At 45.7% G+C, this 124,451-nt stretch overlaps 3 protein-coding genes across 6 annotated transcripts; 2 read left to right on the forward strand and 1 right to left on the reverse strand.

Annotated features, from left to right (window-relative positions):
* The first annotated feature begins 1,741 nt into the window (after positions 1–1,741).
* On the forward strand, positions 1,742–19,778 carry ZSWIM1 (zinc finger SWIM-type containing 1). 2 transcript variants are annotated; one of them, XM_073559342.1, is made up of 2 exons: positions 1,742–2,178; positions 17,857–19,778. In XM_073559342.1, the coding sequence occupies exon 2, from the start codon at positions 17,902–17,904 to the stop codon at positions 19,312–19,314; it is 1,413 nt and encodes a 470-aa protein (XP_073415443.1). In that variant the 5' UTR covers positions 1,742–2,178; positions 17,857–17,901; the 3' UTR covers positions 19,315–19,778. The 2 variants fall into 2 exon arrangements, with proteins under 2 accessions (XP_073415443.1, XP_073415444.1); XM_073559343.1 differs by lacking the exon at positions 1,742–2,178 and adding an exon at positions 2,266–2,361.
* Positions 19,779–30,000: 10,222 nt separating this feature from the next.
* Positions 30,001–47,811, reverse strand: NEURL2 (neuralized E3 ubiquitin protein ligase 2). 2 transcript variants are annotated; one of them, XR_012226609.1, is made up of 2 exons: positions 47,681–47,811; positions 30,001–33,794 (listed from the first exon to the last, which is right to left on the reverse strand). XR_012226609.1 is itself a non-coding variant. In XM_073559344.1 (2 exons), the coding sequence occupies exons 1-2, from the start codon at positions 38,415–38,417 to the stop codon at positions 33,679–33,681; spliced, it is 897 nt and encodes a 298-aa protein (XP_073415445.1). In that variant the 5' UTR covers positions 38,418–38,529; the 3' UTR covers positions 30,001–33,678. The 2 variants fall into 2 exon arrangements, 1 of the variants encoding a protein (XP_073415445.1); XM_073559344.1 differs by lacking the exon at positions 47,681–47,811 and adding an exon at positions 37,637–38,529.
* On the forward strand, positions 47,792–69,276 carry LOC141069622 (lysosomal protective protein-like). Of its 2 annotated transcripts, none has more exons than XM_073559341.1 (15): positions 47,792–47,915; positions 56,612–56,775; positions 57,311–57,422; positions 57,509–57,559; positions 57,640–57,726; positions 59,058–59,213; positions 59,960–60,051; positions 60,524–60,608; positions 60,736–60,827; positions 61,398–61,470; positions 62,603–62,751; positions 67,666–67,741; positions 67,871–67,960; positions 68,277–68,378; positions 68,713–69,276. In XM_073559341.1, the coding sequence occupies exons 2-15, from the start codon at positions 56,612–56,614 to the stop codon at positions 68,794–68,796; spliced, it is 1,413 nt and encodes a 470-aa protein (XP_073415442.1). In that variant the 5' UTR covers positions 47,792–47,915; the 3' UTR covers positions 68,797–69,276. The 2 variants fall into 2 exon arrangements, with proteins under 2 accessions (XP_073415442.1, XP_073415441.1); XM_073559340.1 differs by lacking the exon at positions 47,792–47,915 and adding an exon at positions 49,711–49,863.
* The last annotated feature ends 55,175 nt before the right edge of the window (positions 69,277–124,451 follow it).

Below are 124,451 nucleotides of genomic sequence, written 5' to 3' on the forward strand. Positions count from 1 at the left end.
GGGACTCCAGAGGCACCAGCAGCTTTAAATATGTTTGCTGGTTTGTAATGGCTTTTTAGCAGCCACTCTCTTAATCCAATGAACTTGCCTGGCAGAAACCTTCCTCATTCTGCCTTTATCAGCACGAACACGTCTGTGCTCAGAATCAACCACAAATCTCTTAACAGTACAATGATCACGTTTACGTTTTTGGGAAATATCTAATGTTTTCATCTCTTGACCAAGGCATTGCACTATTTGATGCTTTTCAGCAGCAAAGGGATCCTTTTTCTTTCCTAAATTCCTTGAAACCTGTGCCCTGCTTAATAATGTGGAACATCATTCTTAAGTAGTTTTCCTTTAATTGAGCTCATCTTGTAAACTAATTATCACAGGCGTTTGAGATTGATTTCAGTGATCCAAAGAGCCCTGATACACAATACCATCTATGAGTTTATTTGAAAAACAAAAAATTACATCTTTAGGACACTTAAATCCAATTTGCATAATAATTTGGAACACAGTGTAGTAGATGGCGCAGAGGCCTGAGTATATAGTAGATGGCGCAGAGGCCTGTGTATATAGCAGTCAGTGCAGAGGCCTGTGTATATAGTAGACGGCACAGAGGCCTGTGTATATAGTAGAAGGCGCAGAGGCCTGCGTATATAGTAGGCGGCGCAGAGGCCTGCGTATATAGTAGAAGGCGCAGAGGCCTGTGTATATAGTAGACGGCGCAGAGGCCTGCGTATATAGTAGGCGGCGCAGAGACCTGCGTATATAGTAGACGGCGCAGAGGCCTGCGTATATAGTAGACGGCGCAGAGGCCTGCGTATATAGTAGACGGCGCAGAGGCCTGCGTATATAGTAGACGGCGCAGAGCTGTGTATATAGTAGACGGCGCAGAGGCCTGCGTATATAGTAGATGGCGCAGAGGCCTGCGTATATAGTAGGCGGCGCAGAGGCCTGCGTATATAGTAGGCGGCGCAGAGGCCTGCGTATATAGTAGGCGGCGCAGAGGCCTGCGTATATAGTAGGCGGCGCAGAGGCCTGCGTATATAGTAGGCGGCGCAGAGGCCTGCGTATATAGTAGACGGCGCAGAGGCCTGCGTATATAGTAGACGGCGCAGAGGCCTGCGTATATAGTAGACGGCGCAGAGGCCTGCGTATATAGTAGACGGCGCAGAGGCCTGCGTATATAGTAGACGGCGCAGAGGCCTGCGTATATAGTAGACGGCGCAGAGGCCTGCGTATATAGTAGACGGCGCAGAGGCCTGCGTATATAGTAGACGGCGCAGAGGCCTGCGTATACAGTAGACGGCGCAGAGGCCTGCGTATACAGTAGACGGCGCAGAGGCCTGCGTATACAGTAGACGGCGCAGAGGCCTGCGTATACAGTAGACGGCGCAGAGGCCTGCGTATACAGTAGACGGCGCAGAGGCCTGCGTATACAGTAGACGGCGCAGAGGCCTGCGTATACAGTAGACGGCGCAGAGGCCTGCGTATACAGTAGACGGCGCAGAGGCCTGCGTATACAGTAGACGGCGCAGAGGCCTGCGTATACAGTAGACGGCGCAGAGGCCTGCGTATATAGTAGTCAGTTACCCTTTCACACACACCTAGCCAATATTCTCACCAGCACATCCTCATACACGGTACGTACTGACGTACTACATAAACCTGGTACAGAAGCAGCAGCGCCTCCACCTGACTCCTCCCACCCAAGTGACTGATCACATGATATGACATCATCACAGGTCCTTTGGCTCAGTCCATCCTGACCAGTAGGGGGGGGGGTGTCCTGGAGGTGTGGAGCTATTTGGGCACACTGTGTTGAGCATGCACCCACACACACACAAATCTTTCCACTCTTTGAGGACCCCACACTCCGCCCCTTTGCATCTGCAACGTCTCATTGCTGCAGAAAACGAGCGCTAAAGATGGACACCGAGCCTTCGACTAGGATTAATGGCGCGCTGATACAGCCAGAACACGCCCACATCACGTGAGGGAAATGACGTCATTCCGGGCAGGTTCCCATGCGTTCTAGTATTTACCATGGTTGCTCCGGAGCCGCCGGCGCTCCTGTGACGCTGGGCCGCGTCTGCGTGCTCCAGCACTCGGGCCAGTGTGCGGTGACGGCCGTGCGGTGCGCACACACAGCGCGTCATCACTGGAGGCAGCGGTGCTGGGAGCCAGCAGGTATGTTGTCTGTCTAGGAAAATTCCTGGCCCTCCCCTTTTTTTTTTTTTTTTTTTTTTTTAAAGGGGACATTTATTGACTTGTTTTTCTGGCCCTCCCTTTTTAACCCTTTCGAGCCAGAGCCCGTTTTCACCTTCCAGACCGGGCCAATTTTTACACTTCTGACCGCTGTCCCTTTATGAGGTAATAACTCTGGCACGCTTCAGTGGATCCCGCTGATTATGACAATGTTTTCTACTTCATTATATTGGTAAAATTAGAATTTTCTTTTGTTTTTATTTATGAAACTGGTTAAAATTTTAGAAATGTTAAAACTTCATTCAGAGCCATATCACACACAAGTTAATAACATTTCCCACATGTTTACTTTACATCAGCACAATTTGGGAAACAGTTTTTTTTTTGTTAGGAAGTTAAGGGTTAAAAGTTGACCAGCGATTTCTCATTTTTACACCAGAATTTACAAAACCATTTTTCTTAGGGACCACCTCACATTTTAAGTCACTTTGAGGGGTCTATATGGCAGAAAATAGCCAAGGAACAGAAGCAACGTGGAATGAAAAAAATGAACATTTTTCCCACAAAAATATTTGTTTAGCCCCAAATTTTGCATTTTTACAAGGGTAATAGGAGAAAATTAACCATACAATTGGTTGTGCAATTTCTCCTGAGCATGCCGATATCCCAATGTGTGGGGGTAAATCACTGTTTGGGCGCACGGCAGCGCTCGGAAGGGAAGGAGCGCCGTTTGACTTTTTGAATGCAAAATTGGCTGGAATTGATAGCAGACACCATGTCACGTTTGGAGAGCCCCTGATGTTCCTGAACAGTAGAAACCCCCCACAAGTGACACCATTTTGGAAATTAGACCCCTCAAAGTATTTATCGAGCGGTGTTGTGAGAACCTTGAACTCGCAGGGGCTTCACAGAATGTTATTCCATTGGGCAGTGAAGGAAAAAATAATTTTACCCCCAGACTTTACATTTTCACACAGGGAAATGGGTAAAATTGGCACAAAAATGTGTCACCCGATTTTTGCTGACCGTGGCAATGCCCCATATGTGGCAATGCCCCATATGTGGCTGTACAGTACTGCTTAGCCACACAGCGAGCCTCAGGAGCGCTATTTGACTCTTGAGAAGAAATTATCGTAGAATAGTTTGCGGACTCCAAATACAGCGCCCCTAAATGCCAGAAGAGAAGAATCCCCCCTCAAGTGACCCTATTTTGGTAATTGCACCTTTCTTGGAATTTATCTACAGGTGCTATTTTGACTCCATGGGTAATTTGCAGACTGAAATTTTCAAATCTTCCATCATGCCCATCTTATGGTTCTGGAGATAAACACCCATAAAGTAGGCGGGCTCTCATCACTATAAAGATGCCAAACATGTGGACGCTATATGTGGTTTAGGTACACAGTGGCACTCATTAGGGAGGGGGGGCATTTGGATTTGGGAGTGCAGAATTCGCTGTATTTAGGGAGGCGAGGAGCCAGATTGCTTTTCCAGAGCTTTTATACTACCAGGAACCTGGAAGCCCCCTATTCGGATGACGGACCTGAGGGACTTTTTTTTTTTTTGTGTGGAAGTTGAAGCTTTTATTGGGAACATTTTATATAACGCTTGGGATCACATTTATCCAGCGCTCTATGCGGAGCACTTTCATCTAAATCTCCGAATTACGTGATTCAGGTGAAACCCCTGAGGAATCCATTCACTATAATGAGGCAGCAGAGCTACTCTGGACTCCGTCTGGCCTCTTTTCAGCGTTATCCTTCTTTTCAGAAGTGCAAAAAAACTGTCCGACTACTCTTTTACGCACACCTAAAAGGACGGACATCGCCGGATCACAGGTGCTATGGTGTCCACAGTTCCTCCATCTGCCTCATTATAGGGAATTTTCCGCCAGAGGTTCTGTCTGAATCACGTATTTCAGCGATTTACACAGAAACCCCTGTGTAAGTGCTCAGCGCAGAATGCAGGATAAATGTGCGCCGAGCCTTACTGTGATCATTGGGAGGTAGAATGAAAAAATCAACAGCAGGTGAAGAATTGATTTTATTTTTTACGCCATTCCTTGTGCGGTATAAGTGATTAGGCGACTTAGTTCTTCGGGTCGGTGCGATTACAGCGATACCAGATTTATTTTTGTTGTTTGGCTGCTGTCACACACTAAGGCCGCTTTCACATGTCCGTTTTTTTCCTGTAACAGGAAAAACCGGTACCGGAGATGACACTGTGTGTAATATGTCCGGCACATGTGTAGCAAGAGTGTGCCGCATCAGTACCACACAGACGGGCGCCAGGGAAGAAGCACTACAGTAAGCGCTGTTCCTCAGCTCCGGGTGCTGAAGACCGCTCTTGTCATTCTCCCATGCTGTGCCAGCTAGCAGGGGAGAATGATGAGAGTTGTATTCAAGTGATCGAAATGACAGCAGGCGGCAGCTGATGGGACTATTACTCCCATCAGCCTACACCTGCTGCCGCTAGTAACAGTGACAGCAGGAGCTGCTGATGGGAGGATTCATCAGCCGTCGCTTGCGCTATAATTATAATAATATAATAATTTTATTTCTATAGCGCCGACATATTCCAAAGCATTTTACATTTCAGAGGGGACTTGTACAGACGATAGACATTACAGCATAACAATAATCACATAGATCATAATAGATACCAAGAGGAATGAGGGCCCTGCTCACAAGCTTACAATCTGAGGAAAAAAAAGGTAGACACGAAAGGTAGGTGGTAACAGTTGCCTTCATTGTTTGGATCAGCCATAATGTTAAGTGTGTAACAGTACAGACACAGAGGGCTAATAGATGCATAAAGCATGTGGGAACATGATGCGCGGAACCTGGTTATGGTAAAACTTTTGACTGTGCCACACAGGGATAGTTAGGTTAATGTGCTGAGGCGGTAGGCCAGTCTGAATAAATGCGTTTTCAGGGCACGCTTAAAATTGTAGGGATTGGGGTCTAATCGTATTGACCTGAGAAGTGCATTCCAAAGAATTGTCGCAGCACGTGTATAGTCTTGGAGATGAGAGTGGGAGGTTCTGATTATTGAGGATGCTAACCTCAGGTCATCAGCAGAACTGAGGGCACGAGTAGGGTGGTAGACTGAGACGAGGGAGGAGATGTAGGTTGGCGCTGAGCCATGGAGAGCTTTATGGGTGAGGGTAATAAGTTTGTACTGGATTCTGGAGTGGATGGGTAGCCAGTGTAATGACTGGCACAAGGTAGAGGCATCGGTATAACGATTGTCGAGGAATATGATCCTGGCTGCAGCATTCAAGACAGATTGGAGGGGGGAGAGTTTGTTGGTAAGAGGGAGACCAAATAGAAGAGAGTTATAATAGTCCAGACAAGAATGAATTGGCGTTTTTGCGGAGTCGAAAGTAAGAAAAGGTCGAATTCTAGAAATGTTTTTGAGGTGCAGATTACAAGAGTGAGACAGTGTTCGGATGTGGGGTGTGAATGAAAGCTTGGAGTCAAGTATGACCCCAAGACAGCGGGCATGTTGCTGAGGAGTAATAGTGGAACCACACACACAAATAGCAATGTTGGGTATAGGTACATTAGTAGAGGGAGGAAACACAAGGAGTTCTGTCTTTGACAGGTTCAGTTTCAGATATAGTGAGGACATGATGTTAGACACAGCGTTTAGACAATCGCTGGTGTTTTCGAAAAAAGGCAGGTGTGATGTCGGGAGAAGCAGCATATAATTGGGTGTCATCAGCATAGAGATGGTACAATGCAAACCAAATCTACTGATTGTTTGACCAATAGGGGCAGTATACAAAGAGAAAAGGAGGGGGCCTAGAACCGATCCTTGGAACCCCAACAGTAAGAGGAAGATGTGGGGGTGAGGAGCCAGCAAAAGATACAGTAAAGGAGCGTTCAGAGAGATAGGAGGAAAACCAGGAGAGAACGGTGTCCTTGATGCCGATGGAGCGGAGCATAATGAGGAGGAGCTGGTGATCCATAATAATTATAATTATTTTTAAATAAATGAAAATCTCGGCGTGCGTTCCCCTCTATTTCCTATAACCAGCCATGCAAAACTGACAGCTGTTAGCTGCAACCCTCAGCTGTCAACTTTAGCAAGGCTAGTCGTCAAGAAATGAGGGGTCCCCTTGCTGTTCCTTTAATTATTTAAATAAATAATTTGAAAAAAAAACAGCATGGGGTTCCCCAGATTTTTGACAACTAGCCTTGCTAAAGCTGACAGCTGGCATTCTCATGCTGGTAAGGGGCCATTGACAGACACCACCCCCAGCCTAAAAATAGCAGCCCGCAGCTGACCAGAAAAGGCATATTTATTAGATTCGCCAATCCTGAAGCTTTGGCCGGCTCTTCCCACTTGCTCTGTAGTGGTGGCAAGTGGGGTTGATGTCACCTTTGTATTGTCAGGTGACATCAAACCCACGGCTTGGTAATGGAGAAGCGTTAAGACACCTATCCATTACTAATCCTATAGTTACCTTTTTTGTCGGATTATAAGATGCACTTTTTTCCCCCATATCTTTTTTTTATGTCTTAGTTTTTACTGTGTAAAGGCACCATTTTATAGAAAAAAAAATATTTTTTGCATCCCTTTATTGTGAGAGCTAGAACTTTTATCTTTCCACTGATGGAACTGTATGGCAGCTTGTTTTTTGCAAGAGAAAATTACATTTTCAGCTATATCAATTTTATTACCATTCGACTTTTTGTTCAACGCTATAATGAAAAAGCATAGTGTTTTACTTTTTTCATGGTGTTCATTGAAGGGGTAAACTAATGTGACAGTTTTATTGATCAGCTGGGTCAAAAAGGCTTGTAGTAGTTAGTTGGCAGACTCGGAGGCAATCATGTGACCTCCAGCTGCCATGACAACCATCAGTTCTCCCGTGATCACGTCAGGGGTCTGCCGGAGAGGTAAGAGGAGTCCGATCGTTATTGATTGTGGCATCTAGAAGATAACAAAGGTTTAGCATCATTGGGACCTGAGCTAATCAGGTCCCGAGTATGTCATTTTTCAGAGATGTCGCTGAGGGTGCTGAGCGCTGCGAGACCGTTGACTGTAGAAAAGCGTCGGCGCTGCCCTAAGTCCAGCAAGTGTTGTCGTTTATCTACAGTTGGTGTTGGGGAGCGGTTAATATGGGATGAATTCATGTCTGAGAGGTCCAAAAAGCTCCCTAACAGTGGGGGAAATCTTTACAAAATCATTAAAAGGCTTGTCTGGCCTCATTTGCTGTCACAATTCGGCAGTCTGCAGTCATACAGAGTGACTGCAGAATTTTCTTCTGGCTCCAGACAACCCTTTTAAATACACTACTAATAGTGTGGAGTTATTTTACATTGTTGCTTTTTGGGGATATTTTCTTTTGCTTTATTTTGATTGTTTTCCCCCCAAAAGAAGCACAGCAAAAACGCAACATGTCAATATATCCTGCAGTATTTGATGTTGCAGATTTTCTGCACCTATTAGCTAAATTAGCTTTCTGTGTTTTTGAATCTGCTTATTTGTGTTTTTATTGCCTTTTTGTCTCTATAAGATTAATATTAGAAAAAAACTTTTTGACAGTGAGGGTGATCAATGAGTGGAATATGCTGCCACGAGAGGTGGTGAGTTCTCTTTCAATGGAACTCGCCAAATGCGCAACATGGGAACGTGTCCCAAGGGTAGAGTTAGATGGATGTAAAAATTGGTCCAAGATCAGAACGCAGTATAAGAACTGGCCGCGGCAGCTCTCCCAACCTCAGCGTAACAGCTGTATAGAAATATATGCAACTATCACCTTCAGGTTGGGAAAGCAGCTGACCAGTGTGTACTATGTTTCGATCTCGGTGTGATTAAGGGTATGTGCAGACATTGCGGATTTGCTGCGGATCAGCAAGTGATTTACAGTACAATGTTGTTCTATGAGGAAAAAAACGCTGTGCACATGCTGCGGAAAAATCCACGCCGAAACGCAGCGTTATTTTTCCGGCAGCATGTCAATTCTTTGTGCAGATTCCGCAGCGTTTTTATACCCATTCCATTATAGGAATCCCCAGGTGTAAACAACGCAAGCAAAAAACGCACTAAATCCGCATAAAAACGTGCAAAAGATGCAGATTTCGCGCAGAAAACTCCACACAGCAATCCGCAACGTGTGCACATACCGTTAAACAGCCGTCTGACTGTACCCTAACACTAATTATAATTAGTCATAATTATCACTAATTTTAATTATGCTTGGAGTCAGGAGAAACAAAAATTGCTTTAGAAAAAAATGGTAAATGACATAAAAAAATACTAACATCCATGCTCATGATACAATACCAAGACATTATGGCGTACACTTAGGAAACTGAGAGCAGAGTTTTTGCTGCATTTTTGCACTCATTGCTTTTTGTGGGTGAAAAAATACACTGAAAGTGGCATGCTGTAGATTAAAAAAATGAGCTGCAGTTTTCCATTTCAGCTAGGGAAAAAAGCAATTGTGTGCATGAGATTTCTGATTCTCATAGCTTTTCCTGGTACTGTAAAATGCAGCTTCTATTTTGCATTAAAAAAAACCTTGTATGAACATGGCCTATTGGCTCACAGTTCACTGATACAGCATTTTTTTTTTTTTTTTTCATCTACATTCTAAAAGCCATGTCAGCATGTGTAAATGCACATCACACTTATGTGAATCCCCAATTTTTTTTCTTGCCGTCTATGTTTATGCAATGAGAAGACATAAAAAATAATTTACATCACTGTATTTGGAGAGCCATAAATGTTTAACTTTTTTTTTTTTGTCACTCAATAGGGTACGTCCCCACGATCAGGAGGTAGCAGTGCTTTGGACTCTGTATTTTTGCTGCACTCTAATCACGCAGATAAATCCTCATGTGATTGCTGAACCATAGGGATTTATCACATCCAAACACATTTTTCCCCGAGTGAAATTGGCATTCTGCGCTCGATAACCCGTGCCACATGTCAGTTTCCGAAGGTGATCCACATGCACGCATAGTGGCTAGGGGGTTTCTAGAAATCCCATCTGGCTGCTGCAGGTTTGACGCTGCATAAATACACATGGTCAAAATCGCCGTAATTCCTGATCGTGGGCACATACCCTTATATTATAATATATTTATTTTTATTTACTTTAGGGAGGTGGGTGATGGTGTTTTTTTTTTTTTTTTTTTTTATTTTGTCTATTTTAGCTGTATAGTTAATTTGACAACATTTATATTATGAAAACAAAATAATTGTTTATTAGCACGTTTCTACTGATGCAGCATTACTAGACGTGGTTTTTCTCTATTTCTTTTTATTTTTTGCTATAGTAAAACATTTTGTAAGGGTCAAGGATTTTTATTTTTTCATTTTATTTTTTGTTCCTTTTTAGGATTTTTTTTTTTTTTTTTTTAATTATTTAACCCCTTTACCAACTTAGACTTATAGTTAAGTCTAAGGTTGACTTTCTCTGTTTGCTGATGGCACCGGAGCTGAGCCTGCAACTTTTTTAGCACGTCTTGATTTTATCAGCTGACCTGTGCCCCTAACAGCTGCGGGTGGAACCATGATCCGCCCGTGACTGTTAACATGTTAAATGCCGCTGTCAGTCTCTGATAGCAGCATTTAACAAGCAGTCTGCGGGTCGCTGATGAATTGGCATGACAACCCAGGGTCTGCAAGAGACCCCTATGGTTATTACCAGATAGCTATGAGTGCCACCCAGTGGTCAGCGCTCATAGCAAATGAGCATTTCTGCTACACAGAACAGCTGTTGAAGCAGGTAAAATATAAAGGTTTTTAAAAATATAAATGTTCAAATCACCCCCCCATTCAAAATAAAACAATAAAAAAATACACATATTTGGTATCTCCGCATTCAAAATCACCCAATCTGTAAATGGCGTAACGAGAAAAAACATCATAACGCCAGAATTATGTTTTCATTGGTCCTCAATAAGTCCTCAACCAGCCCCAGATCGAGAACAATGGAGACACTACGGGTCTCGGAAAATGGCAACTTTTTCTATGTAAAAAAAAAAACAAAAAAAAAAAAAAAAACTTTGGATTTTTTTTTCACCACTTAAATAAAAAGAACCTAGACATGTTTGGTATCGGTGAACTCGTAATGACCTGGAGAATCATAGTGGCTTGTCAGTTTTGGTATTCATTTAGTGAACTTGGTTTAAAAAAAAAAAAAAAATTGTGGAATTGCACTTTTTTTTGCGATTTTACCACACTTTAAATTTTTTTTCCCCTCGTTTTCCAGTACGCTATATGGTTCTGGGAAGAAGGGAAGCAAAAAACAGAAACTCAAACAGAGAAACCCAAGGTGGTGAAGGGGTTAATTTTTTTTTTTTGCTACATACAGTTTGTGCCCACTGTCAGGAGGTATGTACCCAATGGTGGCCACAGTCAGGATGGGTTCCCAGGCATCAGTTTACCATAGTGGCCCACTGTTCTAAAAAAAGGAAAAAAGCCACATTTCCTGCATAGTCTACCTTTGCTCTGGCCTCTGTGTAGGAAAGAACTTCTCCTTTCTCTGTTGCACTTTCCTATGCAGTTGAATGGTGTGCAGACGCATACCTGGAAGATGGAGTCCGCCTGTTGAATGGGGGCTTAGTTGAATGTTAGTTTACTTTGAGCAAAGCTTCCTACTTATACTGTAGGCTAAATGCAGGGACACAGTGTGAATTTAGCTTAAGGGACCCGTCACACATAGCGACTCACCAGCGATCCCGACAACGATATGAACTTGTCAGGATCACTGGTGTGTCGCTACATGATTGCTGGTGAGCTGTCACACAGGCAGACCTCAGCAGCGATCAGGACCAGCGACACGTGGGTAACAAGCGACGCACATCGCTTAGTTACCCGCAGTGTACGTTAAGATACCAGCCCACTGGTGCAGGGAGCTGGTAACCAAGGTAAACAGCGGGTTTCTAAGCGCCGCGCGGCGCTTAGAAACCCACTGTTTACCTTGGTTACCAGCTCCCTGCACCAGCGAGCTGGTATCTAACGTACACATCGGGTTTCTAAGCGCGGCGCTTAGAAACCCGATGTTTACCTTGGTTACCAGGCTCCAGCTCGCTGATAGCTGGTCTCCCTCCTGCCACACGCAGCGATGCGTGCTGGCCAGCGGGAGACCAACGATCAAAAAAATGTCCAGGCCATTCCAGGACGATCGGCGATAACTGGCAGGGGGGGCTGGTCGCTGATAAGTGTCACACACAGCGATCTCGCTGGTGAGATCGCTGTTGCGTCACAAAACTTGACTCAGCAGCGATCTCACTAGCGAGATCGCTGTGTGTGACAGGGGCTTAAGTCTCAGTAGAGAACTTAACCCTGCAATGACTTGATTAGTACACTAGAATATTCCTGCACTGCAGCAGTGTTGTATGCCTGTCAGTGTAAGGTCATGGTCATATGTTTAGTAAATTAAAATCAGAAGTGGGTGAAAACTGCAGAAGTGGTGCACGTGTTGCTATTATACTTTTCCTTGCCAAATACCCAACGTGGCCTAAGGCTGGAGTTAGGTGGCGACTTTGGCAGCTGTGCAGCTAGATAGCTCTCAATGCCATTGCTATAGTGAAAATGCATGTGAATGGGGTCATGTTGTAACCCTTAAGACACTGCTACAAACAAGTCGCAAAAATCCAACTAAACTTAATGCAACTTGCTTGACTCAGTGCACTAGGGGGTTTGTCTATATGAAAAGGCCACCACTGGAGAGACGATGGAGATGCACCTCTTTGGCTCTCCCTATCCTTTTCTATGGAGGTTATTAAAACATTAGGATTGCAGTGTTAAAGGGGTATTATCGTTGGGGATATTTTGTATATTCATAGATGCAATAATCATAGTGTTTAAAGGGCTAAAGCTTTGTTTCTCCTTCGCCTCGTTGGGGGACACAGATACTGTGGGTGTATGCTTCTGCTGCTTGGAGGCTGACACTAAGTGAAAAAAAGAGGTTAGCTCCTCCTCCGCCGTATACACCCTTGCCTCTATTGCGGGCGGAAATCAGTTTTTTGCTTAGTGTCCATGGAGGCACACGTCTGTTTTTTTGCTCCAGACTTTTTCCATGAAGATTAGACAGGGGCAACGGATCCTATTAAAAGGGTCCGATTTCCCCAAACCAACAACGGGCGAGCACGTGCGAGTGTCTCTCCACGTATCCTCTCCCGCAACTTGGGACACGATGCCGGACTTAGCCCTGACCACCCCTAGGTATTGAAACCATGGGCTGTACAGAGGCACAAGACTAGTCCGTGCGGCCCCCACTGCTCCACCAATGCTTAGACTGCGGTGCTGCAAGGCGGCGGACGGTCCCTCTCCTCACCCCCTGAAGGGGTTAGATCGAGCTAGGGTGCCTGCACCATCCTATTTTTCAAGGCCCCCCTCACATACCTGAGCTGGGAAGCAGAAGAGGATCGTCAGTGAGGAGAGGGCCTGGGAGGGCTCCAGCGGCGAAGATCCTGGGCTGGAGCCCTTAGCCGGCGGATGCCACCAGCCATTCTTGGCTGAGCGTGGCTGCAGATGGAGAGCACTGTGCGGAGCAGCCCGTGCCAGTTTTTGCGGCGCCATGGAAGGTCCGCGCCCCCCTGTCGCGGGCAGGGGATAAATTGAGGCCGCGGCTTTAGCCGGAGCTAGTCCGCGGGCACAGAGCAAGCGATTATGCGAAGCCTGCGAGTCCGAACGAGCCCAGGAGCCCTCCTCTGCAACCGAAGTCCTGAACCCCCCGGAGTGGGCCCTATCACTGTCACAGTCCATGGCGTCGCTTACAATGGCAATCGAGTCCCTTCAGGCCCCAGATAGGGGCAGGGACAGTGGCTCGCTGGCCTTAGAGGGAACATCCACCTCACTAGAGCCTTCGGCCTGCAGGGGCCGCTCTCATTCCAGGCAGACCTGGGGGAAGAGAATCCACGCGGTGTCGCCCCGTCATAGTCAGAATCATTTAAACAAGGTCGCGCAGGAGCAAGAGCTACCTGCAGAGATATCGGAGATCGCGAGTCAGATCGCGATGGCCGGAGACTACGTAATCAATGCATCTTTGGATGAGGCCAATTGCTCGGCACTTGCTGCCGCTAACACAATTTCTATCAGAAGAGCTCTATGGTTAAGGACATGGCGAGCCGATTCTACTTCCAAGAAGTCCTTGACTTCCCTGCCCTATCAGTGCGGCCGTCTATTAGGAGAGAAGTTAGATCAACTTATCTCCGACTCCACAGGAGGAAAGAGCGGTTTTCTCCCTCAACTAAAGGTCAAACCACCTTTTCGCCACCCTTTTCAGGCACGTTTTTGGGCCTTTTGCAACCCCGGGTGGACCACAGCGGCCAATTCCACCGCTTCAGGCCGCCCCAACCAGAATAGGGAGCGGCAGGTCTCATATAGAACCAACCCATTGGGGATAATGCGTACTCAACAGCCCAGATCGAGGGGATCCAGATCCCAAAGATCATCAGCCAAATGACTCGAGGCGTTTACCAGACGACACCAGCAAGGTGGGCGGCCGACTACTCTGGTTTCGCCACGTCTGGTTCAGTGTCGCAGGCGACGCATGGGTAAAGGAGTTGGTGGCCTCAGGTTACAAAATAGTTTGTCAAAAACCCTCAAACGGTTTTTCTTTTGCGTCTTCCCAGGGTGGATACCCAGGCAAGAGCTCTGTTGGGAGCCATTGAATCGCTCCAGCGCAATGGGGTCATTGTTCCCGTGCCAGAGCACGAAAGGGCTCAGGGCTTCTATTCCAACCTGTTTGCGGTTCCCAAAAAGGACGGGTCTGTCAGACCTGTTTTGGACCTCAAACTTCTGAACAAATTCATCAGGATCAGACATTTCCGGATGGAGTCTCTCCGTTCAGTCATATCGGCCATGGAGCAGGGAGAATACTTGGCCTCGGTCGACATCCAGGACGCATATCTGCATATTCCCATCTTTCCTCCTCATCAAAGATTCCTGCGTTTCGCCATCAACGGTCGACATTTTCAGTTCGTGGCGCTACCTTTCGGGTTGGCCACGGCTCCCAGTGTGTTCACAAAGGTTATGGCAGTTGTCATGGCCATATTGCATTCTCGAGGCATAGTCGTCTTGCCTTACTTGGACGACCTATTGGTCAAGGGCCCTTCAAGACGGGCATGCGAGGAAAATGTCAACATCACACTAGACCCTCTTGCCCGCTTAGGGTGGTTGGTCAATGCGAAGAAGTCATCCCTTGTGCCAGCTCAGAGGATTTCCTTCTTAGGGATGGTCTTCGACACTTGCCGAGGGTTGGTAATTCTCCCTCAGGAAAAAGCCCTAGCTCTCCGGCAGGGAGTTAGGACTCTTCGCCAACCAGTCCCTCATACCATTCGTTTCGGGATGAGGATTCTAGGAAGAATGGTGGCAGCAATGGAAGCAATACCGTTCGCCCAGTTCCATTTTCGCCCCCTGCAGCACGCTCTCGTCAGCCTGGGACAAGAATCCTTTCACGCTCGATCGGCGGTGCCGACTGTCCTCTCAAGTCAGGCAGTCACTCGGATGGTGGATAACCAGTTCCTCTCTGACCCAGGGGAAACCCTTCCCCCAGACCATTGGTTGGTGATAACAACCGACGCCAGTCTCCTCGGCTTGGGAGCGGTGTTTCGCCACCACATGACACAGGGATGGTGGTCGCCACAGGAGGCACGCTTCCCGATCAACTTATTGGAGTTACGAGCAATTTGGCTGGCTCTGCAGCAGTTTCATCACTTCTTAGCAGGCCGCCCCGTCCGAATCCAATCGGACAACGCCACGGCGGTGGCTTACGCAAGTCACCAAGGGGGCACCCGCAGCAGAAAAACCATGCGTGAGGTAGGGCACGTTCTTCAGTGGGCCGAAGCAAACCACTCGGTGATTTCGGCAGTCCACATCCCGGGCGTGGAAAACTGGGCGGTAGACTTTCTCAGGTCTTGTGTCCGGAGAGTGGTCTCTACATCCCGAGGTCTTCCAGCAGTTTTGTCAACTGTGGGGAGCTCCGGATGTGGACCTGATGGCGTCCAGAGTGAACGCCAAGGTGCCCACATATGTCGCTTGGGCCAGGGACCCGCAAGCAATCGCTGTGGATGCATTGGTTCTGCCATGGAACCAGTTCCGCCTCCCATATCTATTTCCCCCACTGCCACTACTCCCGAGAGTCATCAAAAAGATCAAGACGGAAGGGGTTCCGGCGATTCTGCTGGCTCCGGACTGGCCCCGTCGAGCGTGGTACGCAGATCTAATGCAGCTGCTCGCCGACGTTCCTTGGCAACTGCCAGAGCGCCCAGATCTACTTTCTCAAGGGCCGATTTGCCACCCGAACTCGGGGGCCCTGTGTTTGACGGCATGGCCGTTGAATCTTGGATTCTAACCCAGGCAGGGTTTGGGAGCAAGGTGGTCGCTACAATGGTTAGCGCCCGGGAGCCTGCTTCAGCACGAATTTACCACCACACCTGGAAGGTGTTCTTTGCTTGGTCACAAGGCCGGAGTGTTTCTCCACTGAGATTCTCGATTCCCAACATCTTGGCCTTTCTCCACTTGGGCCTAGACTCGGGCTTGGCCCCAAGTTCCCTCAAGAGACAAATATCGGCCTTATCCATCCTGTTCCAGCGCAGAATTGCTACCAATTTGCAGGTTAAGACTTTCATCCAGGGAGTCTCCCACTTGGTACCTCCCTATAAGGCGCCTATGGATGCCTGGGACCTTAACCTGGTCCTAAGTGTTCTGCAGGAAGCTCCATTTGAACCACTTCAGGATGTCTCTCTGGTACATTTCCTGGAAGGTGGTGTTCCTAGTGGCCATCACTTCTATCAGGTGGGTTTCAGAGCTGGCGGCCCTATCCTGCCGAGCTCCGTTCCGCACTTTCCATAGGGATAAGGTGGTGCTCAGACCAGCCCCTCCTTTTCTGCCGAAAGTCGTGTCCTCATTTCACATTAATGAGGATGTTGTCTTGCCTTCATTTTGTCCAGCATTGGTGCACCGTGTGGAAAAGGCTCTTCACACGTTAGACCTGGTAAGAGCCCTCCGGAAGTACGTGTCGAGGACGGCACCCTTTCGTCAGACGGACACGCTGTTCATGCTCCCTGAAGGGCGCAGGAAGGGACTCGCTGCTTCGAAATCGACCATAGCCAGATGGATTCGTTTGACTATTCAGGAGTCCTACCGCATTAAAGGCACGCCGATTCCAGCAGGGATCAGAGCGCACTCTACTCAGGCAGTGGGCACCTCTCGGGCGCTTCGGCACCAGGCTTCGATGGAACAGGTATGCAAGGCAGCAACCTGGTCCAGCCTGCACACATTTGCCAAACATTATAATATCCATACTCAGGCCTTGGCGGATGCGAGCCTTGGTAGAAGGATTCTCCAAGCAGCGGTGGTGCACCTTTTAGACAAGAAGTGCATGTAGCTTGGATGGGTGAGTCAATCTCCCACCCAGGGACTGCTTTAGGACGTCCCACAGTATCTGTGTCCCTCAATGAGGCGAAGGAGAAACAGGGATTTTTGTGATAAACTCACCGTAAAATCCTTTTCTCCGATACTTATTGGGGACACAGCACCCACCCTATTAGCCAAGTTGGCTTCTATTTTGTTTAATTTATACGCATTTATTTATGTGATATAAGGGTGGTCTTTTTTCTGGACATGTTGTACCTGTATTAAGGCTGATTTTGTTGTCTTCCTACTGCTTTTGGCACCAAACTGATTTCCGCCCGCAATAGGGGCGAGGGTGTATATGGCGGAGGAGGAGCTAACCTCTTTTTTTCACTTAGTGTCAGCCTCCAAGCGGTAGAAGCATACACCCACAGTATCTGTGTCCCCCAATGAGCGTCTCGGAGAAAAGGATTTTACGGTGAGTTTATAACAAAAATCCCTGTTTCTCCTGGTAATCGAGTCAGTCCTCTCCCCTTCTGATTGTGATCCTGATTAGTATGGCAATAAATGACTTGTATATAGATTTAATAACGGGAAAGTGTTGCGAGAATGGGAAGCTCGTGTTTATTTTTCATTATTGGGAATACATAGTAACTTAGTTATTAAGGTTAAAGGAAGACTTTAAGTCCATCTAGTTCAACTCATATCTTATCCTAACTTGCCCTTACATGTTGATCCAGAGGAAGGCAAAAAAAACCCATGTGGCAAACAGTAAGCTTCACATTGGGGAAAAAAATTCCTTCCCAACTCCACATACGGCAATCAGACTAGCTCCCAACTGGTTTTAGGTCCTTGTTGTTTACGGCAGTAGGCAATCCCTAATGACATCACGTGCCACATGATGTCATCATAGATGAAAGTAAAATCACAGTGATGGGCCTTAAAGGGGTTGTTCAGCCTTAGGGTACAAGTCCTTACACTGCACACTGAGGATTTTCTTGGTGTCGGGAGCAGGCGGTCATTTTACAGCATGTATGCAAACCACATACTTGAAGTCATATAACCGCCGGCTCCCAACGCTGGCACCAGAGAATCCTCATCATGGGAAGATTCACAAGTCTGCAGTCAGAGCGATTGCAGGCTTGTACTCTAGGGCTGGACAACCTTTTAGTTAGCTGCTATAATCATGCGGTGTGACATTGCATACTGCTGTAAACAAATGGGTGCAGGAATTGACCTGGTACAGTCCAGAAGATAATTCTAGTACATTTTGGTTTCTTTTTTACATCTTCATCATATTTTAATAACCATATTTATTTATTTTTTTTCTTTTAGTACATTCAAGGACTAGAAGCTGGATCTTATTGTGATGCTGCAAAAATGAATCCTGAATTTTTGCAAAAGCTTCTGAGTGAAGACCCCAAAGCCAAAGTTGTCTGTCAAGTCAGCAAAACATTCAGTTTAGATTATGTCAGTCTGCAGACCAGCACGATGGATGAAGTATTCAGCAAATTCCCTGAAGTTCTGCTGGTTCTCCGCTGCCACAATGCTGACCAAAGAGCTCTCTACACTTTTTTGGCAGATGGGCCTCGTGTTGGTGCCCCATATGAAATGACAAGAATGGTCCATGTAGCGGTACCAATTGATGAGACCCGAAATGGACTTGCATGTATGTTTCACATTCTTAAAGAACTGAACCCCCATTGGACTTCAATTCAAGTATTTTTGGTGGATCCCGATTTCACAGATTTTAATGCTATCCATGAGGCATTTCCAGCAGCTGAAGTGGTTCCTTCCGCGTCCCTTGTCTACACTCAAATTCGGCAACGTATTTGTGAGCTTTGCTTACCAGACAAAGCGGAGAACATCCTACTGAACGCTCTGAAGAATACAATGTGTTCAGCCACATCCCGAAATTTAAAGGGTATGTACAAGATTCTTCAAAAGTTTTCAAATCCTAGTATGTTCACACAGATAAAAGCTGACTGGCTTCTAATAGATCGGATCTGGGCTCTGCACCGCTGGAGAAGCTGGAAAGATTGTTTGCAGTATGTTGAAATGATGGAAGCGTTGAGCCACGGGTTGAGTGCAGTCTTCAAAATATCGCCTTGTTTGATAAAGACTATGAATAGTTTTGTTTTATTTTGGATGGAGGCTGCAGAGAAAAGCAAGCCGGAGGCTCGAGACTGCAGTCCTGAAGAATTGGCATTATTAAAGTGCAAAAATGAGATATGTGAAGGGTCTTTTGAGGAACCCAGGATGGAGGCTGAAGCTGTAGCTTCCATGTCTGAATCCCTAAACAACATCTGTAGTCCTGCAGCCTTCAGACTCTGTGAGCATGAACTAGACGTTGCCCAGAAATCAGTTGAACTTGTAGGTGCCAGCGAAGATCAAGTGTGTGTTCAGATTCTTGAAAAGCCAAATGAAATTAGTGGTGATAAATGTAAGACCTGTACCTGCAGCTTTTACCAATGCACGCAACTTCCCTGCCGCCACATCTTTGCAGTGCTCAATGAAAGTAAGGAGACTCTACACTCAGATATGCTTCACAAAGCCTGGCAGAGGCATGCTGATGGACCCACCCCAGTGCTCCCTGTATCGCCAGAAACTCTGGAAATCATGGAGGCCCAAGGGAGAAAAGTGTCTGAAAAACACCTGCTTGTTAAAACCATGACGAACCAGATAACGGCGCTATTGGCAGAATGTAGTGATGAGGTATTTCAGCACCGCTATAATACTCTAAGAGAACTGGCCGATACATGGATTGGGCCCTACGAAGAAGTGAAGCTTTAGAATGGAGCCTACTAATTACATTGAGGCTCCAATGTACTTCTGCCATACATTTGCAATTAACGATTACAGCATGGGCTGAAATAACTGATTGCATCCATAGTGCTGTGTCTTAATGGGAAAATTGACCTGTTGCAAATTATTTCTTTAAGGTCAGGATCACATGAGCATATAAAAATATTGTCCTCGTTTTCTCCCTTGTAATCTGTATGCGTTTTTTTTCTTGTTTTTTTTACGGCAGTAGTTCGTAATAATTTACAAGGCCGTTTACAGGTTCTGATAAAGAATTGCAATGTATTTGTAAAAATGGTTCCATATGGGATTTTTTTTTTATGCACACTCATAGACTTGAATGGATGAGATTGACCTTGCATAAGAAAGAGACTTATGCATGCTGCAATTTTATTTTTTTCATATGCAGATCCGGTCAGTTAAATAAAATTAATCTCCACCTCCCCATTGAATAATATTAGTCCGATTGCTGCTTGTTTTGCTATAACTGTCATCTTTCAAGAATGCACAACCCCTTTGCAAGCAGGAAGTTGGGAGGCAATAGCACAGATTTTAGGAACTTGAGACAACACCTTTACCTCCAGCTCCTAGCAGTTTGGCTCCCAATCCCATGTGTGGCACAGGACCGTGAAGTAGCAGTGTTTGCTGGTGGGAACAATTAACTGCTTGTTTTATCGGAGAAACCAGTCCCCTTCTTGTCACATACTGACAACAGGGCTGGCTTATCTATTGAAATAAGCAATCGGCTGCCTACTCTGATTTGGTCATATGCTTTACAAGACATACTGTCCTGTGTCCAGCGGCACTGGGAGCCAAGCTGGTGGCACATGGGATAGAGCGGCTACTGGCAGATTAGGGTACTTGGTCTAATAGAATTATACTAGTAAGTTATATAGCTCACAGTTTCCAGTGAAAACATTAATATTTTTTCTCTTAAGGCTCTGGATAATATGAAGGTCCTAATACAGCAATGTGCAGGAGGTGTAACTATGGTAATTAGAACATTCTAAGCAAAGTTGCACTCTGTGGTACTAAAGCATGTAAATGTGAAATACAAATAGCATTTCTGCTCCAGATAATAAGAAAAAAATGGAGATATATAACATATCATTTTTATCCAATTTATGCTGGCCCAGCAACCAACAACAAGTTCATCTCCGTTTTGATGGAATCCTAGTGTGAACACCTCTCTTGGGCTAAAGCCTGAATTTCTGGGTAGGTAGGATTCTGGTGCAACTAAACGTGGAGGCTGGAGTGCTTGGGTTAGCAAGCCAACATACAAATAACACTTAAAAATCAGAAAACTGGTGTATGCAGGTGCAGCAGAGTGTGTGTAAACTTAATTATGTATAAAGATAGCTACTCTTAGTTCGCACCTGTGCACACCAGTTTTTCCTGATTTGGAAATGCTAAGTCAGTGTTTTGTCATTTCTATAACTACACCATTGTCCTCCATACAAATAGCAGCGCGACCATTGCCACATATTTTCCCTTCCATTATAGTATGGTGTATCCGTGCCCTCCCCAGTAAACAAAAGTGGCTGTCCTTGTGGCCTCCCACAACAAAGAGCTGACAGCAGACTTTGCCACTTTGTTCTATTGGCACACTGGTAATGTATGTTTGCTATCATCCCTGTGAAGCTAAAATGAAAATACAGTCAAAGAAATCTATTTGAATCAGCAGGGGTGTATTGCTCTCCTCCCTGGCATTAAGTTTATGGTTGCTTCTTGTCTACTGTGAATTCAGATTTGGATTATTTTCCAAAAACTCTTGTGCTGCCTGCATCATATCCTCTTGTCTGACTCCAGGAATAGTAATGGTGGGTATACCTGCAATCGTCATGGCCAGAGCCAGCATACAGATATTGGGTGATGGTGGAAGTTCCGCTCTTCGTTGATCCCTATGCTCGGCACTTGGTATGTTGTGAAACATATTATTCTCATAATTACTTGCCACTGGTTTACTTTGTACCGTGTTGGTGCTTCCTTGATGAGATATCTCTGGTTTCATGGGGGACAGTGGCAGCATTATGTAGATCTGATTTCTGAGCTTGCTTGGAGTAGCTGTGAAATAGGCCGAACACAAGTAAAGTTTTTGGCTAGTGACGTTCTGAAGTGTCCTGGAATATATTAGAACATCACGGAATGTAGATTGTGGCTTCTACATAGAATGCTTTGTTTCCGTGGTAACAGACATAAGAGTTTGGTTTTACTTTTAATAAAGTTAATTGAAACAAACATTATAGATGTCAGTCTACAATACACACTCTGTAGCAATTTGCTCCTGAGAGTAGGGACCTGATGCTGTAAAACAGTTTTTTTGACAGGAAATTGCAGATTAGGGGTGAGCCATAGGTACATGGCCTGTATGTAATCCGACCTGGTGTTGGTAAGGCTGATTCGAGGAACGTGGACCACATCGGAGCTTCGTGGGAACATTTTTACAAATTGGTGGACAAGGACTGTCTTTTGTATTTCTTTCTGTCTAGTTAAAGTTTGTCAGGTATCCATTTCTGAACTACATCAGATTCGGTGGACCTGCATGGGTTTGTTTTTATTTATTTATTTATTTATTTTTCTATTATGATTACTGGGTTAGTAATGGGGGTATCTGATAGACACCTCTCCATTACTAACCTCTGGGCTTGATGCCAACTGTGATTTTTGACAAATTACAGCTGTCATCTACCCCCAACTACCATTACCCTGATTTACCTGGAGATGTGGCAATCGGGAACAGCTGGGAAAAGCTCCAGAATTGGTGCACCTAATGGGTGTTCCAATTCTGGATTGTCTGGAGACTGGTATTTTTATGCTGGGAAGGGCCCATTATCCATGGACCTTCCCAGCCTTATAATATCAGCTCACAGCTTTCTGCTTTACCTTTGCTGGTTATCAATGTGAACTGCACATAATTTTTGTTCATTTATTAGATAATACATGTACAGTAATCTACACACTCAAAGTACTAATTATATATTTCACAGATATCTTTCTACCTCATATCTAAATCTTTGCACATCTTTAACCCTTTTACGACCTTTGACGTATCCATATGTCCAGGTCGCCTGGTACTTAACGACCTTGGACGTATACATACATCATGGCGATTTTGCGTGCACAGAGGCTGTGTGCGCACGATTACCGCTGGATGTCAGCTGATTGACAGCTGACACTCAGTACTTAGTGCAGAAGCGGTGCCCGCACCGCTCCTAGAACTTTGACCCCCTAAATACTTTGATCAATATCGATCACAGTATTTATCAGGCAAGCAGAGCCCGAGACATCATCGTGAGGGGAATTGTTGCCATGGTGACCCTATGTCGTTATACATCCGGAGCTAGCAAACTTGCTTACACCATGGTCAGAACATGGTATAGCAAGTTTGTCTCAGTACAGTGCTGACAGTTTATAAAGCATAGGAATGCTTCTGCTTTGCTATGCTATACAAGCGATCAGACTGCCAAAAGTCCCATAGTGGGACAAAGTAAAAAAAAAAATGTAAAAATATATATATTTTACCCATAAATATTTTCAGGAAAAAAATAAACACCAAAAGTACACACATTTGGTATCCCTGAGTCCGGAACGACCCATCTATGAAATTGCCCCACTGGTTAACCCATTTAGTGAACCCCATGAAAAAAAAGCTTTGTCAAACCACTGAACAAAAAGTGGAATAAAACATGATAGATTAATTTAAATAAAAATGGTATTGCTGAAAACGTCATTTTGTCCCACAAAAAACAAGCCGCCATGAAAAATGTTACAGCTCTCAGAATAAATCGATGCAAAAATAAATTTTTTCTATGAAAGTTTGTGTAAAAGCACCAAAGCATACAAAAAATATAAAAAGGGTACCTCTATAATCGTACTGACCCAAAGAATAAAGCTGCCTTATCAATTTTTCCACACATGAAACAGCTTAAAAAAAAAAATCCTGAATTGCTGTTATTTGTTCATTGTGCCTCCCAAAAATTGGAATAGAAAACGATCAAAAAAGGTCATGTGCCCGAAAATGGTACCAGTAAAAATATCAACTCGTCCTGCAAAAAACAAGCCCTTGCATGACTGCGTTGGGTAAAATATGGAAATATAGCTCTCAAAATATTGCAAAAAATAAAGCATCTTTTAGTGTATGACAGCAGCCAAACAGGAAAATTTGGCATTGCTACAAATGTCGCCTAATCACTTTTATGCTGCATGAGGAACAGCGTAAAAAATAAAACCAATTCTTCACCTGCTGTTGATTTGTCCATTCCAAAGATCACAGGCTCGGTGCACGTTTATCCTGTATTTACACCGGGGTTTCCATGTAAGTCTCTGAAATGACTCAGACAGAACCCTCAGCGGAAGATTTTCTATAATGAGGCAGATGGAGGCACTGTGGATGCTGTCTGGCCTATGATCCAGCGGTGTCCGTCTTTTTGGGTGTAATTAAAAACGCAGTCTGCCACAGTTTTGTGCACTTCTGGAAAAAAGGACATCGCTGAACAGTTAACTCTGCTGCATCATTATAGTGAATAGATCCTTCAGGGTTCCATTTGTATCACGTCATTTGGAGACGTAGATATAAACCCCAAAGTAGGTGCTCATCGTAGAGCACAGGATAAATGTGTTCCTAAAAGTTATGTAAAATGTTCCCAATAAAGCTTCAACTCAATCCACAAAAAAGGTCCCCACTCAGGTTTGTCATCTGTCAATGGAAACACAGGAGGCTTCTATGCTACTGGTAGAACAAAGGCTCTGGAATAAGTAAAAGGCCCCCCCCCCCCCCAAAAAAAAAAAAAAATTCAGCAAATGCCCCTCCCTTCTGAGGCCACATGTTTGGCATTTCTGTAGTGATGAGAGCCCGCCTAAATTACGGGTGCATGTTTACAGAAGCATGGGCTGGGCATAACGTATTGGTGATTACAACGGCAGTTTGCAATTTTCACTCAGCAACATCCATTGCTGCTTGTTTCTGGAAAACACCCATAGAGTCAAAATTCTCACTCCACCTGTAGATAAATTCCCAAAGGGGTATCATTTCCAAAATAGTGTCACTTGAGCACTTAGGGACTCTGTATATTGAGCTGCACACTATTCTAGGAAAACTTGTGCTCCAGGATGCAAATTGCTCTGTCCTTACCAAGTCTCGTCATGTGGCTAAGCAGTATTATACAGCCACATATGGGGTATTTATACATTCACAAGAACTTGTGGGACATATTTTGGTGCCATTGCTACCCATTTCCCAGTGTGAAAATCTAAAATCTGGGGCTAAAACAACATTTTGGTGGTAAAAATGAAATTACTTTTTTCTTCACTGTCCAATGGTATCAAATTCTGCGGTGTCAATATGATCACTGCACGCCTCCATGAATTCATTGAGAGGCGTAGTTTGTAAAATGGGGTCACTTATGGGGGTTCTGCTGTTCTAGCACCTCATAGGCTCTGCCAATGTGCCATAGCACCCTCAAACCAGTCCAGCAAAATCTGAACTCCTTTCCTTCTGAGCTTTGCACTGTACCTCAAAAGTAGTTTTCGACCACATATGTGGTATCGGTGTATTCAGGAGATATTGTACAACAAATCTTGGGTTCCACTTTCGTTTGTTACTCTTGTGAAAATAAAAAATAGGGCTAAACATTTTTTGAGGAAAATTTTATTTTTTCAGCTTAACGTTTATAAACTTCTGTGAAGCACCTGGGAGTTCAAAGTGCTCATCAAACATCTAGATGAGGCATTGATTTTCCAAAATGGGGCAACTTGTGGGGGGTTTCCACTGTTTAGGCACATCAGGGGCTCTCCAAAAGTGACATAACACCTGCAGACCATTCAATCAAAATCATTCTAAGGGAGTGTGCACACGCTGCGGATTCTGCTGCGGTTCCGGCCGCTGCGGGTCCGCAGCAGTTTTTGCTGCGGTGTACAGTACCATTATTCCCTATGGGAATAAAAAACCGCAGTGCAGATTTTTCCGCGGTTTTGAAACCGCAGAAAGAATTGACATGTCAATTCTTTCTGCGGATTCCGCTGCGGTTTGCCATCTCCTCCATTGAGGAGATGAAAAACCGCAGAGCAATCCGCAGGTCTTTTGACCTGCAGATTTTACAAAATCCGCGCGGCCAAATCCGCACTACAATCCGCAGCATGTGCACATACCCTCAAACTTCACTCCTTTCTTTCTGAGCCCCGCCGTGCTCCCGTGCTTGTTTATTTTCACGGCTGTTATATACTTTTGTGAAGCACCTGGGGGTTCAAGGTGCTCACCACACATCTAGATAAGTTCCCTGATGGGTCTAGTTTTCAAAATAGTATCACTTCTGCAGGTTTCCACTGTTTAGGCACATCAGGGACTTTCCAAACGCAACATGGCGTCCACTAATTATTACAGTAAATTTTGCTTTAAAGTCAAATGGTGCTCCTTTCCCTTCCAAGCCCTGCTGCATGCCCAGTTTTCCTCCACATATTGGATATCTGCATACTCCAGAGAAATTGCACAACAAATTGTGTGGTGCAATTTCTCCTGTTATCCTTAAGAAAATGCAAAATTTGGGCCTAAAAAAAAAACATTTTTGTAGGAAAATTTTTTTTTTTCCTTTTTTATTTTCACTGCTCATTATCTGGTGCACATTATCCCTAGTAGCAGCGCTTTGGATGCAGTGCATGTTCACTGCATCCAAGGCGCTGCTGTCTATTGAACGCCGGTGCATCCGCATTTGTTCAATGAACCATGCGGATTCACTGCGTTCAATACATCCTAGTGAGGTAATTCCTTTCTGACATGCTGTGGTCTGGAAAGGCGCGCTGTATGTCCGTCTCCGTAGGTGAGCCACGGGCATCTGTGGACGCATAGTGGACATGGGATTTCTAGAAATCCCATCCAAGCACCTGTAACATCTGGCCGCTGCGGGTTGGAAGCTGCACAAGTACGCAGCATCCAACCCGCAGCAATTACTGATCGTCTTGCACATACCCATAAACTTCTGTGAAGCACCTGGGAGGCTCAAGGTGCTCAGCACACATCTACATAAGTTCCCTGATAGGTCTAGTTTCCAAAATGGTGTCATATGTGGGGGGGTTTCCACGATTTAGGCACATCAGGGGCTCTCCAAACGTGACATGATGTCCGCTAATTATTCTAGGAAATTTTGCATTAACCCCTTACCGACATCTGACGTATTATTATGCCAATGTCTGTATTCCTGCCTTTGATGTGGGCTCCGCCAGTTAGCCCACATCTTTCCCAGGACATGTCAGCTGCTTTGAACAGCTGACACGTGCCCGCAATAGCCGCGGGTGGAATCACGATCCACCCATGGCTATTAACTAGTTAAATGCCACTGTCAAACGTTGAAAAGTTCCGGCAGGGCCGCAAATAAGCCCATCGGTGTCCCCCGTCACGTGATTGCGGGTCACCGGTGTCGGCATGACAACCTGAGGTCTCCTGGAGACCTCTATGGTTGTCAGTGCGTGGACTGCTGTGAGCCCCACCCAGTGGTCAGTGCTCATAGTGAGTCAGTAATTCAGCTACATAGAAGCGATCTGCTCATCGCCTCTATGTAGCAGAGCCGATTGGGTTATGGCAGCTTCTAGCCTCCTATGGAGACTATTGAAGCATGGCAAAAGTAAAAAAAAAAAAAAAAAAAGTTCAAATCCACCCGCCTTTTGCCCCATTCAAAATAAAAATAAAATCAAACATACACATATTTGGTATCGCCGTGTTCAGAATCGCCCGATCAATAAAGGATTAATCTGATCGCTAAATGGCGTAGCGAGAAAAGGTCAAAACGCCAGAATTACGTTTTTTTTTGGTCGCCGTGACATTGCATTAAAATGCAATAATGGCGATCAAAAGATTTAATCTGCACAAAAATACTATCAATAAAAATATCAGTGCGGCATGCAAAAAATAAGCCCTCACCCAACCCGAGATCACGAAAAATGGAGACGCTACCGGTCTCGGAAAATTACGTTTTTTGTTTTTTTTCTGTAGCAAAGCTTGGAAAATTTTTACGCCACTTAGATAAAAAAGAACTAGACATGTTTGGTGTCTATGAACTTGTAATGACCTGGAGAATCATAATGGCAGGTCAGTTTTAGCATTTAGTGAACCTAACAAAAAAAGCCAAAGTGTGGGAATGCACCTTTTTTTGTAATTTCACAGCTCTTGGAATTTGTTTCCATTTTCCTAGTACACGACATGGTGAAACCAATGGTGTTGTTCAAAAGTACAACTCGTCCCGCAAAAAATAAACCTCACGTGGCCATATTGACAGAAAAATAAATTATGGCTCTGGGAAGGAAGGGAGCGAAAAACACAAAACCGAAAAAAGCTCAAATGGCGCTCCGAGCCCTGCCGTGTGCCCAAACAGTAGTTGTCCCCCACTTCTGAGGCATCTGCATGCTCAGGAGAAAAAAATTTCGAGGTCCATTTTATCCTGCTAACCTTGTGTAAATAAAAAAAAAAAAAATTGTGTCTAAAGTAAACTTTTTGTGAAGAAATGTTAAATTTCTTCCACATAATAAAAAGGGTTGTTAAACTTCTTGAATGTGGTTTTCTGTCATATAAGCCCACAAAGTCGCTTCAAATTGTATAATTATGTGCTTAATTGTAAAACACTGGGCAAAACAGTCACTGAAAAAGACCTGGGTGTATGGGTGGACGACAAACTCACATTTAGTGGCCAGAGTCAAGCAGCTGCTGCAAAGGCAAATAAAATAATGGGATGCATTAAAAGAGGCATAGATGCTCATGAGGAGAACATAATTTTACCTTTATATAAGTCACTAGTGCGACCACACTTAGAATACTGTGTACAGTTCTGGTCTCCGGTGTATAAGAAAGACATAGCTGAACTGGAGCAGGTGCAGAGAAGAGCGACCAAGGTTATTAGGGAACTAGGGGGTCTGCAATACCAAGACAGGTTATTACACTTGGGGTTATTTAGTTTGGAGAATCGAAGGCTTAGGGGTGATCTTATTACAATGTATAAATATATGTGGGGACAATACAAAGACCTTTCTAATGATCTTTTTACTCTTAGACCTGTGACGGGGACAAGGGGGCATCCTCTACGTCTGGAAGAAAGAAGGTTTAAGCATACTCACAGATGCGGATTCTTTACTGTAAGAGCAGTGAGACTATGGAACTCTCTGCCATATGATGTTGTAATGAGTGATTCACTACTAAAATTTAAGAAGGGACTGGATGCCTTTCTTGAAAAGTATAATATTACAGGGTATATACACTAGTCTCCTTAATATTGCGTTGATCCAGGGAGCTAGTCTGATTGCCGTATGTGGAGTCAGGAAGGAATTTTTTTCCCCAATGTGAAGCTTACTGTTGCCACATGGGTTTTTTTTGCCTTCCTCTGGATCAACATGTTAGGGCAAGTTAGGATAGGATATGGGTTGAACTAGATGGACTTAAAGTCTCCCTTCAACCTTAACTATGTTACTATGTAAATGTGAGGTAGTCCATGAAAAATGGTTTTGTAAATTTTGTTGGAAAAGTGAGAAATCGCTGGTCAATTTTTAACCCTTAAAACGTCCTAACACAAAAAAATAGCTTCAAAAAATTATATTCAGGTAAAGTAGACATGTGGGAAATGTTATTTATTAACTATCTTGTGTGACAACTCTCTGATTGCAGGGCATAATAATTAAAAGTTTGAAAGTTTGCAAAATTTTCCCCAAGTTTCCGATATTTTCACAAATAAACGCAAATCATATTGAATGAGGCTGTGTGCCCACGTTGCGTTTTTTTAAGCGTTTCCGCAGTGTTTGTGGCGGATCAGACGCTGCAGAAACGCTTAAAAGATGCTTCAAATTAATTTGCATGCTTTTTTGGCTTTTTGTGCCAATGCATGCGTTTTTAACCGCTCAGAAATCGCTTAGCGGCTAAAAACGCAGCATGCTCATTAATTTCCGCATTGCTGAGTGTTTTTAGCTTTCCCCAATGTTTCCAGAAAACGCGTGTCAAAAAATGCGTCAAACGTGCCGCTGTTTTGCACAAAACGCGCAAGAATCGCGCGGAAAAAAGACGCGCGTTTTCTGGGAAGGGGATCAGTTTTCTGAGCGTTTAAAAACACTAGCGTGGGCACATAGCCTGAAAAAAATTCACCACTATCATGAAGTACAATATGTCATGAAAAAACAGACTCTGAATCACCGGGATCTGTTGAAGTATTCAAACGGTATTACCACATAAAGTGACAGTGGTCAGAATAATAAAATTTGGCCGGGTCAGGAAGATGCAAACCGCCTTGGGGTGAAGGGGTTAACGCCTAAACATCTGTTATTTGTATTCTGCATTCTATTCCAGGACTTGGGCACATGGATGATGCATACAGATGAGACACATGGACAGTACTGGAAATAGCAGGACTTGTGAAGGGGGCTGTACACAGTATATGGAACTGTGCTGCAGTGGCTCTGTGTTCCTGTTTAATGACACTAACAACTGATCAGAGGCCCCTCCCAATGTCATTCCTTTCTGATCTGATGTTGATGAGCTATCCTAAGTCCAGGACAACCCTATTAAATATCTACGGTGGTCTAGAGACTAAATCATGATTCATTATTGCATTTGCACCTTTTTTAGCCTTTTTTTTTTTTTATCTGCATCAAATTCTACTGTAACTTGTGCCTTTTTTTAAAAGAATGGTGAAAAAAGGTAAAAGACAGATCTAAAGGTCATTTTTTAATTTTATACAAAATTCATGAACCATGGGCGCCACTTTGAAGGATTTGGAGCAAACAACATCAACAACTACCACAAGGCAAAAAATTAAAAGTGATTTAAAATAAAAACGTAAATGATAAATCGGCTTCTTTGTGTCCAGTAGTTACCTCCCCAAAGACTTGTCCTGTGAGCCTCTCTGGCTGACCGAAGACACTTTGCGCCCAAATAAAACTGCAGAGGTTTCTCTATAGTTGCACGAGCGTCCATGTATTGTATGCAAAACGAGTAGCCGACAGCACACTGACCATTGTACTAAAAAATATCACTGTATGCCTTAAGGCCCCGTCTCACATAGCGAGATCGCTGAAACGTCACCGATTTTGTGACGCAACAGTGATCTCGCTACGTGTGACACATAGCGGCGACCAGGCCCCCGCTGCAATCTCGCTGATCGTGCTCTAATGTCCTGGGCCATTTTTTGATCGCTGGTGTCCCGCTGGCCAGCATGCATTTTTGTGTTTGCCGCCGACGAGCGACCTTGTTGGCGACTCGGCACTCATGGTCGCAGGTGTGAGTCGCCAGAATAGCTACTGTGTGACAAGGTGCCAACGACCGCCAAGGTCGTTATATGGATCGCTGGATCATTGCTGCGTCGTTGAGTAGATCTGCCTGTAAGGCTAGTTTCACATTAGCGTTTTTTTTGCGCAGCGCATCGGGCGCATAAAAAACGCAAAGAAAAACGCAAAACAAACGCGCTTTTTTAGCATCATGCGCACGCTGATGCGGCAAAAAAAAACGCAGCGTTGCTTGCGTTTTACATGCGTTTGCGTTTTTTATGCACATGCGTTTTTAGGTGTGACATTTTTTCCATTGTCTAGAGAACATTCTAGACTTGTTTACCTCAAATGCATGCGCAAAAAACCGCAATCGTGCGGAAGACCATGCGCACGCATGCGTTCCCATAGACTTCAATGTGTTTTTGCGCATTCCGTGCGCATGCGTTTTTTTGACGAGACAGGGCGGACCAAAAAATGCAACATGTTGCGCCTGGCGCGAAAGACAGAAAAACGCATGCGCACGAAAACGCAAGTATGCGCAAGACCATGCGCACGTCATGTTAAACATGGGTGCGCACGATGCGCTGCGCACAAAAGCGCTAATGTGAAACCAGCCTAAGACAGCTCACTAACGACCATTTAGTGACGTACCAGCGATCCTTACAAGGTCGTATCGTTGTCGGGATCGCTGGTGCATCTCGTAGTTTAACGGTACCTTTACTTTGAGGCTATGGTCACGGATCAATTATGGTAGTGACACTCTGATACAAGCCGCAGGAGAGAATTGTATCACAGATGTGGAGAAAACCGAGAGCTTAAATTTCTCCATTGTCTGTGTCCGCATAAATCGGACTGCACTCAGATAACATTAGAATGGAGTCTGATGGTTTACATGCACCCATAGACTTTAATGGGCGCCTGTGATCCGATTTGCAGAGCCACGCACAGGATGCTGAGATTTTTTTTTTTTCACAGACTGATTTGGTCTGTAGAAAAAAAAACGCATATCAGTACTGCGCCATATTATAACATTGGTCCGAGTGCTGTCCGATAAAACATGAGATAACACTCATGAGTTTTACGGCTGTGTGAGCGAACACTGATCCATATTCTTGACTTGCATTGGTCAGTGCGCTGTCTGTATGCTATCAATTTTGCATATGAACAGCACACGGACTGATAATATATTCGACTGAACAGCCCTAAGGCCAGGATCAGACGAGCAAATGAAAAAAATCGTTCGTCTTTCATACAGAAAACTCAGATGATTTTTAACCATATTGTCATCCGTGTGTCCATATTTAATGTTTTTGGCATCTTTGTTTGGGCGGCTCAGTGGTTGGCATTGTAGCTTGGCAGCGGTAGGGTCCAGGGCTCAAATATCACCAATAACAACATCAGTGATGATGGAATATGATGGTGCTATTTAAGAAAGAGTAATATAAAGCAACATTTTAAAGTGTATATGATGAAATACAATTTCCTAGGTTAATAATGGCAATGTATCTTTTAAAATCGGATGCCACACAGATGATCCATATGGTATCTGACTTTTTTTGTCTTGTATAGGCAAGACTCATCCAAAATACGGAAGAGCTGCATGATGTGATTCTTTTTACACAGACAATTGGTGTTTGAAAAAAATGTCATCAGAACATTCTAATTAAAGGGAATCTGTCAGCAGCTTTTTGCTATGTAAACTGAGGACAGCATAAGGAAGGGGTTCAAACACTGATTTCAATGATGTCACCTATCAAGCTGTGTGCTGTTGTTTACTTACACTGAAGGTTTTATGAGCAGAATATGCCAAGACTGATACAGTTGTCTCACCACTCCCCCTTCTGTGATAAGCAGCTCACTGTCAAACAATGTGCATAGTGAGGGTGGTGTGGGCAAGTCAGGTGTGGTGTGGGTGGGATTAGCTTTGTGAGCTCTGCTATATTTAAGAACCCTGATTGTGTCACAACTGCTGCACCTAGTAAACAAAGTGATACATCACTAAAATCAGGGTCTGTGTCCGTAAATTATACTGCTCTCAGATTAGGTAACAAAAACCTAGTTACAGATTCCCTTTAAATTACATTAGTTAACCCCTTTCCGACATTGGGTGCAATAGCCGATGTTGGACTCCCTCCTTTTGATGTGAGTTCCAGCGGTGAGCCCACATCTTTTCCGGGACATGTCAGCTGTTTTGAACAGATGACATGTGCCCGCAATAGCCGCAGGTGGAATCACGATCCACCGTGCCTATTAACTAGTTATTTAACCGCACATGGAGTTTTTTCACCATTTTCTAGTACAAGACATGGTAAAACTAATAGTGTCGTTCAAAATTACAACTCGTCCCGCAAAAAACAAGCCCTCACACGGCCATATTGACAGAAAAAAAAGTTATGGCTCTGAGAAGGAGGGGTGAGAAACCAAAAAAGCTCCGGGGGTTAATGTGTTCTTTGAGTTTTACCCACAGAGCGCATGTCCATATTATACACTTGTCTGATTGAGCCTTTATTAAAAGCTATGGCCCTCGACTACTGATGTCTACTGTGGAGCAAGACTGCACAGGGTGACTGGACTATGAGCTGCTTGGCTCTGTAGTAGCAGTAGCCCAGGAGCAAACATATCATTGGTGCAGCCGCACAGGGGCCATAAGAGGTCACAGGGCTCATCTTCACCTCCAAAACAATGTGGAATTGTTCATTATGAGAAGCTATTTGACGCAAAAGAGTCTATACATTATTCTGACGCAGGGGCTCTTTTATGTCCGTGTCCGACAGTCTACAAGTGACGAGAGTTAGCATTAGTGTTCATGGTTCTGCTTTCAGTAGGCAATTCTCAGATTAGTCGGCAGTGGTATTGTTTGTAGTCGCCCATTTTCCGGTAATATACATCACTTTTCTGTGGCTGTACTAGGTGGTCCACAGAAGAAGGTTCTTCGTATGCTTAGGAAGCCTCATACTGTTGGTTTTTGTATAAATTATTTTCTTAGTTTCAGGAGGATGACTCTTAAGTGTGTAGATCGCAGCACATGCTTCACCTTAGTACGTATGACAATTTCATTTTTTCTTGGCGGGTCAATTCTAAATGCTGTGAAGTCATCTGTTTCCTAAAAGACAGCCATCGGTTTCATCACTCATTCTTGCAGAAATTCTTTAGTAGTTGTGGTAAATCTAGCCAATCGATTGCCAGTCTATGGACCACATGCTTCTGGATCACTAAGCGGCACAGGGTCTGCAGGGAGGGAACTGAGAGAGATGTCTAGGTTATTAGATTAGGCAGCACTCCAATGGTCCAATAATAAGAATTACATTTTATTGGCCCATGTGTAAAAATGACAATGTTTCAGCTCCCAACTAGCTATATCATGGTGCATAACATTAGCTTCTAAAGCAGTGGTCTTAATCAAAGGTGAAATTTAATTATGAAAAAACATCTCGCCAATCACAGGATCGGAGCATAATTCCAAAAGGCTGCATACATTTCAAAGGGACGACTAGAATCAACCAGAGAGTAGGTGTATAACAGGAGGATCAGGGGAAGCGGGGTCAGAGGTACGCTAAGGAGCGCACAAGGACGAACAGCTGTGGGCACATGATTGGAAATTTGAATATCTTGTGTCTTATGCTCCACATAACCAGACACGTACAATAGGGCATAAGTAATCAAAGATGGCATGAAGGAGATACTGCACACACCATGGACAGTATGATACAGAGAAATAGAAGCTGAGCAGATTGATATATTGATTTCTAGGAAAAGATTCAGCATAACTTGTATTTTATTCTCTGAAATCCTGGTGTTTGCATATGAGTCCAGTGGGCGGTCCTATCGGTGATCGACTGCTATCTCTGCATGCACACTCATATAGGGAAGACTTTCAGTCACTGAATAGGACCACCCACTGGACTCATACATACAAACGCCAGGATTTCAATAAATAAAATACAACTATTACTAAATCTTTTTCCATAAAAATGTATATCTGATCAGCTCCTCCTGCTCTATAACATCCTGACTGCAGATCAGACACCATTTTCAACATGACAGGTTCCGCTAAGGCCTCTTTCACACTTCCGTTTTTGACCATCAGTCAAAATCCGCCAGTTTTTGAAAAAAAACGGATCCGCGATTTTTTTGGCGGATCCGTTTTTCTCCCCATTGAGTTGCATTACTGGCGGATCTTGATGGATGGCCATCCGTTGGATCGTTTTTTTTGCGGATCCGCCAAATTTTTTTCGTCCGCCGGCATGCCTGGACGGACCCTGCAAGGTTTTTTTGGTTGTAGGATCCGCATTTTCCAGTGCGCATGCCCGGAGAAAGGAAGTCAGGGAGAAAATTAACCCTGAAATCCTTTCTGGCGGACGACAAAAATTCTCTCTCTCTCTCAAGGAAACATGACATGTAAAAAAACGCTATGAACCTGCAGGTTCTAATGCTGCCCAGTGCCCACACTGAGAGCCCTGCTGCCGGGAGGAAATGATCTTTATCCCTCCCGACAGATTCTGCCTTTCAGTCATGAGTGCGGGGCCGGCTTCAGTCACTGTTCAGTATAGAGTGAGTGGTTGTAACCTAGCCCTAGCTAGCACTGACTGACAGCAGGCTCTCCATTAGGCGAGTCAGTGACGGGCCTGGTTATAGTCGCACAGCTTCAGAACAATATTGACCTGCAGATTAACTCCAGATCTGCTGGTTAATAGCTTTTTTTTACATGACAAGTTCCCTTTAATACAGATCCTTTGTTTGTACCACCATAAAATGCCGTACCCTGTAGCTCATTATAAATACAATACAATGGTATCAGCATCAGACCAATGCCCAAACCCCATAACCTCCCTCTCCAACATCACCGAAGGGGAACTTAATTGTCTCCTCTCCAAATCGCAACTCACACCCTGTGCACTCGACCCCATCTCATCCCACCTCCTCACCAACCTCACCACCACACTTATCCCATCCCTAACTCACCTCTTCAACCTATCACTAACTTCCGATACCTTCCCTTCTGCTTTCAAACATGCCACAATCACACCTATCCTTAAAAAGCCAACCCTCGACCCAACCGCTATGTCTGTCCAACTATCGCCCAATATCGCTGCTCCCATTTGCTTACAAACTCCTGGAGCAGCACATCCACGCTGAACATTCCTCCCACCTCTCATCTAACTTGCTCTTTGACAATCTACAATCTGGTTTCCACCCCATCACTCCACTGAGGCAGCCCTGACCGAAATTACTAACGACCTACTTACAGCCAAAGCAAACGGACAATATTCTATACTCCTGCTTCTAGACCTGTCCTCTGCTTTCGACACAGTTGACCACTGCCCTCTACTACAGATCCTCTCCTCCTTTGGCATCAAAAACCTCGCTCTATCCTGGATCTCCTCATACCTTTCCAACCGCACAGTCAGCGTCTCCCACTCCCACACTACCTTCTCATCCCACCCTCTCTCTGTTGGAGTCCCCCACGGCTCTGTTCTAGGATCCCTACTCTTCTCAATCTATACACTTGGCCTGGGGCAACTCAAAGTCCCACGGATTCCAGTACCACCTTTATGCTGATGACACTCATCTACCTCTCTGGCCCAGACGTCACTTCTCTGCTGTCCAGAATCCCGGAGTGTCTATCAGCCATATCCTCCTTCTCCTCTCGTTTTCTCAAGCTCAGTGTGGAAAATCTGAACTCATCATCTTTCCTCCATCTCACAGACGTTCCTTAGCTGACCTATCTATCACAATTAATGACATCGTGCTTTCCCCTGTACCAGAAGTCCGCTGCCTCGGAGTAACCTTTGACTCTGCCCTGTCATTCAAACCGCACATCCAAGCTCTTTCTACCTCCTGTCGCTTCCAGCTCAAAAATATTTCCAGAATCCGTCCTTTCCTCAATCTACTAAAATGCTTGTGCATGCCCTCATCATCTCCCGCCTCGACTACTGCAACATCCTTTTCTGTGGCCTCCTTGCTAACACCCTCGCACCTCTCCAGTCCATCCTTAACTCTGCTGTCCGCCTAATTCATCTCTCTCCTCGCTACTCCTCCGCTTCTCCCCTCTGCAAATCTCTTCACTGGTTCCCATTCCCTCAGCGTATCCAGTTTACATTTCTAATACTGACCTACAAGGCCATCTTTAACCTGTCTCCCCCATATGTCTCTGAACTAATCTCCCGATACCTTCCCTCATGTAATCTCCGGTCCTCCCAAGACCTCCTTCTCTCCTCCACACTTATTCACTCCTCACCCAACCGCCTCCAAGACTTATTCCGAATATCCCCCATCCCCTGGAATTGTTTGCCCCAACATATCCGACTATCAACCACATTCGGATCCTTCAGACAAAACCTGAAAACCCACCTCTTCAAGAAAGCTTAAAGCCTGCAATGACCCCGCTACCTCCTCACCACTACTGGAGATATCGCCTCAACCAACACAGGAACTGCTGCAACCCACCAACCTACTGTCTCCTTCCCCACCATCCTGTAGAATGTAATTCTGAAAGGGCAGGGTCCTCTCCCCTCTGTATCAGTCTGTCATTGTTAGTTTGTCTACTGTAAGTGATATCTGTAATTTGTATGCAACCCCTTCTCATGTACAGCACCATGGAATCAATGGTGCTATATAAATAATAATAATACTTTGCTAGTTTCATTTATAAAATAGGTAGTATGATTTTACAGTATGCTAACCCAAAATCACAGTAAGAACAGCAACTGCAAAAAAATAGCTACTGCTGAAGGGGGCTTGTTGGGACCCCTAGCTAAAGGAAAGAGGTGTGATTATACATTACATAGCTTTCTTAGATGACAAATTAAGTAAGAAATCTCAGCCAGTCATTTAGAAATCTAGGGCAGGTTTGTCATTCCTAAAATTACTCAACTGAAAAACAAAATGATGTCTCCTTCCATCGTACTAGATCGGGAGAGAAGAGTAGACTATAGATAGATAGCGACAGCTTGCTAGTGTAAGGAATATGTGACAAAGTGCAGGAATGTCAGCGGGAGAACTGCTATGTCTTATTTGGAAATCTCGCCCCACCCCTAGATTACAGAACCCAGTACCCACAGCAGACGGCTGATGTGATACATACATCCATATTCTAACTGGATTACCCGGACGCTCTTGGTGGAGGCAAAGACATCGATCACAGCGTATAATGGTTGAGATGCTGGAAGCCCACGAGCGCTGGCACCCATGTCTTCTCCGTTAATGATGATGTGCATATGACCAGTGCCATCTGCCTGTGGTTCATACAGCACCCCGATCCGGCTTCTCCGAGCAGTGGGTGGCAGAATATTGGTTTTGTACAAATCATCCAGGATATGGCTGAAGCGACCAGGCCTACTACGGGCTATCAGTTTGTCTCGAGGAATTTTAAACTTGCCCACTTTCAGATAAGGGTCTGAGAGGTCTTTTCCCCACCTGGACATGTTCTCATCTTCATCTGGTGTCACCCTGTTGTGGTTCCGAGTGATGGCAAATACCCAGCTATTCCCCTGATTAACAAGGTCAGGTAGTGAATATTCTGGCACTATGTCCAAGCTGCAAGGATCTCGGGCCATAAGTCCAACTCGTAGGTGACCACACCAGCCCAATTCCTTTTCTTCAATTTCCACCAAAAACAGCTGCCCAGGTACCAGTGGGTCTTGACTGAAGCAGATGCCATTAGCAAAGCTTTCTACTCTGGTAGCTTGAGTGGCCGAAGGGTCAATACGAACGTTTGTCCCATGGATAGTGTGGAAGCATGTAAATGGCTGGCCCTGCACGGCCATTGCTCTAGCACAAAGTTCAGATGACATGCAGCCTGAGGCTATTTTTAAAAAGGCTATGACTTGTCCTGAGACAGCTGCCGCTGTGTGGTGGAGAGCCATTTAGGGGACGCGGAGCTGCCCGACACCTATGCTATCTCTTATTACAAGAAGTAGTGTGGACTTCATCAATAGGACAGCTGAAACCACCTAACTTGTGCAGTAAGCAGTCTGCGACCTCCCACATCTGCTCTAAATACAAGCTTAGCTACTTGATCACTACTAATACTGCAGCTGAGCCCTAAAAATCCTGTGAAAGTTTTTTTTGGGGGAAAGAATATGTTCACACTCAAAAACCTTATCTGTTCACGACTATGAGAAAACTACTTAAGGTACTGTCACACTTAGCGATGCACCTGCGATCCCAACCAGCGATATGACGCGGTCAGGATCGCTGGTGCATCGCTAAGTGGTTGCTAGTGAGCTGCAACACAGGCAGATCTCACCAGCGACATAGCAGCGGTCGGGGGTCGTTACTTACCTGTCAGACGCGGAGATCCTGATGTCCTCCCGCCCGCGTCCACGCGCCGCTCGTCGGCGCCACAGGAAGCGCCCGACAAGAAACGGCCCAGGCTGTTCACGCGCGATCAGTGATGAGCAGCGGGGGAGCCGGTCGGAGGTATCACACATAGTGATATTGCTAGCAATATCGCTATAACGTCACAAAACCAGTGACGTTATAGCGACATTGCTAGTGATATCGCTTAGTGTGACAGGCCCTTTAGGCTGGGGTCACACTGCGTTATGGCAGTCCGTTAGACGGTGTAACGCAGTCCGTTAACGCTGCCATTAACCCCTATTATCGGGCCCATCGCCAACGCATGCCATAATTGGACGCGGTCTGCAGCGTCTGAGGCTCTGTCACCGCTAGCGCAGATGAAGCATCTGCACTAGCTGTATAGCATAACGTGATCGCTATGCGTTGAATGGGCTGCTGTAACGCAGTATGAACCTGGCCTTACGCACAGAGTCTTTTTCAGGCAGATTCTGCCCAGAATCCTATTGAAAAACGGCACAAAAGCGCCCCCTAAAATGAACATGGTGCACAGCAAAATCAAAGCGACATTACTGTGTATATGTTCCTTCTTACATTCCATAACCGGGAGCGGAACAAGGAGAGGAAAAGTATAATAGAAACACGTTAGGCCTGTTTCACACTTGTTTTTTTGTGTCAGTCAAAATCCGCCAAAATGGGAGAGAGAGAGAAAGAGGGAGAATGAGAATTTTTTTGGTCCGCCAGAAATGATTTCAGAGTTAAATTTCTGGCTGACTTCATTCCTCCGGGCATGCGCACTATAAAATGCGGATCCTGCAGCAAAAAAAACGTTGCATGGTCCGTCCAGGCATGTCGGCGGGCGCAAAAAAATTGACGGATCCGCAAAAAAACGGATCCAACGGATGGCCATCCGTCAAGATCCGCCGGTAATGCAAATCAATGGGGAAAAAAACGGATCCGCCAAAAAAAATGGCGGATCCGTTTGTTTTGCAAAACGGCGGATTTTGACTGATGGTCAAAAACAGAAGTGAGAAACAGGCCTTACCGCTTCTGGATTTTTCACCCACTCCTGGTTTTGGCTTACAAATACTGATGTAAAATACTGACCAAATACTGAACGTGTGAACGTGGTCTAACAGAAACACGTCACCACTATTATTATTATTATTATTATGCATTTATATAGCGCCATTTATTCCATGGGGCGCTTTACATGTGAAAAGGGGGAAAATATAGACAAGTACAATAAACATGTGTAAGACAAGGGACACACTAGTACAGAAGGAGAGAGGACCCTCACCGTCTACAGGATTTATCACCCGCTCCTGGTTTTGGCTTACACATACTGAGGTAAAATACTGATAGTGTGGCCATGGCCTAATAGAAACACGTCACCACTTCTGTATTTATCACCCACTCCTGGGTTTGGCTTACTGATACTGAGTAAAATACTGACCAAATACTGAATGTGTGCACATGGCCTAATAGAAACATGTCACCACTTCTGGATTTATCACCCACTCCTGGTTTTAGCTTACAAATACTGAGGTAAAATACTGACCAAATACTGAACATGTGACCGTGGCCTAATAGAAACACATCACCACTTCTGTATTTATCACCCACTCCTGGTTTTGGCTTACTGATACTGAGTAAAATACTGACCAAATACTGAATGTGTGCACATGGCCTAATAGAAACATGTCACCACTTCTGGATTTATCACCCACTCCTGGTTTTAGCTTACAAATACTGAGGTAAAATACTGACCAAATACTGAACATGTGCACATGGCCTAATAGAAACATGTCACCACTTCTGGATTTATCACCCACTCCTGGTTTTGGCTTACAGATACTGAGGTAAAAAACTCACCAAATACTTAAAGTGTGAACATGACCTAAAATCATAGACACCCTATTGGGTATATGGAGTTTATCAAGTATTTTTCCTAAGGGTCTGTGCACACTATTTATTTTTATCATGTTTCCTTCTGTGCATTTTTGTCACAAAACCTTAAGTGTTTCTGATGCCATTAAAATAAGGCTAAGTGCCCACGTATGCAGAAAATTTCTGCTTCAAAACCGGACTCCTTCCCAGAAAACGCGCGTTTTTGATGCGTTTTTTTCCGCGTGTCTTCTGACTCATAGAAAATAGCTAAAAAAGCGGTCTTTTCCGCAAAATTAATGAGCATGCTGTGTTTTTTACAGCGAAGCGCTTTTTTTGCGGAAAAAAACGCATCAATGTGCACAAAAAGCGCGGAATTCATTTAAAATGAATGGGATGCTTATTGTATGCATTTTTGAAGCATTTTGACCAGGACAAACGCTTAAAAACGCTTACGTGGGCACACAGCCTAAGGTTGTGTGCCCACGTAGCGATTTTTAAGCGTTTTTGCCGCGAAAACTTTTAAAAATCGTGTACAGAACGCCCCCCATGCATTCCTATGGCATTCCGCACATGCTGTGCTAATGCTGCGCTTTTTTCCGCGGCGGAAACGCATCGCGGAAAAAATCGCAGCATGCTCATTCTCTTGTGCGGAATCGCAAAGAATTGCCGCGATTCCGCACCCATAGGAATGCATGAGAATCGCTTACTTCCCGCATGTGGCTATGCCCACCATGCGGGAAGTTAAGCGTCTCATGTGCGGTTGGTACCCACGGTGTGGAGGAGAGGAGACTGTCCTCCAGGCCCTGGGTACCATACCCCTGTAAAAAAAGAATAAAAAATAAAAAATCGGGGTATATTTACCTTCCGATGTCCCGTGCTGCATTCCCGGCCTAAGATTTCCCAGTAATGCCTTGCGGCAAGGTCCTGTGATGATGTGGTCTCGCGAGATCGCTATAGCAACGCGAGACTACGTCATCACAGGTCTCGCAAGGCATCGCTGGGAACGCTGTGGCCCGGGAATGCAGCGCGGGACGCCGGAAGGTAAATATACACCGATTTTTTTATTTTTTTTAGCATTTTAACATTCTTTTACTATTGATGCCGCATAGGCGGCCTCAATAGTAAAAACCTGGTCACACTTGTCAAACACTATGTTTGACGAGTGTGACCAACCTGTCAATCACTTTCCAAGCGATGCTTCAAATCGCTTGGAAAGTGCTTGAATATCGCACACGAAAATCGCGGTGAAATCGCGCGGAAAAAACCGCGCGATTTCTGGGAAGGAGTCCGGTTTTTGGTGTGCGTTTTAACACGCACCGTGGGCACATAGCCTAAATGAGATTTCTGAAGTCTCCTGCACACGTTGCCTATTTTTTCCTTTAAATCTGCAGCATGTCAATTCTTTCAGCTTTTTGGTTGCAGATTTCACCCATACTAATTAGTGGGGCAAAATCTGCAACAAAAACGAATGTAAAAAAAAAGTGACATAAGCACACGTATTTTATGCAGTTTGTTTCTGCCAACACAGCAGGATTTGCAGCAGAATTTTCCTGAACGTTGATATAAATCCTAAAGGGGTTTTGGAAAATTCCTGGGGAAAAAAAAAAAACTTCTTTGAGGCAAATCCTGATTGACTCCAAATTAAGAACTGCAAAGGTTGCAAAAAAAAAAATCCGCCAAAACTTCTTCAGCTGAAATTTACCACCAGCGGACCCATAATGAGAATACTGGTGAGGGTCCATCCCCAGAATGTGTGTACACACTCTAATGGCCCTTTTAGGGTATGTGCACACGCTGCGGATTTTTCCGCTTGGATTTTGCTGAATCCGTAGGTAAAATGACCTGCACTTTACCTGCGGATTTAGTTCAGATTTACTGCGGATTTTCTGCATTTTACCTGCGGATTTCCCCTGCGTTTTTACATCTGCGGATTCCTATAATGGAAGAGGTGTAAAAACGCTGCAGATTCCGCACAAAGAATTGACATGCTGCAGAAAATCTGCGCTGAATTTTCCGCAGCATGTGCACAGTGGATTTGGTTTTCCATAGGTTTACAGTACTGTACACCGCATGGAAAACTGAGAAGCCGACAATTATCAAAAGAGTTCACTCCCCAATTACCGTCCTGTTTAAAGAGCCCAGCAATCACCAAATATACGAGCAAAATGCTCCTCTATTGAGTGAATAGATCACTTATGCAGGTATAAAAATCATTGTTGTCGGCAGCACATTGCCCGGAGTAAGCAGATGTGCTGCCGAGTAAATGATACTGTATGGGGACAGGATCATGTGAACCATTATTGGTCATCATCAGCCTGGTAAACTCGAGTGCTGAAGGACTTGCACATAGTTGTGAGTGCTTGTTTCGCTCCCTGCAACTAGTAGGTGTGAATGCAGCCTTAGGCTATGTGCACACGTTGCAGATTCAGCTGCGGGTTTTCCCGCGCAGATCCGCAGGTAAAGTGGCCTGCGGTTTAGCCCTGCGGTTTCACATCTCTACTATGTTAACCCCTTCACCCCCAAGGGTGGTTTGCACGTTCATGACCGGGCCAATTTTTACAATTCTGACCACTGTCCCTTTATGAGGTCATAACTCTGGAACGCTTCCATGGATCCCGGTGATTCTGACATTGTTTTCTCGTGACATATTGTACTTCATGTTAGTGGTAAAATTTAATTCAAATAACTTGCGTTTATTTGTGAAAAAAACGGAAATTTGGCAAAAATTTGGAAAATTTCGCAATTTTCCAACTTTGAATTTTTATGCCCTTAAATCAGAGATACAGCACACAAAAAACTTAATAAGTAACATTTACCATGTTTACTTTACATCAGCACAATTTTGAAACCAAAATTTTTTTTTGTTAGGAAGTTATAAGGGTTAAAAGTTGACCAGCGATTTCTCATTTTTACACCACCATTTTATTTTTAGGACCACATCACATTTGAAGCCACTTTGAGGGGTCTATATGATAGAAAATACCCAAAAGTGACACCATTTTAAAAACTGCACCCCTTAAGGTGCTCAAAACCACATTCAAGAAGTTTATTAACCCATTAGGTGCGTCACAAGAATTTTTTTGAATATTTAAAAAGAAATGAACATCTAACTTTTTTTCACAAAAAAAATACTTCAGGTTCAGTTTTTTTTATTTTACCAAGGGTAACAGGAGAAATTGGACTGCAAAAGTTATTGTGCAATTTGTCCTGAGTACGCTGATACCTGATTTGTGGGGGGGAACGACTGTTTCGGCGCATGGCAGAGCTCAGAATGGAAGGAGCGCCGTTTGACTTTTTCAATGCAAAATTGGCTGGAATTCAGATCGGACGCCATGTCACGTTTGGAGAGTCCCTGATATACCTAAACAGTGGAAACCCCCTACAAGTGACCCCATTTTGGAAACTAGACCCCCGCAAGGATCTTATCTAGATATGTGGTGAGAACTTTGAACCCACAAGGGCTTTACAGAAGTTTATAACGTACAGCGGTACAATTAAAAAATCATATTTTTTCCACAAAAATGATCTTTTCACCCCAATTTTTATTTTCCCAAGGGTAACAGGACCCTAAAAGTTATTGTGCAATTTGTCCTGAGTATGCTGATACCCCACATGTGGGGGTAAACCACTATTTGGGCGCATGGCAGAGCTCGGAAGGGAAGCAGCGCCATTTGACGTTTTTGGCTGGAATTGAGATCGGACATCATGTCGCGATTGGAAAACCCCTGATGTACCTAAACAGTGGAAATCCCCCACAAATGACACCATTTTGGAAACTAGACCCCCTAAGGAACTTATCTAAATGAAAATAAAAAATTCGTATTTTTTCCACAAACATGATCAATTAGTCCCCAATTTTTTCATTTTCCCAAGGGTAACAGGAGAAATTGGACCCCAAAAGTTGTTGTCCAATTTGTCATGAGTACGCTGACACCCCATATGTGGGAGAAAACTACTGTATGGACACACGTCGGGGCTCGGAAGGGAAGCAGTGACGTTTTGGAATGCAGACTTTGATGGAATGGTCTGCGGGTGTCATGTGCGTTTGGAGAGCCCCTGATGTACCTAAACTATTGAAACTCCCCACAAGTGACCCCATTTTGGACACTAGACCCCCCCACGGAACTTATCTAGATGTGTGGTGAGCACTTTGAACCCCCAAGTGCTTCACAGAAGTTTATAACGCTCGGACGTGAAAATAAAAAAAATCATTTTTTTCCACAAAAATGATATTTTTGCCCCCAATTTTTTATTTTCCTAAGGGTAACAGGAGAAATTGGACCCCAAAAATTGTTTTGCAATTTGTCCTGAGTAGGCTGATACCCTACATGTGGGGGTAAAACACTGTTTGGGCGCATGGCAGAGCTGGGAAGGGAAGGAGCACCATATGACTTTTTCAACTCAGAATTGGCTGGAATTGAGATCAGGCGCAATGTTGCATTTGGAGAGCCCCTGATGTGCCCAAACAGTGGAAACCCCCAATTCTAACTCCAACCCGAACCCCAACACACCCCTAACCCTAATCTCAGCCCTAACCCTAACCCAAGCCTTAACCCTAGCCCTAACCCTAGCCCTAACCCTAATGGAAAAATGGAAATAAATACATTTTTTTTTATTTTATTATTTTTCCCTAACTAAGGAGGTGATAACGGGGGGTTTGATTTACTATTTATGGCGGTTTTTATGTTTGGCGGCTGTCGCACGCTAAAAGACGCTTTTTATTGTAAAAATAGTTTTTGCATCACCACATATTGAGAGCTATAATTTTTCCGTATTTTGATCCACCGAGTCATGTGAGGTCTTATTTTTTGCGGGACGAGTTGACGTTTTTATCGGTACCATTTTCGGGCACGTGACTTTTTTGATCGCTTTTTATTCCGATTTTTGGGACGCAGAATGAACAAAAACCAGCGTTTCATGAATTTCTTTTGGGGGAGTGCGTTTACACCGTTCCGCGTGCGGTAAAATTGATAAAGCGGTTTTATTCTTCGGGTCAGTACGGTTACAGCGATACCTCATTTAGGTCGTTTTTTTATGTTTTGTCGGTTTTATGCAATGAAAACTATTTTATATAAAAAATAATTATTTTTGCATCGCTTTATTCTGCGAGCTATAACTTTTTTATTTTTTCGCTAATGATGCTGTGTGGCGGCTCGTTTTTTGCGGGACAAGATTACGTTTTCAGCGGTACCATGGATATTTATATGCGTCTTTTTGATCGCGCGTTATTACACTTTTTGTTTGGCGGTATGATAATAAATCATTATTTTTTGCTTCGTTTTTTATTTTTATTTTTTAAGGGGTTCGCTAAAGGGGTTAACTAATGGGAAAGTTTTATAGGGCGGGTCGTTACGGACGCGGCGATACCTAATATGTGTACTTTTATTGTTTTTTTTTTTTTTATTTTCAAAAAATGAATTTATTGGGGAATATTTTTTTTTTTTTTTTTACTAATTTATTTGGCGATTTTTTTTAAATTAATTTTACACTTTTTTTTAATTTTTTTTTTACTTTATTACATAGTCCCAGGTGGGACATCACTGTCCTGTGACAGATCGCTGATCTGTCACATCACAGATCACTGTGACAGATCAGCGATCTGTCACAGGCAGTGCCGAAGGCTTCCTCATGCCTGCGCTTTGCAGGCACTGAGGAAGGCAGCTTCCTGCAGGCCCCCGTCGCCATCTTGGATCCGGGGGCCTGTAGGGAAAGAGCCCCCCGCAGCAGCGCTGCACATTGCGATGCCGTGGGGGGCTCAGGGAAGCACGGAGGGAGCCCCCTCCCTGCCGATGCTTCCCTTTAACTCCCGGTACACCGCGATCATGTTTGATCGCGGTGTGCAAGGGGTTAACGTGTCGGGGGCGGTCCGTGACCGCCCCTGACACATTGTGCCGGGTGTCAGCTGTAATAATCAGCTGACACCCGGCCGCGATCAGCGGCGCTCACCACGTGGACGCCGCTGATCGTGGTAGACGTACTATCCCGTCCACGGTCATACGGGCCCGGGTACCGTGGACGGGATAGTACGTCGGATGTCAGGAAGGGGTTAAAGGTGTGAAACCGCTGCGGAAACCGCCCAAACAATTGACATGCTGCGGTTTGTAAACCGCAGCAAAACCGCAGCGTGAGCACAGCGGTTTTGAAAAGCCATAGGGTTACATGGTACTGTACCATGTCAGCGGAACTGCTGCGTTTCCGCAGGGCCAAAACCGCTGCGGAAACGCAGCAGAATCCGCAACGTGTGCACACAGCCTTAGCCTCTCGTCACAACTGGTTTGTACCCTACATTGCATAAAGCCGTTCCCAGTATACACAGCTGGATGCGGAGCAATTCCCTGCGTCCCCACTTACTGTGTACTTTTCTGCAGACTCTAGGGGGCACCGCTGGTAAGAGGGGCACGCCCGGGCCATATCTTGGGCAGCCATGTGCCATGAGATTATGTGCTGGTACACCATAGGTTCTGCCAGTCTATGGCGTAAATCATATTACATAGATGGAACCTCACTTTATATTATGATATTGAGGGTCGTAGAAAATTGGCAAAAAGATGATCACTTGTGTAAGCCCTCATGGGACTTTCTGATGCCCCCCACTGCTGATTTAGGTACCACCCATCCTGCCATCAGTCCAGCCTGTCTTGGTTTTTCATGTATGATAATGTCTGTTTCAAGACAAACTTTCCATTTCCAAGGGAACGTGTTTTCCTAGACCCCCATAGTGCTGCTCCTCTGTTATTCCTCCTGGACACATAATAATGGAGGGTATTATTCCTGTCCTAGTGTCACTGTGCACGAGGCCATTTTGTGCAATGCAGTTAGCCATTGATTTCATACATTTCCAGGAGGAATAACAGCGGGACAGCACCATTTGGTGCTACAAGGGGTTAATCACAGCTCGCATCTCTCCTACTAGCATTGCCATAAGATAATGACTTCCCACCATGTATGGTGCTGGGACATGGCACACGGGCCCGCACTTCAGCCAGCAGCACGAAGACGCCTCGCCGACAGCAAAACATCTCGGAACCAGATTTCCATCAACCAATGCTGAAGCACCTGACCCCCTGTCACGTGGTGGAATCACATGACCCGGGTCATATGAGCGCCACGAAGTGGGAGAAGTACAAATACTGGGAAGAGGAAGGAGGAAGTGATTGCTGACCGGGCGGAGGAAGGTAATGGCCGGGCTTGCATTACAGTCTGCCGTCTGTGTAGTACGAGCCCGCCCAATGTGTTGTGGTAATGTGTCCGCGCCTCTGCTCCGTGCTTGTTGTGGTACCGCACCCGTGTGCTTCCTGCCCGGGGGATCCGTCCGCTCCTGTGCAGCCCACCCATGGGGAGGAAGGTGGCGCCATCGTGTGGGCTCCTGCCCCACATGCCCTATGGCGGAGGCAGTGTGACGTCCTGGCATTCCTGTGGCTGATGCTGTGACCCTGACCCCCTTCATGTGTTCCCTGATGGCAGAGGAGGCTTTCAGCAGGATTAGTCAGTAATAGTTTACCCATACCTCCCAACTTTTGAAGGGAAAGAGGGATAAGGCTGTGTGCACACGATGCAGAATTGCAGCGGATTTTACCGTGCAGAAATGCTGCATATCTGCATTGTGATGTACAGTAGCCTTAAAATCAATGAGAGAAAAAAAAACCGCTGTGCAGACGCTGCGTATTTTCCCGCGCGGTTTTCCTGTGGTACAAAATCCGCAGCATATTACTACTTTTGTGCGGTTTTCCATCTCCCCTGTCACCAAATCCGCAGGTGGAAATCTGCAATAAAACCGCAGGAAAAATGGAAGAAATCCGCAGGAAAAATGCAGGTCATTTGACCTCCGGGATTTCTTCCATTCTGTGCGGAAAAATCCGCAGGGCTAAAAGTCCGTCTGCACTCAGCCTAAAGGTTGCTGCGTGTGCCGTGGCAAATTTTAGGTCATGCCCCAGACCACACCCAAAGAAAGATCAGAGGGAAAGAGAGTGGACAGAGAGAGAAAAACAAAGGAGAAAGATTAGAGGGGGGAAAGAAAGAACAGAGAAGCCCGGCTCCTGTTGTAGTGCCCACCTTAGCTTCCCGGTGCAGGACATCATGATCCGTTCACATGGCCGGCATCCCCGATTCCAAGGCGATCCCACTGTCGGAGGAGGACACAGTGATGGACCTGAAGTGCCTCCATGGTTCCGTCACTATCTCCTCCTTAAATTACCTCACATCCGGTGGAACGTCACATTTGAATTTTAAAATGCTCCTCGGGGCTCCGCCGTGCACTCCTTTGTCTGCAGGAAAAGTAATCTCCCGGCCGGGATAGACTCCATCTCAAAATCGGGACTGTCCCGCTGGATCCGGGACGGTTGGGAGGTATGAATACTCCGCACCATACACCTTGTGCACGCATGGCTCCGCACACCTCATACACACATGGTTCCGCTTTGTATGCTTCCTACACGCGTGGCTCCGTACACCCCATACACACACGGCTCCGCTCTGCATACCCCATACACACACGGGTCTGCTACATCCACCCTGTAAACCCCTCATGACCCCACACAAACTTCTGCTCACCAGCATCATGACAACCAGCACAGCAGAGTCCTGCACACACCAAGCCCCTGATCATGTGACTCCTCCCCTCCTGTGACTTCATCACAGGTCCAGTGTGCACAGAAGCAACAACCTAGCAAGTTATCGCAGGCTGTGGGGTGGGGGGTTTGCTGCAGGGGGGTCTCTGGGAGGGTGAGGATTGGGTTGGTGCATGGGGGGGGCGTGGCGGCGCAGTGCAGGAAAGAGTCCAGCGCAGGACAGACAGTCAAAAACGGGACTGTCCCGCCATATCCAGGACGCTTGGGAGCTATGAGTTTACCCTTTTCCTGATTGACCCAACGTATACGGCATACTTCAGGGTTGGGGGTTGAGCCCTCGCCATGGAGCAGGTACAAGGCGTTACACTGCCATCATCTGCCTTTAAGTGCCCATTCAGATGTCTTATTTTCTTATGAAATGATCTTTCGTCCATCTTTCTCAGGAAAGAAGAATATAAGCTTCTCCTATCCAGTGTTATTCAATGGGGCATTGCAGAAGAGCTCTTTAAAGGGAAGGTGCCATCCAGAAAAATTTCTTTCAGCAATTGAAAAAAATGTAAAGAATTAATGTCTACATTTTGTTAAAAAATATCATTTGTTTTTAATTTTGTAAAATATGAAAAATAATTTTAAAGTTTGGCATTTCCACTTGTTGACACTAGGGGGAGCAGCTACTGAAATTTGGCACAAAAACCTAGTGTACAACTAGCTCACATTACTGCCCTGCAGTAATTATGGGTGGAATCTGCTGACATGGGTGTGGTGTCACTCCTCTCCTCCCCTTCTGGGTGTATGCTAAGGGAAAAAAGAGGATGACATCTAGGAACACAGTGAGCAGCCATTTTGATGGGGCCTGCAAAATTACTGACTGTCTTTGCATGCAAAGTCTGCATCAGAACAGGTCATCAATCAGCAGAAATGTTTCCTGGATTTCTGTGGGGCAAGACGGTCCATCCATGTGTATAAAACACAGCACTCTATGTACAATCCCTGGCACCGAACAGGGTGCCCCCCGCATAGACCAGCACACTGCTCTCCTGAAATACTCTGTGCAGCTGTCACCCTGCTCCTTCCACCATTTATCAGGCCCCTGTCGCCTCGCTTTCACACCGCCAGGACAGGATCTGAGGAGAGGAATGGGGTCTTCGGTCACCGAGGATGGCAGGCAGCAAGGATTCTGGGAGCAGGGTGACAGCAGAGTATTTCAGGAGAGCAGTCTGCTGGTCTATGGGGGGCACAGAGGGAGATATATGGGGGAGGAGCAGGGTGACAGCACCACAGAAATCCAGGAAACATTTCTGCTGATTGATGGCCTGTTCTGATCCAGACTTTGCATGCAAAGACCCCATTCCCCTCCTCAGATCCTGTCCTGGCGATGTGTGAAAGCGAGGCGACAGGCGCAGTCTGAGGTGACGCTGGGGGGGAATGTAGCCATACAGTAACGATAAAAATGAGACCCCTCTTCAGCTGCCTCACCAGCCCTCCCCTGACTGCACCTCACTATTACCCCTGACCCGTGTGTAGGTGCTCAGCCAGAACCACCCCAGAATGGGTCCCATTTTAGCAGATAATACTGCCATAGTGTTCTCACATAATACCGCCATATAGTTCACACGTAATGCTGCCATATAGATCATACACAATACCATCATGTAGATCACACATAAAACTAGCAGGGTGACAGCAGCACAGAGTATTTCAGGAGAGCAGTATCACGGGATAGGATTAGATACATGGCTCAGCAGACAGTATCACACAGGAGAGGATTAGATACATGGCTCAGCAGGCAGTATCACACAGGAGAGGATTAGATACACGGCTCAGCAGGCAGTATCACACAGGAGAGGATTAGATGCACGTCTCAGCAGGCAGTATCACACAGGAGAGGATTGGATGCACGGCTCAGCAGGCAGTATCACACAGGAGAGGATTGGATGCACGGCTCAGCAGTCAGTATCACACAGGAGAGGATTGGATGCACGGCTCAGCAGTCAGTATCACACAGGAGAGGATTGGATGCACGGCTCAGCAGTCAGTATCACACAGGAGAGGATTGGATGCACGGCTCAGCAGTCAGTATCACACAGGAGAGGATTGGATACACGGCTTAGGCCTGTTTCACACTTCCGTTTTTGTGTCCGCCAAACGGATCCGTTTCTGGTTTTTTTGACGGAAACGGATGCCAACGGATCCGTTTTTTTGACGGATCCGCGGTAACCGTAATGGAAGTCTATGGGACAAAAAAACGGATCCTGCAAAAAATGGCGGATCCGTTTTTTTACGGAAAACAACGGATTTTGACGGATTTGAAAAAACGGAAGTGTGAAACAGGCCTTAGCAGTCAGTATCACACAGGAGAGGATTGGATACACGGCTCAGCAGTCAGTATCACACAGGATAGGATTGGATACACGGCTCAGCAGTCAGTATCACACAGGATAGGATTAGATACACGGCTCAGCAGTTGGTATCACACAGTAGAGGGTTAGATGTCCAGCAGATGGCCAAGTGTTTTGAAACAGCAGGGAGCAGCTCCTCCTATGTTGTACAAGAGCAGGGGCTGCAGCTGGCCGGGTGTTTTGGAAAGAGCAGCTCGGTCTCCTGGAGCTCATCCTGTATCCTCTCCTGCAGCTGGTGTGTGCAGTGAACATCCACAGTACAGCATCTGACATAACAGGGCTTGCAATACAGTGTAAATGGAGATAAAAGGAAAGCACTGGGCTCTAATAAAATGATGCCTGGCCACACCTACAGCTGTGAATTGAGCTGCCCGCAGAGGCGTGCCCAGTTCACAGCTGATGCTGCTGCAATGATACAGATGGGTTGGGAGCCGACTGTTCTCTCTTATGCCCAGGGACTGCCGTAAATGAGCATGGAAAGTGTCGTTCAGCAGCCAGCAAGGTAAGATGGCAGCCCCCAGTGGCTGCATTAGTACGGTTAAAAAAAAAAAATGCACACCATGGAGTCAAGCTTAGGGGACAATATCTTTTTATACTATTTTCTTTTTTGTATTAAATTATGAGAAAACACGGCACCTTCCCTTTAACACTGGTGATCCATTCACTTCCCATGCTGAGCTCCTTGGGTTGTCCTTCCTTTATTACCCCTGCACCATCATGGACATCCAGTCATCTGTATCAAGTATATTCCAGGATCAGGCCGGGCTGCTGCTTTTTTTTTTTTTTTATGACCAGTCAGCTTATAATCCCAAGACATTCCTGTTAAGAGTAAATTATGATTAGAGATGGGCGAACCTGAACAGTAAAGTTTGGCGTCTGTACTGAACACCTACTGTTAGGCATGGACACACTCTGAACATGGACTTCACCAGGATGTCCGTGTTACTGTCCAGTTTCAGCTGCAGGGCTGTGGAGTCGGTAAGCCAAACCTGCGACTCCGTCTCCTCAATTTCCCTTACTCCGACTCCCACATATATTGCTTATATTTAAGTGAAAAATTCATTGTAGTACAATGTGAACATCAGACATTTAATCATTTTTGATACAATAATCAAGATATTTAGATAGAACATAATGTATATTTATTGGAATACAACTCTAGAACATAACTGTAATATTGTAAATATGTAATACCGATTACATATACTGTGTATATATTACACTATGTAATTAACTATGTAAGTGGCAAAAAACAGTTTTCAACAAAAACATACTAAATAACATTTGTGCAGTCTGAGTTTGTTTTAAGAAATAGAATTGCCTCCATCAGATTCTCCTTCATAGATTACCTCAAATCTGACCTAATAATTTTTAAGGCTAGAGAACAACCTCTCTACACTAACTTGGGTTGGAGACAAAGCCGTAACCACATGGACAACATCTCTAACAATTTCTGGGTATAAAGGAATTGCCTCATGCACGGTCAGTTTTGATGAACGGTTGAATTTTTCTATGAGAGCAAGTGAAACATTTTTGCTGAAATATGGTCAGAGTGAAATCTTTTTCCTTGCAGCAACGCTTTGCCTGCTCAATGTCATCCAAATACTTGTCAAAGTCAAACTCCTCATCTGAGGATGAAGATATGGCAGCAGTAGCACGGTCAGGACCCAAGTCCTCTTGCGCCTGGCAGTCCTCCTGTAGGCCACTCATCCTAACTGCTACCTCAGTCAGAGCTTCTTTTCATTTAGTAAGCCGTTTATCATCAAGCAGTATACGATGTCTTGGGTCCACATACACAGCTATTGGAAAATAAAATTTTTCTGGCAGCTGTTTATCTGTTTCATTGAAGCAGAAATGCCATCTGCGATTAAACCTCCTCTTTGGACAGGCAAAATAGCAAGTTCTTCCACTCCTTTTGAAAATGCCAGGAGTTAAATCCTCAGCTTGTAGTTTAGTCACCGGTAAATGGGTGATTAAGCAATTCCTTCAATTCAGCCACCTCTGTCCATTGACCTTCATGTAGTGTTACCTGAGGGTTCGCCATATCTATAAGAAACTGTTTTAGTTCAAGCAATCGCTCAGTCATTAAATAGGCGCTGCCCCACCGAGTGGCTTGATCTACAATTGCCCCTTTCCCAGCACCTCTCCAAGATGGAATCAATTTTAGGGATTCTGGCGGCAATAACAAATTTCCTCACTTTTCCAACCAGATTTCCAGCATGTCCCTCTTGCAGACTATCTCTTATTGCCAGCTGCAGCGTGTGCACAAAACAGCGCATGTGATGAATATGAAAGCGTTTTGAAGCAGCTTCAACAAGATCATCTATCTCTACAGTATATGATTTTGCTGTTCTTCTGTTGTAATATCTGTTTGTTCCTCAGTTACATGAACAGCACTGTGGCCTTCCATCTCAAACATACTGAATCCTAAATTTTCTTCTAGCTGTTGTTCATTACACTCATTCATCAGTGTAATTGTACTTCTGTTTGAAGCATTGTCCGTTACAATAGCAAGAACCTGTTCTGTGTGGTTTTGTTTTTTTTTTTTTTTTTTTTTTTGCAGAACTTTTCCACTAAGGCCTGGAGAAACTGGCTGCTGTGATTAGCTTTGTATCTTTTACTACCAGTGTCTTGGTAACAATTTCTTTGTCGCAAACATATCGAACATTGATGGGAAAACAGTTCATTCTGTGACGTGTGCTGGCTTCCATTTTAAGAAGCATGAAGCATCTTTTGAGAGTCTTTTTAAGATCTTCCTTTTGTTTTGGGGCTTCTTCAATCACTAATTTTCTAATACTTTCTCTTTCCAGAGAAACACCAATAGAGCAGATTTCTAATCTGCTTTTGCTATTGAATACATTATCTAGGAGCTCAAAAACCTTTTCAGGTGATGCGGCTTTTTAAAAAGCTGATCTGCTTTTGCAGCTGGAAACCCTAGCCTCAAAATACGCAGCAAAAACGCTGTTTGTGAATGTAGCCTTAGATCAGGAATAGAACAGCCATTTATAGGACATGTCATAACTTTCCCAAATTCCTATGAAAAAATATTCAGCACATTCTGTATTGAACTACTGTACCCAATTTATTATATATTTTAGGAGTCGGTCCATTTTATACTGACTCCACCAAAATGAGCTCAGACTCCACAGCCCTGTTCAGCTGCCCGAACACCAAGTGTTTGTTGCGCTGTCATGTGCATGACAGCCCAGCAAATGCTGCTTCTGATTGGTGGGGAAATCCTCCTCGCTGGTTAGAGCAGAGGTTCCCACGCTGTCAAAAGACAGTGCAAGCGCTCAGCTGTGATCGGAGGTGTAAAGTTTACCTCCGGTCACTGGCGTCCGCTGATGGGACTACTGCTCCCATCATCCGACACCTGCTGCAACTAATAACAGTGAGCAGGAGCAGCTGATGGGATTATTCATCATCTGCTCCTGCGCTGTAAATAGAAAACTGGCGTGGGTTCCCCTGTATTTTTGCTAACCAGCCAGGCAAAACTCACATCTGGTGGCTGCAACCCTCAGCTTCAGTAAGTCTAGTTATCAAGAATAGAGGGGGCCCCACGCTGTGTTTTTTTTTTTTTTTTTTTTTTTTTCAATTACTTAAATAAACACTGAGAACCACTGGTGACTGAACTGCTGCTAGTGCAGTCTCACAGACCGGTGGTGACTTTATCGAGGTTACATCCGGTCACTGAGTCTGCGTTCCCAGCCAGGCTTAACGGCGATGACCCCGGTGAGATCTGCGCTAGCACCGTGAGTTTCTCACAGTGCTAGCGGGGATATCACACAGGTCACGGCAGTTCAGCCTGGCTGGGTACAGTGCCTCAGTGACTGGATGTAACCTCGATGAAGCCACCACCGGTCTCTTGACGCTGTGCTAGCAGCAGTTCAGTCACCAGTGGTTCTTGGCGTAGACTCTCATCTTGGCACCATCCAGGTTGAAAACTGTTTATCCCCCAGACATGGATTATGGCATGGGACAGGCATGGTATATTGTGGGTTTTTTTTTTTTGTTTACTCTTATTACAGGAGAACAAGGGCTTAGGCTGGTTTCACACTAGTGTTTTTTTAGCGCAGCGCATCGTGCGCGTGCATGCGTCCTGAGCCCCTATCTTTAATATGGGGTCGCATGGTGTAGCGTTTGCATGTGTTTTTGTAGTGTGTGCCGGACGCACCCTGTTGCATTTTTTTTTTTTTTTTGTGTGCGTCCAACCTGTGTGTATAAAAAAAAAAAAAAAAAAGCCTGCACACGGAATACGCCAAAAAAATCACATTAAAGTCTATGGGAACGCTGGCATGCACACGCCTGTGTTTAAAATGAGAGAGAGATTGATTTCTGGCTGACTTCCTTCCTCCGGGCATGCGCACTGTAAAATGCGGATCCTGCAGCAAAAAAACAGATCCGACGGATGGCCATCCGTCAAGATCCGCTGCTAATGGATCTCATTGGGGGGGAAAAAAAACGGATCTGCCAAAAAAAATGGCGGATCCGCTTTTTTTGAAAAACGGTGGATTTTGACTGATGGTCAAAAAACGGAAGTGTGGAACAGGCCTAAGGGCCAGAATTGGCGCATCTAATAGATATGCCTTTTCTGGGCAGCTCCGGGCTGCTATTTTTAGGCTGAGGGAGCAATATCCATGGCCCCTTACCAGCCTGAGAATATTTATTTTATTTCCATGGGGACCGCTCTATTCTTGTTAACTAGCCTTGCTGAAGCTTACAGGTAAAGATTTTGCCTGGCTGTTTAGCAAAACTACATGGGAACCCACACTTTTTTTTTTTTTTTTTTTTTTTTTTTTTTTTAATAATTTACAGTGCAGGGGCTGCTGATGAATACCCCCATGAGCCACTCCTGCTATCGCTGTAGTTAGCGGGGACTGACTGACCTCTTATGCCCCCTCCTAGATGCATCTGTCCATACTTTGGTCTGTGCTCCTGGGAGCTCTGCTGGTAGATGCTGCACCTTCTTCAGATGAGATCACTTACCTCCCGGGGCTTAAGAAGCAGCCGTCCTTCCGCCAATTTTCAGGCTACTTGAATGTGCCAGGAGGAAAGCACCTACACTACTGGTGAGTATATTATCAGCCGTTCTCCCATCTATTTATTTCTTACTCTTGTATAACACCATTAATTTGTAGCTTCTTTGCAATCATTAAATAGCACTTGCTACTAGTTTTGACACTGCTGAACCAATATAACAGCTATATAGAGGCTGGAACACCATTACACCATGTATAATCTTGTGTAGTGGCATTAATAAAATATACCACCACGTGCAAATTAACTTCCATGAGTAATCTGGTATCGTCACTTCCTGTGTCAGCCAGAGTTCCTCACAAAGATGTTAATCAAGGCTGGATGGAAGGTGGGTGTTGCACATTTCTGCCAGAGAGCTGCCTTCTTCTAAGATTCTTTATTATTGCTGATGTATAGAGATTACCTGATCGCTGGTTCCCTTTTAACACTCTGCTATGGCCAGGTTTTCAAGACTGTATTAGGAAAATCTATTGGAAGATTAAATCTGCCAAATTCTGGATGAGAATAGCAAAATGTGCAAACTTATTTGATCGCTGCCTCCTTCATCCTCTTTCTATTTCTCTTCAGGTTTGTGGAGGCTCAGAAGAATCCCAGCTCTAGCCCGCTGGTCCTTTGGCTGAATGGTGGTCCTGGCTGTAGCTCGCTGGATGGATTGTTAACAGAACACGGCCCCTTCCTCGTACGTCATCACCTTCAGATGTATTAGATTTTCCTATCACTTAATTACCTTGCCTGTGTCTTACACCCACCACCCTTCATCCTCAGATCCAACCCGATGGAACAACACTGGAATACAACGCCTACTCTTGGAACTTGGTAATTATTGGATGTGTGTAGGCAGTCTGTCTTTTAATTCATGTTTTGCTTTTAAACATGCTATTTCTATCTTTCCCTAGATTGCAAATGTTTTGTATCTTGAGGCACCAGCTGGTGTAGGCTTCTCCTATGCTGATAACAAGGACTACAAGACCAATGATACTGAGGTAGTAAAACCCTCTGCAAAAATAGAGGTCATGGAAATAACTGTTTTCGCTAGCTTGCTTTTATATTCAACTATAGCATCTTTCAGGCCCTCTTCACACAACAGTTTTGGGACAAAATTATTGCTATGTGGCTTGTTTAATGACCTGAATCGTCACTGTGAAAACTGCAGAAATGGCAGACACTGCTTGTCAGTCAACTTGAATGGCTTTTTATTTAATGCTGCACTTCATGATGATGGCTGAACAATGTTTGGGATGTCTTCTCTATAGATTTAAAAAAATAAATAAAATAGAACTGCTTCACACTGCGTGTGAACATGGCTTTTCGGAGGATTTGTCTCCACTTCAGCATCCTCAGTATGTGTTATATTGAAAACAACAAATGGTTGCATTTTTCTTTCCAAGCGCCAATCCCAACCGTTCGCTAGGGCACTTCAATCATGTAATGTACTTCACACGTGACCATGCAGCCAGTCAATGGTCGAAAAAATGAAGGCTGCACTCCTTAGACTTGTAGTTTTAATTCAAACCCACATGGCGTAGCAATGTTTTGGCTCACATGAAGTCTTTTTCAAGCTGAAAAAGGCTCAGTGTGAGCCAAAACATTTGCCACGCCATGTGGGTTTGAATTAAGATCACAAATTTTACTAGTCTACGGTGTGTGGCCTTCATTTTTTCTTATCTGGATTGGGGCAAGTATTGGATGCTTTGCTATGGAGGCTGTGCACCTGCTAACTGTAATTGTGCTGTTCCAATTTTTGCTACATATTGTCATTAATGTAGACATTTAGTCTTTGACTATAAGATTCATAGAATGTAAGATTTGAAGTCAATCACCACCACCCCCCAAACATGAGAATTCCCTTCTGGCTCTTTATCCTCCAATGGTGCTATCTTGCTGTAGTTCAGAGCCCCTAATCAACCATGTGCAGTCTCTCTCAGCTGGCTTCCTGCCAGCATAGCTCTGCCTCTGCTCTTCTCCATAGCAGAACTCGTAATAACTAGGCAGTGCAGAGCTTATACGTAAGCAGACCTGTTTCCTTCAAATAAATCAGTGATGTAAACCTGATGCATATGGCAGAAGAGAATCCTTTACCATAGTATATAGCATTTGCAGTTTCAGATCACTGATCTCACAATAGCAAAAAGCAAATCTTAACTATGTACTGTTTAGGTTATTACAAACACCATTTTGAGTAAAGCAGGAGAACTGAATTCTGCTGGAATTGCTCTCATTCTCTTGCAAAGTATAAGGGGCAGCTGGTATTTTGGATTATGTATGAATTTCTCTATCTGCTTGCTTGTCCTGATAAGTTTCCTCTGCTTCACAGGTTGCCTATAACAACTATCTGGCATTGAAGGAATTTTACAGACTCTTCCCGGAATATAGTAAAAATAGCCTTTACATCACAGGAGAGAGCTATGGAGGAGTCTATGTCCCATCACTGGCTCTGGAAGTTTCCCAAGACTCCAGTATAAATCTCAAGGTAAGGGATCTGTCACTATGTATAGACTATGAAGTGTTCAATGTGCAGATCTGCCATTGTAAGGCTGGTTTCACATTAGCGCTTTTTAAGCGCACGCACGGCCGGGGGTAGCTCCGCCCCCGAGCCGGCTCTCTGCCCGGCGTGCCCGCCCCTTGCTTGTAGCGCCGCCTCCTAGCGCACAGCGGCGCCTGCGATCGGTGCACCCTATCTTTAGCATAGGGTGCGCAGGCCGTGCACTAGTTGCGCTTTGACCTGCGCTGCGCACTTTTGACGGTGCGCCGTGCGCGCCAAAATCAAACTTTTCGGATTTTGGCGCGCACCGTGAAAAGTGCGCAGCGCAGGTCAAAGCGCAACTAGCGCACGGCCTGCGCACCCTATGCTAAAGAGAGGGTGCGCCGATCGCAGGCGCAGCTGTGCGCTAGGAGGCGGCGCTACAAGCAAGGGGCAGGCACGCCGGGCAGAGAGCCGGCTCGGGGGCGGAGATACCCCCGGCCGTGCGTGCGCTTAAAAAGCGCTAATGTGAAACCAGCCTAAGCTATGGATCTGTTCAAATTAGCTGAATATCCCAGTACAGTGGGTGCTGAAAACACAAGTAAGCCATATGCTCACCATTTATATAGTGAAGCAGCCTGGGGAACATGCAGAATACTGACAATTCTGCATATTGCTTGTAACATGCTGCCTTCCTTGCAACAAAGGTGGATTTACTGTACATGATTATATAAAACTTTTTTCCTTGTCTTTAGGGAATTGCTGTGGGCAATGGGCTGAGTAGCTACGAGAGCAATGACAATTCATTGGTTTTCTTTGCCTATTACCATGGAATCCTGGGTAGTGCGTAAGTGTCAATATTGGGCCTTTTTAAACTTCGATCATACTATGCTTAATCTAGAAGGGGAAAGTCTGATGTAGCTATACTAGTAATGTCCACTGAAGGTACCACTCCACAACTTTTTTTTTTTTGTCAAACTTGCATGTTCTTTCTGCAAATTGTGGTGGAATTCGGCTCCTCTAATCTAACCGTTCACTTTGCTGAGCTGCAATACTGTGCACAACTGTCAGGTGGTGCTGTTTATAAAAGAAAACACTCATTATTTTCTAATCCTGGGAAGCTTTTACCTCTGCAGTAGTCCAAGGAGAAATGGGCAGTGACTAACGGTCTTTAGTGCTATGTACCATATCTAGGGAGGTTGGTTGTTTGACCTGTCTATTTCAAGGGTCTTCTGACCCCAGGCCAACCATTGTCTGCAAACAGTAATCTGGCACATGAGAGGAACTGTAATTTCAGTTACATCTTCTGTTTCTTGCAGCCTCTGGAAGGAACTGCAGAAATTCTGCTGTAAAGACGGAACTTGTCAGTTCTACAACAACCCTGACACCGAATGCTCCCTGCGGGTAAGGGCCTTCATTGTGGCTGAAGAGCTGGGTTTGTCAAGAGGAAGTGACTTTCTATTAGTTTAATGAATTCTTCCACAATGTGGTTCTGCTGTATCTAACAATTCTGGTGTATGATTGTGTGCAGGTACAAGAAGCCATGCATGATGTATACAGCACTGGCCTAAACATCTATAACTTGTATGAGAACTGTGCTGGGGGAGCACCAGGGGAGATCCGGTATGTAGTGTCCCCGGGTATACGCTTACAATGACTACTTTCTGATGAAGTGTAGACTCTTCTAAAGATATTTTTGGAACTGACCATTTTGCGCAACTAGCTCTCCCCAACTAAGTAGTAATCGTGCATGGTCAGATCAGCAACACTTGCAATCCCAGCATGTGTTTTCTAACAGCTGCAAATCATGCAGCCACAGGGACCCTAACATAATATACCTGCACTTGCTGATGCACGGCTAACACTAAGATGTTATCAGAGTACGTTGGCTCATCGCTGCTTCTCCCCCCTCCTTCACTAGTGACAGAACAGTTGGGCTGCCCTTATACACTGCACAATCAAGATTCCACCTCACTAGAGATGTTTCTATTATGCACCACTTTCCCTCCTGACTTATAAATGACTGTCGATAGACTGTTTTGTATACTGACGCTAGCTATTACTGGTTTAAAAGGACACTTAGAAATTGGCATCTTACTAACCTTGTATTCCAGTTGGGGAAGCTTATAAACAACATATTGCACCTGAATTTAGCAGATAAGATTTTCCTAATCTTTCCTCCTTTTGTCTCAGGGATAAAGGTGATCACATAGCTGTCCATTTCCCTGGATTCATTTCACCAAAAATGCATGTGCACTTTGAGAAAGTAAGTGCATTGTATGTGTACTGTAGAGAAATGCATTGTTACTTATTCCTCTTTGTGTTTCTGAGATTGTCACTTGGGTTTCCTGGAGTCGGTAGTAGTAGATCTGTCCATGTCTTAACGCCAAGTCATCCTCCAACTCCGATTTCTGCATATCTGCAGGAGACTGTGTCACAATTGCCACGGGTCTTGCCTTTGGGTTGTCCCATTCACGTTATAATGTCAGGAAAAGACCCTGATTATGGGGCTGTATCACTTAGGCCGGTTTCACATTTGCGTTATAGGCCGCTAAGCCCCGCCTCCGGGCGCATGACACTACATGCGTCCCCTATCTTTATCACTGAGGACGCAGGCCGTGCGCAGTATGCGTTTGGCAGCGCCTGCGTCCTTTTGACGGTGTGCCGACCAGCGCCAAACGCAACCTGTTGCAATTTGGTTGCACTCCGTCAAAAGGACGCAGGCGCCGCCAAACGCATACTGCGCACGGCCTGCGTCCTCAGTGATAAAGATAGGGGACGCATGTAGCGTCATGCGCCTGGAGGCGGAGCTACCGCCGGAGGTGGGGTAGTGCTTAGCGGCGGCCGTGCGCAGGCCGGCGCTGCGGCCTGTAACGCAAATGTGAAACCGGCCTTACTGGGCTGCTTGCTGCAGTTTTGTGAAAATCCCTGTCCAATCAGCTGTAGATCTACAATGTCTCTCAATGCTAAGCTCTGTATACCCCACCCACATGACTGTCAGCTTTTTGTGGTGGTGGGATTATGCAGATTATCAATATGAAAAAGACATGGCAGCAGGTTAGTAGTCCATTAGTCATCTAGATATCAAAACTACAGCATGCAGCCTAATGAGTGACGCATCACTGGAGTTTGTGCATCTGCCCCCAAAATTATTCTGCTTTTAGATGACCCAGTAAAAACTGACAGTCTCTTTAAATTAATCTTTAACCTGACAGTATTTGGGGGTGGATCCAACATGAAGTCTACAACCTCTGTGTAGGTTCCATTCCTAGTTTTGGCTTTCATATCCTGAGATGCTGATGTGACAGTTGCCTGAGTTATTCAGCTACTGCGCTTTCTGGACATGTAGGTTACAGATATCACGATGTAAGGTCTCACTGAGCTTCTCTGTGATGCAGAAACTGGTTCTTCTGTCCGGCATGGATAAGCCTGTAAAATTGGACCCACCGTGTGTGAACACTACAGCTTCCAGCAACTTCCTGAATGACCCTTTTGTGAGGAATGCCCTACATGTTTCTCCTGAGGTCAATAAGTGGGAGGTCTGCAGGTAAGGACCCCACAATTCTTCATGATCACTTAGGTGAACAATAAAGTTTTATAACATTGCAAGGGTACATTCACATGGTTAGCATTCACAGCAGACATTTCTGCACCAAAACCACACCTTTTGGTGTTGCACACTTCCCCCTAAATTTCTAAAATACTTGGAGTCCTGCATGGTCTGCAGCAGGGTGTGCGGTCTTGATGGAAACCATGTTGGTCACACTATTTATAGAAAAAGGCCTGATGCACAAATAGGATCTGTAACACAATCCCAAATATGTTGCTACTTTTCAGTAACATCATGCAACCCACCTAATACAGCATTGTCATATGTAGTTCATGAAAACGCAGAATTTGATATTTATAGGTCATTGCTACCCCAGTTTCTACAACCGAGCCTGATCTGTGAAAAAGAACTTTACTCATAATTAAGCAACATGCATTGCAGCTGTGTTCTCCCGTCTCCTGTGACAGCACACGTGATAGAGGGGATCTGCCCAGTCAGGACAGGAACCCTACTGAAATTAAAGGGCGGTACCTCTCCCTCCCTCACTTCAGTTGGGTTGTCCTGACAGGGACCTGCCTGCTGAAAGACGGCGTGTCAAGATTGTCATAAATGCTCAGCCCCGTGCCAGCGTGGAAGGACAGGCAGAGCCTGTGCTCCGGGGGTGGAAGCGCCGTCTGCGGGTCCCCCGGGGGCTCAGCGTCTGAGCGGGCGTCAGCGCAGCATGGTCAGAGGTCCAGGGGCTCTTCCGTGCCTGCCACGCCGTACCGGCAGTCCAGTGGCAGAAAAATCTCTGCGCTGGCTGTATAAATAAAACCATATGGGATGAGACCCCTGATTTTGTCACTAGCCTTAGGGCTATAATACAAGAGGAGGTAGAAGGCTCCTTAAAGGCAGCCCTTAAAAAGATGGGTAAAAAGCCACAAAAGGGATTCTGGTTCAGAGACCCCTCTAGTGCAGGAAGGTTGGGAAAGATCTCTGTCCCCCTCCGCCTCTTCCTCTATTCAGTCCTCAGAATCCTCCCCGGACAGCAATATAGGGGGCCGTCCGTGTTTCCCAACAGAGGACGTAGAAAAGCTGGTCAAAGCTGTCAGGTCTACAATGGGCCTTATGGAGGAAAAAATTCCTAAATCATTGGAGGATGTTATGTTCGGAGGGCTAGAAGAGAACGCACCTTCCCTGTCAATGACAAGATAAAGGCTTTAATTGACAGGGAATGGAAAAAGCCAAAGAGGTTGGGTACCTTACTTTCTACATCAGAGGAGGTACCCATTTGAGGAGAGACTCAGACCTGGGAAAAGATTCCAAAAATTGATGGTGCCGTGCCTAGGTCCTCAAAGTTCTGTACCATAGAGGACTCTGGCGTGCTGAAAGACCCGCCTGATTAAAAAAAAAAAAAAAAAAAAAAAAAAAAAAAGATGGCTTCTTGAAACATATCTGGGAACCATCGGCAGGGGGGTTAAAACTGGCAATAGCTGGTACTTGTACCGCCCATGCCCTCATGGTCTGGCTACAACAAATAGAAGACCAAATTAGGGATAAAGTTCCTAGAGACTAAATACTATCAAACCTGACACTGGTACACGGAGCAGCGGCTTTCCTAGCGGATGCCTCGGCAGATTTCGTAAGGTTAACGGCTAGAGCGGCAGGCTTGTCCAATGCCGCAAGACAAGCCCTGTGGCTTAAAGGGTGTCCGGGGGATTTGCCATCCAAACATAGACTGTGTTCCATCCCATGTGACGGTCAATTTCCTTTTGGCAAAAAACTGGAGGAAATTTTGGAGCATGCAGGGGATAGGAAGAAAAGCTTTCCCTGATTTCCTGCAGAATCCAAAAGTCCTTTTGGAAGAGAAAATTTAATAGGGGTCGTGCCCCCGGGAGACAGAAGAAATTTGGTCTTTAAAGAAAAGAGGATCGGCGACATGTTCAAAGGGTCTTCCATGTCCTCAAAAAATCTCCATAATGACATCAGGTCAGAGGTAAGGGGGAAACACCAAGGTTACTTACTGGTAGCCGGTTTTCCCGGAGCCCATGACGGCACACAGAGGTGATCCGCCCAGCCAGGACAGGAACCCTACTGAAGATAAAAGGGGAGGTACCTCTCCCTCGCTTCAGTTGGTTTACAGAGCATGAGGGCCCCCTGGGTTAGTACACATGGTAAAACTATCACCACATTATATCTAACTAAAAAAAGCACCCAAACTATAGTGCACACCAAAGGAGTTTTAAGGGGGGGGGGGGGGGGGAATATACAGGTGCCGTCATGGGCTCCAGAAAAAAAAAACGGCTACCGGTAAGTAACCTTGGTGTTTTCCCGTCTCCCATGACGGCACACATGAGACTTTTGTAGAATAAGACACCTTAGGGAGGGACCAACGCTTGCAGCACCCTTCTACCAAAGGTTAGGTCAGTAGAGGAAGATGGATCAAGTCAGTAGTGCTTAAAGGTCAAAGGTGAGGACCAAGTAGCGGCTTTACAAATCTTTTCAATCGATACCTCAGCCTTCTCTGCCCAGGAGGTAGCCACGTCTCTGATGGAGTGAGCCTTGATTCCTTCTGGAACCGGAGCGCCACTTGCAGAGTAGGATAACATAATGGCCTCCCTGATCCATCTGGCAATGGTACTCTTGGCTACCCCGTGCCCTTTTCTACTGCCCTGAAAGGCTACAGAAAGGACTGATCTTTCCTCCACTGACTAGTTATTGACATAGTGTAATATGGCTCTCCTTACATCCAATGTATGGAACTTTTTTGCTCCCCAGGGTTTCTTGATTATTACAGAAAGATGGCAAGGAGATCTCCTGAGTCCTACGAAACGTTTGAGACCACCTTGGGGAGGTAGGCCGGGTCTGGTCTTAGAACAACTGTCATCCAAGATCTGCGTATATGGAGGGCATATAGATAGAGCTTGTAGGTCGCTCACCCTACGGGCCGATGTTAAGGCTACCAGTAATACAGTTTTAAGTGTGAGTAGATTTGGTGACAGCTCTTGTAATGGTTCAAAGGGATCTTTGGTTAAAGCTTCTAAGACTAGATTCAGGTCCTAGGATGGGTATCTTGGGGATAATGACCTGCCACAGGACTTTATGAACCAGAACACCCACCTATTGGCTGCTAGGTTGCAGTTTTATAGGGCCCCCAGAGCTGAGACTTGGACTTTGAGGGTGTTAGTGGCTAACCCAAGTTGCAGCCCTGACTAGGAATTATAGGATAGGTCCCACTGGAGCTACTTCTCCTAAAGGTTCCCCCTGGAAGTCTAGGAACTTTTTCCACGTTCTACCGTAGATTTGGAATGTGGTAGGTTTCCTACTCTTCAATAGGATGGAGACTAACCCTGGAGAGAATCCCTGGCGACTCAGTAGCGCCCTCTCAAATTCCAGGCTGCCAGATGGAAGCCCTTCACCTGAGTGGACCACTGGTCCCTGGGAAAGCAGGTCTGGAACCTCAGGTAAGATCCATGGATCTGTTACTGACACGAGTCTCGGAAGGGAGAACCAAGGCCTCCTCTGTCAAAACGGAGCTATGAGTATTACTCTCACTTGATCTTCCCGACTACTAAATCGGAATCATCGTTATCGGGAGGGGAGGGGGACGCGGGAATGTGTAGGCCAGGGAGAACTTCCAGGGTGGTTGATGCAAGCTACCACTGCACGATTGTCCATCATGACTCGAGTGTGGTGGAGAAGTAGCTCCAGTGGGACCTATCCTAGAGTTTCTACTGGAGGGGCTGCAACTCTGGTTAGCAACCAGCACCCTCAAAGTCCAAGTCTCAGCTCTGGGGGCCCTATATAACTGCAACCTAGCGTTCAATAGATAGGTGTCCCGCTTCATAAAATCTTGTGGTAGGTCTAGGCTGGTAGCCATCCCAAAGAAGCCACCCTGGGACCTGAATCTGGTCTTGGAAGCTTTAACCACAGACCCCTTTTGATCCACTACAGGAGTTGTCACCAAAACTACTCACACTTAAAACAGTATTACTAGTAGCCTTAACATCGGCCCGTAGAGAGCGACCTACAAGCTGTCTGTATGTCCTCCATATAATCAGATTTTTGATGACTGGCCGGATCTGGTCTCAGTGGTCTATCTTCCCAAGGTGGTCCTCAAGTTCCATAGAACTCGGGAGATCTTCTTGCCATCATTTTGTGATAATCCTAGAAACCCTGGGGAGCAAAAGTTCCATACACTGGATGTAAGGAAGGCCATGCTACAATATGTCAGTGACTAGTCAGTGGAGGAGAGATCAGTCCCTGTTTGTAGCCTTAGGCTATGTGCACACGTATGTAGAAAATTTTTGCATAAAATTCTGAATCCTTCCCAGAAAACGCGCGTTTATGCGCAAAAAAAGCATGTTTTTTATGGTTTATTTCTGCGCGTTTCCAGACCCATAGAAAATAGCTAAAAATGCGGAATTTTCCGCAAATTAATGAGCATGCTGCGTTTGTTTTGGGGTGTGTTTTTTTTTTTTTTTTTTTTTTTTTTTTTTTTACCACAAAGCTGTTTTTTCACAGTAAACGCATACATCTGCACAAATTGCGGCATTCATTTAAATGAATGGTAAGCTTCTTTTAAGCGTCCTTGACACTGTTTTTTTTGGTAAAACCGCGAAAAAAACCGCTGTGTGAGAACACGGCCTTATAATCACAGGCCAAAATTCACACAAGGCATATGCCAAGTTTGATGTAAAATTTAAAAAGCATGTTTAGTCTTTAAAGTGGCTGCATTAAACACTCTGATTTATAAATTTACTACTTACTGATGTCCAGTGCTTTTCTATGCTGTTCGGATACTGGCTTTTTTAAAAAAAAAAAAAAATTTTTTGGGGGGGGAGGGGAGATAAGCTGGCTATGGCCGGAGGTAGTCATTTGGCTTTCTATGACTTGTGTGACATGTTAATGTTTTTTATATTGCTTCTGCAGTTTTGATGTATACCGAACCTATGGTCGTGTGTATGAGACAATGGCAGACCATTACTTGAAGCTACTGAGTACCCTGGTAAGAAGTGCGGCAATGGAGCATACCAGTGTCAGGAGGCTGATCATGGGTTATGTAGAACTCTGATCCTAAGATTGCGTGTAATAGTTGTAGTATTGGTATGTTCCTCTGATATCCTGCTCTTCTTAGAAATACCATATTCTGGTGTATAATGGAGATGTGGACATGGCCTGCAACTTCCTGGGTGATGAGTGGTTTGTGGATTCTCTGCAGCAGAAGGTAACTTAGACTGTCCTGACGTCATTGCATTGCCTGTCATCAGTATGTAATGTTTCTTTTTTTGGGGGGTCAGCTATTATATTTTGACATCCATACTTACTGCAGTCTGTCTGTACATATTGATGAGCTTTAGCTTTTAATAACTACCATAATGTAACACGGTATTCTCATCTGCTGGGCATTTCCCATGGTGTCAGACTGCATGCAATATTCTGTTTTCTGGAACAAAACTGAGTATTTCATACTCCCAGCACTCCTGAGTGACTGCACTTTCTCTACAAAGTTTTACCCAGCTATTTTCTGATGACTGTTTTAGCTGCAGGTTCAGCGCCGGCCATGGCTTTATACAGATGGTGGCCAGCAGCAGATTGGAGGATTTGTGAAGGAATTTAACAACTTGACCTTCCTGACAATCAAGGTATGACTAGCCTCTGGAGAACTGACCACCCCAAGAAGCCAATGTAGCTACAAATTCTCTATCAACACTTAAAGGGGTATTTCTAGATTTTGCAGCATATCTGAAGAATATAAAACAAGTAGTTGTATGAGAATCCTATGACCCATTTAACAATTGAAATGTCACTTTGAAGTTGCTTGCAGGTTTGTTTGTTAAAACCTATAGGATTTGCAGATGGTGATTAGAACCACTTCTTGAAGCCTTTTAACCTCTTGTCTATCATTTAAAATGACTATGTAAGGCTTGTCATGTTCTGTAACTTAATCTTATTTCAGTCTTTGTTCTCTTCCTCCAGGGAGCCGGTCATATGGTGCCAACGGATAAACCCAGCTCTGCCTTTATTGTCTTCAGCCGCTTTATTAACAACGAGCCTTTCTAAAGCCTGACCATCGCTTCTAAAACTGCAAAATATTTATTGAGGGGTTACAAGCCTCCAAAATCCAGGAGCACATTTTCTGAAGTTTGTTTAAAACTGCTGCAAATTTCAGTAATTTGACCAAACTCTTGTATCCTTGGCATGAATCATTTGCATGTCTCTTATGAACGGGTCATTGTCTCAGGGTGGTTATTGGCACTGAAATACAATTATTCACTATTTTTCTTCAAGCTGATTTAGTTTAGAAGTAGTTGATTTTCAACGGGTTTATCAGATTTGTGGTCTAACAGTCAGTGACTTATTAACATTTACTTGAAAGATAATTGTAAGATGGCATGGATTCCTCCTGTGACCCGATGTCTTGGCTGTATGTCACAATGTCATTGCTTTTGCACTAACATTTTTATTTTTCGATACGTTTTTTATTTTGTACAAATCAGGATATAGCAAGTGTTTAATTAAATTCTGTATTTCTTTACTGAATCTTGTCTCATTGTTCATTTTTTTCCAGAAGAAATGTTCAATTTGGGTTTCGGGGTGTCGTGCGGGAGCTTGTGGCACCATCACCATATGGTTAACCAGCAGCCTGCGTCCCGGCATGGTCACAAAGCACAGCCGGGAACAGGAAGTCACTGGGACCTTTCGCCTGAGTACACTTCCGGGGGTGGGTACCAGATGCTGCAGGAGACGCCAGCTTGACAGCAGAGCCCCCTACAGGCGTAGTACTTAAGGGTGGATCGCCAGCCTGGGGCATCTATGCATCAATAGAGGCACAGCAGCCCTCTCCATAGCAGCAGCAATAGTGTCTGCAGGCAGAGCAGCTGCAGGGACCCCAATGCCAGGCTCGCCAGGATGGAAATTCTGGATGCTCCAATGGGGCACGCAGGTCCAAGGATTCCAGGACAAGTCGGTGCAGTTCTACCAGGATGGAAGATTCCACGGTCCCTAAAGGAGACCTTTCGGACGACGTCCTGTCTCCGGTTCTGGTACCCTTCAATTTCTCTAATTTTAGCAATACAAGTCTCTCTGGCTTTCTGGTAGGAGCCCCCTAGAAAGTTTACAGGGAAATCAAAGTGCAAACTGGAGGGTACACGGACTCTGAGGGCAGGATCTGGCTAACACATGGCCCAAGAAATTATGCCAGGTTTGTGTCAATGACATGGTGGCCAATAAGACCCCTGACTTCTCTTCCACCTTAAGAACTCAAAGCTGAGGTGGAGAACTCCTTAAAGTCCTGGTCCTTTTCAGGGGAAACACCAAGAAGGGATAGGGCTGAAGTGTCTCCCTCATCGTTGATGACATCTGATGAGGGAGTTCTGCGGGATAATTCAGAATCCTCATCAGAAAGAGACTGGCTCAGGTTATTGCTTCCCTCTGGAAGAGGTGGACAATTTAGGTAAGGTCCATAATGGGACTGGTTGACTAGAAGCCCAAGAAGTCTATCCAAAATGTCATGTTTGCAAAAAGAGTGTATATAGACTTTACAGCAGGGGATCACAGCTGATTCTTTCTGTGAGTAAAAAAATTTCCCCACTTGTTTTTAAACAATATTTTACCTCACAAAGAATCAGCTGTGATCCATGCTGTAATGTCTGTATACTCTTTTGCTTCCTCCCAGGAGATGTGGTATGATCAGACCATGTTTCTGTACGGTCAGACACAGCCATTATGGGGCACACTTAGAAGATTATCTTGGCACGGGAACATTTTATTTAAACACATCCAATTGTGTAACTTATTCCAAAATTTGATTAAAATGTACTTTTTAAATTTGTTAACCATAAGCAGTTATATAATACACACACATCCAGTACAAGATGTTAAGTTTGATACAAAATATATATATATGGTCAGATAATATTAAGAGATGAAGCATATGTGCATCAATTGTGTGTAAATAAAGCAAACATTACATCAACTGAATCATAGTAGTATTGTTTTATTATACCAGTAATAAAACCTGCCTAGCTTATAAACTCTACCTACATCTACTAAACTATTCCGCAGCCTACGTCTATATAATGAGTAGTTTAGTTTACTGTGCGACATCTCCGCTCTGCAAAGTGAGGTGAGAGGAATTCCACCTCTCCCAAATCTTCTCGAATTTACCCGGGTACCCTCTATTCTGATACAGTGTACGTTCATATGGGATAATCGAATTTACCAGATTGATCCAGGACCCAAGAGAAGGAGGTGGACCCCCCCCCCCCCCCCCCCCTCCCTCCCCAATCCACCGTAATGCTAGTATCTTCTGTGCCACGAACAGTGTCTCCTGTAAAAAAAAAAAAAAAATCCCAACATAATGACCCCATGCTTCCTCATCCCACACTCCAAAAAGACAGATCAGTGGCTCAAGGGGAACTGGGGTTTGTACCAAGGATGTTAATAATGACATCACCCCTCTCCAGTATTGCGCAACAACAGGACAGCGCCACCAGATCATATGAATGAAGTCTGCACCTATTGAATGACATCTCAAACATTCCGATGACGGGTATCTGCCCATCTTAAAGAGTCAAATATGACTGATTAATAATATACAACTGTATCATCCTGTTGGCAGACGGAGATACCCATATTGGTGACTCCAGGATTTTTTCCTATTCCTCCCCCTGTGTATCCGGGATGAGCCCCTCCCATTACTTCTTAACGGAAACCAAGGCACCTTCTGTCCCCACTGACAACATGTATGTATATAGAGGAGATGAGACCTTGAGGGCCCTGTGATTTGAGAATCCCTATCGGGTAGAGACGAAATGGCATTCTCTATACCCATACATCTCATGTGCGATTGAAAAGCTCATCTTAACTGTAAATAACGGAAAAACTGGGATCTCGGGACACCGCGGTTAACCTGTAATTGCTCAAAGGATACCAGTGTTCCATGATCATATATAACCTATTGTAGAGACACTATATTGAACTCAGCGGAAGGATGTTCGAGTAATACAGGGAGATAGTCATCCCATAAAGGCATTTCAGCTACAACATCCCCAAATCTAACCACTCCCTTAATCTGTCTCCATATCGATCGTGCCAGACGGAGCAGAGGCAGCAGCTTTGGGACATTTACTTTCCTCATTTCCAAAAAACCCAGTGGGCAACCGATCCCTGTAGCATGAAGTAGATGACTCAGAATTCGGGAGATGACCTCCAGGCATCCATGTACTTATGGCCTTGGTCTGTCCAGCTAAATAATATAAAAAGAAATTGGGTAACGCTGTCCCTCCTCCCCTCTTGGGCCTCTGTAGAGTGGCTAGTTTAAGTTTAGGCCTGGTTTTCCCCCAAATAAAGGATGTGATTTGGGAATTCAAATTAGCAAAGAAAGATTTGGGTACCACCACCGCACTATGTTGAAGAGAGTAACTAAGTTTGGGGAGTAATATCATTTTAATAAGATTAATACGTCCGGCTACAGACAGTGGAAGTTTACCCCAAATCGCAAATTTACCCTTGACCTTCTCCAGCAATGGTTGTATATTGAGCTGCAGGTCAAGTTTATTACCCTGAGAAATATGAACACCCAAATATTTAAAATTGGTTACAATGGGCAGTGAGGAGAGAGTCTCAAGTCGTGGCACTGGAGCATGGGAGAGAGGCATCAAAGCAGATTTCTCCCAATTTATGTATAGGCCAGAATATTTACTGAATTCATTGATAGTAGTGATCACTCTTGTCAGGGTCTCCTCCACTTTGTCCATAAATATCACCATATCGTCAGCATATAGGCCTATGGTATCCGTCCGACCCGCTATTTCTATACCAGCAATATTGGGGGAAGATCTTATACAGATTGCCAGCGCCTCAATAGCAAGAGCAAAAAGGGCCGGGGAAAGGGGACACCCCTGTCAAGTTCCCCTGTACAGTGAAAATGATTCAGATATGGAGTTATTTACGATGACCCGGGCCTTGGGCTTCATGTATAAAATATTAAACCGTTTTTGAAATCTATCACCAAATCCATACCGCTGCAAACATGCACGGAGAAAAGGCCATTCAAGCGAGTCAAAGGCCTTGGCCGCATCCAGCGATGCCAGTGCCCATTCATTATCTGGTACCAGAGAGCTATATTGGACACGTCTGATGTTTATGGTGGTGCTCTTCCCCGGCATAAAACCTGTCTGATCAGGGTGTACTGTACAAGATCTAATATAACTGAATTCACTCTTTTGGCCAAAATGTTTGTAAAAATGTTATAATCCACATTTACTAGTGATATAGGCCTGTAAGATCCATAATCTAATGGGTCCTTCCCCTCTTTTTTAAGAACTATTATATTGGCCTCATAAAAGGACTCTGGCATGCACCCCCCCAAAATCCCTCGAAACACTGCCAACAAAAGGGGCGCCGGTATATCCTGATATTTCCTATATAACTCCACAGGAAATCCATCCGGCCCAGAGGCCTTCCCGGAGGCCATGTCTTTTATGGCATCCTCTACCTCCTCCAAAGTAAGCTCAGCATCCATTAAGGCCCGTTGGGAAGGACTTAGTACAGGAAACTCTATATCTAACAAATAATTTAGACACTCCGGGTCACCCACATCGGTCTTAGAATTATATAATGAGCCATAATAGTCAGAAAAGCATTTTAGTATCTCCTCGGTTGAGGAAACCAAAGTACCTCACGAATCTGCAGAATTGTGTTAGTTGCATTATGCTGTCGTACTAAGTAGGCCAGAAATCTACTTGCCTGATTCCCCATTTCAAAATAAGATTGCCGGGCAAAAAATAATTTACGTTTTGTCTTGGTGTCAGTGTATTGAGTGTATAACCTTTGAGCGGTCAGCCATTCTACCCTATTACTGTTAGTTTGATCCGATATATAGGCTGCCTCCGAGTCTTTCAGACGTCGCTCCATCTCGCCATCCTCTTCCGATGTCACCCGCTTAATGTGAGAAATCGTAGAGGATAGACAACCACGTAAATAGGCTTTAAGAGCATCCCAAAATACATTGATATTTCGGGGTTCGGGGTGGGACGAGACGAAGCAACATAACTGATCTATCGTTCTATCAGGGGAAGTTATCAACTTCAACCAAAAAGGGTTCAGCTTCCATGCTATCCTATTAGTCAATGGCCCATATTTAAGCTTGAGAATAACTGGACTATGATCCGAAATCCCCCTGCTTCCATGTTTAATATCATCCACCCATGCTGCCAAACTAATGGACCCAAAAATGTAGTCTATGTGAGACAAAGAGCGTTTAGTGGAGGAGTGGCAAGTATATTCCCTCGTCTCTGGATAGCGCACCCTCCATAGATCTAGCCACCCACTACCCGCCATGAACTGTGACAGTTGAGATGTGCCCCATGGGGGGACCCCACCCTGTATTCCATCGCCCAGTCTCAATTTATCAAGATGGCCATTCATGACCAAGTTAAAATCTCCCATGCAAATGACATGTGCGTCTGGGTAATTTAAAGCAAAGCTCAATGCCTTCTGGATAATTGATATATTGGCCGGAGGGGGATTATAAATACAAAGAATGACATTTCTGAAAGTTAATCAGCGCATGTACAAATACAAATCGTCCCTCGGGGTCCTTCCGGGCCTCCCTGACCTCCCACCGAACATCTTTATGGATCAACAGTGAAACTCCCCTTTTTTTTTTTTTTTTTATCAATTAGTGTTTATTAAAGATTTTCAAAACAATACAGTGCCATCAAACAGTAATAACAGTAACAGAGGTTAACCAAAAATGACCAGAAATAAGTAAGGAAAAGAAAAAGAAGTAGGGGAGAGAAGCGGGAGGAGGGGGTAGGAACGGTAAGGGGAATAGGGGGAAGAGGAAAGGAGTATAGGCATTCACAAGGCACTGTCTAGCAGTTCAGTTATAGACAAGGGTTCCTGGCAAACTATGGCAAAATGAGAATATTATGTCAATGATGCTTACTTATTCCCACTCAAGTAAACGGTCAAACAAGGTGGAGCGGGTTAATAGAGGAATGACCACTATGTAACCAGGGGTGCCAAATATTCTGTCTTTTGGTTTTGGCAGTCATGGAGTGAGCCAAGGCGAGTTCATATTGGCAGTGGACATTAAGTTTATCAATTAATTCACTAATATTGGGAGAATTAGTGTCTTTCCATCTTGAGGCGACTAATAACCTGGCAGCTATTAGAATATGTGATAGTGTACCTCGAAGTATGTGTGGAATTTCCTCCAGGCCAATGTGAAGAATGGCCTGCCTAGGTGACAGATTCAGCTGGATCCCCAAGACCTGTGCAATTAAAAGGTCCATATCTCTCCACCAGGGCCGAAGAATTGGACACGACCACCAGGCGTGTTCCAGAGTTCCCCTGTGACCGCAACCCCTCCAACATTTGTCCGACCCGGCAGGGTCATAGTGAGCCACCTGAACCGGATATTGATACCATCTAAGGTGTACTTTTTTTAATTGTTCGAGATGATTGACGCAGGCAGATACCCGTAACACCTCACCCAGCCCCCCCTCCCAGTCTATCGGGTCAGATAGGAAGTTCAAATCCTGTTCCCACTTGATCATATATGGCAGTTTAACATCTTCTGCTGGGTCGTTGAAGGCTTTATATAATATTGAAATTCCCTTCGGGCCAGAGTCAGGCAACAAGAAATAACCATTAACCCTGTTATTTAAATGTGAGTTGAGAAAAGGCGAGTTTGGGGAATTATGAAGTAGATGACGTATTTGCAAGTATTGATAGAAATATCTTCGGATATTCGGGAAGTTAGAGGCCAAGTGGTCAAAGGGGACAAGGCCAGTGGCACCCAATATCTGCCCTAATGTTACGATTCCAGCATCAACCCAAGGCTGGAGATTAAGAAATGGGATGTGTGTCTCAAGGGCTTTTAGGGATAGGGAATCATGAGATAATTTAATCAGGGAAGGGACCAGTGCCCTCCAGTAGTGGAGAGCGGTTTTCATGGTTGGTAAGGTAGGGAAATAATCAGTGATTGCAATTGATTCAGCCTCAAGAATTGTGCGGGTAGATCTAGTTTTGGCATAGTAGTTCTCTATTTGGAGCCATCTATGGTCTTTGTCCGCCTGCCACCAATCTCTGAGTCCAGTTAGTATGGCCGCTGTATGGTACAGCAGGAGGTTCGGCATTCCCAGCCCTCCCCGTTTGAACGGATAGTACATCAAGGTCCTAGAGATTCTAGATTTTTTTGTGTGACCAAATAAAATTGTATGACATAGTTTGTAATTTCAAAATCAAACGTTTGGGGATTTTTAATGGGATACACCTAAGGAGATACAGTATTTTAGGCAGGATCATCATTTTGAAAACATTAATCCTTGCAATCCAGGACGTCATAACCATGTGAAAATGGTCAAGTTGTGACTTAACCTGTGTGATCAACTTAGAGAAATTCTTCTCGACAATCTGTTCAGAACCCGTCAATATAACTCCCAAGTATGGGATACCCTCTGTCATCCATGTAAATGGAAATTCTTCTTCCATTTTTGACTTGGCCGCGCATGGAACCGCCACCGGAAACAACAAGGACTTCGTGGGATTCAACCTGTAATATGACACATTACTGAATTCCCCGAGTTCCAAGATAATAGCTGTCAAGGATGTCTCCAAGTTGACACAGGACAGGACAACATCATCAGCATATAGGCCAATTCTGTGCTCCATCTGTCCAACCCTGATTCCGGTGATATTAATAGAAGTTCTTATGCGCTCAGCAAGCGGCTCCATGCACAGTGCAAAGATAATAGGAGAGAGTGGGCAACCCTGACGAGTGCCATTCGTGATCTGAAACGAACCAGATAAAAAACCGGACGTCAAGACCCTGGCACAAGGAGTCGTGTACATAGCACAGATTGCTGAGAATATGGGGCCTGACAGTCCAAACTTCTCCAATACTGCCCGAAGGTACCCCCAGTGCACCCTGTCAAAAGCCTTCTCAGCATCAAGTGACAGGAATGCACTGGGCAGGCCAGACAGCTCGGCTATTTTAATCAGATTCAGCATGCGCCGCACCCCATCTTTCGTCTCACGTCCAGCCACAAAACCCACTTGGTCCGGCGAAATTATAGTTGGAATGATAAGCTTTAGTCTGGACGCTATAATTTTAGTGAATATTTTGACATCCGAATTGAGCAGAGCAATGGGTCTAAAGTCACTAGGGCGTGTGAGAGGTTTCCCAGGCTTGGGTATGGTAGATATGGTAGCCTCCAAACCAGGAGCTGTAACAGTACCCGAGTCTCTCCACACCGAGAATAATCTCTGCAAATATGGAGTCAACAGCAGATGAAAGGATTTATAATAATCATTCGTCAACCCGTCTGGACCTGGGGCCTTATGAGATTTAGTTTGTTTAATCGTCGAGTTAATTTCTAAATCAGTGAAGGGAGAATTAAGGTAGTTTAGCTGCTCAGATGTGATACGGGGTAATTTTATAGAGTCTAGATATTTATAGATAGATTGGTGATCCGGTTGGGGGGTAAAAGGGTCATCTTTTAAATTATACAAGCCGGTATAATATTCTGCAAAGGCCTGGACTATGTCCTGAGGGTTTCTGAGGGCCTTCCCATTTCTATCTAAGATATGGTCCACTCTTGATTTAGCTTCCCTCTTGCGTACTCTGCGTGCCAGGAGTGCACCCGCCCTATCACCTGCAGCATATAGATTAGTCTTGAATTTCTTCATGTTATGTGCATATCTAGCCAAGAGATTTTCTCTCAATTTAAACCTAGTTTGATAGATCTCCTCAGAGATGGAAGGCGTGGGAGCAGACTTGTTAATAGTGTCTAAATATTGCAGGCGGGAGAGTAATACCTCTCTGCCACTCTCCCTCCTCCGTTTCAGGTAGGAAGCTTGTTGGAGGAGCACACCTCTAATCACTACTTTATGTGCCGACCATAAGGTCTCATCAGAAACCTCTCCATTATCATTTATCTGAAAGTAATGTTCCAACTCCGAGGAGATTCTACCCAACGCCTCCCTATTCAGCAGCAATGCGTCGTTTAATCGCCACCTAAAGGCTGTGTTAGCTTGGTGTGCCAAAGTAAGACTCAGAGTGATGGGAGCGTGATCAGACCATGTTATTAAGCCTATAGTTGCGGATCTACATCTGGACAGAGTTGCACTGTCTGTTAGAAAATAATCAATACGAGAGTATGTGGAATGCCTGGAAGAGTAAAAGGTACAATCCCTCTCAGATGCATGTGAATATCTACAATAATCATGCAAGTGGAATTCGCCTGTGAGGAGAGTCAAGTCCCCTCTAGGTCGTCTGCTACCAGAAGAGCAATCAAGGTCCACATGCATGGGGAGATTGAAGTCACCACATATTATATTACTACCCTTCACATTCGTAGAGACTTCATGAAGGGTTGTTCTCAGGAATTTATGTTGTCCCTCATTGGGAGCGTAAAGATTTGTCAACGTGTGTAACTCACCATTCAGTAGGCACGTAATAGTTAAGCATCTACCCGTGGGGTCATTATTTTGCGCTATCAATTTAAAAGCGATTGTATTTTTCACCATGGTGCACACACCAGCCTTTTTGGTTGGGCCATTAGCAAATAGAATGTGCGGGAAGAGGGGATGACAAAGCCTGAAATTATCCTCGGCCAACAAATGGGTTTCCTGCAAGCAGATAATATCTGCTTTTGACCGCTTCACCTCCCTCCACATCATAGATCTCTTCTCAGGGGAGTTTAAACCCCTGACATTCAAAGAAAGAATTTGTAAACTCATGGTACCATTATACTAAAGTCTATACTGCCAGTATTATCCAGTGACCCCACCAATGGTGTGCCGAAACTTACATACAAATAACTGCCAGTTCCATAATAGCAATCAAAAATCAATATAGACAGAGAATGCCCAGGGATTTGGAGAGAAAAAACCTGGAGGGAAGAAAGGGGAAGGGCAAGTATGTAGTCACATCGGGGGGAGACTCTTAATGTATGCTGAACAGAGTAAAAAGAACCAAAAAATAAAAAGGAGTAAAAACAAAGAAAAAGAAAAAAACAAAACATAGGTAATCCTTGTAGGAACGTCGGGAACAGTCCAGACAATCCGCAGAACAAAATCTGCGTGGAGGGGTGGAAGAGAGAGGTTCACAATCCAAAGGCCCACTAAGGGGTGCAGTAGGAGAGCTCAGCAGTCCAGACACTGTCCATGTGACACTGTCAATCCGTTGACCAGTCCGAGGCTATTTTCCTTCCTGTATCCGCAGGTCTGGGAGCAAAGGGTATTTTCCAGGCCGTAAGCTTCTCCTCTGCCTGTTTGGGTGAGGAGAAGACGACTGTGCGTCCTTCGTATGTGATAATCAAACGCACAGGATTAAACCCCCATCGGTAACGTATGTTGGTGTCCCTCAGAGCTTTACAGACACGGGCATATTCTCTCCTTTTGGCCAGGGTAGCAGCTGACAAATCCGGGAAGACCTGGAGATCCCGGAATTCAGGGGGTAGATCGGGGGGGCTCCTTATCTGCCGCCGGAATGTCTCTTTAGTAGTGTACAGATGAATCCGTGCAAGGATATCTCTAGGAAGAGATGGATCTAGATGCTTGGGCTTGGGTGTTCTATGTACCCTATCCGTCAGTAGATCTCTAGAGGAAAGTGAGGGCAGGACAGCCTGCATAAAATTCTGGAGGAAAGCAGCTAAATCTTTATCTGCAACATCTTCAGGGATTCCTCTCACACGTATATTGTTCCTCCTGGATCTGTCCTCTAAGTCGTGCAGTTTATCAAACGCCCCTTCTAACTTGCCCTTTATAGCTTGGTTTTCATCCACCAGAGCGTTAATTACAGAGACATATTCGGACATTTTGTTTTCCAAATGATCCGTGCGGGCCCCTAAAGCGTTAATGTCTCCTCTTATCTCCTTCAACATATCCTGCATATCCTCTTTTAATGAGGCGCGTATAGATGTGAGGAATTCCTTCATATCCCCCCTGGTCATAGGTGCGGAGCTGCTATATTGTGCTCCTGCTGAGGACTCACCTCTTTCTGAGTCACGGGAACCACGGGAGGAGTGTGATGATCTGGAGGGAGAAGCCGCCGCCATTTTCCCTGCAGCATGTGCGGTCTGTGACCGCGGGAAGAAATCTGGCAGGCGAGGAGGAGAGGCCTTCTTTTGAGATCTACCTCGGGTCATCATGTGCCCAGTCGTGCTACGATGCCAGCAGTAAGCGCCTCAGCGGTCAGGAGAGTCAGTGAAAACCGATATGAGCCGCTTTATGTCTGGTGGTGCCGGAGCTCGTCACCTCATTTTAGGTCCAGCATAACAAGGTTAGGTGTGGGACAAGCCCAGAACAGTGCACCCGAGAGTACAACCCAGTGATGATGTTGCAAAAGCAGGAACACAGTCAGGGCTGTGATATTAGTAGAGAGGAGAAACATGCAAAAAAGACGCTGTCTCTGATAAATGTCTTATTGTTCTACTGTGTGCTGTTACTGGAGAAAGGATGGGATTCTAAAGAAGTAGTTTATCTTCTTTTATGGAGGAGGGTGACAGTAGCACACACTCAGCTGTGCCCGCTCAGAGAAGAAAGATCTGTCCCAGCCCCCACACTGTGAGAACAGGTCTATTGTTGCAAGCGTGTGCAGGTAGTAATCACCACTCTGCTCAGGGGGAATCTCCTTAATCTGGCTGTGAGCAGGAAAGGATTAGGGAAACTTCTGGGAGATGATAAAAGCGCTGGCCTTTCTGCTGTTAGGTATTTGGGAAGCAAGGAGTGCAGGGAGCAAATCACAGGCCCCCGCTCTCAGGGGAAGCACAGGCCTGTCACACTCACCAGGCCTCCAGGCCCAGGTTCCAGAGATCCCTTCACAGTCTGTAAAATCTATTTTCTTGTGGTCCACCAGGCGCAGCACACTGTCATGGAGGCTTAGACGTTAAGACAAGATGATTTACAGCAACAGTGTGGCCGATGGATGTTGATTTCCAGGCTTGAGGTCAGGAGCCCCTGGAAGAAGCTTCCTCTCTTGATGGTGCCTAGGCCACACCCCCCCAGTGAAACTCCCCTTGAGTAGCTGGTGTGAAAAGCATGTAGAAACCATTGCACCCACGGTTTCTGTACCCACCGAACCGTATCCCTGGTCAGGTGCGTCTCTACCAAAGCCACAATGTGAGGACGGTAATGTCTAATTTGTGAGAACACCTTAATTTTCTTTCGAGGGGTTTTTATACCTCTTACATTCCAGGTCATACAAATCAGCTCAGAACCCATTCCCTTCCGTCTGGATATGAATCATAGAGGTGCCCAATCCAGATGCAGAGACCCCACACAGATAGCAGAATTTGACGTCGGCTGCGGCCTCCAACTAAACAACTATAAAAATTAAAACTTTTGAAAAAGCAAAAGCAAAACAGGAACCTAGTAACATAAGCGTACAGTCTTACGCCCCCATCAAAAAATAAACAAGGGGATACCATCACTGAGCTCAGTGTCCGGTACAGCTGGTATCTGGGAACTCGCCGAGAGAGCTCCAATTAGACTGTTAAGTGAGTGGGTCTGAAGTAACAACCGCCACATTAGGATTCTTTCGCAGGGGAACCCCCGTGAGACCGCAGCCACTCAGCCGCTTCCGCTGGATCTGTTAAAATTACGGAGGAACCTTGATGAGCGACCCGAAGTCGGGCCGGATATATCATCGAGTATATAATGTTCCTGTCTCTGAGCCGTTTCTTGACCTCGTTGAATTGTGCCCGCTGTTTCTGCAGTTCCATGGAGAAATCCGGGAAGATGGAAATGACAGCACTATCACACTTAATAGGGCTTTTCTGCCGTGCAAGTCGCAGAATGGTATCTCTGTCCTTACAATTGAGCAAGCGTGCCAGGAAAGGTCGAGGTGGGGCCCCTGGAGGCAGTGGTCTTGTAGGGACACTGTGAGCTCTTTCAACGGCGAATATAGAGGAGAACTCATCCCCCAGGGAGGTCTTAAGCCAATCCTCCAAAAACTGCTCAGGATGCTGACCTTCCGAGCGCTCAGGCAGACCAACGATACGGATATTATTCCGGCGCATTTTGTTTTCCAAATCATCCGCCTTTTGCTTCCAAGCATTCATGGAGCCCGCCACCTTTGTTAATTTAGCTTGCATGGGTGTAATGGTATCTTCTACCCTGGACACTCTTGTCTCCACCTCCATAATGTGCCCCTTCATGGCCTGCATATCCTGATGAAGTCTCCCCACCTCCGTATAAACATCCTCAATTTTCTCCGTCAGGGATGTCCTGGTCAAGGAGATAGCCTGCATCAATTGCTCAGACGCTTGTTGTTGAATGGCGATTTTTGCGCTGAGCTTGAGAGGAGGTGCTCCTATTATGTCGTGCACTTTCAGCTGGGTCCGGTCTAGCAAACTCCTTTAATTTCTCCGCTGCCGTTCCTGACCCTTTTAGTCGGCTCATGATTGTCTGCAGCGTAGTCAGACGGAGCAGCCAAAATGTGCGGTCTAGGTGTCGCACAGCAGAGACGGTGCAGCAGGGCTGGAAACAGTCAATTATATAGCAGACTGCAGCAGGATGCCTCAGAGAATATGGGGACAGCGGCTAGGTACAGTGCTAATCTTTATGGCCAGGGGAAGGAGAGGGGGGTCCCACGAAAGCAGCTGCAGTAGGTGAGGGCGCACCGAGCCCTCCCTAGTGATGGCGCCAGCCGGCGCAGTGAGCGAGTGTAGGGAGGGAATATCGCGCAGGGCCCACTTTTTCAGGGCACTCACCGCGCGTTTCCTCCAGTTGTCTGCCGGTTTCTTCACTGCCCAGCGGCGGTGCAGCAACGTGACCCGGCACTGCAGCTCTCTGTGTCTGAGCCGCGCGCCCAAGATGGCCGCCGCCTCGTGGGGAAGCCAGACGCCCGCTCCCGTCTCCCCCGCCGCCCGCTCTCACAAGCTGCCTCCAGACCTGCCGCGGGCTACTTCGGGGGTCCCGGTGTCTCAGAGGGTCCAGCTAGGCGCAGGTAAGCCACAGGAAGGGGGTCTCAGGCTCAGGATTTACCAGGATGTTGCGGAGCTCTCTTCACAGGCGTCCTCTCCTTCTCACGGCATAGCCACGCCCCCATTAAAATGTACTTTTGCTTGTGGCACCACCCCTTTAACTGATTGCACAGCATCAAAATAAGGGAGCTACAGACTGGTGAGTGGTACGTTCTTGGTGCTTGTATTCAGACTGTTTTTCAGTGACCTGCAGTAGGTGGATTTGGTGACTTTCGAAGTGTTCCTAGCTAAAATGTCTCTCAAAAAGGCAAAGATTATTGGGGATAATATAACTTTAAAATAACGTTTTAAGTAATGTTTTTAAAGTAACATGAGTGGAAAGATCCTGAGAGACCAGCCCGCAGCACAAATATACTGGAGGCTCTCACCTTAAATTCTTGGCCCAGGTCTGCTCTGCAGGCTTCTCTTCTTGCTGAGGCCTCTTTTTCCATAGAAACTTGCTTGTATTTGCTTGGTTGCTTTCCTGAGGCTTCTACTCTGCTTCCCTAATATGCCCGAGGTCAGCTGTATATATTCCTCTCATCTTAGGAATGTTGTCAACATAAAGTGTTTTGGAAAAATTACATTGATATCCCTGTCATCTAAAGCAATAAATATTCTCCTGAACTACAGGTGAGGTAACATTTCCCAAGATTTAATGTACAGTATGCTGTGATAATCTTATACATTAAAAATAAAATGGTGCCACATAAGAATATACTAAGAACACAAATATGGGCACATCCTGTGGTACTAGGTCCTAATCGCCCCTTTATCTTTAAACTCTGAGACCTCTCACTTAAAGGGGATGCTCACTACTTAGACAACCCCTTCTCATTCCTCATGTTTGGCCCCGTTAAAATAAAAGCATCTAAACGAACCTCTGGTGCCAGTGCCGTTCCAGCAGTGTCAGCACTCGTTCGGGGCTCACGTGAGGTTATATCACGTGAGCCCTGCGCCCAGTCAGCGTTAGCGTCACTTTTCCTACCAGTGGACAAGTCGTGCATCAAGAGGAAGTCAGAGAGCAGCGGCCGTCCTGGCTTCTTGTAGATGTTTAATATGTCCGAAGGCGGAAACAGTGAAGCTGGCATTAATTGGACGCAGGGCACACATGACATTTCAACCTCATGTGAGCACCGAGCGAGAGCGGACAATGCTGGAATAGCGCTCGAACTGGAGGTTAGTTTAGATGTTTTTGATTTAATAGTGTCAAACATGTGAAATGAGAAGGGGAGGTCCAAATAGTGGACAACACCTTCAAATCCACAATCTTTTTGGGCTCTCTTCTTGAACCTTTATAATCTGGTTTTGAGACTCAATGGGTGTGTGCACACGTAGAGTATTTACATCAGATTGTAAAGCAGAGAAACGCTGCATGAAATACATGCATTTTTAAAGCATTTTTCTCTAGTCACCTTCCACAACGGTATATCGAGGTTGCCTCTTTGCCCTGATGGGGACAGGAAACACAGAGGTTAAAAGGCCCTCCCACCTCCCACTTGCCAGTGTCTTTCCTGTTCCCCATGGGGCAGGGAGAGGTTCCGTATACTGTGGTGGCCGGCGATTGCAGTACCTTGTGTGACGGGCCTGTATTGATGGGCAGCAGGTGGTCACGCATCGCCTCCTCCAGGCTGCTCCCGTCGTCCCCTCTGCGGGGACCTCGGGACCCCTCCTGACCTTCCCGCACCCCCGTGAGGGCAAAGCAGGCCAGGGATCCCCAACCGGGGGCCTCCCGGAGCTCCCCGGACTTCTCCATGCGTGGTGTCTCGGCGTCACGGAAGTGACATCAGTGGAACGCACTTCCGGGACTTGCTTTCCAGCTGGAACACATTGATTTCCGGCTATCGGCTGGGCCCGACAGCGCGAGATGCCCGCTCACTAAACGCCGGCACATGGATCCAGGAGGGGGAGAGAGAATCGGACACGCTAGGGGCAGGTGCTGGCTTCCAATGGCCATAAAAATCCTGCCGAAGTCGCCACAGAGGTAAGTCTATCCCTCAACATGGAAAGCACTTCATGCCCTGCGTCTGCAGACCCAGTACTGCCCCTGCTACAGTGAGTGTATGCAGGGAAGGGGTTCGGAGGGTGGTTAAAATTAGGGGGTCCTTTTCTCCTGACACTTCTCTCCCTCTTGTTTTAGGGAGACAAGTCTACCCCCAAGGCCACTAATAGGAAAAAGTGCCCAATTTGTAATATTAAATTACCCTCTCTATGGGAAAAAGCTCTGACAATTTTGCACCAACAAAGTGGTCAGAGCGGAGCAGCCATCCCTTTTGGAGGAAATTCGCTCGCTAGTCAAGCAAGAGGTGCAGTCTTCCCTGGCGGCATTTACTCCACCACCACCCCCCCTTCTCCAGGGAACAAAAGAAAGATTCAGATCGAGGACTCTGAGTCCGACGTGTCTTATACATCGTCCTCTGGTAGATGGGAGGAACCCGTATCGCCAAAGGCCTCTGAAATCCGAAAGTACTGCTTCTCCTCTGACTATATTGAGGAGCTTGTATCTGCAGTACGCAGCCCCATGGGGTTAGAAGAGGAATCAGAGCCTCAGTCCATTCAGGATCAAATGTTTGACGGGCTAAAAGCGGAGAAACGTTTAGGGTTCCCGGTGCATGCTAACATACTTGATATGATTTCTCAGGAGTGGGAACTACCAGAAAAACGCCTTAGCACCCCCTCGGAAAAGAAATATAGATTTCCCCTGGAAGGTGATTCTGTGAAATGGGACATTCCCAAAATTGACGTACAGGATCCTATGGACAGAAAAATAGAGTCTCATAAAGAAATCTTGGGAGACATCTACATCCGCCTTAAAGGCTAACATCACATCCACCTTTGTAGCTAGAGCTCTCTTCCGTTGGCTAGAGGAATAAGAAACCCATATATCTCAGGATACCTCCAGGGGTGAGTTACTGGACTCTCTGCCTATCCTTCATAAAGCTACTGGGTTCTTAGCAGATACCTCCATGGAATCTATTAGAGTTGCTGCTAGGTCTCTGGTGCAATCCAACTCCACTAGAAGAGCTCTCTGGCTCAAGATGTGGAGCGGTGACATCACCTCCACAGCCAGATTATGTTTCTTACCCTTTAAGGGGGAGTATGTCTTCGGGCCGGCCCTAGATGAGATCCTAGAAAAGGCCACCAAGAAAAAAAGCCCTCCCAGAACAAAAACCTCCTAAAAAAACGTTTTTTTTGTGCTCCACAGTCTCAGACCTCCCAGGCGAGAGGGAAGGGCAAGACCGGGAGACGGAGCTATGCAAAGGGTAGAGAAAAAATATTCTCTTCCCACAGCAGCAGCAGCAGTCCCAACAGGAGAAGCAATGACTCTGACCCAGTGGGGGGAGACTCTCAAGATTTGCACATCAGTGGTCAGGTTTGCGGTACAGCGGAGTCATCAGGTGGAGCACTATCAGTTCAACGTCCTTCCGTTTGGCATCTCCTCAGCACTGAAAGTCTTCTCCGAGGTAATGGCAGAAGCAGTGTCATTTATCCGGAGTCAAGGCATCTGTATAGTGCCTTACCTGGACGACTTACTGATAGTAGCTTCCACCGAGACAATCCTGGAAACTCAGGTGTCAAAAACTCTAGATACATTAAGATCCCTGGGATGGATCCCGAACCTGAAAAAGTCTCAGCTGCGGCCCTCCAAGACCAGAAAATTTCTGGGAGTGCTTTTGGACTCTGCAAAACAAATGTCCTTCCTTCAAGACCTCAATATCAAAGGTCAGAAGGTTCAGGGACATGAGGTCCCCTACACTCCGGGAAGGCATGTCGGTCTTGGGCTCTATGACAGCTTGTATACAATCGGTAGCCTGGGCTCAAGCCCACTCCAGAATCCTTCAAGCTCACATCTTAGAGAACTGGAACGGTCATCCCGGTACTCTGAACAGAAGAGTGCACACGCCGGGTCGAGTAAGAGCCTCCTTAGCATGGTGGATGAACTCCAGAAACCTCCACAGAGGCGTAAGCTGGACCCAGGTCCCGCTGACTACAATCACGTCGGATGCCAGCAGGAGAGACTGGGGGGCCATGATAAACCATATTCCGTTCCAGGGACTCTGGGATCAGACAACGAGCGGAAAGTTGTCCAATTTCAGGGAACTGAAGGCTGTAGAAGAAGCCCTTCTGGCAGCAGGTCACCAGATTGCTGGACAACACATCCGAATATATTCGGACAACATGACCACAGTTGCTCATATCAAGCACCAGGGCAGTACAAAGTTCAAGGATTTCCGCTCGAATATTCTGTTGGGCCGAAAAACACCTACTGTCCCTGACGGCGGTCCATCTAAAAGGTACTTCCGACATACAGGTGGACTATTTAAGTCGCCAAGACATCCACCCGGGGGAATGGAGTCTAAACAGCCGAAGCCTCAAAATACTGGTAGACAGTTGGGGGCCTACCGGAAATCAATCTTTTTGCTTCTCATCAAACCGCGCAAGTTGAAGTCTTCTCCCTAAACCCCAGGGACAATTCCAGGGGAGTAGATGCTCTAGCCCAGAGTTGGGACTTTCACTTGGCCTATGCATTCCCACCAATTCCAATTCTGGCGAAAGATTTGCGGAAGATCCGAGAAGACCGGACCCCAACTATCTTGGTAGCTCCGTTATGGCCAAAAAGAAGTTGGTTCAACTTGATCATCGAAATACAGGTGGATGGCCCAGTTCTGTTACCAGTAGAAGATGACCTCCTCTCACAGGGGCCCATTCTTCACTCAGATCCCCAAAAGTGGAATCTAGCGGTGTGGTTACTGAGGCCCAGGTACTGAAAGCCAAGGGGTTGTCAGACCCAGTAATTGCTACCCTGCAAAAATCCAGAAAGCCAGTAACCAACGCTATCTACAATAAAATTTGGAAAAAAAAATTCATCCTTCTTTCTACCTAGCTTATCAGATCCGAATAGCCCGAAAAGTCACAAATTCTGGATTTTTTACAAAAAGGCTTAGAGATCAGCCTTAGGCCTAGCACCCTGAAGGTCCAGGTCTCAGCTCTCAGCTTTCTCTGAACAAGGAAAAGGTTGGGATCTAAAATTCAAACTGATGGATCCTGATCTCCCACAACATGTTCTATTGGGGGAGAATTGGGAGTCACTTGACCAATTCTGCTCCTGTGTATGAGAAAATTGGGTGAGATAGCTGTCAGTTGAATGCTGTGAAATCAGTCTATATTGTATGGGGGGGTTTAGTCAAATACTTGTTCAGCTGACATGGCCTCATTCAGAAGGCTATATTTTTACACATTTCCTTTTGTATTTTAGGCAAAAAAAATTGTCATTTTTTTTAATTTTAAAAATGACAAAAAGGGAAATGGGCTTAAGCAAAAGTTTGGGCACTCTTGGAGATTTGTGTGCTCAGATAACTTTGACCAAGTTTCAGACTTTAATTAGTTTGTTAGGGTTATGGCTTGTTAACTATCATCGTTAGGAAAGGCCAAGCAATGCAGATTTCCAAGCTTTATAAAAACCCAGCCTCCTCTATCCTTGTGCCAAAAAACAGCAGCTATGGGTTTTTCTAAGCAGCTGCCTAGCACTATGAAAATGGTGGAGTTTTCAAGTTGCCCTTTCCTCCGTTTGAAATTTAATTAAGAAATGGCAATTAACAGGAACAGCAGAGGTCAAGATAAGATCTGAAAGACCAAACAAAATTTCAGTGCAAATTGCTTGTAGGATTGCTGGAAAGGCAAATCAGAACCCCCGCTTGACTGCAAAAGACCTTCAGAAAGATTTAGCAAACTCTGGAGTTATGGTACAATGTTCTACTGTACAGAGACACCTGCACAAATATGGCCTTTATGGATGAGTCATCAGAAGAAAACCTACCCTGTGTCCTCACGATAAAATTCAGTGTCATAAGTATGCTGAAGTACATCTAAACAAGCCTGATGCATTTTGGAAACAAATGCTGTAGACCAATGAGGTTAAAGTAGAACTTTTAGGCTACAATGATCCAAGGTATGTGTGGAGAAAAAAGGGCACAGAATTTCAGAAAAAGAACATCTAGCCAACCAATAAGCATGGGGGTGAATCATTCTTTGGGGTTGTGTTGCTGAAAGAATTTTCCAAGTAAGAATGGATGAAAATCTCTCAAACAAAAATTGAAAGACTCTTGGCTTGCTATATTATGCGTTTACAAACTGTGATACTTTAAAAAAAAGGGGTACTACTAGGTACTAACCATGCAGGGTGCCCAAACGTTAACATCAGCCCATTTTCCTTTTTGCAATTTTTAAAATGTAAAAGATGAAAATATATATTTTTTTGTCTAAAATACAAAGGAAATGTGTCATCTTTAACTTTAGTCCTTTTTAGAAATAATTTCATATTCAACTTGCTTAACTGTTCACAATAACAGTAATTTTGACCAGGGGTGCCCAAACTTTTACATGTCACTGTATATGACTACATCACCAGAAACAACATCAGTTCACGATCACACCTCGAGAATCACCATTGGTACATGACTACATCGCCAGAACAACTGTCAGCACACGACTACATTGTCAGAGCCCCCTGTCGATACACTACTACATCGTCAGTACCACAGTTGGTACACGACTACATCACCAGAACTACCATTGGTACACGACTACATCGCCAAGACTACCTTCGGTACAAAAGTACATCGTCAATACCACAGTCGGTACATGACTACATTATCAATACCACTACATTGCCAGAACCCCAGAACCAATATTGATAGGTGACTACTTCACCAGATCCACCGTCAGTACGTGACTATATCACCAAGTTTAGCACAGCGATCAACTGCAATGTCAAGTCAGTCCATTATACAATTGTATCAAAAGAAACTTCAGCTCTCAGTACGTCTTTAACAATGGTAAGGAGATATTAGGAGTTGTTGTTACCAGCCATGATCAGAGTCCGGACCATGTAGGAAACACAGTACTGATGAGGTGCAGGCAGTAGCACTATTAAACATAAAAAATCTTTAACTTTTGGGAGATATCATATGTTTTAAGTCCATTAATTTTGGGCACATTGGTTCGGGTCTGAATCCTGAGATCCATACCAGTTGCTCAAAAGACCTCTTACAAGTGCACAGTTTAGGAAACAGGATTATGACTTTCTACAGCATTCGCTCTGCGTACACTCTTCTAAAATGTCTTTTCAAATGTGGTGGGGGTCTCAGGACCAGATATCCCATCAATCTCCTCAGAATTATTTGGCATAAAACATAAAAAAGTCCCAAAAGTTTAGTTACTCTTTGAGGCGCATTAACAATGCTGCCAATAATAGGACACCGATTATATTTAAACAGACTGCCCATCACCCAATGCACAAGTAAAATGTTTGTTTGTTGGGTGAAATAATTTTTCAGCCTACCTAAAGGCAGTGTGAAAATGATAAATGACAATAAAACTACATTAACATTTATATAGGGGACATAGCCCCTACAAATATCATGCACAGTTTAGCTTAAAGGGGTTGTCTGCAGACTTGAGAATCTTCCCAGCGCACTAACTGTGTGCTACGAAGATTGACTCTTGGTCAGAACCCGTTTAGTGGGTGCTGAATGGCCTGGCAAAGAAGATAACAGAGTCCTCTGAAGGAGAGCTAGAGGCTACATGTCTACTGAAGGTTAAACACCTGACCAGGGCTTGGTTCATGGATGCTGGTGGGTTCCCTGCCGACCCCAAAGGAAGGAAGGAGAGGAGTTATCTCTACGTTCACAAGAGAAAGCGGAATGCCAGTGAAAGAGGACGCAGTCGGAGGCTGAAATAGGCCTTGTGCTTGTTGAACCTAATAATCGGGACAGTTCCAAGTTCCTGAAGGTCAAATTTCCAGCAGGTCTAGAATCCATATGTATCCGGGACTGTTGTTGGCCATGGATGGCCAAGTGTGTTTTCCTCCCAGTTTTGTTGCCCTCCTTCACCTGCTGGATTAAGAGACATTACAGCCGCTGGAGGGTTCTACAGCTTCAGTCAAGGACTGAGTCTAATCCAGGATGTACTTTGTCCCTAAAGGTCCCGTTACATTTAGTGATGCACCAGCGATCCCAACAACGATACGACCCGGTCAGGATCGCTGGTCACATGTTGCGAGATCGCTAGCGATATCGCTGTTGTGTCACAAAATCGGTGACGCTTTAGTGATATCGCTAGTGATCTCACTATGTGTGAAGGGGGCTTAAGGGACTGTGTGCTTGTCTTATGGACAGGAGTATAGTAAAAGGACTGTCACTGCCCTACGGACTGATGGGGGGGACAATGCATTGTGCCCTTGACGTAAGTGAGCTACTCTTAGATGGATGGCCTCTACCATGTTGTGTTGGTTACTTAACCCGCTGTTATCACTCACCAAACACATGGAGTGATGTGTCCATGAAATATGTTACTGTTTGACAATCAAAAGGTCACACTATCTAAAAGGCTATGAATTCTATGAAGATTTTAAGCTTTAATATAGAAATACTGTGCCTTGTGAAAGTATTCGGCTCCCTGGAACTTTTCAACCTTTTCCCACATATCATGCTTCAAACATAAAGATACCAAACGTAAATTTTCGGTGAAGAATCAACAAGTGGAACACAATTGTGAAGTTGAACCAAATTTATTGGCTATTTTAATTTTTTGTGCAAAGTCAAAGTCAAGTCATGCAATATTATTTGGCCCCTTTAACTTAATAGTAGCTGTAATAGTAGCTGTAATCGCAGCAAAAGGTGGCGCAACAAAGTATTAAGTTAAAGGGGCCGAATAATATTGCACGCCCCACTTTTCAGTTTTTGACTTTCCACAAATATTTAAAATAACCAATAAATTTCGTGCAACTTCACAATTGTGTCCCACTTGTTCTTGATTCTTCACCAAAAATTTACATTTGGTATCTTTATGTTTGAAGCATGATATGTGGGAAAAGGTTGAAAAATTCCAGGGCACTGTATACAGTCCTTACAATAAAAGATATAAAAAGCTAAAGATAAAATGATACACAAATATGCAAAACAATTCTAACATAACAACGGGACAAATAACAGAAAAAACAATTGTTCTTCTGTTTCCTTAGGGGAAGGAGACAATTAATTATGGATCACAAGCAGCATTGGCACAAGCAGCATTGGCAGCCCCCACATGTGAACAACTATCTTCTGTGCTACCCAGCTTTTTATAGCCCTGACTATAGGCTCATATCTCCAGGATTGCCTCTATTAGTCTTTTTAAAAGTTGCTGTTTGTGACTGAACGATGGGCTAAGTTGTGGCCTTGCATTTCAAATATCCTGTGTCTCCCCAACTCCTCTCTATACAGTCAATACTCAATAGGATATATTCTGCCATGCTACAGACAATTTGTTTCCCTTTGAACTCTGGGTCCAGGAGCTGAGGTGTCATGTTTGACACCTCCAGGGAAAGCCCCTTTGTGCTTGAAATACTGGCATATCCAGTTTCCCCCTTTTTATTATTATTATTAGAGTTGAGCGAAACGGGTCGAAAAAATTCAAAAGTCGCCGACTTTTGGCAAAGTCGGGTTTCATGAAACGAAACCCGACCCTAGGATGAGGTCGGCCACGAGGTCGGCGACTTACGCGCCAAAGTCGCGTTTCAAAAGTTTGTTTTGCGCTCTTTTTCAGCCAATCAGGATCCACGGACACTGTGGGCAACGTGATGACCTAGGCACGGGTCACCACCATCTTTCAGAAGGGCATGCAAGTGATTGGCTTGCTTTGGTGGGCGTCACAGGGGGTATAAAAGGGCGTGCACGCCGACCGCCATCTTACTTCTGCCGATCTTAGTATAGGGAGAGGTTGCTGCTGATTCTGTAGGGAGAGCGTTAGGCAGGGAAGAAGACAAAAAAACTGCTTCTGCTGCTAGCGATTTGGCCTGCACAACACACAAGTCACTGTGTGTGCAGTGCAAGGGGAGGCTATATTGTGGTGTATCAGTGGTGTTGGTTGTTGGGCTGCCTTTTAAGGCTTCCTGACATGCTGGCATTGCAGTTTACCCACTGCTCCGCAAACTGCTTTTTTAAAAGCAATCCAATCTCCCTTATCCTCTAGTCACTTTTGTCACAGCTGTGCCATCGAGCCTGTCACATAGCGCTCAGATATCAGTGGGCCTCACACAATCCACAAGTGTCCAGTGTCCAAAAGTGTGCGCAGAGATTCAAAATCTCCATTATCCTCTCGTCACTTTGGTCACAGGCAGCTGTGCCATCGAGCGTGTCACATAGCGCTCAGATATCAGTGGGCCTCACACAATCCACAAGTGTCCAGTGTCCAAAAGTGTGCGCAGAGATTCAAAATCTCCATTATCCTCTCGTCACTTTGGTCACAGGCAGCTGTGCCATCGAGCCTGTCACATAGCGCTCAGATATCAGTGGGCCTCACACAATCCACAAGTGTCCAGTGTCCAAAAGTGTGCGCAGAGATTCAAAATCTCCATTATCCTCTCGTCACTTTGGTCACAGGCAGCTGTGCCATCGAGCCTGTCACATAGCGCTCAGATATCAGTGGGCCTCACACAATCCACAAGTGTCCAGTGTCCAAAAGTGTGCGCAGAGATTCAAAATCTCCATTATCCTCTCGTCACTTTGGTCACAGGCAGCTGTGCCATCGAGCGTGTCACATAGCGCTCAGATATCAGTGGGCCTCACACAATCCACAAGTGTCCAGTGTCCAAAAGTGTGCGCAGAGATTCAAAATCTCCATTATCCTCTCGTCACTTTGGTCACAGGCAGCTGTGCCATCGAGCGTGTCACATAGCGCTCAGATATCAGTGGGCCTCACACAATCCACAAGTGTCCAGTGTCCAAAAGTGCGCAGAGATTCAAAATCTCCATTATCCTCTCGTCACTTTGGTCACAGGCAGCTGTGCCATCGAGCCTGTCACATAGCGCTCAGATATCAGTGGGCCTCACACAATCCACAAGTGTCCAGTGTCCAAAAGTGTGCGCAGAGATTCAAAATCTCCATTATCCTCTCGTCACTTTGGTCACAGGCAGCTGTGCCATCGAGCGTGTCACATAGCGCTCAGATATCAGTGGGCCTCACACAATCCACAAGTGTCCAGTGTCCAAAAGTGTGCGCAGAGATTCAAAATCTCCATTATCCTCTCGTCACTTTGGTCACAGGCAGCTGTGCCATTGAGCGTGTCACATAGCGCTCAGATATCAGTGGGCCTCACACAATCCACAAGTGTCCAGTGTCCAAAAGTATGCGCAGAGATTCAAAATCTCCATTATCCTCTCGTCACTTTGGTCACAGGCAGCTGTGCCATCGAGCGTGTCACATAGCGCTCAGATATCAGTGGGCCTCACACAATCCACAAGTGTCCAGTGTCCAAAAGTGCGCGCAGAGATTCAAAATCTCCATTATCCTCTCGTCACTTTGGTCACAGGCAGCTGTGCCATCGAGCGTGTCACATAGCGCTCAGATATCAGTGGGCCTCACACAATCCACAAGTGTCCAGTGTCCAAAAGTGTGCGCAGAGATTCAAAATCTCCATTATCCTCTCGTCACTTTGGTCACAGGCAGCTGTGCCATCGAGCCTGTCACATAGCGCTCAGATATCAGTGGGCCTCACACAATCCACAAGTGTCCAGTGTCCAAAAGTGTGCGCAGAGATTCAAAATCTCCATTATCCTCTCGTCACTTTGGTCACAGGCAGCTGTGCCATCGAGCGTGTCACATAGCGCTCAGATATCAGTGGGCCTCACACAATCCACAAGTGTCCAGTGTCCAAAAGTGTGCGCAGAGATTCAAAATCTCCATTATCCTCTCGTCACTTTGGTCACAGGCAGCTGTGCCATCGAGCCTGTCACATAGCGCTCAGATATCAGTGGGCCTCACACAATCCACAAGTGTCCAGTGTCCAAAAGTGTGCGCAGAGATTCAAAATCTCCATTATCCTCTCGTCACTTTGGTCACAGGCAGCTGTGCCATCGAGCCTGTCACATAGTGCTCAGATATCAGTGGGCCTCACACAATCCACAAGTGTCCACTGTCCACAAGTGTGTGCAGAAATTCTAAATCTCCCCTGTCCTATAGACACCTTGTACCTTGTTTTACATTACTATATAGTTTGTTGGATTTTGTCTACATTTCTACCAAAAATGAGGAAGGCTGGTGGAAGAGGCCGTGGAATTGGGCGGGGGTTGGCAGCTGGTAATGATGGTGTTGGTGGTGGATCTGATGGTAGTGGCAAGAGCAAAATAGGACCGAACGCAGGAGGTGCTGACCCTGCGTCATCGTCTGGCTACATAAGGCCTCGAACGCTTAGTTTTCTAGGAGTTGGCAAACCGCTTTTAAAGGCAGAGCATCAGGAAAAAGTTTTGTCTTACATTGCTGACTCAGCCTCCAGCTCTATCGCCTCCTCTTCTTCAGTTGTAAAAAGTAAAAGCACTGAGTCGTCATTGGAGGCTCATGTTCATGAACCACACCTTTCCTTGTGTCCTTCACCCCAACCAAGATTGAAGGATGACGCAGGCCATACTACTGATTACTCCATGGAGCTGTTTTCACATACCATGCCTGGATTATCAAGTGAAATGGTGAATTACCCAGGCCAAGATGAATCTTACATGGAGTGCACTGATGCACAGCCGCTGATGGATGATTCTGCTGGTACATTCACTCAGAGCACTACATTGTCCTCGCAGTGTACAGAGCCAGATTTTGACCCTGATGAGACTCAGGTGCCCCTTCCCGCACACTATACCACCATACACGGTGACACAGAGAAAGGTGCACATGACATAGAAGAGGAGGTGATGGATGACCCAGTTGTTGACCCAGATTGGCATCCATTGGGGGAAGAGGGTGCTGCTTCCAATAGCTCAGATGAGGAGCATCCACAGCAGACATCGACATCGCAACAGCTGTTATCTGGCAGGCCCGGAGCACTCCAAAGACAGGTTCCAAACATCAAAAGAGTTGCTGGACAGCTTGTCCAGAGGGTCAAAAGATCACAGCGTGCTAGGCCGCAAAATGTCTGCCAAAGTAGGAAGAGTGCAGTGTGGCAGTTTTTTGAACAAAATCCTCATGATCAGGCCAAGGTTATCTGTAAGAAGTGCGCAAAGACCTTTAGCCGAGGGAAAAATCTGAAAAATTTGAATACCAGTTGCATGCTTAGACATTTAACCAGCATGCACTTGCAAGCGTGGACACAACACCAAACCTCAAGTGCCACATGTGCAACTGATCACAACGAAGGTAGTCAGCAACGCTACATTGTTTCCCCCACTGTAAGCCCACCGGTTAGCACAGCAGCAAATGTTGAGGTGTCGTTGCAAGACCACAGCAGTCAGGGAATCCCACTGTTATATCAACGAAAGACTGATTCTAGGCCATCAGAAAGAACACCAACTCCATCACCATCATCAACCCTCTCTCAGTCCGCCCTGTCCACCGCTACTTCCACCATATGCAGCTCTCAAGTCCAGCTCACCCTCCCAGACACTATGAGTAGGTCAAGAAAGTACTCAGTCTCTCATCCGCGTACTCTGGGTTTGAACGCCCACATTGCCAAACTAATCTCGTTTGAGATGATGCCCTTTCGGTTGGTGGAAAGCACAGCTTTCCGCGAACTCATGGCCTATGCAGTACCACGCTATGACCTACCCAGTCGCCACTTCTTCTCTCGCAAAGCCATCCCAGCCCTCCACCATCATGTGAAAGACCGCATTGTCCATGCACTCAAGCAGTCAGTGAGCGGAAAGGTGCACCTCACAACTGATGCATGGTCCAGTCGGCATGGCCAGGGCCGTTACGTGTCCATCACTGCGCACTGGGTTAATGTGGTGGATGCAGGGTCCACAGGGGACAGCGGTGGTGGGACAGTGCTGCCTAGCCCACGGTATAGGAAACAGTTGGCTGTAGGTGTTCGACCCTCCTCCTCCTCCTCCTCCAGAAGCGAAAGCTCGTTCACAGAGCGCAGTCGTACGAGCACTCCATCTGCAGCTGCCACTGTTGCACACGATGTGTCCCCCTATCGAGCAGCTAGTGGAAAGCGTCAGCAGGCTGTGTTGCAGATGATGTGTTTGGGCGACAGACACACCGCCGAGGTGCTGGCCGAGTACTTGAAACGACAAACTGAGTCATGGCTGGGCAGTGTACATCTTGAGGCAGGCAAGGTAGTTAGTGATAACGGCCGTAATTTTGTGGCAGCCATAGCCCTTTCAAAACTCAGCCACATACCTTGCTTGGCTCACACCTTGAACCTGGTGGTGCAGTGCTTCCTCAAAAATTATCCGGAGTTAACAGCCCTTCTCCAGAAGGTGCGAAGACTGTGCGCGCACATCCGCCGGTCGCCTGTACACTCCGTTCGTATGCAGAAGCTGCAGCGATTGCTCCACCTTCCCAACCACCGCCTCATTATCGACATTGCAACAAGGTGTAACTCCACCCTGCACATGGTGGAGCGGCTGTGCGAGCAGAGGCAGGCCATAATGCATTTGTGGGAGGATACACGGCCAGGCACTTTGAGAGCAGACATGGAGTTGACAGGCGTGCAGTGGTCGAAGCTGAAAGACCTTTGTAAAGTCCTTCAGTGTTTTGAGGAATGCACACGGCTGGTAAGCGCAGACGACGCCATCCTAAGCATGAGCATCCCACTTATGCGTCTGCTCATGCAAACTTTGACGCACCTTAAGGAGCAGGCGTCTGCAGCCAATGTTGATGAGGAGGAAGAGGAGGAGGGAATCCTTGATGACATTCAGCCATTGTCTGCTCAGGGACCTCTCCTGGACGAGGTGGAGGAAGAAGAGGAGGAGGAGGAGGATGATGGGGATGATTACTTAGGGGAGGAGGATGCATCTCGTGGGGCAAGTGAAAATGTTGGCGTGGCAAGGTCTGGTACAGGGTTTGTGCGTGACTGGAGGGATGTGGATTTGCCAGAAAGTGCTCCTCCACCCAGCACTCGCAGTGCATCATTGACACCGGGAACATTGGCCCACATGTCAGATTATGCCTTGCGGATCCTAAAAAGGGACCCCCGCATTGCCAAAATGATGAACGATGACGACTACTGGTTGGCCAGCATCCTGGATCCACGCTATAAAGGCAAATTACAAAACATCATGCCACAGGAGAACCTTGACCTAATATTGGCTAATAAACAAGCAACTCTGGTAAATCGGTTGCTTGAGGCATTCCCAGCACACAGCAGCGGTGATGGTTCTCACACGAGCCGTACGGGCCGGGGGCAGCTTGGCAGAGGTGTTCGTGGTGCACACAGCAGAAGTGGCGTTGGAGACAGGGGTTTCATGACAATGTTGTGGACTGATTTTTCAAATACCGCTCACACAACTGGTAATACTGCATCGATGGAAAGTGACAGGAGACAGCAGTTGTCAACTATGGTTACAAACTACTTTTCCTCCCATATCGATGTTCTCCCACACAGGTCATTCCCCTTTGACTATTGGGCCGCTAAACTGGACACCTGGCCTGAATTGGCCCAATATGCCTTACAGGAGCTCGCTTGCCCAGCTGCAAGTGTGCTATCGGAAAGAGTCTTCAGTGCAGCTGGATCAATCCTGACAGAAAAAAGGACCCGTCTGTCAACCCAAAATGTGGATGATCTAACCTTCATTAAAATGAACCACGCATGGGTTTCCAAGGATTTTGTCCCACCTTCCCCTGATGACACATAGGGTGACAGAAAAATGGCTTGCTTTGGTCCACCTCTTCCTGGTACTTCACCTATTTCGCCTTTTGCATCAGCTGAATGTCCAACATCAACATATGCCACTTTCTAAAACTCCCTAACTGTGCTGCCTCCCCCCCATGGCCGGGGTCACCACCTACCGCACAACACCGTGCGAGTGCCGTTGCCCTGGACAGGTGGGTAGGCCGACTCTTGGGCGTGGGCACTGGCACAGGGTCCCTCATAGTGCAATCAAGTGTCTCTGACGGCGGTGGTGCACACCCGCCGTCAGACACACCGCTGTACTATGAGGGGCCCAGTGCCAGTACCGACGCCCACGAGTGGGCCCCCCTTGCTTGGGCAGGGCCCCAGCATTTGCAATCTTTACCTCTCCCTGCTCCTCCGCTGTGTAATCTGGGCCGTCAAATCCATACTGTGCCTGACACCGTCTGAGTCTGCCTCCTGAGACATATATTTTGAATGTGTACGCTATCCATACATGTTATCCGGGGATACGGTACCCTTTCTAACCTTTGTGCAATCACGTGCAATCCATACTGGGCCTAACACCGTCTGAGCCTGCCTCCTGAGACATATATTTTGAATGTGTACGCTATCCATACATGTTATTCGGGGATACGGTACCCTTTCTAACCTTTGTGCAATCACGTGCAATCCATACTGTGCCTGACACCGTCTGAGCCTGCCTCCTGAGACATATATTTTGAATGTGTACGCTATCCATACATGTTATCCAGGGATACGGTACCCTTTCTAACCTTTGTGCAATCACGTGCAATCCATACTGTGCCTGACACCGTCTGAGCCTGCCTCCTGAGACATATATTTTGAATGTGTACGCTATCCATACATGTTATCCAGGGATACGGTACCCTTTCTAACCTTTGTGCAATCACGTGCAATCCATACTGGGCCTAACACCGTCTGAGCCTGCCTCCTGAGACATATATTTTGAATGTGTACGCTATCCATACATGTTATCCAGGGATGCGGTACCCTTTCTAACCTTTGTGCAATCACGTGCAATCCATACTGGGCCTAACACCGTCTGAGCCTGCCTCCTGAGACATATATTTTGAATGTGTACGCTATCCATACATGTTATCCAGGGATACGGTACCCTTTCTAACCTTTGTGCAATCACGTGCAATCCATACTGGGCCTAACACCGTCTGAGCCTGCCTCCTGAGACATATATTTTGAATGTGTACGCTATCCATACATGTTATCCGGGGATACGGTACCCTTTCTAACCTTTGTGCAATCACGTGCAATCCATACTGTGCCTGACACCGTCTGAGCCTGCCTCCTGAGACATATATTTTGAATGTGTACGCTATCCATACATGTTATCCAGGGATACGGTACCCTTTCTAACCTTTGTGCAATCACGTGCAATCCATACTGGGCCTGACACCGACTGAGCCTGCCTCCTGAGACATATATTTTGAATGTGTACGCTATCCATACATGTTATCCAGGGATACGGTACCCTTTCTAACCTTTGTGCAATCACGTGCAATCCATACTGGGCCTAACACCGTCTGAGCCTGCCTCCTGAGACATATATTTTGAATGTGTATGCTATCCATACATGTTATCGGGGATACGGTACCCTTTCTAACCTTTGTGCAATCACGTGCAATCCATACTGTGCCTGACACCGTCTGAGCCTGCCTCCTGAGACATATATTTTGAATGTGTACGCTATCCATACATGTTATCCAGGGATACGGTACCCTTTCTAACCTTTGTGCAATCACGTGCAATCCATACTGGGCCTGACACCGTCTGAGCCTGCCTCCTGAGACATATATTTTGAATGTGTACGCTATCCATACATGTTATCCAGGGATACGGTACCCTTTCTAACCTTTGTGCAATCACGTGCAATCCATACTGGGCGTGAGAACGGCTGGCGAGCTGTTAAGCAAGCTACAGCACCTGTCCAGACAAGTACAGGGATTCCCTAGCGAGGAGACTTATTTGATTGTTTTCAATGTTGGGACAGCAATTTTTGGGGAGCACTATACTCTGGAGAATGATAGATGGGGCCCACCATACACTGGAACATTCCAAAGGTGGACATCAGACACTGGAGCAGCATTTACAGGGCCCATTATACACTAGAGCATTAGAAATGGGGCCCATTATGTTTGGAGCATTATTTGGGCCCATAAGACAGTGGAGCTTCATCCATGGGGACCAACATATACTGTAGCATTATGTGGAGCTCATCATATACTGTTTCAAACATTATATGGGACCAATGATTCTGTATGGAGAAATAGATGGGCCTCGTCATGAGATGTAAAAAGTGAGGTATTTTTCATTGTACTATACCGCTATTTATCTGCCGTATCGGAGCATGATGAGTTGTGGTATGTGTTAAAGGGGCGCTCTTTCGCCCAGGGCACATGAAAACCTGCAGCCAGCCCTCCCCCCCCACAACTTTAGCCAAATAACCCCCATTTTTCAGTGCGTAACTTGTATTATGAAGTTAATTAAGGTTGACAAGCTTAAGTAAGAAGAATTGATGCTTTTGGCATTCAAATTGGCACTGTAGGTGTGTTTCCTGTCCTCCTCTCACTGCCGACTTTTATTCCCCATTGACTTACATTGGGTTTCGTGTTTCGGGACGACCCCGACTTTTCCCTATAATCGGACGATCTTGCTCGACCCGACTTTTGGAAAACTCGGGTTTCACGAAACAAAACGCGACCCTAAAAAACCAAAAGTCGCTCAACTCTATTATTATTATTATTATTATTACTTACAGTATCTAGCACCATTAATTCTATGGTGCTGTACATGAGACAGGTTTACATAAAAATACAAATATCACTTACAGTATGCAAACTAATAATGACAGACTGGTACAGAGGGAAGAGAACCCTGCCCTTGCGGGTTTACATTCTACAGGATGGTGGGGAAGGAGACAATAGGTCGGGGGTTGCAGTAGCTCCGATGGTGTTGAGGTGGGCACTTGGTCATTACAGGTTGTAAGCTTTTTTGAAGAGAAGGGTTTTCAGGTTCCATCTAAAGGATCCAAATGTGGATAGCCGGACGTGTTGGGGCACAGAATTCCGGAGGATGGGGGATATTCGGGAGAAATCTTGGCGGTGACTGAGTGAGGAGTGAATAAGTGTGGAGGAGAGAAGGAGGTCTTGGGAGGACTGGAGATTAGTTCGGAAATATACGGAGGAGAAAGGTTATGGATGGCTTTGTAGGTCAGTGTTAGTAGTTTAAACTGGATATACTGGGAAATTGGGAGCCAGTGAAGGGATTTGCAAAGAGGGGAACAGGAGTGTAGCAAGGAGAGAGATTAATTAGTCTGGCAGCAGAGTTAAGGACGGATTGGAGGGGTGTGAGAGTGTTAGAAGGTAGGCCACAGAGGAGGATGTTGCAATAGTTGAAACAGGAGATGATTAAGGCTTGCACAAGCATTTTGGTAGAGTGAGGGTTAAGGAAAGGACGGATTCTGGAAATATTTTTGAGCTGAAGAGGACAGGAGGTGGCGAGAGCTTGGATGTGCGGATTGAAGGACAGGGCAGAGTCAAGGGTTACTCCGAGGCTGCGGATTTCCGGGACAGGGGAAAGTGTGAATTTATTTATTGTGATAGATAGATCAGGTAGGGAAGGTATGCGAGATGGAGGAAAGATGATTAGTTCAGATTTGTCCACATTGAGCATGAGGAAGTGAGAGGAGAAGAAGGAGGATATGGCTGATAGACTCTGGGATTCTGGAGAGCAGTGAGGTGACAACTGGGCCAGAGAGGTAGATCTGAATGTCATCAGCATATAAACCATGTGCAGAATTATTAGGCAAGTTGTATTTGAGAGGATTCTTTTTATTATTGAATAGCAACTATTTTCTCAATCAACCCAAATGACTCATAGATATCAAAGCTTAATATTTTTGGAAGTTGGAGTGGGTTTTTTTTAGATTTGGCTAACTTAGGAGGCTATCTGTTTGTGCAGGTAACTATTACAGTGCAGAATTATTAGGCAACTTAATAAAAACCAAATATATACTGTATGGCGCACTATGTGGTGGCCATAATACTGTATGGAGGAATATACTGTCCAGTTTTTGAGCTATTTTAGAATTTAAAATAGATATCAGTCATGATAGTACTGGAAGCCATAGGACTTTATGGGTTGTCCCAGGCCAAGGGTTTAGATTGAGAAGAGAAGGGGTCCTAGGATAGAACCTTGAGGGACAGAGAGAGGGCGAGATAAGGAGGTAGTGTGGGAGTAGGAAACGCTAAATGTGCGTTTGATCAGGTATGAGGAGATCCAGGATAGGGCAAGATTTTGACACCAAAGGAATAGAGGATCTGTAGTAGGAGGCAGTGGTCAACTGTGTTGAAGGCAGAGGACAGGTCTAGAAGGAGGAGTATAGAGATTTGTCTGTTAGCTTTGACTGTGCAGTCTCAGTGAAATGGTGGGGATGGAAGAGTGAGTTAGATGCAAAGTGAGAGGAAAGTTCAGCGTGGACGGACGTGCAGCTCAAGGAGTTTGGAAGCAAATGGAAACAAAGATATGCGTCGATAGCTGGACATAGCGCTCGGGTCAAAGGATCGCTTTTTGAGGATAGGTGTGATTGTGGCATGTTTGAAAGCAGAGGGGAAGGTACCAGAAGTTAGTGATAGGTTGAAGAGATGGGTTAGGGATGGGATAAGTGTAGTGGTGAGGTTGGGGAGGAGGTGGGATGAGATGGGGTCAAATGCACAAGTAGTGAGGTGTGATTTAGAGAGAAGATGAGCATCTCCTTCAGTGATTTTGGAGAGGGAAGTTATAGGGTTAAGGCATTGGTCCGGTATACAAAGGGGTTGTGTTGGTTGGACAACAAAGACTTGCCATGTTTGGTCTATGTTATTTTTGAAGTGCGTGGGAAAGTCCTCGGCAGAGATTAGGGAAGTCGAAGGGGGCGGTGGTGGGCAGAGGAGAGAGTTAAAAGTGTTGAACAATTGTTTGGGGTTGTGGGATAAGAAAGATACAAAGGATGTAAAGTAGGCCTGTTTAGCAGAGGTGAGCGCTGATTTGAATGCGAGTGTTGCTTGTTTGAGTGCAGTGAAGTCGTCTTGCGAGTGCCTTTTTTTCCAATGACGCTCTGGATTTCTGAATACATGCCCAAGCTTTTTAGTGATGTTATTGTGACAGGGTTATCTACTGATTTGTCGCACTCTGCTATGCCTGACAGGGGTGACCGAGTTGATGGCTGATGCAAGAGTGATATTGTAGAAATTAGTGGTAGTGTCTATGTCGTGGAGTGAAGCTATGGAGGTCAGTGGTAGAATAGAGTCAGAGAGTGTGCGAGTGTCTAGATATGCAAGGTTTCTGTGGGGGTGTGCAAGTTGGTGGACATGGGTGACAGGTGAGGAGGACAGTGATGAGAACGTGAGCAGATTGTGGTCAGATAGAGGGAGAGGGGAGATTGTGAAATTAGATAGGGAGCAGAGACGGGTGAAGACCAGGTTTAATGTGTGTCCGTCTGTGTGGGTGGCTGAGGAAGACCACTGAGTAAATACAAAAGATGAAGTGAGCGACAGTGGCTTTGAGGCTGCTGAAAGGTGGGTGTCAATGGAGATGTTGAAGTCACCCATGATGATGGTGGGAATGTCAGCAGTGAGAAAGTGAAGAAGCCAGGTGGAGAACTGGTCAATAAAGGCAGTGGTTGAGCCCGGAGGTTGGTATATGACGGCCACTTGCAGGTTGGACTGAGAGTAGATGCGGAGCCCTGTCTACAGTAATAGCCCCTCCTAACCTCCAGTGTGCAGTAATAGCCCCCCCTAACCCCAGTCTACACTAATAGTCACCCCTAACACCAGTCTACAGTAACAGACTCCCTAAACTAGTCTACAGTAATAGCCTTCCTAACTCCAGTCTACAATAATATGTCCACTAATCCCCAATCTACAAGTAATAGAACTACTAAATGCCAGGCTACAGTAATAACCCCCTAACCCCAGTCTACTGTAATAGCCCCCTAAACTTAGTCTACAGTAATAGCCCTTTTAACTGCCTGTCTACAGAAATAGTTCCTCTTAACCCCAGTCTACAGTAATAGCCCCCCTAACCCCAGTCTACTGTAATAGCCCCCTAAACCCAGTCTACAGTAATAGCCCCTCCTAACTGCCTGTCTACAGTAATAGTTCCTCTTAACCCCAATCAACAGTAATAGCCCCTCCTAACATTCAATGGGCAGTAAATGTCCCAATAAACCACAGTCTACAGTAATAGCCCCCCCAAAACCCAGTCTACAGTAATAGCCTCCCCAAACCCCAGTTTACAGTAATAGTTCCCCTTAACTCCAGTCTACAGTAATAGCTATCTAGTTTCGTGGTTACCAACGGGCACACTGCACATCTCTCCTCACAGTCTCTGGCAGCGGCGGCAGTGGAGCTCGAAGGCCAGAGCACTCACTGATCTCTGCTGCGCGCTGTCTCTTCCCGCCAAGTCTCCCTGTTTCCACGCTCGCTGATGCTGTATCCCCTTAACCATGCCCCCTGCTTCCGCATGCAAGGATTGGTACAGTCCATTAAGCTTTCCCCCGCACAACAGAGGAGACAGCCCCGACAGTTCCGGAACCGGCACAGAACAGGTACCCGCGGCACGGTCCTTCTTCTTGCAGTAATAGCCCACCGAATCTTCAGCTCTATGAGCGTTTACCTGCTGCCACGTCTGTCTTCCTTCTGGCACCTGTCCTTCTCCCGAATCCGGTGTCTGTCTTCCTCTTGGCGTTTTGTTCTACTCCAGGATCCGATGTCTGTCCTTCGCGGTGCCCTGCTGTGATGTCTGCAACGTGGTGAGATGACATTATCGCGCTGCCAACGCTAGTAGTTCCTGGGTCATTCAGCTCCCTGTGTCTGTGGTTTATTTATATGTTTGTCTTATAGATGCGAATACAAATGAATGGAAGTGCACTCTCCTTGCTTCTCCAAAAAGATTACAGATTTATCACATTGTCTAACTGAAGAGACGGGTGGTAAAACGGAAAAAAATCCTCCCTTTTGTACTGCCCCCTCCAGCCCGTTGCCCTAGGCACCAGACTTCTGGTGCTTAGTGACAAATACAGGCCTGGGGGCACACCACTTTAGCTCATCTGCTACCAATCTTAAGCTAACTGGCCTTCTTTACTACAATTATTAGGCAATTTGTATTTCTGATTATTTATTTTATTATTGAACAACTACAGAGCTGTCAGTAAAAGTTTAATAAACCTGAATATTTTAGAAAGTAAAAATTAGGTTTTGTCTTTCTTAGGCTGGTTTCACACTAGCATTTGATCGCGCAGCGCATCGTGCGCTATATTCCCCTATCTTTAACATGGTGATCGCAGGGTCTTGCGAATGTACGCACTCATCAGCGTTTAGCGTGCGCTGCGCATTTTACAGGTGTGCGCCCAGACGCGCAGAACGCTACATGTTGCATTTTTTGTTCCTCCTACATACTTAAAATATTGTGCGCTCGCTGTGCGCCCAAAAATAGCATTACAGTCTATGTGATCGCTGACGAGCGCTTGGCACCGCGCACATCAGCGCCTTGTGCGCGCACGTGCTTTGAGTAAACAATGTCTAGACACTGGTCTAAAACTCCCCCTAAACAAGCAACATTGTTTGGGAGGAGTGTAGATAAAAGAAGGTGTCTTCAGGGTCAGACAATTACTCTACAGACAGCCTTGCAGAGAGCAGACAAAAGCCCAGAAGAGCCTTCCAAGTGTGGATTCAAGCTTCAGGAGCCAAAATGTGAGTATTCTTCAACATAATGTCTGTGTGTCCTGTGCAATTTTATAATGTACTAATGTTTATTTTGTTTTCATTTCAGCATGTCTTCTTCTGGATCGATCTATTCGCCATCTCGGCAAGAACTGGCCCAAGCTGATCGTGAGGTGAGGATGTTGCTGCCTTTGGGTAAGTATAGCTGCCTCTAATAATGTGTTATAATTTTTGATTTCTTTACAGACATCGGACACGGCGAGTGAAGATGGAGTGCGGGAGCAGTCTGAGCGGAAGCGGTCTGAGCCGGAGCATTCTGAGCGGGAGCAGTCTGAGCGGGAGGATTCAGAGCGGGAGCAGCGTAGTCAAGTCTTGGCGAGGAGACGCAATGTAAGTATATAATGTGCCTTTTTTTTTTCTGTCTTTATTTTCATCTTTTATCTTGCTTCTTCTCTGTTTCTTTTTCTATCTTTTTCATTCTCAAAAATTACAAACATTCTAATATATTTCTTTTTTTCTAGGTTCCACAACGGGATGACGAAGAAGTCTACATCGACAACGAGCACCTGATCCGCCTCGTTGAGGAGCGTATCCCGTTGTGGGACAGCCGTGACCAGCAGTACAAAGACACAGTGGTGACCCAGCAGCTCTGGAATGAGGTGGCCGCAGCGATGATGGATGGCTGGGACAGTGCCTCTGCAGCTTCCAAAAGGGCGTTCAGTAAGTATAAAGATGCTCTGTGATACTGCATTGATTTTTTGTCCTGATGGTGCTGGTGTTTTTTTGGCAAGATATATTCTTGCATTAAAAACACCAATGCCATGTGGCACACTGTGATTGATTTAGGTCTTCAACTGCTGCATTGATTTTTTGTCCTCATGGTGCTGGTGTTTTTTTTGCAAGATATATTCTTGCATTAAAAACACCAATGCCATGTGGCGCACTGTGATTGATTTTGGTCTTCAACTGCTGCATTGATTTATGGTCCTGATGGTGCTGGTGTTTTTTTGGCAAGATATATTCTTGCATTAAAAACACCAATGCCATGTGGCACACTGTGATTGATTTTGGTCTGTAACTGCTGCATTGATTTTTTATCCTGATGGTGCTGGTGTTTTTTTGGCAAGATATATTCTTGCATTAAAAACACCAATGCAATGTGGCACACTGTGATTGATTTTGGTCTTCAACTGCTGCATTGATTTATGGTCCTCATGGTGCTGGTGCTTTTTTGTCAAGATATATTGTAGTGAAAAGTTCAATCTGTTGTGTGCGCTGATAATTAAGTTGCCTTAAGTGCATTTTATAACTTTTTTTTTTTCACAACAGTGAACAAAATACACACACGTTGGCGCTCGATGAAGGACCACTTCAACACTGATGTTCATGCTGAGGGATAGGTTCGGAGTGGTTCAGCGGCAAGGCGCAGAAGAAAGTACCGCTACTATCGAGATTTGGCTTTCCTGAGACCGGTCCTTGCCAGCAGAGCGTAAGTTTTTTTGTTTTGTTTTGTTTTGTTATTACTATGTGCTTTTCAATTCAACAGGTGATGCTTCTTGTAAATACATGATACTAATATTTTCCCTTTCTTTCCACAGCACTTGGAGCAGCACCCTGCAACCTGTCCCGGGAGGGGTTCTTCATCGATCGACCTCGGACCCGTCCCAGCCATCCGACAGCCAGGAAGCATCTTGCAGGTCAGCAACACAGACAGCTGGTGACCAGGTACTGGTCCATCAGGTGTTCCCCTGTCCCAGGTCTCTGTCACTGGTTATGCGGGCACTACCCGGCAGAGGACCTCGGACAGGCCTGTCATGCCCGAGTTCATGCACTTGAGCGAGGCTTTTCAGGCCAGCCTCAAGGTGCTGTCCGCCAGAACGGAAAGCGGATTTTCACTGATGGAACGTGGTTTTAACCACATGGAACACCGCTTCCACTCTGTCGACCAGCGCCTTGACCGTCTGGAGGCCGACCTCAACAGACCGGCGCACCATTTTTTCAGTAAAATTGAACAGGGCATGGCAGAACACCTTAGTCCTGAGCAACAGCTGAGTGTGTTACAGGCCTGCAACACTGCTTACTTGCAGGCTATGCAGCAGAATCTATATGTTCAGCAGTCAGTGGTGTCATTTCCAACAGTTCCACCGCTGACTCGCTTTACAACACTACCGACTTCTGCTGCATACCACTGCACGGCCACCTGCATTCCCAGCGAAGCCGGACACCATTACACCACCCCAAGTCTGAGTGCTGCTGGTTTCTCCTCCGCCACCACCACTATGTCAAGCACTGCTCCTGTATGGAGCACCACCACCGCCAAAGCACCACCAGCTTGGAGCCAAACCACCACAGAACCTACTTGGGCCACTGACACCACCAGTCAACACCAAAGGAGCACCGCCAGCACTCCTCAGGAACAGAGCACCGCCAGCACTCCTCAGCAACAGAGCACCGCCAGCACTCCTAAGCAACAGAGCAGCACCAGCACTCCTCATCTAAGGAGCACCGGCAGCATTCCGCATCGAAGGAGCACCATCACCACTCCTCATCAAAGGCGCACCACCACCACTCCTCATGGAAAGATAACCGCCACCAATTCTCCTCCTCGGAGTCCCCAAAGAACTTTGGCTGTGATCCAAGACAGGCAACCTCCTGCTCGGAGCACCGACTGTTATGATTGAGTCACCGTAGGAGGCAAAAACAGAAATGCTAGCTAAGTCCAGAAAACCAGAGAAGTTGGCAGCTATCGGATTGCAGACCCCTGAGCCTATCAACACAACTAGCAGTAGCCGTGGGGGGTTCCTACGATGCCCTAGACCCCTCGATCACAGCCGGAGAAATAGCTAGGCCTAAAGAAAGAAAGGGGAAAACTAAACTGCCCCAGAGCAGACCCCAAAGCAATAGGCAGCCCCCAACATATAATGACGGTGAAGCAAGATGTAAACACTAACACAGGCAGAAAGATAGACTGAGCAAAGACGGGGCCCAATCTAGCTAGATAGAAAAGGACAGGAAGGCTGCTGTCTGCAATCCGTGAAAAACCCTATGAAAATAAGAGCCAACAGACTGACAGTGAAAAAGGCCCTGAAGACGCTAGGCTTCAAAAAAGCTATGTCAGTACTCAGGAATATTCTGAAGACAGAGCTACAGGCAAAAGGAGATTCAGCTCACCCCAGCAGCGAATGGCAGAATCCAGAAAAGCAAGGAAAACAAAAACAAAACACTAATGCAAACAGGCAAAGCAGAAAAACTTAGCTTAGAGGAGCAGGAATCAGACTGGTGTCCTAGAAGTCCACAGAGAAATCACCCGCAGGGCAGAAGGGCATCGGCAGCCTTATATCCAGTCCGTGACTCCACTCAGCCAGTCATCCTCATCGGGTTCAGGTGCCTGATAAACAGGCTCATTACCTTCCTTCACCAGAATAGGGAGTTCACCAGACCTCAGTGAAGAAGGGGAAAATGAACTCACAACAACCGACCCAACTTTCTCCCCTTCTAGGAGCACCGCCACTGCCACTTGCAGCATCACCGACACCGCCACTACAGAGCAGCAAAGTGGGGATCCGCATTCCCTTTTCTACAGGGCAACGCCACAGTGTCATGTCGGACACTGTTCGCACCAGGGTGTCCGGCAGACAGCGGTAATACCCCATCCTACCACTTGGTTCTCAGCGGCGCTGGTTGGTCTTCTGATCTGGCTTGGATTGGGTTAACCAGGTTGTCATTCTGGCTGAGGGCTTAGCCACTCCCTCTGTCTTTAAATTGTCCTGCGTGATTATGGGCGTCGCCGACTATAGCTCTTGCCTTGTGCTAGCGATACCGGTCTGGAGTGGTGGTCTAAGGAGCATACGGTTTCTGGTGTAGTATATTCCGTTGTTGCCATTTTGCCTCCCTGTGTTGTATGTTTTGGTTGCCCTTGCACATTATTGTATTCTTCTGTGTGTACGCGGTGTGGTGCGTTTCCTTTATCCCTGTCCATACTTATTTGTGGGGTCTGGTGTTTGGTCTCCTCACTGGGTGGAGGGTGGTGGGTTCAGCTTAGGGCTGGACAGGAGACAAGGACACGGTGGAGGCCCAGGCAGGCACACCTTCAGTGTAAACCCTGGGTTGAGGGACAGACAGGGTTTCCCCTAGTCTGGTGGACACCGCAGGGGCCCCAGGGTTTCAGCCTAAAGTTACCTAGGCTTCCCATGACATTATAGTCGGCCCGAGAAAAAAAAAAAAAAAAAAGGATTATTTACCATGGATCCTATAGTCTCCATAACCAAGCAGCTGGAGGCTCTGTCCATACAGGTCACTGAACTGAGGGGGGCGGTCCAGCAACAAGGCCTGTCAGTTCCTGCTGTGCAAACTGAGGCAGCAGTCAGGGCAGCTGAACCCAAGTTACCTCTTCCTGAACGATTTTCTGGTGATCGCTGTAAGTTCGTTGTATTTCGTGAATCCTGCAAATTGTATTTTCGTATGCGTCCATTCTCCTCAGGAAATGAGGCTCAGCGTGTGGGCTTGGTAATTTCCTTGCTGAGTGGTGATCCACAAGAATGGGCTTTTTCACTACCTTCTGATTCACCAACATTTGAGTCTGTAGACTTTTTTTTTCTGCTCTTGGTTTAATCTATGACGATCCTGACAGACTGGCGTTAGCAGAGTCTAAAATACGCTCTCTACTCCAGGGTGAGCGACTGGCGGAGGAATATTGTACGGAATTTCGTTGCTGGGCTGTGGACACTCAATAGAATGACCCTGCACTAAGGAGTCAATTTTTGCATGGGGTTTCTGGAAGGGTTAAACAAGCTCTGCTAATGTATGAGACTCCTGCCTCTCTGGAGGCTGCTATGGTGCTTGTGGTACGCATTGATCGCCGCTTTCGTCAGAGGTCGCAGGAGACATTGCCTGTGGGGGGGGGGCAGTCTCTGGTGAGGTTGCCTCGGGTGAATCCGTGGAACCTATGCAGATCGCTGGTATATCACATACACATAATAACAAGCATAAATGTCCCTTGCCCAGAAAGCAAGGGGTCTGTTTTTTTTGTGGCAAAAAAGGACATTTTATTAATGCTTGCCCCCTGGTACCTAAGAAAGACGTGCCGGCGGAAAACTGCTAGGCTCAGAGGGTTTGGAGGAGTCTAGTCTGAGCCTTTGCATATCCTCCGTGGTGGTCTCCCAGTGTATGCTCGCTGCCAAGGTAGTAATTGGGGGCCAAGAGCTGTCAATTACTGTATTTGTAGATAGTGGTTCAGCCGCTAATCTCATAGATGAAAAGTTTGCGCATACAGCGGGATTTAAGGTGGAGACGCTGCCTAATCCTATCCGGGTGGTTACCATCAATGCCTCCCCTCTCTCACAAGGGGAGATTAAAGAGTTTGTGGCTGATGTAAAACTCCACATTGGGGTCCTACACTCTGAGCGGGTAACATGTAAGGTGCTCAGTAATTTACCTGCTCAGGTAGTTCTGGGGTTTCCATGGTTGTCTATGCACAATCCGGTGATTGATTGGAAGACCTAGGACATAATCCAGTGGAGCGGATATTGCCAGGAGGGTTGTCTGGCCACATGTATCTCCGCTGTGACTCCCAGCATCCCGGAGCCACTGCTGGACTTTGCTGATGTATTTTCTGAAAGAGGTTGTTCAGAGCTGCCACCGCAGCGACCCTATGACTGTGCTATTAGGTTAAAACCGGGGGCCAAGTTACCGAAAGCCAGGATGTTTAATATCTCAGGTCCTGAGAGGCAAGCTCTCAAAGAATACATTGCAGAAAGTCTAAGCAAAGGGCACGTCAGGCCTTCATCATCTCCATTGGCGGCGGGGTTCTTCTTTGTCAAGAAGAAAGATGGCGGATTACGCCCGTGTCTGGATTTCAGGGAACTCAACCAGATTACGGTTCATGACCCATACCCAATGCCACTGATACCCGATTTGTTCAACCAGGTGTCTGGTGCCAAATGGTTTTCCAAGCTTGACCTCAGGGGGCGTACAATCTCATAAGAGTCCGTCAAGGGGATGAATGGAAGACGGCATTTAATACCCCTGAGGGTCATTTTGAGAATTTGGTGATGCCATTTGGGTTGACGAGCGCGCCAGCAGTATTTCAACATTTCATAAATGATGTCTTTTCTCATCTCTTGGGGAAATTTGTTATTATATACCTTGATGACATTCTTATTTACTCACGCGACCATGATGCACACATAGAGCATGTTAGGCAGGTATTGCAGTTGCTCAGGGAGAACAAGCTCTATGCCAAGCTTGAGAAATGTGTATTTGTCGTCCAAGAATTACCTTTTTTGGGTTATGTAATTTCCGCCTCAGGGTTTAAAATGGACACCGCTAAGGTGCAAGCGGTGCTGCAGTGGGATCGGCCTGATAATCTCAAGGCACTTCAGCGATTCCTGGGCTTTTCCAATTATTATAGGAAATTTATTAAGAATTTTTCTATGATTGCTAAACCGCTCACCGACATGACTAAAAAAGGTACCAATTTTTCTCACTGGTCTGAGGCTGCTGTGCGCGCGTTTGAATTCCTAAAAAACAGTTTTGCTTCAGCTCCCATCCTGGTTCAGCCTGATGTCTCCCTACCATTTACCATGGAGGTAGATGCATCTGAGGTTGGAGTGGGGGTGGTACTGTCTCAGGGTCCATCCTTGGGCAAATTGCATCCGTGTGCCTACTTCTCCAAGAAGCTGTCGCCTGCTGAGCGTAATTACGATATTGGTAAAAGGGAATTGTTGGCCATCAAGTTGGCATTTGAGGAATGGCGACACTTCTTGGAGGGGGCTGTCCATCAGATTACTGTTATAGCAGACCATAAAAATCTGCTTTATTTAGAGTCTACTAAACGCCTGTCCCCCAGACAGGCTCGCTGGGCATTATTTTTCACCCGGTTCAATTTTTTTGTAACATACCGACCAGGTTCTAAGAATACTAAGGCGGACGCCTTGTCCAGATGTTTTCCGGGTGGAGAGCCACGGGAGGATCCGGTGCCTATCCTCCAAAAGGGAGTTGTGGTCTCGGCACTCACGACAGAAGTTGAGGCAGAGATTGCTGAGGCTCAGGAGGAGGTACTGCCGGATCTGCCTCCTAATAAATCATTTGTGCCACTACACCTACGCTTAAAGGTGTTAGGGGAACATCATGATACTGTCCTGGCAGGCCACCCAGGGGTTAAGGGCACTCTGGAACTTGTATCACGTCGTTTTTGGTGGCCCAAAATCTGGCAGGACGTGGCCTCTTATGTGTCAGCCTGTACCACGTGCGCAAGGGCCAAGACACCACACTCCCATCCTGCTGGCACGTTGCATCCTCTCTGTGTGCCCAGTAATCCATGGACTGAGATTTCCATGGATTTCATTACTGATTTGCCCTCCTCGACTGGGAACACGGTCATTCTGGTAATAGTTGATCGGTTCTCTAAAATGTTGCATTTCGTTGCTTTGCCATCTTTGCCCAATGCGAAGACCCTTGCTCAGATATTTATTCGCGAGGTGGTCAGACTTCATGGTGTCCCGTCTGACATTGTATCTGATAGAGGTACACAATTTGTGGCAAAATTTTGGAGAGCTTTTTGTTCACGCCTAGGGATTAAATTGTCTCATTCATCGGCTTTCCATCCGCAGTCGAATGGGCAGACTGAGTGTATGAACCAAAACCTGGAACAATACTTACGCTGTTTTGTGTCTGACAATCAGGAAGAGTGGTCGTCGTTTCTTCCTCTGGCTGAATTCGCGATAAACAATCATTGTCAGGAATCGTCTGGGGAATCTCCTTTTTGTGTTTATGGTCAACATCCCCAATTCTGTACCTTGCGCCAAGGGTGCTCTGCGGGCGTCCCTGAGGAGGACCAGTTGGGAGCACAATTGTCATCCGTTTGGAGGAGAGTAAAGCAGCGCTTGCTGAATGTAGGTTCTAGGTACAAACGTGTGGCTGACGGTAGACGTGTGTCAGGTCCGGACCTATGTGTGGGTGATTGGGTGTGTTTGTCTACAAGGAACATCAAACTCAAAATACCATCGCTTAAGTTGGGTCCCAGGTTCATTGGTCCGTTTAGGATCTCCGCAATTATCAACCCTGTGGCATTTCGTTTGGAGTTACCTGCCATATACAAGATACATAATGTGTTTCACAAGGCGTTACTTAAGAAAGTTGTGGGTGCTGTTGATGTCTCTCCCGTGCCACCACCTCCCGTCTTGGTGGATGGCACGTTGGAGTTTGAGGTGTCCAAGGTGGTTGACTCTCGGGTAGTGCGTCGCACTCTACAGTACCTGGTCCACTGGCGTGGCTATGGTCCTGAGGAGAGGACTTGGGTGCCGGCTTCGGACATACATGCAGACCGACTGATTACAGGGTTTCATCGTCGCCATCCGGACAAGCCGGGTCCTCGACATTGTGAGGTTCCTGGGGTCCCTCGTAGAAGGCGGGGCACTGTCATGTCGGACACTGTTCGCACCAGGGTGTCCGGCAGACAGAGGTAATACCCTATCCTACCACTTGGTTCTCAGCGGCGCTGGTTGGTCTTCTGATCCGGCTTGGATTGGGTTAATCAGGTTGTCATTCTGGCTGAGGGCTTAGCCACGCCCTCTGTCTTTAAATTGTCCTGCGTGACTATGGGCGTCGCCGACTATAGCTCTTGCCTTGTGCTAGCGATACCGGTCTGGAGTGGTGGTCTAAGGAACATACGGTTTCTGGTGTAGTATATTCCGTTGTTGCCATTTTGCCTCCCTGTGTTGTATTTTTTGGTTGCCCTTGCACATTATTGTATTCTCCTGTGTGTACGCGGTGTGGTGCATTTCCTTTATCCCTGTCCATACTTATTTGTGGGGTCTGGTGTTTGGTCTCCTCACTGGGTGGAGGGTGGTGGGTTCAGCTTAGGGCTGGACAGGAGACAAGGACACGGTGGAGGCCCAGGCAGGCACACCTTCAGTGTAAACCCTGGGTTGAGGGACAGACAGGGTTTCCCCTAGTCTGAGGGACACCGCAGGGGCCCCAGGGTTTCAGCCTAAAGTTACCTAGGCTTCCCATAACACACAGTCTACCGTCACCAGGTGGTCAACAAAAGTAAGGCGTTCACAGGCTGCCAGTCGGTCCGGGCAGGATATTCCTGTGCCAAAGAAAAAGAAAAAAAAACTTTGTTCATCCATCTACCCTCTCCTCCTAATGTCTCTCAACATGCCTCCTTGTCCATTCCAGAGCTCCCTTCCCCCAGTACTTTCGTCGCCCCTTCTCCTAGAACCCCTTCCTCAACCTCCAGTCGTTCCTCGTTTCTCCACACACCCAAAGTATCCCAAACTTCCCCCAAATGTCATTCCTAATAAAATATTTTTCTTTTTTTTGTTACAAAATAAATGTGCACTTGTGCTTTCACAAAATCTGGATTGGTTACTGTGTCTATCGCCAACTACACACACTGCGCTGTACACACACTGCGCCGTACACTTAGCGTTTTTGCCACCAGATATCTCCATTACTGACATGTTTCTTGTGTCAGTCTTGGAGATATGTGTTGTCAATGCAACCAATCTACATGACTTGGAGTTGGGGAACCCTGGTGGATCCAGTCTGTGCAATATACAAGAATATAGAGACTGGTGTGAAAAAGACAAATCATATAGATTGGTTTAAAAAAAAACCAAACCAATCTACATGACTTGTCTTTTCCACAGCAATCTCTACATTCTTGTAATATTGCACGGTTCCCCAACTCCAGTCCTCATGGGCCACCAACAGATCATGTTGTATGGAATCCTCTTTTTATTGCATTACAACATGATCTGATGGTGGACCTTGAGGACTGAAATTGGGGAACCTTGCTGTATCCAGTCTGTGCAATATTACACGAATGTAGAGAGGTACCTACTCAGGAGTATTAGTGAATTCATGATGCACAAAACACCTGGCTACTTGCTAATGGTATTGGGAGTGTAAAAACTGAGAATGCACTCAGTACAGGTATCAAACCAGTTTTTTTAATTAACATACCAACAACATGAAATACATTTTTTTACACCATTTGCTCTTGCCATTCCACCCGTCCTACATCTGAGTTGAAGTAGGCCGCAAATTGATCCCTCATTTGGCCAACTTCAACGGATCAAATGAGAGGGTGCTGTGCAAATTCTGGCAAAGGATTAGGAGCAACATCATCAAGATCAAAGTTCAGGTGCTCTCAAGAAATTACAAAATTATGTAGAACAACACAGGCCTTGACCACCTCATCCATTGTTTCCAGTTTAAGATTAATAGCTGTGCCAAGAATGCGCCATCTCGATACAAGTATACCAAAAGCACACGCGTTCTCCTGGCCCTGGTCAGCCTGTACTTAAAAATTCTTTTGTGGAGGTCCAAGTCCCGGCTGGAGTAGGGTTTGAGGAGGTTTTGGCACATCTGGAACGCTTCATCACCAACAATTACAAATGGCTGTGGCAGACCTTCGGTGTTGGGAAGAGGACGTGGCATGGGGAAATCGAAGTTGTTTCCATACAACCTCCTGCCCATGTCCGATGTCTTAAAAGCCTGGGAGTCATTCCCACGCCCAAATGCACCAATGTCCACTGCAATAAACTTACAGTCTGCATCCGCAATGGCCATCAGTACAGTAGAAAAGTACTTTTTGTAGTTATAGAACTCAGAGCCAGTTCTTTTGGGCTTGATAATCCGGATGTGTTTCCCATCCACCGCTCCTAAACAGTTTGGGAAATTGCATACAGTCCAGAATCTGTCGGCGATTTCCAACCACTTTGCTGCAGTGGGCATGGGCATGAATTCGGGACAAAGAACGTTCCAGAGAGCCCGGCAGGTGTCCGCTACAATTCCAGACAACGTGGAGATTCTAATCCGGTACTGGAAGTCCAGTGACGAGAGGGTCTCTCTTAGTAGCTAGGAATCTGTAACACAAAGAAAGCAATAATTAATATTTATGTATACGCAATTTTTTTACACACGTTTAATTAAAAAAACAAAAAAACAAAATTCTGCAACCTTTGGTTTATGAAAACTACGTATCTTAATGTGACCAGGAAACGTTCCTCAGGAGTAATCGCACGCCGGAGCTGCGTGTCCTGTCTCCGGATGACTTCTTTTACCCGACCAAGCAAATAGTGAAAGGTTTCTTTGGTCATCCGGGTATAATCCGTAAATTTCTCCGGGTTTGCCTGGAGTTCGCTGTAGAGGGTGTGGTACTCTCCACGGCTCTCCTGGAGTTCGATAATGGGATGTATCCACATACGCCACTGCTGCCGTCTTCGCTGCCTCTCTCTCTCCCTCTGTTCATGGCAAGCAACTGCATAAGCCTGAGCCATCCTCATGTTCAGATCCAAGTCAAAGTAAAAGCTCTTCCAGCGCAGATCCATGTTTCTCAAGTCAAATGCAAGCAAATGTGAAGAATTCAGCTGTAAAAAGGGACAATATAAAGAATTTCCATAAGACACGCCCACTGCTTTCCCATTGCTTAAGTGCATTGCAAGAATTTTCCAAGGATTTTTTTCTCTAGTTTATTGTGCATAAAAAATGCAAACGCATGAAAAACGCTGCGATTTTTGGTCGTTATGCGCACAATAATGCTACAAAAAAATGGAGCGTTTACAAGCGTTTGTATGCGCTTTTCACATGCGTTTCATGTGCGATCCTAACGCAGCGCAAAAAAAACGCTAGTGTGAAACTAGCCTTAGGAGAATTTCTACTGTATTTGTGCAGAAATATTGGATAACTACAGTAAATGAAGAACATACATCTTCCTAGCTAGTCTGCTTATTTTCATCTTTTAAAGTGATGATAACAATAACCAAACAGTTCAAAAAGTACAGAAATACATTTCTGACATTCCAAAAATAATATCTTTGACCAGTATAGCACCCTTTTTCTCAAAAATAGTCATAAGGCTTCCATAAATGGAGTATGTCAGTTTCTTAATCTATTCAAGATCAACTTTTTGGGCTGCACCAACCACAGCCTCCCAGCAGGACCGGACTGGGACAAAAAAGCAGCCCTGCCACACAAACCCCACCAGCCCACATACTATAACACTCCCCCCACACCCGATCAGTGGATTTTGCTAGTTTGTCGTGCCCTTCAACATTCCTCTTAAAGGCGTTATTTGAAGTGCCATGTGTGAATGCCGCCGCAGTGCGCATGATCGACCTCTTTAGAGCGCCGGTTCTCGGGATCATGGGGGTCCCAGCGGTCGGACCACAGTGACTACATAGGTCTCGGGATAGGGGATTACTTGGCATAATCCATTTAAATAGGTTTTCCAATATATACACCGTATTTTTCAGACTATAAGACTAGAGTAGTCTAGTTTTTAGAGTAGGAAATTAGGGGGGAAAAAAAATGAAGCAAAAAATGTGGTCAATTCTTTACTTAATATCCCCCATACTGGTAAATATGGCCCTCTTATCCCCATCCTGATACACATAGCTCCTCATCCCTATTCTGGTAGGCATGGCTCCCTCATCCCTATCCTGGTAAATATGGTCCCCTCATCCAAATCCTAATACACATGGCCCATCATCCCTATCCTGGTATGCATGGCTTCCTCATCCCTATCCTGATATGCATGGTTCCTCAACCCCATCATGGTATGCATGGCCTCCTTATCCCTATCCTGGCAGGAATGATCACCCTCATCCCTATTCTCGTATACAGGGCCCCATCTCGTCCTAGTATGAATGGCTCCTCATCCATATCCTGGTAGGAATGGTCCACCTCATTTTTATCCTGTCAGGAATGATCACCCTCATCCCCATCCTGGTATGCATGGCCCCATCCGTATCCTGATATGATCAGTCCCATCCTTTCTTTATCCTGGTATGCATGGCCCCATCAGAAAAGATAAAAAAATATATATATACACTTACCTTCCCAGCGCTCCCTCGCTGCATCCTGCTCCGTTGCCAGCAGCTGCTTTATGTTTGTAAGCAGTGCATGGCATGGACGTCATGCGCTGATTTCAAGCTGAAGGGAAGCTGCCGGAATACTCAGTGCTTTCTGCACGCCGGGACTGTTCATCGCAGAGAGCATTCATTGCTCTTCAGTAGCGCGCACAGTCTCAGCTGGAGCCTTCCTTCTGGTGCCAGTGGTCACGTGTGCTGATACTTGAGAAATTAATATTCTGAATATTCATTTCTCTTAAGTATCGGCACATGTGACCGCCAACCGCAGCAGGAAGGCTCCGGCTGACTGCGCGCTACTGAAGAGCAATGAATACTTAGAGCTTTACGCGCACACAGTCCCTGCATGCAGAAAACTGAGTATTCCGGCAGCTGCCCTTCGGCTTGCAAGCAGCGCATGACATCTCTGCCATACACTGCTTACAAACATAAAGCAGCTGCTGGCAACGGAGAAGGACGCTGCAAGGGAGCGCCGGGAAGGTAAGTGTAATGTTTTTTTTTAATCTTTTCTGATGGTGCCATGCATACCAGGATAAGGAAAGGATGGGACCAATCATATCAGGATAAGGATGGGAGCAATCATACCAGGATGATAAAAAGAAATTAATATTCATTGTCCTCCACGCCCATGAGAGTGGAATGCAGTGAAAATTCATTTCTCTTTAGCAGCACAGGAGTTATCCGCTGCCACAGGTTCCTGCCTCTTTGACCCACTGCTCCGCTGATGTCGCTCACCCACCACAGCCAGAGCCGATACAACCTGACTATAAGACGCACCCCCTATTTTCCTTCACATTTTGGGAGCAAAAAAGTGCGTCTTATAGTTCGAAAAACACAGCATTTTTTATTTTCTCATAGTATTCCTGAAAATAATAAACCAATATTAACCCTCCCAAAGACCAATGTTGCCTTTCCAACAACAGGACAGGAGTGGAACTGTGCAGTGTATATATACAGGACAGGAGGAGTGGCACTGTTCAGTGTATATATACAGGACAGGAGGAGTGGAACTGTTCAGTGTATATATACAGGACAGGAGAGTGGCACTGTGCAGTGTATATATGCAAAACAGGAGGAGTGGTACTGTGAAGTGTATATATACAGGACAGGAAAAGTGGAACTGAGCAGCAGGGCTGCCACTAGGAATTTTGGGACCCCATACTGGCAAAATTTTTGGGCCCCCTTGAGACTTCACCCCAGCTCTGCCTCCACCCTTTGAACCTTCCACAGTCCCACTGCTCACTCTTGGAAAAACTCAACTTCTCCACCACATCGTCATAAATCAGATATTAACAGTACCCATCAAACACCTGATCACATTCATAACCAGCAGCTTTTGTTCTGGCCAAAAGAATTTTTAAGCCGCCACCACGACACCGTAGACTTTTTTGGCCGGATCCTACTCTACTCTAACCTATTAAATATAAATATATTTTTATGTATTTTTCTTTAAGGGAATGATTCACATACATTTTTTTTAAATGACCATTAATACAACATACAAGGAACAAATACCATCACACCATGACCAGACCACATATTACCACCACATAGTGACCTATAATACCACATACAAGGGACAAATGCCGTCACACCATGACCAGACCACATATTACCACCACATAGTGACCAAATAATTCCACATACAAGGAACAAATGCCACCATATCATGACCAAACCACATATTACCACCACATAGTGACTGAATACTACAATACTGATGATTAATTGAAAAAAAACCCACAATACTAAGTGACATTATACACAGGAACTCTGTATTTACTGTCAATGTACAGGTAATACAGTGATCACCAGTGACATTATACACAGAAGCACTGTACATAGTATACAGTATCAGTGTATAGGTAATACAGTGATCACTGACGACATTATACACAGGAGCTCTATATATAGTGTACAGGTAATACAGTGATCACCAGTAACATTATACACAGGAACAATGTATACAGTGTCAATGTACAGATAATATAGTGATCACTGGTGACATTATACACAGGAGTTCTGTACAAAGTGTATAGTGTAAGTGTACAGGTAACACACTGACTCACCAGGGACATCTCTAGCTGAAGTCCTTCATCTTTGCTTTTCTTTTTCATGCAGCACAGTCCGCCATCACTTCTTCCAGCCAGGGCTCATCTCTGCATAAAATAACACAGTTACCTAGAGCACGGATTCTAGAGCACATTCCCCTCTTTTTTCCCTTTCTTCTACACTACACATTGAATACAGATATGCACCCACTATTAATACATAATTGGTTATTATGCAACCCACCATTCCAAATATAAATTATAATATGCCACTGAACCCTTTCTAGCTATGCATAGCCACTTTACCCATCTAATAAATATATAAATTAATTCGCACCTGTACTCTTTCCTCCAGTTCATAACCAGTCACTGCATACTCAACGCCCCCCCACTATGTACCTCCCGCTCCCCTGACTCATTATACTTGCATGCCCCTTCAGCCCCAATTCATTGTCATGTCTTCTCACTCCCACCCTCTATACATTATCAACAGCTCTACCCCCACATTCAATACATCAATTACTCCCCTACCCTCAAAAATCATTATTTGCTCTCTCCCCACTCCCAATTCAATTGCTGTCCCTCTTCCCTCACTCTCAATTCATCATTTGCAGTCTCCCGTCCCCTCCCCCCACTTCATCATGTGCAGTCCCATTTACCCCATGTCATCATTTGCAGTCCCCCTTTAACCCCCTCCCCACATCATCATGTGCATTCCCCCTATAAACCCCCCACATCATCTGTGCAGTCCCCCTTTAACCGCCCACATCATATGTGCAGTCCCCCTTTAACCCCCTCCCCACATTATCATGTGCAGTCCCCCTATAACCCCCATCATCATGTGCAGTCCCCCTATAACCTCCTACATCATCATGTGAAGTCCCCCTTTAACACCATCCCCACATCATGTGCAGTCCCCCTTTAACCCCCCCCATATCATATGTGCAGTCCCCCTTTAACCCCATCCCCACATCATGTGCAGTCCCCCTTTAACCCACCATGTCATATGTGCAGTCCCCCTTTAACCCCATCCCCACATCATGTGCAGTCCCCCTTTAACCACCCATATCATATGTGCAGTCCCCTTTTAAACCCATCCCCACATCATGTGCAGTCCCCCTTTAGACCCCTCCTCACATCATCATGTGCAGTCCCCCTTTAACCACCTCCCCACATCATCATGTGCAGTCCCCCTTTAACCACCTCCCCACATCATCATGTGCAGTCCCCCTTTAACCCCCTCCCCACATCATCATGTGCAGTCCCCCTTTATCCCCCTCCCCACATCATCATGTGCAGTCCCCCTTTATCCCCCTCCCAACATCATCATGTGCAGTCCCCCTTTAACCCCCTCCCCACATCATCATGTGCAGTCCCCCCTTTAACCCCCTCCCCACATCATCAAATGCAGTCCCCATTTAACCCCATCCCCACATCATCATGTGCAGCCCCCCTTTAACCTCATCCCCTCATCATCATGTGCAGTCCCCCTTTAAACCCCCCCTCCACATTGTCATGTTCACTCTGCACCCAGGGTTGGAGCCGCAGGTGGCATCAGGCTCCCAGACACTGTTTAAAGAGATGTACTTGACCTTCTTCATAAATCTTCAGTTTAAGAAGGACCCACCAGTTCTAGGTTTAGGTCACGTGAAGACGGGTTCATATTATTCTATCATTGTTAAGGCCTTAACTGGCAGCCATGCAGTGGAGACGTTGATGCATGTGATGGAGCATTGTCCTACATAAAAAGTTATAGCTTTCTTGAAAGATCCAGACCTTTTTCTCCACCACTGCTTGAAGAAAGTGTCTTCTAAAATCCAGCAATTTGTTTGGAAGTTGATCTTCAATGAAAAAAAGCTATAATGGGGCAAAGAAAAAAGCAACAAATGTAGATATGTAGATCTCACCAATTAGATTATTATATACAGCAAAAAGTGTGAATTAAAATATAACTTTTAATATACCTATTAAAATGTAAAAAATAAATGTGCCACCAATAAATGAAAAACAACAGGGGGAGGGTTTCGGTCACAGTAAATCGTTAAATCTCAGCCGAAAACAACAATCTCCCCTAGGACAAAACAGATTCCTCCTGCAATGGCCAGGACACAATCCATGTAAGAACAGGCTATCATGTCGTGAAGTATGAAAACATATGCTCAATTAGAAAATACACGACTATGCACGCTGAAATGGTGCATAAGAAAAAGCAATATTGCGCTTCCGGTTTTTGAAACGCATGCGGTGGTAGCATACTACAGCGTTATCACCCCAGTATATAAGATATTGCGCTTCCGGTTGTTGAAATGCACGCCATGATGTCATCACTCAGCGTTGCCGCCTACTAATAAGAAGGCGACACAAATCTGCCTGTGTAATAGAAGAACGACCGAAATTTCCGGTCTATGGAATGCAAGCCAGGGGGATACTATAGAGGTGAAACGCATCAGAACCGCAAATGCCTTTTAACGATGTTCGTGCCAACAAGTGCATATATTAACCACAAATGATTATCAATTCACCATATACAATCAATATATCCTACCAATAATGAACAAACATAAAGGGCAGTGGCCCAAAATGAGAATAATAAGGACTAATAAAGAACTTATATTGTAAGCACATTGGTATAGCTAGAAGGGGAGGAGGAAAGATGTTATGAAATGAGTTGAAGGAAAAAAGGTGTCATAAATGATAACACAACATGCTATCCTAAATTGGTAGCACCACAATTACATGATTTTTGGTAAATATAGAATTAACCTACAGTAGTCTGTTAACACAAATATGGTTTGGGATGGGCAAAATACCACTCGGTGTGATCGTATTTAAGCAAAATATAAACTTGGCCTCTTTCTGTAATAGTAACTTGTCCCAGTTACCTCCTCTTATTGGTCTGGACACTTTCTCTATTGCCATAAATTTCAGGTTTCTTATTTGGTCATTATGTTGGTCATTGGTGTGGCAGGAGATAGAAGTATCCCTTTTATGTTCCACATCACCAACGTGCCAACGTGCTCGCCAACTCTCCTTCTGAAATCTCCAATGGTCTTGCCAATATATTCCATACCACATGCGCAAGTAGCCTTATAAATAACGCCCCTGGTATGGCAATTGGCAAATTGTTTGATCCAGTACCTACTTCCTGTTACTTTACTCAAAAAGCTATTGCCTATGTCTATGTGGGGACATGCCACGCAGTGGCCACATTTAAAATAACCCTTTATATCACTATTGAGCCAGGTCTTTGTTGTAGATTTTACGAAATGGCTGTGAACCAATCTGCCATTAAAAGATCTGGCTTTCTTGTGTGTAATTAGTGGCTTTTTACTAAAACCGGTACCAATATCCGTGAGCATACAAAGAATAAGCCAGTGTTTTTGCAAAATATCTCGCACATCGGCTGCACCATTGTCAAAAGTAGTAATGTATTTCATTACATCATTATCCTTATTTTGGGGTTCGGG

Source organism: Dendrobates tinctorius, unplaced genomic scaffold (genome assembly GCF_039654945.1).
Source record: "Dendrobates tinctorius isolate UK_male_01 unplaced genomic scaffold, ASM3965494v1 ptg000270l, whole genome shotgun sequence".
In the NCBI taxonomy this organism is placed as follows: domain Eukaryota; kingdom Metazoa; phylum Chordata; class Amphibia; order Anura; family Dendrobatidae; genus Dendrobates; species Dendrobates tinctorius.

Excerpts from the sequence above, each read along its gene's own strand:
- ZSWIM1 (XM_073559342.1), top strand. The coding sequence starts at position 17,902 with ATGAATCCTGAATTTTTGCAAAAGCTTCTGAGTGAAGACCCCAAAGCC.
- NEURL2 (XM_073559344.1), bottom strand. The coding sequence starts at position 38,417 with ATGGCTCTCCACCACACAGCGGCAGCTGTCTCAGGACAAGTCATAGCC. Across the intron at positions 33,795-37,636 it reads AATCCAGTTAGAATATGGAT|TTCCCTCCCTGCAGACCCTG; the intron begins GTATGTATCACA and ends CATCTCTCTCAG.
- LOC141069622 (XM_073559340.1), top strand. The coding sequence starts at position 49,726 with ATGATCTTTCGTCCATCTTTCTCAGGAAAGAAGAATATAAGCTTCTCC. Across the intron at positions 57,560-57,639 it reads ACGCCTACTCTTGGAACTTG|ATTGCAAATGTTTTGTATCT; the intron begins GTAATTATTGGA and ends ATCTTTCCCTAG. Across the intron at positions 59,214-59,959 it reads ACTCCAGTATAAATCTCAAG|GGAATTGCTGTGGGCAATGG; the intron begins GTAAGGGATCTG and ends CCTTGTCTTTAG.